This window comes from Muntiacus reevesi, chromosome 8 (genome assembly GCF_963930625.1).
Source record: "Muntiacus reevesi chromosome 8, mMunRee1.1, whole genome shotgun sequence".
Taxonomy (NCBI): domain Eukaryota; kingdom Metazoa; phylum Chordata; class Mammalia; order Artiodactyla; family Cervidae; genus Muntiacus; species Muntiacus reevesi.
The window spans coordinates 11,132,311-11,276,489 of record NC_089256.1 but is presented as its reverse complement, the minus strand read 5'-3'; the positions used below and the strand labels follow the sequence as shown (position 1 = coordinate 11,276,489).

The 144,179-nt window shown below is 43.1% G+C and overlaps 2 protein-coding genes across 9 annotated transcripts; both read right to left on the bottom strand.

Annotated features, from left to right (window-relative positions):
* Window positions 1-36,325: 36,325 nt before the first annotated feature.
* Window positions 36,326-96,621, bottom strand: DZIP1L (DAZ interacting zinc finger protein 1 like). Of its 8 annotated transcripts, none has more exons than XM_065942824.1 (17): window positions 96,236-96,621; window positions 92,864-92,903; window positions 75,607-76,188; window positions 73,547-73,631; window positions 70,059-70,180; window positions 69,260-69,421; window positions 64,346-64,474; window positions 56,050-56,112; window positions 54,546-54,686; window positions 52,086-52,116; window positions 50,644-50,697; window positions 47,250-47,383; window positions 45,138-45,330; window positions 41,985-42,201; window positions 41,388-41,575; window positions 40,193-40,332; window positions 36,326-38,646 (listed from the first exon to the last, which is right to left on the bottom strand). In XM_065942824.1, the coding sequence occupies exons 3-17, from the start codon at window positions 76,105-76,107 to the stop codon at window positions 38,485-38,487; spliced, it is 2,322 nt and encodes a 773-aa protein (XP_065798896.1). In that variant the 5' UTR covers window positions 76,108-76,188; window positions 92,864-92,903; window positions 96,236-96,621; the 3' UTR covers window positions 36,326-38,484. The 8 variants fall into 8 exon arrangements, with proteins under 8 accessions (XP_065798896.1, XP_065798897.1, XP_065798898.1 ...); XM_065942825.1 differs by having other exon boundaries at window positions 96,448-96,542; XM_065942826.1 differs by lacking the exon at window positions 96,236-96,621 and adding an exon at window positions 94,970-94,987.
* Window positions 96,622-106,564: 9,943 nt separating this feature from the next.
* Window positions 106,565-110,966, bottom strand: A4GNT (alpha-1,4-N-acetylglucosaminyltransferase). Its single transcript, XM_065942834.1, has 2 exons — window positions 110,556-110,966; window positions 106,565-107,179 (listed from the first exon to the last, which is right to left on the bottom strand). The coding sequence occupies exons 1-2, from the start codon at window positions 110,964-110,966 to the stop codon at window positions 106,565-106,567; spliced, it is 1,026 nt and encodes a 341-aa protein (XP_065798906.1).
* Between the last annotated feature and the right edge of the window lie 33,213 nt (window positions 110,967-144,179).

Genomic DNA, 144,179 nt, shown 5'->3' with positions numbered 1-144,179 from the left:
ATCTGAACTTGGCATCCAGACTTAAAACTCTCTCTTCATTGCCTTGGTTGCACAGTTCTTTGAATCAACAGATCTTTAATTAATTACAGTTTCACAGAGTATTTAAATATTTGAGACCATTGTTGCTAAATAGTTGCTTTGTAATCTGCTCATACCCAAATCAAACACAAGTTGTACTTATGATTTCTTAATTTGTTCTCGAAGCCAAAATGTCAATATCTTTCACATGAGACCAAGAACACAAGGAACGCTGCACATAGGTCTAAATGAATACACTGGACTTCAGAAAGCATCACACACATTAAGTGAAATTCAAACTGTCATGAAAGCCAGGAAAAGAGTGTTCATAATGTAAATGAATCACCACTCTTTGGGAAAGTTGTTTGAAGCAGAAACCAAACTTTTCTTTTTAACCTCTTCCTCTCCCACCAAAATAGATTATTGATGATAGATAGAAGGTAGGAAGATAGATAGGAACAAAGGCAGGGAAAGGATTTGGGCACAAACAAGTTCAGGACAGAGTTGTTTTTAATTCTGTAAGACTAGAAACGTGGGGTGGGGGAACCTTATTCTTAACAGCAAGGAAGAGGTTAAACTATGATGTGGTAGCATAGTGAAGTATGATGCAGACAATAAAATGATGTTTTTTTTTTTTTTTTTTTAATATTATTTTATTAGTTGGAGGCCAATCACTTTACAACATTTCAGTGGGTTTTGTCATACATTGACATGAATCAGCCATATAGTTACATGTATTCCCCATCCCGATCCCCCCTCCCACCTCCCTCCCCACCCGACTCCTCAGGGTCCTCCCAGTGCACCAGGCCCGAGCACCTGACTCATGTATCCCACCTGGGCTGGTGGTCCGTTTCACCATAGATAATATACATGCTGTTCTTTCAAAACATCCCACCCTCACGTTCTCCCCCAGAGTTCAAAAGTCTGTTCTGTATTTCTGTGTCTCTTTTTCTGTTTTGCATATAGGGTTATCGCCACCATCTATCTAAATTCCGTATATATGTGTTAGTATACTGTAATGTTCTTTATCTTTCTGACTTACTTCACTCTGTATAATGGGCTCCAGTTTCATCCATCTCATTAGAACTGATTCAAATGAATTCTTTTTAACGGCTGAGTAATATTCCATGGTGTATATGTACCACAGCTTCCTTATCCATTCATCTGCTGATGGGCATCTAGGTTGCTTCCATGTCCTGGCTATTATAAACAGTGCTGCGATGAACATTGGGGTGCACGTGTCTCTTTCAGATCTGGATTCCTCAGTGTGTATGCCCAGAAGTGGTATTGCTGGGTCATATGGCAGTTCTATTTCCAGTTTTTTAAGAAATCTCCACACTGTTTTCCATAGTGGCTGTACTAGTTTGCATTCCCACCAACAGTGTAAGAGGGTTCCCTTTTCTCCACACCCTCTCCAGCATTTATTGCTTGTAGACTTTTGGATAGCAGCCATCCTGACTGGCGTGTAATGGTACCTCATTGTGGTTTTGATTTGCATTTCTCTGATGATGAGTGATGTTGAGCATCTTTTCATGTGTTTGTTAGCCATCTGTATGTCTTCTTTGGAGAAATGTCTGTTTAGTTCTTTGGCCCATTTTTTGATTGGGTCGTTTATTTTTCTGGAATTGAGCTTCAGGAGTTGCTTGTATATTTTTGAGATTAATCCTTTGTCTGTTTCCTCATTTGTTATTATTTTCTCCCAATCTGAGGGCTGTCTTTTCACCTTACTTATAGTTTCCTTTGTTGTGCAAAAGCTTTTAATTTTCATTAAGTCCCATTTGTTTATTTTTGCTTTTATTTCCAATATTCTGGGAGGTGGGTCATAGAAGATCTTGCTGTGATTTATGTCGGAGAGTGTTTTGCCTATGTTCTCCTCTAGGAGTTTTATAGTTTCTGGTCTTACATTTAGATCTTTAATCCATTTTGAGTTTATTTTTGTGTATGGTGTTAGGAAGTGTTCTAGTTTCATTCTTTTACAAGTGGTTAACCAGTTTTCCCAGCACCACTTGTTAAAGAGATTGTCTTTTTTCCATTGTATATCCTTGCCTCCTTTGTCAAAGATAAGCTGTCCATAGGTTCGTGGATTTATCTCTGGGCTTTCTATTCTGTTCCATTGATCTATATTTCTGTCTTTGTGCCAGTACCATACTGTCTTGATGACTGTGGCTTTGTAGTAGAGTCTGAAGTCAGGCAGGTTGATTCCTCCAGTTCCATTCTTCTTTCTCAAGATTACTTTGGCTATTCGAGGTTTTTTGTATTTCCATACAAATTGTGAAATTATTTGTTCTAATTCTGTGAAAAATACCCTTGGTAGCTTGATAGGGATTGCATTGAATCTATAGATTGCTTTGGGTAGAATAGCCATTTTGACAATATTGATTCTTCCAATCCATGAACACGGTATGTTTCTCCAACTGTTTGTGTCCTCTTTGATTTCTTTCATCAGTGTTTTATAGTTTTCTATGTATAGGTCTTTTGTTTCTTTAGGTAGATATACTCCTAAGTATTTTATTCTTTTTGTTGCAATGGTGAATGGTATTGTTTCCTTAATTTCTCTTTCTGTTTTTTCATTGTTAGTGTATAGGAATGCAAGGGATTTCTGTGTGTTAATTTTATATCCTGCAACTTTACTATATTCATTAATTAGCTCTAGTAATTTTCTGGTAGAGTCTTTAGGGTTTTCTATGTAGAGGATCATGTCATCTGCAAACAGCGAGAGTTTCACTTCTTCTTTTCCTATCTGGATTCCTTTTATGTCTTTTTCTGCTCTGATTGCTGTGGCCAAAACTTCCAACACTATGTTGAATAGTAGTGGTGAGAGTGGGCATCCTTGTCTTGTTCCTGATTTCAGAGGAAATGCTTTCAATTTTTCACCATTGAGGGTGATGCTTGCTGTGGGTTTGTCATATATAGGTTTTATTATGTTGAGGTATGTTCCTTCTATTCCTGCTTTCTGGAGAGTTTTAATCATAAATGAGTGTTGAATTTTGTCAAAGGCTTTCTCTGCATCTATTGAGATAATCATATGTTTTTTATCTTTCAATTTGTTAATGTGGTGTATTACGTTGATCGATTTGCGGATATTAAAGAATCCTTGCATTCCTGGGATAAAGCCCACTTGGTCATGGTGTATGATTTTTTTAATATGTTGTTGGATTCTGTTTGCTAGAATTTTGTTAAGGATTTTTGCATCTATGTTCATCAGTGATATTGGCCTGTAGTTTTCTTTTTTTGTGGCATCTTTGTCTGGTTTTGGAATTAGGGTGATGGTGGCCTCATAGAATGAGTTTGGAAGTTTACCTTCTTCTGCAATTTTCTGGAAGAGTTTGAGTAAGATAGGTGTTAGCTCTTCTCTAAATTTTTGGTAGAATTCAGCTGTGAAGCCATCTGGTCCTGGGCTTTTGTTTGCTGGAAGATTTCTGATTACAGTTTCGATTTCCTTGCTTGTGATGGCTCTGTTAAGATCTTCTATTTCTTCCTGGTTCAGTTTTGGAAAGTTATACTTTTCTAAGAATTTGTCCATTTCATCCAAGTTGTCCATTTTATTGGCATAGAGCTGCTGGTAGTAGTCTCTTATGATCCTTTGTATTTCAGTGTTGTCTGTTGTGATCTCACCCTTTTCATTTCTTATTTTGTTAATTTGGTTCTTCTCTCTTTGTTTCTTAATGAGTCTTGCTAATGGTTTGTCAATTTTGTTTATTTTTTCAAAAAACCAGCTTTTAGCTTTGTTGATTTTTGCTATGGTCTCTTTAGTTTCTTTTGCATTTATTTCTGCCCTAATTTTTAAGATTTCTTTCCTTCTGCTAACCCTGGGGTTCTTCATTTCTTCCTTCTCTAATTGTTTTAGGTGTAGAGTTAGGTTATTTATTTGGCTTTTTTCTTGTTTCTTGATGTGTGCCTGTAATGCTATGAACCTTCCCCTTAGCACTGCTTTTACAGTGTCCCATAGGTTTTGGGTTGTTGTGTTTTCATTTTCATTTATTTCTATACATACTTTGATTTCTTTTTTGATTTCTTCTATGATTTGTTGGTTATTCAGAAGCGTGTTATTTAGCCTCCATATGTTGGAATTTTTAACAATTTTTTTCCTGTAATTGAGATCTAATCTTACTGCACTGTGGTCAGAAAAGATGACTGGAATGATTTCAATTTTTTTGAATTTTCCAAGACCAGATTTATGGCCCAGGATGTGATCTATTCTGGAGAAGGTTCCGTGTGCACTTGAGAAAAAGGTGAAGTTGATTGTTTTGGGGTGAAATGTCCTATAGATATCAATTAGGTCTAGCTGGTCCATTGTATCATTTAAGGTTTGTGTTTCCTTGTTGATTTTCTGTTTAGTTGATCTATCCATGGTTGTGAGTGGGGTATTAAAGTCTCCCACTATTATTGTGTTACTATTAATTTCCTCTTTCATACTCGTTAGTGTTTGCCGTACATATTGCGGTGCTCCTATGTTGGGTGCATATATATTTATAATTGTTATATCTTCTTCTTGGATTGATCCTTTGATCATTATGTAGTGACCTTCTTTGTCTCTTTTCACATCCTTTATTTGAAAGTCTATTTTATCTGATATGAGTATTGCGACTCCTGCTTTCTTTTGGTCTCCGTTTGCGTGAAATATTTTTTTCCAGCCCTTCACTTTCAGTCTGTATGTGTCCCTTGTTTTGAGGTGGGTCTCTTGTAGACAGCATATATAGGGGTCTTGTTTTTGTATCCATTCAGCCAATCTTTGTCTTTTGGTTGGGGCATTCAACCCATTTACATTTAAGGTAATTATTGATAGGTGTGGTCCCGTTGTCATTTACTTTGTTGTTTTGGGTTCACGTTTATACAACCTTTCTGCATTTCCTGTCTAGAGAAGATCCTTTAGCATTTGTTGAAGAGCTGGTTTGGTGGTGCTGAATTCTCTCAGCTTTTGCTTGTCTGTAAAGCTTTTGAATTCTCCTTCATATCTGAATGAGATCCTTGCTGGGTACAGTAATCTAGGTTGTAGGTTATTCTCTTTCATTACTTTCAGTATGTCCTGCCATTCCCTTCTGGCCTGGAGGGTTTCTATTGATAGATCAGCTGTTATCCTTATAGGAATCCCTTTGTGTGTTATTTGTTGTTTCTCCCTTGCTGCTTTTAGTATTTGTTCTTTGTGTTTGATCTTTGTTAATTTGATTAATATGTGTCTTGGGGTGTTTCGCCTTGGGTTTATCCTGTTTGGGACTCTCTGGGTTTCTTGGACTTGGGTGGCTATTTCCTTCCCCATTTTAGGGAAGTTTTCAGCTATTATCTCCTCGAGTATTTTCTCATGGCCTTTCTTTTTGTCTTCTTCTTCTGGAACTCCTATGATTCGAATGTTGGGGCGTTTCACATTGTCCCAGAGGTCCCTGAGGTTGTCCTCATTTCTTTTGATCCTTTTTTCTTTTTTCCTCTCTGCTTCATTTATTTCCACCATTTTATCTTCTACCTCACTTATTCTATCTTCTGTCTCCGTTATTCTACTCTTGGTTCCCTCCAGAGTGTTTTTGATCTCATTCATTGCATTATTCATTTTCAATTGACTCTTTTTTATTTCTTCTAGATCTTTATTAAACATTTCTTGCATCTTTTCAATCTTTGTCTCCAGGCTATTTATCTGTACCTCCATTTTGCTTTCAAGATTTTGGATCATTTTTATTATCATTATTCTAAATTCTTTTTCAGGTAGATTCCCTATCTCCTCCTCTTTTGTTTGACTTGGTGGGCCCTTTTCATGTTCCTTTACCTGTTGGGTATTTCTCTGCCTTTTCATCTTGTTTAGATTGCTGTGTCTGGAGTGGGCTTTCTGTATTCTGGAGGTCTGTGGTTCCTTTTTATTGTGGAGGTTTTACCCAGTGGGTGGGGTTAGACGATTGGCTTGTCAAGGTTTCCTGATTAGCGAAGCTTGCGTCAGTGTTCTGGTGTGCGGATCTTGATTTCTTCTCTTTGGATAGCAATGGAGTGCCCAGTAATGAGTTTTGAGATGGGTCTATGTGTTAGGTGTGACCTTGGGCAGTCTGTATGTTGACGTTCAGGGCAATGTTCCTGCGTTGCTGGAGAATTTGCGTGGTATGTCGTGCTCTAGAACTTATTGGCTCTTGGGTGGTGGTTGGTTTCGTTGCAGGTATGGAGGCTTTTGTAGGGTCACTTATTACTTAAAGATTCATGTAGTCAGGAGTTTTCTGGTGTTCTCAGGTTTTGGGCTTAAGTCTCCTGCTTCTGGATTTCAGTTTTATTCTTCCTATAGTCTCAGGACTTCTCCAACTATACAGCACTGATAATAAAACTTCTATGTTAATGGTGGAAAGTTTCTCCCCCGTTAGGGATACCCAGAGAGGTTCACCGAGTTACATGGAGAAGAGGAGAGGGAGGAGGGAGATAGAGATGGGCAGGAGGAGAAAGAGGGGGACTCAAGAGGAGAGAGACAGATCTACGAAGTTGTCTGATCCCAGAGTGTTCTCCGTAGCCCAGACACCCACAAAGATTCACAGGATTGGATTGGGAAGAGAAGGGGGAAGGAGGAAATAGAGGTGTTCTGAGGTAGAAAACAGAGTCAAGATTGGGAGAGAATAATCAACACACTCGTGAATAAAAATGGGAGCTGAATATTGGATTCTTAAATGTTCACAATTTATATCATATACTGAAAAACAAAAATTAAAAATCTAGAGTAGAGGTTAGACTCTTAAAAATACTATATTAAAAACAAAAACCAAAACACACAAAAGAAATTTTAGAAATATATATGAAGTTTGGTATAAAAATAGGGCTTCTCTTCTTTTTTTTTTTTTTTTTTTTCTTCCCTTTCTCTTTCTTCTGTAAGGTTATAGTGGATTGAAAATGAAAATTAAGGCGTAGTAAAAGGAGTGCTAGAGGGCTTTAAAAGAAATAAGAGAAAAAGAAAAAGAAAATAGAAGAGAAGAAAAAAGAAAAGAAAAAAAGAAGAAAAAAAAAAAAAAAGAAAAAAGAATGAGAAAAAAAATTGTTTTGCGTAATTAAAAAAAATCGTAAAAATCTATGAAAATGAAAGTTAAGGAGTAATGGGGGAGTAATAAGGAATTTTTAAAGGAAAATAAAAGAGAACCAAGAAAAAAGAAAGAAAAAAAAAATTTTTTTTTCCTTACTTAAAAAAAAAAAAAAAAAAAAAAGAAAAAAAGAAAAAGAAAAAATATATCTAGGAGTTTCCCTGGAGCTGTTGCGGTCAGTGTGGGTTCGGCTCAGCTTCAGATAGCTCCTCGTTCCAGCTTACACTTCTCGATATCTACAGGCCCTTCCGGTGTAGTCAGTCCGTGGTTTCTTCAGGGATTTTAATCTGTTACACCGGTCCCTTTGTTTATTTGGGTTCTGTTGCCGGTCTCTCTTCCGCGCCTAATTTCCGCCCTGACACACGGGGCGGAGGCGGATTCTTATTCAGGTAGCTAGTTCCGTCGCGCTGCGGGGAGGGGCTGTGCGGGGAGGGACCGGCGCTCCCGGGAGAGGCTTGCGCTCTTTTCTCGATCTGCGCTGCTCAGGCTCCGGGCTGCTCCGTCTGAAGCGCGCGCCACGCTGCGCGCGGCTCCAGCCCTCGGGCGATTCACAAAAGCGCGGCACACAAAGCCGGGCCCGCGCTCCGTCCCCACGCCGCCCAGCGGCCCAGGCAGCCAGGCGCTTGACGGGCGCTCTCTCCCCGGGTGCGGCGCGTCCTCTGCCCCGCGCGGTCCCAGTCTCAGTCCCCGCCGGCGCCAGTCGGGAGCGCGCGCCCTCTGCCCTCCGTGTCCCCAGCCGCAGTTCCCGCCCGCGCCGGTCGGGCGCCCGCGCCCTCCGTCTCGCCACGACCCTCCCGGCGGGCTTCGGCCGCCCAGAATCTCGGTCCCTTTGTTCTGCGAACGGCCGGCAGTGTGTTCGGGCCGGTTAATTTTCTGTCTCTTTTGCTGTCCCACAGTTCAAGTTGGCAACTCACAAAAGCTCCCTCTGATTGTCCTCAGGGTGCTCAGGCCCGGATCCAGCCCCAAGTAATGCCGCCCGCTCCTCTCCGTTCCGTCCCCACTTGCTGGTGGCGGATGCGGGCGTCTGGGGTACTTTTCTGCTGGGAGTTGCTTTTAGGCTCTTAATCTGTGGGTTTTATTTATTGTATCCCTCCCAGTCAGATTCAAACTCTTGAGATTCCAACACTTCCCCCAGGCCCGCCAGAGCGAGGGTTTCCCGGTGTCTGGGAACGTCCTCTATTAAGTCCCTTCCCGGGACGGATCTCCGTCCTTAGCTCTTTTGTTTCGCTTTTTATCTTTTATATTTTGTCCTACCTCCTTTCGAAGACAATGGGCTGCTTTTCTGGGCGCCTGATGACCTCAGCTAGCGATCAGAAGTTGTTTTGTGAAGTTTGCTCTGCGTTCAGTTATTTTTTTGATGAATTTCTAGGAGAGAAAGTGGTCTCTCCGTCCTACTCCTCCGCCATCCAATAAAATGATGTTTAAGAAATCACCATAACATATAGAGAAATGCTCATCCTTTCATATTATAAGAAAAGGTAAAATTCATCACTGTAAATACAATATGATCTGAATCAAAGGGAAACCAACAAGAATCTGGAAGGAAATGCATCAACTATTGACAGTTCTTGTCCGGAAGTGCTGAGACTAATGGTAAGTTTACTTTCTTCTACTCTGTTCTTCTAAAATTTCTATAACAGGCAGGTAATTTTTATTTTCTCAATAATCAGTTCAGTTCAGTCGCTCAGTCATGTCCGACTCTTTGCAACCCCATGAAATGCAGCACACCAGGCCTCCCTGTCCATCTCCAACTCCTGGAGTTCACACAAACTCATGTCCATCGAGTTGGTGATGCCATCCAACCATCTCATCCTCTGTCATCCCCTTCTCCTTGCGCCCCCAATCCCTCCCAGCATCAGGGTCTTTTCCAATGAGTCAACTCTTTGCATGAGGTCGCCAAAGTATTGGAGTTTCAGCTTCAGCATCACTTCTTCCAATGAACACCCAGGACTGATCTCCTTTAGGATGGACTGGTTGGATCTTCTTGCAGTCCAAGAATCTTCTTGGGACTCTCAAGAATCTTCTCCAACACCACAGTTCAAAAGCATCCATTCTTTGGTGCTCAGCTTTCTTCACAGCCCAACTCTCACATCCATACATGACCACTGGATAATAATCAACTCTAAAAGACTCAGTATTGTTTCTTACCTCATAGCTACTCCCAACCCTCATTACTCTTATCTGCTTATACTAAAGAGACTGGAAAACCCAAATGGTCACTTTTCCAGCTACCTCTGACCTAGCAGAAGGCACATTACAATTCTCACCAGTGAGACGTGACTGGAAGTCTGAGACCTGCCTTTCCCCCGCCCTCCTCCTTCCTGTCTAGGATGGAGTGACTGGGGCTGCAGAAGCCTCTGGTAACCAAGCTGAAAAGGACAGGAGACCCACATAGATGCTGGCTGTAATGCTGTCGGTGCTGAACCAAGGCCAGCAGCTGAGAGTTGTTAAGAATATGATGCAAAATGATGGAGAAAGCTTTGCACCAGCAAGGCCAAGAACAGAAGTTCTCAACCATTAGATTTATGTGGGGAGATTTTATAAACACTGGTGCTTGGGTCCTGACCCTGGAAATTCTGATTTAATTGGCCTGGGCTGTGCCCTAGGCATCGTGATTTTCTTAAATTCCCTAGGTCATTCAGCCAGAGTTGAGAACAAAGTTCTGAAGGCATATAGGAAAAGGAGGTCTGAGCTAACATCCCACTATCTAGTGGTTCAGACTTTCCATTATGTAAAACCAATAAACCCCACTGTCCTTGCATTTTCTGTCAGATGTATTCTTAACTGATGTAATTTTACTGTTTCTTAAGGCTGGACCAAGAGTGTGAAAACACGAGCAAAAAATAAAATAAAATTTCACAGCACATAGTAGTCATGTAGATTTTTCTGTTTCTCTGTGTGGACTTTTCTCCCTTTGAAATCAAACCCAGGCAAAGACAGATTTATGAAGTATGTAAAAGTACAATTTCATTGCCAAGACATGACACCTCATTTCTCTATGCCTCCATTGGTACTGCCCCCTTGTGGCCAAGGTTAGGAACTATGGCAAAACTCCCACATCTCATCCATGCCCAGACCCTTGTCTCCCTTCCCTTGAGGTCAGCACCTGGCTATACCTCTGAATTGAAAAGCCTTGATACTCAAAGTATGGTCCATGGGCCATCAATTTTGGTATAATGGCCAGGAAGGACGCCATGGGACTTTCCCAGGTCAGAACCCTCCCACATAACCTTTAGCTTTATCTCCTCTCTGATGTACCTCGCTAATAGTATCCAATGCACATTTGCAGCAGGCTCTTCCTCCCTCCCCTTCTCCCCAGCCTAGGGTTGGGACCTGGAGCCCCCTGGGCCTCAGCCCTGTCCCTACTCGTGTGCATCCCAGGAAGGAGTGGGAAAGGAGCATATTAAATCCCTTCTTTTAACATTTTTGCTGCAGCAAGTTTGCCAATCCCACATCAAGTCCTTTAGGGAAGTAAAATTTCAGACAACTTAGAAGGGAAAAAAATTAATCACCTCTTTTTGTGTGTGGAGAGAAGAAAATAGAACCTTAGAGGAAACGAAGGGATCAGGATGGGAGAGGAGAGGGCAGAAGAAGTGGAGTTGGGTAGAGCCTATATACCCATTCAGAAATTGTTACACAACAGAACATCCACCATGAGGGAAACGTTTTTGCCAGAGGATCTGGGGGAAAGATGATAGACATCTATGAGACTAACACTTAGATGCTGACACACGAGGTTAAGGCTTTAGCAACAAGAGAAGACAAAGTCTGTCTCCCAGTTTACAAAGGAAGGGGCTATACATGAAGAGAAAAAGTCACTCTGAGGCAGGAGGGAGGCTAAGTGCCCAGTGAGTCCAGGATCAGTGGTTTGACATATCTGGCATAGAACATTCTGAAGTCAGACACAGGCTGGCATTGCTCACTAGCCCCTTGTCTCAGCACTTGGGAGCTTATGCCAAGGTTTAGGCAGAGGAGTCTGGAACTAGGTGGGTGGCATTCCTCTTGGATGAGAGCCTCCTCCCAGCTCGGACAGAAGTAGCTAAGCAAACTGATGCCTGTGTCAGCTGGAGTTGCAACCCTTGCCTCTCAGTCAAGGCAAGCTGAGCTGACACAGGATACTCACCCCCAACCACCACCAGTTCAATTACACAGAAATGCTATATAAAATTGACCAAAAATTTTTTCTTCTCTTTAGCCAAACTGGAGTGGGGCACCCACAAGTGTTGGAAAAGAAAAAAGAAAGAGAGAGAGGGGAAGAAAGGAAGGTGGAAAGAGAGAAAGAAAGAAAACAGCCTGAAATAACTAAAATGATAGGGTCACAGAGCAGGTACTCCATGTGGATGCATCCACATCCCACCATACCCAAGTTTCCCTCACAAAAACATCTTTCACTAAAGTTAGGCTTACTATCAAAAGTTATAAGGCATCTAAGGAAATAAATCATGATGAGAAAGTCTCTAGACTTGACAACCAAGAGGAATCAGAAATCAGGGTCTATGACTAATAGAAAAATATGAGAGGCTGTAAAAGAAGGACACTTTAAATCTATCCTCCCAAAAAAAAAGAACTGGGGGGGTGGGGGAAAGCAGGTGGCATTTTATTTTTTTTTTTTTTTCAGTGGGTTTTGTCATACATTGATATGAATCTGCCATTAGTTACATGGATTCCCCATCCAGATCCCCCCTCCCACCTCCCTCTCCACCCGACTCCTCTGGGTCTTCCCAGTGCACCAGGCCTGAGCACTTGACTCATGCATCCCACCTGGGCTGGTGATCTGTTTCAGCAGGTGGCATTTTAAAATGAACCAAATAAAAATGCTGGAAATTTAAGACTTAGTAGTTGATCTAAGAATCACGGTCAAATTAAATAGTGGACTAGATATAGCACGGTATCTCAGAAGAGTGAGTAAAGGAAATGAATTAAGCTATACTTAGGGACACAGTCGTGAAAATTCAGACTATCAGGAATAAGAAAACCATCTTAAAATAAGTAAAAAATAATTATTATAAATCCATGGCAACAAGACTGACATCAATACCAACAAATACCAGAAGACTTGGTAATCATATCTTCAAAGTTCAGAGGAAAAATAATTTTCAAGCTAGAATTTTACACCCAGCTAGGCTATCATTTCAAAGTAAGGACAAGATGAAGGCTTTCCAGGGACCATCATAGAAGATACTAGCCATTCCAGCTGTCACTGAGCTCGGAAAGCACATTGTGACTGTATGAGCCACCCAGAATCCCCCCAGTGGAAAAGGAACTAGAGATGTCTGTTCTGTCATGTCTGAGGAATTAGAGATCTTGTTGACCTTATTCGGTGGGTACTGGCCCACCTAACAGTCCCTAGAAATATTCCTAATATTCCCAAGAAAATACTACTGAGGATTATACTCAGACACTCAAGAACAAGTGGGCCCTTAAAGATCAAGCATCATCTTAGCTTTAGTGCGTTTTACACATCAAAATTACTTCATTAGTTTGAGAAGCACAAAGATAACACATCCTAGGTAGGCAGAGAGACCAGCTAAATCTACATTGCGCTCAACCTCAGATGCAAACATACGTGAATATCCTGATCAAGTCTTTTAGCATACAGGTGCAGAAAACCCACTGTAAAGTTTGGGGCCTCTCTGCCAGCTGCTTACTCCTCAGCTAAAAATGGTTGCGCCACCCAGATCCAACTCTGCATGAGCTTTTAGTTAAAGTATCTATTACACTCTAAGAAGAACCTATGTTTCTCTTAGTTTAAATTATTCTCATGAGAATCTGATTGATTTTTCTAATCACTAATCAACAGAAAGTTTTGTCACCCTTTGTGAAGGGTTCACCTGTGATTCAATTAGTTCTGTCCCTGCAAGAGCTATTCGACATCCAATCTATTACCATCACTTATTATTGCTAAATAAGTTTATCCACTGCTCAAGGGATATATTTTGATTGACGTAAGTCAACCATAGTGGTTCATTCCCCTTCCAGTGATTGGTTTAGAGAATAGAGCATAAGATCCAGTTTCGACTAGTGATTCCTAAAAGAAAGTCTATGGGAGGATTCTAAAAAAGATTTCTTCCCTCCTAATGAGAACATAGCAAAATCTACAGAACCATGCTCTAAGATACACACACACACCTTTCCTCCTCTAAGCATAGAAAGTGTGAAAGTCACTCAGCCATGTCCAACTCTTTGCAACTCCATGGGCTGTATAGTCCATGGAATTCTCTAGGCCAGAATACTGGAGTGGGTAGCCTTTCCCTTCTCCAGGGGATCTTCCCAACCCAGGGATGGAACCCAGGTCTCCCACATTGCAGGCAGATTCTTTACCAGCTGAGCCACAAGAGAAGCCCAAGAATACTGGAGTGGGTAGCCTATCTCTTCTCCAGTGGATCTTCCCAACCCAGCAATGGAACCAGGGTCTTCTGCATTACAGGTGGATCCTTTACCAACTGAGCTATCAGGGAAGCCCCTCCTCTAAGCATAATCAAGATTAAAAATGCTGACTGAAAACACTGAAGCTAGGTTGCTAACAGCCTGAAGATGAAGGAAAGCAGAAGAGAAGCCTAGGAAAAGTGGAGTCAGAACACTAAATTTTTGCTCATTTGCAGACATTACATCTCTAAACTCTTTGTGATATATGATAGTTAGCTTTTTTATTACATGACCAAATTTCAGTATGGATTTACTACTACTCCCTGGTAGCTCTGCTGGTAAAGAATCTGCCTGCAACAAAGACAGAAATATAGATCAATGGAACAGAATAGAAAGCCCAGAGATAAATCCACAAACCTATGGACACCTTATCTTTGACAAAGGAGGCAAGGATATACAATGGAAAAAAGACAACCTCTTTAACAAGTGGTGCTGGGAAAACTGGTCAACCACTTGTAAAAGAATGAAACTAGAACACTTTCTAACACCATACACAAAAATAAACTCAAAATGGATTAAAGATCTAAATGTAAGACCAGAAACTATAAAACTCCTAGAGGAGAACATAGGCAAAACACTCTCCAACATAAATCTCAGCAAGATCCTCTATGACCCACCTCCCAGAATATTGGAAATAAAAGCAAAACTAAACAAATGGGACCTAATGAAACTTAAAATCTTTCGCACTACAAAGGAAACTATAAGCAAGGTGAAAAGACAGCCCTCAGATTGGGAGAAAACAATAGCAAATGAAGAAACAGACAAAGGATTAATCTCAAAAATATACAAGCAACTCCTGAAGCTCAATTCCAGAAAAATAAATGACCCAATCAAAAAATGGGCCAAAGAACTAAACAGACATTTCTCCAAAGAAGACATACAGATGGCTAAGAAACACATGAAAAGATGCTCAACATCACTCATTATCAGAGAAATGCAAATCAAAACCACAATGAGGTACCATTACACGCCAGTCAGGATGGCTGCTATCCTAAAGTCTACACGCAATAAATGCTGGAGAGGGTGTGGAGAAAAGGGAACCCTCTTACACTATTGGTGGGAATGCAAACTAGTACAGCCACTATGGAAAACAGTGTGGAGATTTCTTAAAAAACTGGAAATAGAACTGCCATATGACCCAGCAATCCCACTTCTGGGCAGACACACTGAGGAATCCAGATCTGAAAGAGACACGTGCACCCCAATGTTCATCGCAGCACTGTGTATAATTGCCAGGACATGGAAGCAACCTAGATGCCCATCAGCAGACGAATGGATAAGAAAGCTGTGGTACATATACACCATGGAATATTACTCAGCCGTTAAAAAGAATTCATTTGAATCAGTTCTAATGAGATGGATGAAACTGGAGCCCATTATACAGAGTGAAGTAAGCCAGAAAGATAAAGAACATTACAGCATACTAACACACATATATGGAATTTAGAAAGATGGTAATGATAACCCTATATGCAAAACAGAAAAAGAGACACAGAAGTACAGAACAGACTTTTGAACTCTGTGGGAGAAGGTGAGGGTGGGATGTTTCAAAAGAACAGCATGTATATTATCTATGGTGAAACAGATCACCATCCCAGGTGGGATGCATGAGACAAGTGCTCGGGCCTGGTGCACTGGGAGGACCCAGAGGAGTCGGGTGGAGAGGGAGGTGGGAGGGGGGATCGGGATGGGGAATACGTGTAATTCTATGGCTGATTCATGTCAATGTATGACAAAACCCACTGAAATGTTGTGAAGTAATTAGCCTCCAACTAATAAAAAAAATTTTTTTTTAAAAGAATCTGCCTGCAATGCAGGAGAGTCTAGTTTGATTCCTGGGTCAGGAAGATCCGCTGGAGAAGGGATAGGCTACCTACTCCAGTAGTCTTGGACTTCATTAGTGGCTCAGCTGGTGTAAAAAAAATAAAAATCCACCTGCAATGCAGGAGACCTGGGTTTGCCTGGTTTGAGAAGATCCTCTGGAGAAGGGAAAGGCTACCCACTCCAGTATTCTGACCTGGAGAATTCCATGGACTATATGGTCCATGTGGTCACAAAGAGTTGGACTTAACTGAGTGACTTCACTTCACTTCAAAGCCAATACATTTTAATACAAAGAAACATGGACACCCAGGCCAGGCTTTCTCAGAGGCCTTGAGTGGGTACAGTTCCCACAGAAATATCCACTACCAAAGTGGGTTTGGTAGACTTTAGGAACATGAGGAATAAAGAATGTCTTAGGACATCCCAAGAGAAGAAAAGTGACAAGGAACAGATTTGCTTGAAGCATGAGTAGGGATGATTCTGGATGCAGTGTGAAGGTTGTCATTTTGACTGTCATTTAGTCTAGTGTGCACACATAGACTTGTGTTTGCATTCCAGTGCAAATGCATTACAAAAACAAACAAAATATACTAATGACAATAATATCATTTTTCTGTGATATTGGGGGACAATAATATCCCCTTTTCTGTGGTTTCAGTTACCCTCCATTAACCATGGTCCAAAAATATTAAAAGGAAAATTTCAGAAGCAAACAATACATAAATTTTAAATTATGTACCATTCTGAGCAGCATGATGAAATCTCATGCCATTCCACTCTGTCCCACTCTGTCCTCTCCAGGAAGTAAATCATCCCTTTGTCCAGTGTTTTCCTCCCATTAGTCACTTAGTAGCCATCCTGGTTATCATCAGATCAACTGTCCTGGGATAAAAGTGTTTGTATTCAAGTAACCTTTATTTTACTTAATAATGACTCCAATGCACAAGAGTACTGCTGAAATTCAGATGTGCCAAAAAGAAGCCATAAAGTGTTTCCTTTAAGTGAAAAAGTGGAAGTTCTTGACATAGAAAAGAAAAAATATACACTAAGACTTACAATTAGAATGACTTTTCTATCTGTGAAATTGTGGAGGAGGAAAAAGAAGTTTGTGCTGGTTGTGCTATCATACCTCAAAATGTAGAATTTATAGCCACAGAGCTTGATAAATGTACTTTTATTAGTATCTTATTATAATTACTCTATGTTGTTATTAGTTATCATTTAACAACAAGTATCTCACTGCATCTAATTCACAAATTAAACTTTGCCTTAGGCATGTATGTATAGAAAAAATACAGTATACATAGGGTTAAGAACTATCTGAGATTTTAGGCATCCACTGAGGGTTTTGGAACGTATCCCCATGGAACTAAACTTAATGCCATCCTGAGAGGTTCTAGTAGTTTGGTGCTATGACCGAGCCATGTCAGGAGACTAGACTGAAGCCTCCTTGGAGGGAAGAGAGGTCTTTGAATCTTGGGTATTAAATGGGCACAAACATCTCCCTATTTGGAGCCAGGGACAATGATGAGTCCAACTGACTGCGCTGAGGACCAGGGCTTCCCAGGTGGCGCTAGTGGTAAAGAGCCTGCCTGCCAAAGCAGGAGACGTAAAACACGCCCTGGAGGAGGGCATGGCAACCCACTCCAGTATTCTTGGCTGGAGAATCCCATTGACAGAGGAGGCTGGCAGGCTATGGTCCACAGGGGCTCAAAGAATCAGACACAACTGAAGCGACTGAGTACAGCGTGCCCTGCTGAGAAGGACTCAGGCAAGAGAGACTCGCACGGCCAGGAAGCAGAGTCTGTCAGGAACTGGCTGGGGACAGGCAGCACCCATGCCACACGCCTGCCCTCCCAAATACCTTTGGAGCCAACCACCACCTGCATCACAGGGAGGATGCATTCCCTCCAACACATCACGTATTCAAAAATCTTATATTTTATTCTTTAGGCTCTTAAACAAGGATACACTTACAAGAGTGCACTGTCTCCAACCAATTCAGGCATTGCTGAACAATCCTTCAAGCGCAAGAGCCATTCTCATCACACTTATTGTGCCTCGCCAATCCTCGACTTGACACTCCTCAACTTGCTCTTTCTTGAAGATCAACAGCACTCCACCTAGTGAATTTTACTTCAGGATTTTAGTTTTATTGTTATTTTAGGATTTTTCTTGTCTTCCTGATTCATTCTAAAGATTTTAACCATGAGTAGCTTTGATGTGCTTCAAAACTGCTTTTGTTCTTTCAGGGATCTTTTGGAGAGGGTCCAACTTCACAGCGTCCCTATGAAATAAGGCCATGGATTTACCTTCCTCAAATATTTCTTGAGTACCTACTTTGTACCAGGTGCCATGGCAGATACAGAGATGAATAAAGAAGGAAAAGAAAATATCACTTGTTGAGATTCTGCTGTGATATGTAATGTCCCAATACCATGCCAGGGAATTGGAAGTGCTTCAGCTCGTTTCATCCCCATAGCAACATCCCAAAGCTTCATTCTCACAATTAGAGCTGAGGAAATTGACACTCAGAGAGGTTATATGACTCGTCCAGTCGTTCCTCTAGTGATTAGCGGAGTTGGCATTAGAATCATGACTGTCTGACTTGTGGACAAAAAATGTTGCCTGTTACATCATTTAAAAAAAGGATGTTGGAGCCATCGAGCCATCAACCAACTCAGTCCCTGACTGTGCACCCAGGGGATTCAGGATGGAGACAAAGAGGACACTGGCCCTAGATAACTGAGGTGTGTATCAGAGGAATGGTTTAAAGGAGCCCAGACTCTTACATCTTCCCATGCATAGAAAAGCACTAAATTCATTAACCTGAGAAGTCTGGTTTTCTATAATTAGCAGTAACTTTTTGATGTTCCATCTATCTGGATATTTTTGTTTGAACTTCTGTATGTTATAACTCCTTCCTTACTCCTTCAGATCAGTCCCTCAGAGCTGTCTCCAGGGCTTAAGTGTTCAGTAAATGTACCGAATAAAACATAATTCTCAGTTTTTAGGGTGTGGACTTTTTTTTCAGTCAACAGACTCAAAGTCCATAGTGTTTCAATGCACCAAGACAATGGACCAAATGAGAAGTGAGGCTCAAAGGAAAGGTCGAGGAGAAGTCCTGGGAAATTTGGAGCCAGACTATTTGCTAGTGAGTTGTACAAAATCAAGCCCGTTACTAACCTCTCTCAGCCTCAGCAGCCCAGTCAACGTGGGCTAACACCTGCCTTGCAAGGTTGTTGTGAGGATTAAAAATATTATGTATAAAAACAACTAGCACATGGAACTAGACTACAAAGAATAATTATTGCTATTCATAGCAATGCACAGAGCTGGACACAAGTGAGCACTAACACTTTCACATGCTTTATCTCTCAGTCATGGCCAACTCTTTGTGACCCCATAGACTGTAACCCTCCAGGCTCCTCTGTTCATGGAGATTCTCCAGGCAAGAATACTGGAGTGGGTTGCCATGGCGTCTTCCAGGGGATCTTCCAATCCAGGGATAGAACCCAGGTCTCCCACATGGCAGGTGAATTCCTTTCCTTGTGAGCCACCAGGGAAGGCCCAGGGGCACATCCAGAAGACCGCCTGCTAGCACAAGGGGGCTCCCAAAGAGGGGCTGGCCACGGGGGCCCACAGGTCAGGGCCTCAGCGTGAGCTCTCTTTCCCTCTTCCCTCTCTCAGGCAGCATGTGCCCCCTACATCCCCCAGCCCCCAGGCTCAGACACAAAGGCAGGGGGACACAGTGTCTTTCAGAGCTATGCAAATTGCCATTTCTTATAAATATAGATATAGAAAACACTTTCATAGCTATGCAAATTACCATTTCTCAAAGAGGAGCCATGTTCCTACACACCAAGTTCTTAAGTTTATGGATATAAATTCTAGAATCCAAGATAACAGGATTTTGCTATATGGCTTTGAGAAAGCATGTATTTGTCTCAAGAATCCCCAGAAAGTCTGTAAGAAGAGAAAAGCCCAAATGAGAGGTAAGTTCAGAGACTCATTTCCCACTCCCACATCCTTATTCAGGGTAGATGTTGAGCAGGAATGCCAAGAGGACCCACCATTGTTAGAGCCTGCTTGTGAATGGTCTGGCCCCCTGGAATAGCCATGGGCCATGAGAGGAAGGCTATTATTTAAACTGCCTGGAGTGTGTGTGCTCAATCATGTCAGGATCTTTGCGACCCCGTGAACTGTAACCCACCAGGCTTCTCTGTCCATGGGATTCTCCAGGCAAGAAGACTGGAGCAAGATTGAACCCACATCTCTGGTGTCTCTAGCATCGGCAGGCAGATTCTTTACCACTGAGCCACCTGGGAAACCCCAAACTGCCTGGAATCAAACCGCATATGTCTACAGAAAAACAGACTCACACTGGATCAGGCTTTCATGGGTCTCCAGGGAATGATGATTTTGTTTGTTAATGTCACAACAAATGTGTCCCTGAATAAGGGAATTGACAGAACACCTGTCTCTGCATTGAAACCTGATTAAAAGCAAGTCCAGCCCCTACTATTCTCAGGAGTCTTCACAGTTTCTAAGCTGTTTAGTCCTTTGTGATTTAGTCATTTCTACGGCAGAAAGGTTTCGTCCTTGTTTCTTCTAGGGATAATCCATCCACAGCACAGCATGAATACTCAAGGAACAGGCTGCCTCTCAAATAGAGACGATTGCCTAAGTGGAAGGACTTGATGGGAACTGAAAATGCATCCCCGTGACACCAAAACCCATCCCAACAAATAAGAATTTTTACCTACCTCCTATCGCTGACACTGTGAATTCTCCTCTGGAGGCAGAGTGGCTGGCAGGCAGCACCCCAAACATTTTCATGAAAGAATTCCTCAAAAAGAGGGTAGTAGTGATGTGGTTGCACAACATTGTGAATATACTAAAATCTACTGAGTTGTATACTTTAAAGTGGTGACAATTATGTTATACAAATTTCAGAAGTGGGATATTTCCTGCCACATCGGTAAACAAGAATGGCACAGTCCTCAGAGATCGCAGCCACCACAGATGGTGAGCTGGTGAGTCCTGAGGGAACTCAGGAAAGAAAGAATACCTGCCATCTAGCAGCCATCAGGCTACAGCCACTCCCTGAGGTGAGCCCTGAGGAAACTCAGGATGGGACAGTACAGGACACTGGCCCCAGATGGCTGAGGTACCGATCAAAGGAGCAATTTCAGTGAGCCCAGAATCTTCAATGTTCTCACACATAGAAAAGTGCTAAATTCCTTAACTTGGGATATCTGGTTTTCTTTAATTAACAGTAATTTTCTGATGTTCCCAACTACCTGCCTTTTATTGCAAAAACTCCTTTATATCCTAGCTTCTCCCTTCACCTCCTCAAAGCAGTTTCTCAGTGCTATCTGAAACACTGTCTCCCAGGCTGCAGTCCTTATTTTGCCCCCAAATAAAGCTTAACTTGCAACACTCACGTTGTGCAAATTTTTTTCAACAATTATACCTCAAGAAACAATTTTTAAAATATGTTTTTAAAAATAGAGAAACTCAGCATTGGGAAACTTGTCCTTGGGAGGCCTGGAGAGCCCAGACTCAATTACAGCTCTAGGCAGGGACTCATTGCTCATTGCATTCTGTGCCACAATGTATCTATACTTGTAATGTTTTAAGGGTTAAAGCTAGTTTAAATGTTCAACCTTTATCCCCTCAGATATTTGAATAAAATTGATAGACCAGGAAGATGTGCCTTGGTTTCCTGGCTGTTTGGAGAACCTTGTGGCAGAACCACTTGCCCATGGGCTTAAGAAGCATGAGAAGACAGCCAGGCTTACCAGGATGTGATCCTAGGTGTTAGCATCCCAGAATCTCAGGATGCTATCCCAGTGCTTACCAAAAAATGTTGTCTGATGTTCCAGTAAACAACAAATGCTGTCCATCATCAAGCCATCAGCCATTGTAGCCTCCTCCAATGATGCTCTATGAAAGGGATTCCGGATGAAAAAAAAAACGGATCCTGGCCCTAGATAGTTAGGATGCAAATCTAAGGAATAATTTCGATGAGCCCAAATTCTTGCCTTTTCACATATAGAGAAAGCACTATTATTAACTTGAGATGTCTGTCTTTTGTGGTTAGCAGTAATCTTTCAATATTCAACTACATTTGATTTTTTTTTTTTTAGCAAAAATTTCTATATATCCAGGCTCCTCTCTTACCTCTTTAAAACAATTCATCAGAGCTGACAGACTGCCTTCCCAGGCTTTAGTCCTCAGTAAGGTCCCTGAATAAAACATAACCTGCAACTTTTAGGTTTGCATTTTTTTGATTGACAGTCCGAATGTCTGATTCTGTTCCCAGTGAATGCAAGGTTTCTTTCTCTGTTGCAAAAGGATTCGGAGACAAAGCAGAGAGGTTAAGAAAGTAAAGTGAGAGTTTATTAAAGCAAGGATACACTCTCAGAGGGAGAGCAGGCAGATAGGTGAGGAGCTGCCCTCCTGGGTTTCTTTGGCAAGCTGATCATGAGGGACATGCAAATGAAGGGGCAGAATCTTCACTGGGGAAGGAGGAGTTTGGAGGTCTTATTCCCTGATTTTCATCCCAGCTCCATTCTTCAAAGGGGAAGAGGGATTTCTGTCCTTATTTAGCTTACATCAGAAGTGTCATGGCATCGGTGCATGATGGGTACTTCTTACCTGTAAGGTTAATTTATTGTAATAAGAGCATAATAAGCAACAGGTGACATTCAGAAACTGCAGAATTCCAGGTGAAGCAAGAAAGAAAATTTCCTCCATCCAGGAACGGAGCCCTGTGAGGCCAAGTTTACGGCTGACTTCTGCAGATAAAAGGACTGTCCTTTCCTCATTGCAGGTTCAGCCTATACATCAAGAACAAAATAAATGCTTCTTTTCACAATAGTATTCACTCTAATAGATCAAATAATAAAAGAAGTGATGATTTCAAAGAGAAGACTTAGAGGATCTGGGTCCATCCTCACCCACCAAACTGGAACTCAGCCTGACTTCCTTCCTGTGCCAGTATGCAGAGGCCAGGGGCTGACTCTGCAGTCACAAGTGTGGAGGTGGTCACTCTCATGAGGAGACCAGCAGGAGAAGTACATGACTTAGCCATGGGCAGGCAAGGGGCCTGTGTCTTCAGGTGCCTTTGTGGACAGTTTCCAAGTCCCCCTCAGGGCCTGGAATCTGCTGGGTCCAGCAGCTCCATCTGACCAGGGGCCTCAGACCCAGGCCCAGGCCCAGGACTCAGAGAACTCCACCATCCCTCCCCTTCTCGGTGCTGACTCCCTAGCCTGATGTGAGGATGCCCCTGAGGGCTCTGTGTGTGTCTACACGTCCCCAGGCCAGGAGTTGGGTCAGCAGCTCACCCTTCCTACCTAGTACAGTATTTCTCTGTGATGACATGCAAACTCGGGCCCTTAAAATGGTGCTAACATACTGATCTGGGGGTGACACATTTTCCACACAACAAGCTCAGGGCCACCCCATCCCACTCCCCCATGTTCTCTGCCCAGTTCCACCTCAGATCTACAACATCAGGCAGCAGCAGGTGTGACTAATCCTGTGTGAACCCACCGCTGGAGCCCAGGGAGGCCTCCCAAGCCCTCACGGGCTCTATGCCACGCATCCAGCGGTCCTCTGGGGGTGGTCTCACCCACAGCCTCTAAAACGTCTTCAGATCACCACTCTGCAACATCAGCAGGTGCTTTAATTGACGTCTCTTGCTCAGTCTTCAGCTGTAGAAGACAGATGGACATGCCTCTCACAATGCTCATACCTTCCACTTCTCACTCGCCCCTCAGGTCCCTCACCCATCCTCCCTGCAGACAACATTGTCTATCAACATTGAAAGAGATCACATCCTAGGAAGAAAGTGATCCAAGCTTAAAAATTTCAAGAGAAGATGTGGTCTACCTTTAGGTTAAAAAAATTCCAAACGGTAAAGGCAATAAGATCAGAAAGCTATCGCTGTCATTTTCCTATATGCTCTGGGTAAGACTTTTGTGCTCCTCCACCACGAAGCATGACAATATTTGAAAGAATCATTGAAAGCCACGATTCAGAGATAGCCTGATACAGATGTTGACTATGAGGGCTACTCCATGTCTTCTAAGGGATTCTTGCCCACCGTAGTAGATATAACGGTCATCTGAATTAAATTCGCTCATTCCAGTCCATTTTACTTCACTGATTTCTAAAATGTTGATGTTCACTCTTGCCATCTCCTGTTGGCCACTTTCAATTTACCTTAATTCATGAACCTAACATTCTAGTTCCTATGCAATATTGCTCTTTACAGCATTGGCCTTTACTTCTATCACCAGTCATATCCACACGGCATTGTTTTCTCTTTGGCTCCGTCTCTTCAATCTTTCTGGAGTTTTTTCTCCACTCTTCACTAGTAGCATATTGGGCACCTACTGACCTAGGGAGCTCATCTTTCAGAGTCCTATCTTTTTGCCTTTTCATACTGTTTATGGGATTCTCAAGGCAAGAATACTGAAGTGGTTTGCCATTATTGCCATTCCCTTCTCCAGCAGACCATGTTTTCTCAGAACTCTCCACCATGATCCATCCATCCTGAGTGGCCCTACATGGCATGGCTCATAGTTTCATTGAGTTAGACAAGGCTGTGGTCCATGTGATCAGTTTGATTAGTTTTCTGTGATTGTTGTTTTCATTCTGTCCACCCTTTCATAAGGATAAGAGGTTTATGGAAGCTTCCTGATGGAGGAGACTGACTGTGGGGGAGACTGGGTCTTGTTCTGATGGGCAGAGCCATGCTCAGGAAATCTTTAATCCAATTTTCTGTTGATGGGCCAGGCTGTGTTCCCTTCTGGTTATTTGATCTGAGACCAAACTATGGTGGAGGTAATGAAGGAAATTATAGTCAAGGCTGTATTTTGTCACCCTGCTTATTTAATTTATATGCAGAGTACATCATGCAAAATGGTGGGCTGGGGGAAGAACAACCTGGAATCAAGATTGTCAGGAAAATATCAATAACCTCAGATACACAGATGATATCACCCTTATGGCAGAAAGCAAAGAAGAACTAAAGAGCCTCTTGATGAAAGTGAAAGAGGAGAGTGAAAAAGCTGGCTTAAAACTCAACATTCAAAAAACTAAGATCATAGCATCCAGCCCTATCACTTCATGGCAAATAGATGGGGAAGCAATGGAAACAGTGACAGATTTTATTTTGGGGGGCTCCAAAATCAATGCAGAAAAGGCAGAGGAACCAGAGATCATGTATGGATGTGAGAATTGGACTATAAAGAAAGTTGAGTGCCAAAGAATTGTTGCTTTTGAACTGTGGTGCTGGAGAAGACTCTTGAGAGTCCCTTGGACTGTAAGGACATCCAACCAGTCCATCTTAAAGGAGATCAGTCCTGAGTGTTCACTGGAAGGACTGATGTTGAAGCTGAAACTCTAATATTTTGGCCACTTGATGTGAAGAGCTGACTCATTGGAAAAGACCCTGATGCTGGGAAAGATTGAGGGCAGGAGGAGAAGGGGATGACGGAGGGTGAGATGGTTGAATGGCACCACCAACTCAATAGACATGAGTTTGGGTAAACTCTGGGAGTTGGTAATGGACAGGGAGGCCTGGTGTGCTGCAGTCCATTGGGTTGCAAAGAGTCAGACACAACTGAGAAACTGAACTGAACTGAACTGAACTGAAAATCACTGCAGATGGTGACTGCAGCCATGAAATTAAAAGATGCCTGCTCCTTGGAAGAAATGCTATGACCAACCTAGACAGCATATTAAAAAGCAGAGACATTACTTTGCTGACAAATGTCCATCTAGTCACTGCAATGGTTTTTCCAGTAGTCATGTATGGATGTGAGAGTTGGACCATAAAGAAAGCTAAGCACTGAAGAATTGATGCTTTTGAACTGTGGTGTTGGAGAAGACTCTTGAGAGTCCCTTGGACTGCAAGGAAATCAAACTAGTCATTCCTCAAGGAAATCAGTCCTGAATATCCATTGGAAGGACTGATGCTGAAGCTAAAACTCCAACACTTTGGCCACCTGATAGACCCTGATGCTGGGAAAGATTGAAGGCAGGAGGAGAAGGGGATGACAGAGAGTGAGATGGCATCACCAACTCAATGGACATGAGTTTGAGCAAGCTCTGGGAGTTGGTGATGGACAGGGAAACCTGGCATGCTCCAGTGCATCGGGTCACAAAGAGTCGGACACGACTGAGCAACTAAACTGATGCATATGTAGTATTGTAAGCAGTGATGTCATGTTACAAGCATTAAATTGCAGGTATCAGAGAATTCCAGGGACTACGCTGCTTCAATACAAAAAGCCACAGTAATGGGAACACTAACAGTATTGCTATCTTTTCCTCAATATGAGGGATATGAAATTAGCCAAGAATGGTGCATTTGACAATAAAGAACATGAAGAATGGTTCTTGGACCTGAGCAGGATGAGAGGATGCCAGGCCACCACAGAGTCTTCACATGTACCAACTGGACAATGAACAAATCGATAAGTACCTCTTCACCCATTTTTCTGTGTTCCAACAACAAATCACTGTGACACATGAGCCCCTGTCCACGGATTTTAAATTCTTTAAAATTAATTAATTTAAATTTTAAATTATTGCAATTCTTTGTCTTAGTTTCATAGACAGCTTTACGAAAAATATTTGCTCAGAGTCCTGCACATGTTAGAGGTTCCCTGGCAGTAATACATCTTTCTAAGATAGAGGAGGAAAGAGCTGGGCAGAAATATGCTTTGAAAAGTACATTCAAACGTGAGAACAGGAAAAACTAGTTATGAGTGCAGACTTTTGTACCCTTTAAGTAATCTTTATTAGCCCACTAACAGCTTCCCCAAATATAATAAAAAAAACATTTTATAAAAGAAAAATAAACATACTAAGTTTAAAAACTTGAGGCTAATATCAAGAGGAAGTATAGCAAGAATAGTAGTTGCTAAAGCATATTGCCCCACGTTTAAACCCTTCCTCTACTGTGTATAGCCATGTCACCTTGACCCTACCTGGCCTCAGTGCTCCATTCTGTAAAATGGGGGAATAATAGTACTTCTCATCAAGGCACTTATTGTACAATAAATTCTCCATCACTGTCAGCTGCTATTATTTGTTTGTGGAAGGAACTAGCTAACCATATGCAGAAAAAAAAAAATCCTAGATCAGCTTCTATAAAGTCCAATTTATATCTTTATATTCGGAATACTTCAAATTTTAAGGTTTTTAAAAATATAAATCCTCTCATTTAAAATCATACTGTGTCTTAATAAAGATAGAAAAAAACAAATGAATCCAGGGACTTCCCTGGCAGTCCAGTGGTTAAGACTTCACCTTCGAATTCAGGGGGTGCAGGTTCAGTCCCTGGTCAAGGAGCTAAGCTCTCATATGACTCATGGCCAAAAAACCAAAATACAAATAGAAGCAATATTGTAATAAATTCAAGAAAGACTTTCCAAAATGAATCCAAATTTATAAACACCATAATTAAATAGTAGAGTTGCAGCATTAAAGAGACGATCTTAAACTTAAATCAAGAAAAAAAGACATTGATTACAAAGCAATGGCATTTAGAGTGATAATAGATTTTCTAGAACACAGTAGAATCACATCTTTAATGTAATGATGGAAAACAATCATCATAGTGCTGGAGAAGATTCTTGAGAGTGACTGCAAGGAGATCAAACCAGTCAATCCTAAAGGAAATCAACTCTGAATATTCATTGGAAGGACTGATGTTGAAGCTGAAATTCCAATACTTTGACCATCTGATGGGAAGAGCAGACTCATTAGAAAAGACCATGATGCTGGGGAAGGCTGAGGGCAGGAGGAGAAGCAGACAACAGAGGATGAGATGGTTGGATGGAGTCATCGACTCAATAGACAGGAGTTTGAGCAAACTCTGGGAGATAGTGGAGGACAAGAGAAGCCTAGCGTGCTGCAGTCCATGGGGTGGTAAAGAGTCAGACATGAATGAGTGACTGAACAACAACAAATTCTACACCTAAGTACTCTATAATTTAAGAATGAGAGGGCAATCTTTTTATTTTCTATTTTCACTGACTCTAATGCCTTGGTCACCTAACCAGATCATCACCCTTAAACCCCTTCTACAGGGAAACTGGCAACCATCTATATGACTAAAGAATGTATTGGGAATGCCTGAATCCACATCTAGAATGAGAAATATAAACACAATCAGGGCGCATTAAACCCAAGTGTATTTGCCACCTCACCTGCAGCAGCTGATGAGTAGGAATCATGTGATCATTCACACACAGCCACACACTAGACATGGATGCTCCAAACCCATGCCCTTGACTAACAGAAATTCCTATGCTTTGCCACAGTATCCTCCCTAAATATTTCATATCTCTCAGAATTCACATGTGAAATCCAAATGTACCTAAATCTACCCATCTGTGGGTACCAGGTAAGGCCTTATTCCTTCCTGGAGGGACTGGAGTGCCCTGCATCAACACAGAAATTCCACCTGACCCACCATTGGCTCTCACCTTCCCAGAGCTGAAGCTCCAATAATTTGACCATCTGATTCAAAGAGCCAACTGATTAGAAAAGACCTTGACCCTGGCAAAGATTGAAGGCAGGAGGAGAAGGGGACAACACAGGATGAGATGGTTCGATGGCATCATTGACTCAATGGACTTGAGTTTGAGCAAACTCCTGACCTGCATCCTGAGAAATCTGTGTGCAGGTCAAGAAGCAACAGTTAGAGCTGAACATGGAACAACAGACAGTTTCCAAATCAGGAAAGGAGTACGTCAAGGCTGTATATTGTCACCCTGCTTATTTAATTTATATGCAGAGTACATCATGCAAAATGCCAGGCTGGGTGAAGCACAAGCTGGAATCAAGATTGTCAGGAGGAATATCAGTAACCTCAGATACGCAGATGACACCACCCTTATGGCGAAAGCAAAGAAGAACTAAAGAGCCTCTTGATGAAAGTGAAAGAGGAGAGTGACAAAGCTGACTTAAAACTCAATAATCAGAAAACTAAGATCATGGCATCCGGTCCCATCACTTCATGGCAAACAGATGAGGAAATATTGGAAACAGTGACAGACTTTATTTTGGGGGTCTCCAAAATCACTGCAGATGGTGACTGCAGCCATGAAGACATGAAGAATGGTTCCTGGACCTGAACCAGAAACTCTTGCTCCTTGGAAGAAAAGCTACGACCAACCTAGACAGCATATTATAAAACAGAGACATTACTTTGCTGACAAAGGTCCGTCTAGTCAAAGCTATGGTTTTTCCAGTAGTCATGTATGGATGTGAGAATTGAACCATAAGGAATGCTGAGCACTGAAGAATTGATGCTTTTGTACTGTGGTGTTGGAGAAGACTCTTGAGAGTCCCTTGGACAGCAAGGAGATCCAGCCAGTCCATCCTAAAGGAAATCAGTCCTGAATATTCATTGGAAGGACTGATGTTGAAGCTGAAACTCCAATACTTTGGCCACCTGATGCGAAAAACTGACTCATTGCAAAAAACCTTGATGCTGGGAAAGATTGAAGACAGGAGGAGAAGGGAACGACAGAGGATGAGATGGTTGGATGGCATCACCGACTTGATGGACATGAGTTTAAGTAAGCTTCAGGAGTTGGTAATGGACAGGGAAGCCTGGCGTGCTGCAGTCCACCGGGTCGCAGAGTCCGACAGGACTGAGCGACTGAACTGAGCTGAATGGGAGAGTTTGCTCAACTCTGCTGCCCCCTGCTGGTCTCACTGGACATGTTCATCCCTTCCCCTGGAGTCCAGACTACCATTTACTAGCTTCTTCCAGGCCACCCTTAAACCACCTGCCTCTGGTCTCAGCTCCTCCCTTCTCTCTTCCCGGAATGGGCTGCTCTCCTTTCTGAGACCTAGTTCTCTCTCCGTGATGTGTGGGCCCCTAGTGACACAGCTATGAACCTGAGTTCCCACAGGGCTTTTTTAAAAGTCATTTTGTTTCTGTTATACATTAACCACAAAAGAACTAATTCCAAAGCAAAAAAAAAAAGAAAGAAAGTCAATTATGTGAAAAACGGCTCAGAACCATGAAATAGATGTTGATTATAAATATAAGCTTTAGGCATTATGAAATGAGGCAGCTCTAAATTTTCAAAGAACAAAGAGAAAGCAAGAGGATCTTTTAAATATCAAAAGGATTTTCAGGTTATAATTAGTAAATTGACTAACCTTTTTAAAGGTAAAAGTGAATTTCCAAAGCCTAAGGCATTCATGGGATTATAGAATACTGTAAGCCTAGAAGATCATCACTGCCAAACCTCTCACTTCACAGGTGAGAAAACAAATGTTACATGACTTTCCCAAGGTCACAAAACAGGTCTGTGGTTTTCAGGATTTGAATCAGGGTTGCCTAGTTCCCTGCTTCAGGCTCTTTGCACTCAGTCTACGGTAGAAGCTATGTTTACAGATGAGTGATAGTCCCCAGAATTATTGTACAGTGCTGATGGTTGTGGAGGTGATGGTGGTGGTGGTGAGGAGGCAGAGGCAGAGGAAGTGGTGATGATGATGGAGATGGTGGTGATGGTGAAGATAGTGGTGATGGTGGAGGAGGTGGTGAAGATGGTGGTGTGTGTATGTGCTGGAAAACCTGAAAAGTAGGGGACAATTCATCGGCAGCTCAAAGGCATGTCAGCCAAGACTGAGATTCAGTTATGACTGGGTTAATCTAACAGATTGATGGAATGAGGCCTGGATGTGGCAGGTATAGGCAAATCAACTAGATGTATCTGTAAACAAAATGAGAGAAACAGGAAGGCAACTGAGGAAGCAGTGAGGTCATAAGGACTTTTCTGTGCAGGGTTGTCCCCTGGTGTTGGATACTTCCAGGTTGGGGAAACATCCTGAGAGTGAGTCTCCTTGAGAACACAGGTTGTGAAAACCCATCAGTATCTACTGATTGCCTTTTCCACGCAAGGCTGTCTGCTGGGCTTTGGCAACACAGGGTAAGCAGGAAGGCACGACAAGTCCCTGCTCTACACTTATCTTCAAATATTTTTGATTTTTGCTTTTTTATTGATAAGGCAGTTGCCCGGCTGAATAAGACAATCTGCCAAGTCCTGCCCACCTGATCCAAGTGGTGGTGCAGGATGGAAGAGCCCTGGTTTTCTCTTGCAGAGGGGTCCACATGCCCTTGAGCAGTCCTCATGAGACATGCAATCTGTGGCCCACAGTGCCACGGTAGGCACCCGTGGGCTGATCTTGCAGAAAATAAAACAAGCAGTAGCAGCTGCTAAGCCTACATACCACTTCTGGTCAGGAACTCAAAGCACTTTCTCTATGACTATTGTGCTGAACCATGGCAAAGAAAAGAAAATTGAATCTTGGGGCTCGATGGATCCTTCATGATTAGCTCTCAGTCCCAAATTCTCATAGATCTCCTCTATAAGATCTCTGATTACAATCAAAATCATGGAATCAGGACTTCCCTCATTTTCCACTGGTTAAGACTCTGCACATTCACTGCACAGGGCATGGGTTCAACCCCTGGTTGGGGAACTAAGACCCCACATGTCACACGGCAGGACCAAATTACAAGAAAAAAAATCAATTTAAAAGATAAATAAATAGAGCTCTCCCTCAGGTTAGTTTAGATTGCTGCTAATGTTAAAAAAAAAAAAAAAAGAATCATAGACTTACTGAGCAGAGGGCAGGTCTCTACTTTAGACCATCCATTTGATCCATGCCACCGATGGGCTCTGTTAAGTATGGAGCACATCTTCATTCCTACAAAGGCCTGACACTGCCCAGTTATTGCAGCGGCTGCAACAGTTCAGTTCATTACCTCATCCTGGTCCAGGTCCTCCCACTGACTCCCCTCTGAGCTTTATTCTGAGTCCTCTCTGTCCTTTGGGAATATGTTTCTTTCCTTGCTTAGGATGGTTCTTCTCTCTTGTCTTGTCATTAGGTATGTCCTCATGACATGCATACGAAGTCTCTCCTGGCACAATAACTGACTTGGAATCGGCCTTGTCAGCTTATCAGATGGCGAGTGTCTAATCTCTGCAGAAACAGGTGGTACAAGGATCAGCGACACATCCTCCTCCCTAAAGAACTTAGCAAATGCTAGTGTCTGGCAGCTCTATCTTCTATTATTCTAATGCTGAACCTGCACCATTACCTCCAACAGCGAGTCAGCTGTGTAAATGTTTGTAACAGCCACAGGCATGAGAACAGACATAGAGTAGGCTGTATGCGTCAGAATGGTTCTTTCCACATCCTTTCCTCCCACAGAGGATTTGAAGGATCTCAGTAGCTCCCCTCACAAGCTGGCAGAGGACACACATCAGGTAGAGAAAAAAGCGCAGGATCACACCTGAAGTTTTGTTAACTTTAGAGTCCGCTTTACTTCAATTCCCTATAAACTGAGAATTGATAACAGTGTATAAATCAACTTATGTCATTTCACTTTAGATTTTCCAAAACTGAAAATGGTCTTAATGTGTATCTCAGGTTTCCATCACTATCAGATTCCAGCCATGATATCAAAGCATCTTCTATTTCCTAAATTGTAGGTTCAGATTTTTAGATGATAAAAAAAAAGTCTTCTTCAGGTTGTAGCCATCAGCCTATTACAAACTTCCAGTCATTGTTATCCCTACATGCATGTTAGTCGCTCAGTCGTGTCCAACTCTTTGTGACCCTATGGACTAGCCCACTAGGCTCCTCTGTCCATGGGATTTCTCAGGCAAGAATACTGGAGTGGGTAGCCATTCCCTTCTCCAGGATATCTTCCTGACCCAGGGATCAAACCCAGATCTCCCACATTGCAGACAGATTCTTCACCATCTGAGTAACCAGGGAAGCCCCCTATATGCATAAGTTAAACTCATTATTGAAGTTACGTCAGAAGATATAACTTATTACATTTTCACTTTCATGTTGAATCATACAATCAGGAAATGGATGGTCCATAGATACAAACTGTGCTTCCCGAGTGCCAGGCTGGGGACCAGAGCTGGTCCATAACCAAGTCTTTGTTCACCACATCTCAAAATGAGTGAGTGAAAGTGAGGGATGCGTGTCATTGTAAGGGGCCTATTCTTGGGAAGTTCAGTTTTCTATTCCAAGATTAATCCCATCTCATTCATCTGGTATTAAAAATCTTCTATAAAATAATGGTGCTAGTATGTTAACTGTTGCATACTTTCTGTTATCGGCAAAATAAAAGCTGTTAATCTTGAATCACGTTTTGTTGACTGAGCCTACAGCACACTGCCGCCCCACACTAATAGGGACTATGTTCCCCTCTACAAAGAATCAGCCTGATGGAAATCTAGGAAGAAATGTGAGATCCAGGAAGAATTGTGAGAAACAGAATACTCTATTTAGAAGTATTCAAAAGATACCCAATTAAGGTTCAAGATCGAGCTTTGCTAAGATTTCAAATGAGTTGTAATTAGGATTCATGAAGCTGCATGTTGAGCCATCCATGTTTATTTGTTCATTTAGAAGAATCTGATATAATTTCAACTTTGAAAATTAGCCAGTAGTAAAATTTTGAGAGGTAAAAATAATTTTGTGTCCTGCAAGATGATAAATTTTATTAAGAACAGTACAAGTCTAGTGCCAAAACTGTCAGATTAATGGAATAAATAAAAAGTCCAAAAACAGACGTAAGCACATACAATAATTTACATTTGATAAAGGGGATATTTTTTAAAGTGAAGAAAGAATAAATTGTCAAAGAATGTTGGTGAAACCCCTGGCTAATTTTTTGGGAAAAAAAATAGGTAACATCCTTAACTCACAGCTTGTAGCCATCAATCCTCCACACACAAAGTCCAGATATATTAACAGTCAAATTTTAAATTTTGTAGTAGAAGTAAAATATATTTGAAACTGGAATATTGGAATGAAAAAAGCCTAATTCTGACACCAAAGGCATACATCAGTTGGATATAAAGGAAAACATCAGTTAGATATAAAAGAACTTTAAAAATCTCTCTATGAAAAGGAACCTATAAACAAAAAGACAAATAGTAGCAATATGACAATAGATTAATATTTTCAATATGTATAGACTTTTAATATAATAATATATGCAATTTTAATATTTTTAGCAATACATATATATAAAAGCTATATGAAGCAAATTAATTAAGATACAATCTCTAAAAATCAAAAGTACAATGAAGAAGCAAATCAAATTATATAGCCATTCAGTAGCATAACCACAGAGAGAAACTATTGGATGTGATTTTAAAACATAGTAATTTAACTGCACATCCCCAGTGGGATAAACCCTAAGGACCCCAGAACTCTAAAATGTAACAGCAATAAATGTTAAACTGTTTCCAATTATTACATTGTGTACAATAAAGTTGGTGTTGCTATTCTGAGACTGAGAATGTGCTGTTGGGAGCCAAGACTCTTTAGAGTGGAAGAAAAAAGATACAAATAGATATTAGATCAATGAAATAAAGTAAAAATCCTGTAGTCATAAATTTAAATGGGAAATATCAGTATGAACTTATCTTTTCTTGTTTGTTTATTTCCTGTCTCTGTTCACTGAAAGGGCTTAGAAGTAATGACAAGACCAGTAGTAATCAGTACCCGCTGCACCCAGATTGTGTCTGTAAATACCATTTTCCTCTAAAAGAAATCAGGATTCCCCCAAAGAAATTACTAATTTCAAATCTGAGGCAGGAAATGTATGCTATGAGCCTGGATCATCTCTCATAACAGATAGCAAGGAAGCAACAAGGAAAATTGAATCAACTGACCCAAAGAGGACCAAGAATACAATCAGGCAATTTATGAAAGAAGAAATAGAAATAATCAATAAGAAAATGAAAAAAAAAATCCTGCCTTAGGAGAAAACTAAAAAGTGTAAATTTTTTCAAAGATGAGGTTTCATTTTTTACATATCACGTTGTTCAAGCATTTAAAGATGAATGATACCCCCTGGTGGCAAGGAAATGCTAAAAGGAGCATCTCAAACATTAGACTCAAGTGGCTCAGGTTTTCTGGAGCATGTTTATGTAACAAAAATTCCCCAAAATACACGGTGAGAAGCCAGGGCTCCAGGGCTTGCCAGCCCCATTGGATCCCAGTCATACCACTTACTGGAGACAGGATTCAAGGCAGGTTTCTTAACTGCTCTGTGTCTCAGCCCCTGGTCCCTAAATGACTGTAAGAGCATCACCACCTCAAAGAGTTGCTGTGAAGTTCAGTGAATATTCATAAGAAGCTTGGACCAGTGCCTGGCATACAGTGCTGGCTTTCATTACCATGTTGGTTCAGCAACCTCACTTCTAAGTACTTATCCTAAGGAAATCTTAATTAAGCACACAAAGATGTATATACACATTTGTTTATCATTTCATGATTTATCAAAGGCCCAAAGTAGAAAAGCCTGGTTAAATAAATTTCTGTAATCTTTACCATGTGATACTATGTGGTCATTAAATATAATTAAGTTGATACATATGTACTGATGTAAGGAAATTTATTATCTATTTTCAAGAAGGAAAATCAAGTTAGAGAAGAATAAATATAGTTGAACTGTAGGAAGGAGACATATGTATTTTTTTAATCAGTGCATGTATATCTAGTAGTTGACTCTGGAGTTGGGGGCTATTCAGATTTATTTTTCTTTTGGCTCATCTGTGTTTTCTAATTTTTCTACATCATCTTACTGTTTGGATAATTTTAAAATAATTTAATACATTACATAATAAATTTAATATATTGTGGTGGTTAATTTTATGTGTCGACTTGACTGGTCAAAGGAATGCTCAGATAGCTGGGAAAACTTTATTTCTGGGCATGTCTCTCAGGGTGCCTCTGAAAGAGATTAGCATTTGAATCAGTAGACAGAATAAAGAAAATCCACTCTCACCAGCCTGGCTGGGCATCATTCCGTCCACCAAGGGCCCAAATGGAACGGAAAGGAAGGAAAAAGAAGGAAGGATGACTCAGCTCTCTTTTCTTGAGTGGGATGTCCACCTTCTCCTGCCCTTGGGCATTCCAGCTCCTGGTTCTCGGCCCTTCGCGCTCCAGGACCAACACCAGGGGCTGGGTTCTCTCCTGGTTCCCAACCCTGCATACAGCAGATCAGGGGACTTCCTGGCCTCCCTACTGTATGAGTCAATTCCTATAATAAATTTCCTCTTCTATGTATTTAAATCTACATCTGTATCTATATCCTACTGCTTCTGTTTCTCTGGAAAAGTGAAAGTTGCTCAGTCATCCATGGAATTCTCCAGGCCAGAATACTGGAGTGGGTAGCCTTTCCCTTCTCCAGGGGATCTTCCCAACCCAGGGATCGAACCTAGGTCTGCCGCATTGCAGGCAGATTCTTTACCAGCTAAGCCACAAGGGAAGCCCGAGAACCCTAATTAATACACATGTTCCAAAGTTCTTATAAATCTTGCCCTCAAATTTTTCAATGTATTTTAAAGTGGGAAGGGATAAACAGCATTTGCTCAGTTGCTAAGTCATGTCCAACTCTTTGTGACCCTATGGACAGAACTACACCAGGCTTCCCTATCCTTCACTATCTCCCTAAGGTTGCTCAAACTATATTCATTGAGTGGGTAATGCCATCCAACCATCTCATCTTCTATAGCCCCCTTCTCCTCCTGCCCTCAATTTTCCCAGCATCAGGGTCTTTTCCAATCAGTCAGCTCTTTGCATCGGGTGACCAAAATATTGGAGCTTCAGTTTCAACATCAGTCCTTCCAATGAATATTCAGGGTTGATTTCCTTTAGGATTGACTGGTTTGATCTCCTTGTAGTCCAAGGGACTCTCAGGAGTCTTCTCCAGCACCACAGTTCAAAAGCATCAATTCTTCAGAGCTTGGCAAATGAAAAACTAATACATTAGTCTCCAAAGTTGAAAAACAGATTCAGAAACATAGGATTTAATTGTGAACATTCAGGAATAGAGTCAGTCTTCATGGGTGATTATCACCAGCGTGTGTGAAAACACATGGGCTTTCACATCTATTTCACTTGGGTCACCCTGAAAGCATAGCCTGAGGCAAAGATTTGGGTACAAGTGAATTTATTTCAGAGGTACTCCCAAGAAGCAAATATGAGTGAGAAAAGTGAAACCAGAAGGAGAAAGGCCAATAAAGGATGCATTAACAAGTTGTAACATTCAAGGCAAATGGGATTCACCTACCCTGGGGACTTTGAAAAACTGTGGAATAAACCTCCGAATTGTCAAACCGAAGGGCAGGAAGCTGGAGCAATTATTCACCAACTCCCACTCCACCTCGAGTGCAGGCTGCCCTGGTAGAGTCAGCTCTCTGCCACTTCCAGGCTGGACCTGCACGTGGCCCGTGCAGCCTCCCACAGCAGAAACAACTTGAGGACAAGCAGCAGAGGTCCCAGGATGCACTGTGATGTGGGGAGCTGGCATCAGTAGCGCACCCAGAGCTACAGGAAACCAGGAGGCAGCAAGGGACCCACAAGCATCTTTTTTCTTTTTTTACCTCCCTCGCCCAAATCCTGTGAATAGGAAAGCATGACTTTGTTGGCAGACTCCTGAGAGGGATGCACCTCACTACCACTCCCCACTCACTGCCCCTTCCCCTCCTCACCAAGCCACTGGGGTAATCCATGCATATTTTCAGCTGTTCAAAGGTATAAGATCCACAAAGGGAATTTACGCCCTGGCAGCTAAGGCGGGCTGACCCCGGGTCCCACATAAGGCCCTTCATAAACTGTGCCCTAGCCTCACTGAACAGCTTGGTACCATGATACCCCCAAGCCTCCCCACCCCCAGACCCCTTTATCCTCGGCAAGGCCTTTCCTCCTCACTTCCCCTAGTTCTTCCTGCTAGAACCTCAGGGCTTACCACCCAGAGGTCAAAAGAAGGCTGGATGGAGAGCTGGGGAGAGACCCGAGGTAGTGGGGAAAGAGAGATGAAGCCAAATTGGCCATGAGCTGAGTTAATAAGGGTTGAAGGGTCTGTTCCCTCTACTCATGAGGCCTGGAGGTGCACGGCTGGGCTTCCCTTTATGGAAAACCATGGCTACTCTACTAGTTCTCACTCTCCTGGGCACCGCAGCCCACGGCCAAGCAGAGTGGGCTCTGGCCATCCTGCCCAGTGGGGACTCCCTGGTGGGCTGGGCCTGCTCTGGAGCTCCCACCAGCTTGGTGGGGGTGTCAGCTGCACGGCGTCTGGCCTCCCCTTGCCCACTCCTGCTGCCTGCTCGCCTCCTCTCATGGGGGTCAGACCCACACTGCCCTTGAGCACTTGCCCTGATCCAGCTTCTTCTGCCTTCACTTTCACAGGAGTGACTCCCCAACAAACCCATCGCACCGCTACCACCATCTTGGCAACATTACCCCAAAGTCCTAAACTGACAGCTGGGGTACAGATGGCTCTGGCCCCCACCCAGTCCCTGCTGAAGCTCCAAAAACAAGGAAGAAATACCAGAGAGTGATAAACATGCTGTATTTAAGGGTTTACATAAATTAATGCTCTTCACATTAAAAAAATACTATAGATATGTATATAACCTAATTTTAGAAATATTATCAAAACTGAATTTGTGGTCCCCTGGAGATATGCCGCCCCAGCCAGGTGGCCCTCCTTCCCTCTCACCCACGAGCAGGTCCTGAGGATATCAGCTCTGGGAAGCTCTCCACATTCACACCCAGCTGCACTGGGAGACTCTGTCTGTGCTCCCATGACGTCCCAATCTCTATTATGACCCCGTAGTTTTCATTTCCACCCCCATCTCTGCCTACACCCCAGCTCAGCAGTAAGAGGCCAGACACTCTCAGTAAATGCCTTTGGGTCAATTACTGAATGACTGACTCAGGCATAAGTCCCCCAAAGGACCCCATAAAAGACCCAGCTCTACAGTGTTGCCAAGGTTTACAAGACACCGCAGAGTAGAGACCAAGTGTCTCCTTTCAGTCTGGAGTGAACATGGAGGTAGAAAAAGGATGCTCTTTCAAGGTCCTGTTACAACCCTTTCTCAGCCCTGGGGCCCAAGGGCCCCTACCAGGGCTCTCACGGGGGCGGGAGAAATAATATCTGTCTTCTACTCTGCTTCTGTCCGAGGAGAAGACCTCTTGGCTCCTGGGGAAGACAAGATGCCCAGCAGCCCCATCGCTGGGGGGTTCTGAGCCAGCCCCACCCAGCTGGGCAACAAGGCTGGTCCTCTGGCTGCCAGAATCAGAAGCGGGCTCACCAGCCAGGGACCCTGGGTTGACTGGGGCTCCAAGAGCTGGCGCCAAACTTCTCCGGGAGCTTTGAGCGAGACAAGGGCTTCGGTTTCTCTCTCTGGTTTAGGTCCTGCGGGAGATCTTCCAAGGAAGAGATCTCCAAGTCACTCTCATCCTCAGAAAGCTGCAGGGAGAACAGGGGAGAAGAAAATGCATCTGACCAGGGAGGATGGACATGGGAACAAAATGCAGATTTGGAAGAAAGCAGGAGGGGGCGCTACTCCTCCCATCTTCTCATTTCCATGTCTTTGAGAACCTGCTTCAGAGACCTGGGGTCACAGCCATTGCAAACACCCCTGAAATTCCACTGGCCATACTGAGGCCAGCCCCAAGGCCTGTAGAAGATCAGGTTGCTCTTGTCGAAATTTAAACTTTGTCCAGATTTTTTAATTGCCCACAGTGACAAAGTCCAGGGACTCAACTTCTCCAAACTCCTGAGCTGACACACCAGGGGCTGATGCACACCCCCCACCTGCCACAGACCGCTGGTCCAGGGCTGGGAAACACTCTGACCAAAGGTGCGTGAGGGGAGCTCCAAATGCTGGAATCCTTCAGCCTGGAAGAGGTCTGAGCTAGGGCCAACAGGGGAGCCCAGAGTGGGCCAAACTCTCAGGCTGTCCCCGAACCAGAATCACGGTCACCCCACCCCCACCGAGCTCTCAGTGCCCAGACCATTTGCCTCTGAATGTAAGGACAACCAATCAGAAACCTCCGGGTGGCAAGCAGGCTCTGGACAGTGCTTCAACCTGCATAGGGCGGTCAGTGCTCTCTTACAGCTGAGAATGAATTCTTTCTGAACACATTTTGAATCATTTAGACTCATTACTCACAAACACACGTGAGCTACATAATAAACTGAACATATTACATAGCACAAGGTGGGTGCTAGGGTTGCCAGGGGAGGTGTATGCTAGGAAAAACCAAAAAGTGATTGCCCATTATTTCTGAATTTTACAGCAATAACATAGGTCATCCTAGGATGCATCTTTCTGATTGAGAAAGGAGTGTAAAGTTACAGGAGCTTGAAATGTTTCTGCCTAAGAAAACACAACAGGAATACAGAAGTGGTTCCGTTAGGGGGAGAAGGGAGGTGGCAAGGACATCCTAACGGGAATGGTCTGGGAGGCTGAGCATCTGAGCGATAAATCTGATGGCAGCTGGAGCCGGAGAGAGGCAAGGCCATTAAGACATTCTTAGTGATGAGGAATGGCCTTGGACATTTGGAACAAAGGTGCCTAATACTCCCACTGTGTATTATGGAGCAGTCTGCTCTGCACACAGTCCTGTGCTGGGGTCCTCGGGGAGTGAAGAAAGGGGAGAGCTTGGCTGTGGGATGAGCTGGAGCCCAAATAGAGCAGCTACTGTTGGAAGCCAGGCACAGAGCCAGGTCCAGGCCCCATGAGAGCCAGAAGTGGGGGCGTGCGTGGCTGGGAGAAACAACCCACCGAGCAGCTGTTCATGCAATGAACCACAGGGCTTTTCGATGTTAACACGGGACACAAACAGCAAGCACTGGAGAGTGGGCATCCCACCACTCCTGCAGGGGCGGAGGAGACGAGAGGCATGAGGTCAAACGTCGTGTCGCACACGGGCGCGCCCTCAGGCCCAGCCCAGGGCCCCAAACTCGAAGCTGGCTCTGTAAGAGAGAGCCTCTGGGTCCTACAACCTACCTGGGGCTTTCCTCCTGGCGCAGCAGCTCTCTGTGGCCCGGCACTGGGCACTGAGAACAGACTGACCCCTCCAGCAGGCTTCTTGGCTGGAGTCTCCAGCTGCTTCTCAAGATTTCTGACCATCGACTGCACCAGCGTTCCTGGAAGGCAACCAGGGGAGAAGAGCAGAGTATGAATGCATCATCCCCACGGGTCACGTCTCAGCTCCAGTGTGGATAAAGGGAGAGTGGAGAAGAGTTCGAAGGGAACAAGGAAGGACAAAAGCAGCAGAAGACAGGCAAGGAGAGTGAGGCCCAGGCCAGTCTGTGCGGGGAAAAGAGGCTTGGAACATCCAGAAATGTACTATGTCCTGAAGGGCATGGCTGGGCACTGAAGCTTAGCAGGCTGCCCTTTCCTCTTAGCAGGAGGAACTGCTGCTCAGTTGGTACATGAACTGCAAGATTAATACGCAGTTTTTCCTCCAACATCTTCACAGAGAAATGAAGAAATATCATCAATATAAATTCACACAGGAGGACTGTGGAGCCAGACCCACTTTCTATGAACTCCACGCAGGAAGGGGACTAAGCAGTGACTACATTATCAGTATGAGAAAGCAAGGTGGATGTTCAGACCTCAGGACTGGCCAGGAAGCAGGGAGCCAGCCATGGCCTTCCAGGATTCAAATGTCTGGGGGCCTGAGCAGAAGTCCAGAGAGATGATGACCCTTGGCTCACTGATTGATTAAAAACCAGTTAGTTAAGGGTCTACTATGTTCATACTATGTTCCTTGCCGCTCATCACTCATCTTATCCTCCCTTTACAACAAAGGAACCAAAACCCTCCACACCAGCACACAGGGAGCAAGTGACAGAGCCCAGAATGTGTTCAAGGACTCCACACTCCCAGTTCCTAGATGTTCACACCCTACCATCCACCTGGCAGGTCGTCAGTTCTTCTCCAGATATCTGGTTCTGGTGGGTTCGATGGGCTGGCAGGCTGGGACCATGCCATGGACAAGATGAAGTTCCGCAGAATTCATGACACTGTGGACTTGGCAGATGGCACAGAACTGGCTTACCCCCCAGCTCGTCCACTTACTGCCTTTGGAAAGACAAAACCTAAGCTCTATATTGTTTAAACTTTGGCTAGAAAATGCAACTGAAGCCAGCAGCTACAAGCCTCATTAATAGTTCTATAAGAAAACCTTCCTCACCTGAGGAGGCCAGCCCGCCTGAGCCCTTGCCAGGGGACTGGGCACTCCCCTCCGAGGTCTCGGTGTCAGACCAGTCCCAGTCATCCTGCGGCCGGGGCCCCACCCTCGAAGGAACTCTCGGGGGCTGGAGGGACGCACGAGGCCCAGCATCTCCCTCCGAGTCCTCTTCAGAACTGAACGGGGGCGTACTGTCCAGAAGGAGAGGAAATGAGGAGTGCGTGAGCCAGAAGGAGACGGTCACAGCCACCCTTCACCACTTGCAAGCTGGCTGGCCCAGAGCCAGTTCTGCCCCTGGCACTCCTGGGCCCAGACACCAGCCAGGAGTCATCTGGAGAGGGGCAGCCACCCTCTGTTAGAAGATGAAGACCCAGCCCCTCCAGGGAGGCAACTGGGGCTTGGGGATGAGTCAGTAAGAGGACGGGAGGTTTGCCCTGGCCCGGAGCAAGGGACTCCAGTCTCTTCATGGGTTGGACCCCACCTGAGGCCCCTCCTGCTCACTTCTTTCTGCCCCTCACCTATCTGCGGAAGCTGGTGGGGGGCCCAGGACAGGGTGGGAGCCACGCCACGGACTCTGGGAGAATGCGGAGCCCAGCTCACCTCAGCCCAGGCCCTGGGGAAGAAGGGGTGCCAGGGGGTCCAGACGCTCTGGAGCGAGGAGTAGGGGTGGGTCCCGGGGCCAGGCCCAGGCTGTGGCTGCTGCGGCTCTGAAGACTTGTCACGGGGGGCTCTGCTGGCTTGGACGGCTGTGCCACAGGCACGGTCCTGGCCTTTGGCTGGGCCTCTTTGGTGACTGGCGGGCTCTGCTGGCTTTTGACTAGAAACAGATAAGAATGCATTTCAGGGCATATGCATCTGGACCCTAAAGCCTGAGAGGAGGCAGAAAGAGGCTCCAACACACTGGAAAAGGACAAGTCACTCTGTGCAGTGTACTGCTATAACCACGGCAGATTTAATTATTTCCCCCACTCCAAGTATCCCACTGCCAGCCAGGCCTGGGGCTGGGACCCCCGGTTTCATCAAAGACCAGGAGAGCGACTGGCGTTCCGGGGTCACGTCATCATTCCAGGAGACCTATGGGAGGCAGCAGGTCTAATGAGGGGCCCAGCATGTCTGCAGCTCACCCTCGACACAATCCTAGAAGCTGGCCTTGCCAAGGCCGCCTACCCTATCTACCCAACCCCAGCGGCTGCTGCTGGAGCTCAGGCAGCCTTGCAGGAAGGCCCTGAGGCCACCAGAGGGCACTGTAGCACCACCTGGGCCGTCAAGATCCACACACCTCCTCCCAGGAGGGGCCTGTGGCTGGAGCTAAGGCAGGAAATCAGACACAGCCCCTCCCTCTTCCAGGAGCGCAGAGCGTGTGGGCGGGGGTGGTGGTCGGGATCGGGGGTGTTCTGCAGGACCGTCGATTTTTTTATACAAAGAGAAGAGCAGAGAAAGTACATCACAGGGAGGCAAAGTAAGTACTGTTTCATGAAACTCGAAAGTATGGACTGAGCCACAGCATAAAATGCATTTCTTACTGTATTTCAAAGTTAAAGGTGTTTGAAATGCACCACTCTCAGAGGATGCATTTACACAGAAGTGAGCCTTCTAGGAAAGACCAAACTAAAGGTAACTTGCTAAAGTAAACTTGCTGAGGGAAAATAATAATAGCTACAGTTACAGTGCACAGACCAAGCTAAGCACTTTACATCCAACATCCATTTAGCCCGACAGGCTTCCAGAGTTTCAGGAACTTGCTCAAGATCCACGATTCCATGGAAGTCCATGGCAGATGCAAACCCAGGGGGTCAGTCACCCCAAATCTCGGGCTTTTGCCACTGCCTGGGCTACATCCCCCAGCTTTGCCCCCAGACAAAAGAGGCAGGGTCTGAGCAGAGACGGGAGGTGCGTATTTGTAAAACACTCCTGGGGACTAGAAAGAGAGCATGTGGGTGCAGAGCCAGAAAGTGGTCTAAGAAAGGCCGAGATAACAGAGCTCATCCCACAGGTCAGTTCAGTAACGGGCCCTGAGAAGGCAGGACCCAAGGCCAGGGAAGGGGAGACAGACAGTGGGGGGCAGGGATGCTCCCACCCCAGGCTCTGGGACCACAGGCACAGGCGCTGGGGGAGGGGGTGGCACCACAAGAGCAAGAAGCCTTTCTCTTGGAAACCAGGACTCAGAGGGGCTTCCATCCACCCCCATCCCACCCCTGGGGCCTGTCCCCTCTCCTCTGAGCTGCCCTGGCCTGTGCTGGGCCCCATCACATCACCTAGTTCTGGCTGGTTTCCAGCTGAGGGGCAGGCCCTGGCCCAGATCAACTTCAGTAAAGTGAAAAGTCAAAGTCTCTCAGTCGTGTCTGGCTCTTTGTGACCCCTTGGACTGCAGCCCACCAGGCTCCCCTGTCCATGGAATTCTCCAGGCAAGAATACTGGAGTGGGTAGTCTAGCATTTCTCTAGGGGAACTTCCCGACTCAGGAATCAAACCTGGGTCTCCTGCATTGCAGGCGGATTCTTTACCAGCTGAGCTAGCAGGGAAGCCCAACCTCAGTAAATACTGCACTAAATTAAACAAATTAGGAATGAAGGAACATTTGAGGCAGAGGGCTTTGTTACAAATGTCCTTTGATTGAGATTTCTGTGCGAGACTGAAAACTATCCTTTCCTTAGAGATTTTAGGGTCAGGTGTTTAAATCAAATAGAACAGAGTTACCCAGACCATTGATACAATTTTTACTGTATTCTCATACTAACTGTCCTGTTTTCTATGTCACATTTTTATAGAAAATGATACCACTTTTAAACATAAAATTCCCACTTTATACTTACTCAAGTAATCATTTCCATGAGTTTTCACGGTTGCTATGTTAGTAATATTTTTCCAATGTACATGAAGAAAAATAAAGATTAAATCTTAAAATTATTGATTCATGTACCAAATAACTAAAATATAGATAGCTAAAATCATCTCGCATAGCTCCCAGAGATGTGTGGACCACACTCTGGAAATTTCCTTTGCACCAAGAGCTCAGGTTGGGTCTGCCTGGACATGAGGAGATAACAAAAGTGACCCTCCTCTGACCACATACACCCATGACTGCAAGGAGCTAGGGCATCATCCTGCATGAGGATCTGGGACCCCTCTAGAAGACGGGGGCTCCTATTGCAAAGACACAATTCCCTTGCTCCCTAAGTTCCTTGAGGACGGAAACCAGAGGGCCCTCACCCACAGACTTCAGTCTTCCACAGGAACCACACACAGGCCTTTCCGTGTCACAACCCCCAGGGACAAAGCAGCTGGCTCACCCAGGGAAGGAGTCTGAGCTCTGAGGATGTGTCCGCCTACTGAACTGGCCCAGCCTCTCACGCCCTCCCACTGCTCTAGGGCAGAATATTCCATTTGATTGATCCTTGCTTTCATCTGCAGCCCCTGTGCTGACAACACTCTGTTGCAGCCAAGTTCAGCCTGTGGTCCAAGCAAGCAAAACAGTGCAGAACTGCGCTGCTGAGAAGGCCTTGTGTCTGAGCAGGGACAGTGGTCCCGGTTCCCTGCTTCCCTGAGGGACCCAGGTGACCACCCCACCCCTTGACCCTGTTTTTCCAACAGAGGTCTTTTGGACTCAGCCACCTGCAAGAGCCCTATTGTCTGGTCTTTCTGAGCAATGAGCAACACCCCGATGAGGACAGAGATTATATCCCTCCTCCGCAAATGCAAACAAGCCTGGGCCCTCCCAGCTCCCAGTCCTAAGCAGGCCCTCTTGCCAGCTCACCTGGCACCTCACCCTCTGGCTGGGACACCAGGGCCCCATCCCTCTGTCTGTCCTTCACTCTGCTGGTGGCTTCCTTAATGAGCTTCTCCCTCAGGCTCAGAAACTCGGAAAACCTCCTGGCCTTCTGCTCCCGCTGGGTTCGCAGGATGGACTCCAGGTGTCTGAGGGTCTGAGCGGAGATTCCCTTGGCATCCTGGAAGACACAGAGGTTCCCTCTGGAGATGGGCTCCCCTGCTCCTTCCCTCGGCCTCTCATACCTGCTGCTGGCCTGGGAGTCGCTGGGATCCGTGCTGGTGCCTCTGGGAGAGGATGAGCTGAGCATCCAGGCAGGGCGAGCAGGTTGCTGAAAGCGAGGTGGGCTAGGGCTTGGGAGCCCCAGCAAAGCATGAGTAGAAGGATGGAGCAGAGGGGCTACGCACAGTTCTATCAACATCAAGCATACAGGCTGAGATGGGACATGCCTCTCCACTATCCTTGTGGGAGAGCGGGGTTTGCTCCTTTCTGTACTTGCATTATCATTTGGCCGAAACATTGTCCTCCGTGGCTGACAATGGCTGAAAACATCAGCTGCAAAAAATCGAAGCCAGGCACCCTTCCAACATTTATTGGAAGCTTCTTGGGCTTTTGACATCCACCCTTGAGGAATAATTTAAGATTAGAAGAAATGTTTTAATAAAGTCTGAACATAAGGTCAAAGTTAGATTGAGCAGTAGTTGAAAAAAGTCAATGATTAGGGAGCATCTTTGCTAAAGTAAACCTAGGTGTTTGGGTTTTTTTCTTACTTTACTCTATACACACAGTATCCTCAGTGATGTGATATGCCAGCTGCCTTAGTAATAAGGTGGGTGTTTTTAATAATGGATTTCATTGATGCCTTTAATTATAATATGCATACTCTGGTTGAACAGGAGCATGAGAAAACAATGATGTTCAAATATTAATTTGTACCAGATAAGGCTTTCAGAGCCTGCTCCACCCACAGCTACCTCTGAGTGGGCATGGCCACGGGTGCCACTGATAATAGACACTTCACTCCTCCAAAGGCCAGATTGAGCCAATTAAATTCCCCTTGTCAGAAAATGGAGACATAGTACTTTGGAGCATGTATGGTCCCTTTGTCCAGGAGAAGATGGGACATCTTGTTTAATAGTTCCACCAAGACTATCTAATTGTAATTTGTCAAAATAATATCAATATGAAAAGTCAAAGTATTAGTCACTTGGTTGAGTTTTTTGGCAACCCCATGGACTGTAGCCCGCCAAGTGGCTCCTCTATCCATGGAATTCTCCAGGCAAGAATACTGGAGTGGGTTGCCATTCCCTTCTTCAGGGGATCTCCCTAACCCAGTGATTAAACCCAGGTCTCCTGCATTGCAGGTGGATTCTTTACCGTCTGAGCCACCAGGGAATCCCTTGTTCACTTAAGGTCCACCATCAGACCTGGACCTTCAAACTAAGGCACATCCCCTTATTATTCATTCTTATAGTATCCAATACTTTGCTTGCAGAGCATTTCACAATGTTAAATTATTAAATTTCTGGACAACCATTGTTTAGTATCTGAGTTCCCTACCATCTATAAACTCCATGAAAAAAAGTTTCCGTTCTAATTCATCACTGTATTCTCAGCATGCGTGTGTGCTAAGTCACTTCAGTTGTGTCCGACTTTGTGACCCCATAAACTGTAGCCCGCCAGGCTCCTCTGTCCACGGAATTCTCCAGGCAAGAGTACTGGAGTGGGTTGCCATTTCCTTCTCCAGTTTTCTCAGAACCTAGTACAACAGTTAGTTAGCATAAAGGTGCTCAATAAATATTTGCTGAATATGTGAACGACAACAAAGAAAAAGAACGGGAGACACAGAGAAAGTAGCCAATGAGTGGCGAGCACGGGGAGGCCAGGACATGGGGTGACGCCTCAGGAAGCCGCTGGAGGAAACAGGAGAGATCACAGTGCCAGCTGTGGGGTTTATGTTCCCGGACACCAAGGGTGCCCCACTGGAGCGAATGAGATGAATAAGATTACACGACAAAGAACAATTGACCCTTTGTTGGTTTAAGAACGCCCTGTGTCCAAACGGTAGGTGCGCCGTGCCACGGTGGTACCGGAACTCACTCTCTTTATCCCCATGCTTTCCAGCTTATCCTCCAGGGTGTCCTCCAGGACTGGTCTGAACTGCTTCAGCAAGGTGGGGTTTCGCCTCAGGGCTTCCAGCACCTTCTGCTGTCCACTGTGGGAGTCCTCCAGCTCTGCAGCACAAGACAACCACAAAGGTCAGCCGGGGTGCCCAGAACCTCCACTCCCAGAGCCCCAGGGCACCCAGCCAGGAATCATGGTCTCCAGCCTATGACCCAGGGCCACAGACCCCACCTGAGTGTCCACCCCCAGGCTGTTCCTCTGAGAATCACGGCAGCAGACCCTCAACCCATCTTTGGGACCCTCACCCCCTGGACCTTCAAGATCTGGCTCAGTCCTGTCCCAGGCTGACTCAAAGCTTTCAGGGTTTTGATTCCCGACAGCAGCTTGTTCCCTGGGCTCCATTCTTCCTCCCCTCTCTCCTCACCCAAATGTATTGAGTATAATTGACATACAGCATTGTATACATTTAAGATGTACAGCATAATGATTTGATTCACATTTATGATATATGTATACACATATACATAGGACAGACAGCTGCCTGCTCCCCTCGAGTCTACTGTCTAAATTATGTGTTCTCCCTCCAACTAAATACAGTAGAATTGCATGGGTTTAAAGTACAGATTCTCTGGCCCCACCTTCCAGAGTCTGATTCCACGGATCTGGGGAAGGGCCCTGCATTTTAACTTGCTCAGATGATTCTGATAGAGGTGAGCCACAGACCACTCCTTAAGAAATACTGACCCAGTGTGCATGCGTGCTAAGTTGCTTTAGTCATGACCAACTCTTTGCAACCCCATGGACTGTAGCCCACCAGGCTCCTCTGTCCATGGGATTCTCCAGACAAGAATATTGGAGTGGGTTGCCACGTCCTCCTTCAGGGGATCTTCCCGACCCAGGGATTGAACCTGCGTCTCCTGCAACTCCTGCACTGCAGGCTGATTCTTTACCACTTAGCCACTGGGGAAGACCTACTGACCCAGAGGGTAATGAAACAGGCAATTAAAATAAAATGTGATTACTGCTATAAAGGGGCTGTCCAGGGTGAGTCAGGGAAGCCCTCCCAGGAGTGCTCTTCCAGTCTAATGCCGGGGCCACTGTGGTTAGAGGACCAGCCTACTGACAAGTAATATGAGCGTGAACAGGCCAGCACTGGGGACACAGAAGAAAACCCTCAAGGAGCTCAAAGTCAAGTAGTAATTTTATCCTTTGGTTGCATATTTGAAACACCTGGGCTCCATCCCAAGCTAAGTGCGTTAGAATCTTAGAGGGTCAGCCCCAGGCCTTAAGATCTATTTGTGAAACTTCCCAGTTCTTCTAACAACAGCCATGCCTGAAGACCAATCGGTCTAGAGCAGCAGTTCTCAAAGTGTGGGCCACGGTATGGGAGCCACCTGTCACTTATTAACAACATGGATTCTCAGATCCCCACTCCAACCTGTGTGTGTGTGTTAGTTGCTCAGTCGTGTCTGACTCTTTGTGACCCACGGACTGTAGCCCACCAGGCTCTTCCGTCCATGGAATTCTCCAGGGAAGTTGCCATTTCCTACTCCACCACTTCAACCTGACTGAATCGAGACTTCAGGAGGTGGAGCCCAGCAATCTGTGTTTTAACAAGTCCTCCCTCGCCCCCAGGGTTGAATTACCTGCTGAGTCTGCACAAGGCATGATCCCCAACTTGGCTGTATACTGAAATCGCCGTTGGAGCTTTGTGTACGACTGATGCCCAAAGCCCTGCCCTGCGTGTGGCGATCTGGGCAGCAGGCTGGTGTGCTCCTCCAGAGAGTTGCAAGCAGCCCGGGAGATTCTTAGTGTGCGACCAGTGCAGAGAGCTGTGGGATCCACAGAGGTCCTCAAACTTGAGCAAGCACCAGAATGCCCAGGAGGGCGGGTGCAGACAGAAATGGCTAGGCCCTGCCCCAGAAGTTCTGATTCGGTCTGTGCGGCCGGGGACTGAGAATTTGAAAATCTGCATTTCTAGCCAAGTTCCCAGGGGATGCTGCTCCTGCTGGTCTGACATCAGAAGCGGAAAAGCCAAGTAAAGAGGAACAGCAGAGTCTGACCAAGGTCTGGGTCCTCCCTGCAATGCGATGGGGTGTGGAGGACGTGGGGAGGAGTCTCCCTCACTCAGTGTCCACCTCCTAGAACTCTGTGCCCCCGCTGGAGGATTTAGCTCATCCTCACCGTGGACCTTGTGTTACTCAGGATTACCTGTAACTTATTTTTACTACTGTATTCCAAGGTTAAATGCACTGGGGCGGGATGGTAGCAGAGGGCTGATTAAATTTTGGTTCATCCATCCAATGGAGGACTGTGAAGTCCTGAAAAAATAATGGAGCAGCTCTACATAAAGGGGTAAGAGACGACCCCCCAAATAAGTTGTTAAGAAACAACCATAGAACAATATGTACACTGTGCTCCCATTTAGGAAAAAGAAAAAGAATGCATACATGTGCGTGCTTGTGTTTGCACCAAGTGTCTCTGGAAAGAAATGTGACAAACCATTAACAATGGAATCTCTGGGCAGAGACTGGATGGCCTGGCAGAAGGGAGACCTACTATGCACCCTCTTGCTTTTTCTGCCAAAAGCATAGATGACTGCCTCAAAAGTAAAGAAAAACATCACATTAAAAAAAAAAAAATACCCGATGATGAAATCTCTGGTGACACAAATAAAACCCTTTCCTCGGTGACTCTGGAACTGTCACATCACAGCCAGGCTGGGCGGGCGGGCCTGGTCAGCAGGTCAGCTGTGAGCTCTCTCTGATCTTTCCTGGGAGTTCCTCCTCCCCGACTCACCCAGGAGAGCCTATTTTTTTCACTTCTCCTTTGCATCCCCTGGAAACATTCGGTTGAGAGCTCTGCAAATCAGAGTCAGTCACTGAATAGAGTGAATAAAAGTGGCAGGCTCCCAGGGCTCTGCAGAGGGCACCGAGAAGGATTCCTGCACATCAGTTTGGCTGGTGTGATCTGCCTGCTGCATGCTCACCACACAGAAGAAAACTGCAAAGGTCACCTAAGCCAACACAGGGAGGCCGCATCCACTGCTCCGGGTCACACCAGGCGAGAGGCGGTGGGGCAGGCACCAGGGACCGGCTACGAAGCAGGCGCCACCACGCCAAACCCGGACTCCACCCCTGCTGCCCTGTGACTCTGGGCAACTCACTGATCCCCTCTGAGCCAGGGAGAACCAGGAGGTTGCACACGTGTACCTCCATGTAATGTGCCTGACAAGCACAGGGTGCTTAAGAAATATTTTACTTCGTATCCCTAGTTCCCTGCACCCAGATTCAGGCAGCCAGATCCAGTTACGTAGAGACAAACTCAACAACCAAGGGGGCAGCCCCCAGGGAAGAAACTGGAGCCTCACCTTCCTCGGAAGAGTCCGCATCTGTGTCCACAGTCTTCGGGCCCTCACGGATCCCTGAGAAGAGCAGGAGTAGTTAGTGTCGCCAGGGCCTTGGGCCCCACCCCACCGCAGAGAAGAGCGCAGGACGGCACGTGAGTGCAGGCCACAAAGAGCAAGGACTCGAGTCGGTCCTCTAGCAGACAGAGGCAGGGTGAAGCAGTGGTCACAACCATGACCTTGGAGGCAGAAATATCGGAATCCACATTCCGGCTCTGCCCCTCACTAGCTGCCCATGACACAAGTCCTTGAACTTCTCTAAGCCTCAGGTGCCTCTTCTAGAAAGTGAGGACAGTCATACCCCTCACCCCTCACTAAAGTGTGGGGACAAAGTGCTGAGACAATGGATCTGAAGTCTATGATACACAGCTCTCATTAATGGTCCACACCAGCCCTGGGCTTCCCAGGTGGCTCAGTGGTAAAAAAAAATTGGCTTGCCAATGTAGGAGACACAAGAGATGTGTGTTCGATCCCTGGGTTGGGAAGATCTCCTAGAGTAGGAAATGGCCTACCCACTCCAGTATTCTTGCCTAAAGAATTCCATGAACAGAGAAGCCTGGTGGAACAGAGAAGCCTGGTGGAGTCGCAGAATCGGACGTGACTGAGCAACTGAGCACGCACAGATGCACATGCCCCAGCCCCAGCACTCAGATCACAGCCATACAACGGCGCCTCTCCAAACTGGTTGCAAGACTGCAAAAGAAACATCTAACCTCAAGGCAGAGGATGGGGAAGATGTGTGGGTTTGCCAGAAAAGGCAGAAGGGAAGCTACAGACATAGGGCAGCAGAGGTGGGGTGGAGTCGGAAGGTTTCACAAGGGGTAGCAAGGTCCTCCAAGCAGGCTGGTCCCCTATAGGTTACTGCCGCCCTTTAGACATCAGCGCCTGCATCTGTCAGACACACACACTAAGAACCACGCACACAAGACGAGGAGGGCAGACTCTCTAGACAGGCATATTCACAGAGATTTGGGGTCAACTTGCTGCGGGATGGAAACAAGGTAAAGTTGGATGGAACTGATTCACAGTTATGGTGAATTAGAAACAGCCTGTTCACGAGCCCTGCCGATCCATCCATCACCTCCCGCCCAGGATTCCCTCACCCCACCCCATCCCATCCCTCACCCCACTTCATGTCTCCCTCATCCTACAGAGAAGAGCAGGCCAGGCAAGAAACCCTGCTACCTGCACAGAATGGCTTCAGCATGAACTGGGCTGGAGTCTGTCCTGGAAGCAAGCGTCTTCTAACCCTCCCTTGTCCAGCCAGAGAGCCTGACGCCGCAGGTCCCCGAGCAGCTGCCACCATGCTCATCCTATACATTGACTGGTGTAGCATGACAGAGACAGGGGAGGGGACCAGAGGCAGGAGAGACAGGAGACAGGAGAGGCCGAGACAGCAGACTTACCCTCCACCTTCCGGAGAGACATGGCCTGCATCTGCAAAGACACGGAACAAAGCAGGTTACAGCCAGCAGGGGGCTCTGCTGTGAGCGGTGGGGCTGCCTAGCTCTGTGCAGAAGGGACGGCCAGTGTTTCCACACCATCCACTGGGAGCTGGAGCTCAGAATACTCTGCCCCAGCCCCGCAACACACCTCCTGCCTGCGGATGTGAGGGCATGGCACCAAGACTGAACAGCGGCAGTCAGGTTGGCGCCATGCTCCGTTTCCCCACGGTGGGGAGGCAAGAAGGCCCCTCTACAGAGAGGGACTGTGGCCTGAAGCACAGGAGCCCCACGCAAGCAGAGGGGCACAGACACAGAAGCAACCTCGGCCAGGAGCAGGGAGGCTCCGCTCCCGAGATGCGGGCCTCTGAGCTGAGTGCCCCCTGGGGGAGGGGGCAGGATGTGAACAGCCACTGACTCTCTGCTCAACCCCTCTTCTCCAGGAAGTGCCTCTTGCTCGGTTTACACAGTCGCAGACAGGACAGCCCCTTGTGACTACGTGACCCCCACACCACAGCCATAGCTGACCGTCCAGGTTTGGGCAGAGAATTCTGGATTGGTAACATGTGGACTCAAGAGCTCTGGGCAGCTAACTGGGTTGAGTTTTTATTTCCTTTGTTTTGCCACATGGGGCAGACATGGAATAGAAGCTGACCTTCACAGGAAAAATCAAAACAGTTACAGAGAAAGGAACCGAGACATATCACAGAGCAATGACTTGACCACATTTCATGTCTTTGGATTCAATTTATTCCTAGACTTAGCTGTTCCCCTGCCTTGGGCTTTCTGAGAGACCTTAGCTAACCTTATGACAGATCTCCTCTTCTGCTGAGGCTTGAGCTGTTTTTCACTACTTACTGATGAATGATTCATCCAATGTCCATTTCTATTCCTCCTTTGCTTACCTCTATCCTAGAAAGTATAAAGCTAATTATTTCTTTTCTAACCTTCCTCACAACTATAGTTTCCACAGTTTTGACTAGTAAAATATAAGCAGAAGCCTTGAGAAGAGCCTCTCATCAACTTTTTCCATTGAATATGGTTGTGATGGTTGGGGCTATGGCAGCCATTTTGCAACTATCAGAGTCAAGCATAAGTCAGTGGCTAAAGTGAAAATGAAAGTGTTAGTCACTCAGTCACTGACACTTTGCAACCCCATGGACTATAGCCCATGAGGCTCCTCTGTCCATGGGATTCTCCAGGCAAGAATACTGGGGTGGGTTGCCATTCTCTTCTCCAGGGGATCTTCCTAACCCAGAGATCAAACTGGAGTCTCTCAAATAGCAGGCAGATTCTTTACCATCTGAGCCACCAGGGAATATGCTAAAGACGGCAATTAAAAAAATAATAATAACAGTCTAGAATTCCAATGGCATAGTGTTGCTGCTAAATCAAGTGTGACCTCTTTTGGTGTTACAATAAAAATAAATACCCGTTAACCTATTCTGTTATATTTAGCCAGTGGGTTCCTAACTGAAACAACTATAAATTAGAATTCTGGTAACAAAAGGAGGAAACCTCCAGGCAGCCACAGCTTTGAAGAGCTAAATGTGTTAGGGGAAGTAGTAAAAAGAAAAGCAGCAAGGAAGTGGGTTAGATATGTTGACAACTGGAAGAACAGAAAGGCACAAATAGCAAGAGGTATAGGAACAGTGGATTAGATAGTGACAGTGGGTGTTCCGCCCAGGAAACCTATGGGGAGGGTGGTTCATGGCAAGGACCTAAGGCCAGAGGAGGGCCCAGCTGGGGACAGATACATGTCTCCACCGACCTGGGGCTCAGAAAGGGGAGCTACATCTGGGCTGAGCAGAGAATGATCCGAATCAGATGAAGAGTCAGAGGGGCGAGTTTTAGAAGAAGGGTGCTTAGTAAGTGATGCCTTCTCATCATACTAGCTTATCTAACAACCTCCTCAGAGGCTATTAACTTATGAAAAAGGAAATTAGTTAATAAATGGTGTCTGAGAACACAGTGAAGGGAGCACAGGTTTCGTATTCCACCTACCTGGGCTGTGGTTGACTCTCACCCCTGTCATTTATAACATCACTGTGCGGACTCAAGTGAGGTGCTTAACTTCTCCAGCCTGTCTCATCCTCTGTCAAAGTATGCTGGGGAGAAGGTAATGTCTACCTTGAAAGGCAGCAGTGAGGTTTACATGGAGGAATAAGCAAAGTATCAAACAGGCGCTGGCATTCACACGGTCTCTGCTGGTACTAGGAACGCACCAACATAACCCCTAAGGACAGCAGTCACGTCTTCCACATCCTCATCACTTTCTGCCCCTCAAGTCCGAGGGCTCTTCCCTCTCCTCAGAGCCCCTACCTAATGAGACTGGAGCCAACAAGTCCAAGAGACTCTAAGGAGATCCTCACAGGGACGGGGTCTCCGGCTCCAGGTCGCGGCTGGGAGGGGGGACACACCTACCATCTCCTCCTGGGAGGCAATGAGCCTGGCTTGCTCCTGGAGCTGGGCGCGGAGGGCACTGATCTGGCGCTGGGCCTGGGCGGCTGCTTTCCTCTGATCCTGAGACAGGGTGGCCTGGAGCCTCTCGTTCTGCTCCTGCAGCTGGCGGCACAGGGCGGCTGGTCAGTCACCTGTCTGCAGTGACCTCTGAGAGCTCGGGGCCTGCGGGCCTGCACCTGCGGGCAAACGCTGGCTGGAGTTCCACCTGAAGTAGGTGGAGGGTTTCCAGACCTGGGCACGTAGCTTTCCAGCAAGACTCACTCCCTTCCTATTTGAGGACGTCTTAAGTGGTACCTGAGGAGAAGTGAGAATTGAGTGCAGGCCCCTAGGGTCAGGGCAAGGGCTCTCTGTCAGGTGTGTCTCCCACAGGAGGACAGTCAGGTAAGCGGAGGTCATTCAAAAATCATCAAATGGGTGCTTTTAGGTGAAGACAAAAGATGAAGGAAATGTGGTTACAAGCTACCTCTGATCTAAGAGCAGAGAGAAAATGACACCACTTATTTCTGCATAAAGAACCTCTAGAAGAATACAAGAATGCACTAAAAGTGGTCACCTGTGGGGTGGGTGTCGGGGATGGGTAGATGGAAATGGAGCAGAAATGAGACTTTACTCCATGTATCTTAATATAGCTCTTCTGCTTTTTGGAATAAACTTGAATGCATTTCCCATTTTTGAATTTTTCAAATAAGATAAACCTATCAGGGACTTCCTTGGTGGTCCAGTGGTTGAGATGCTCCACTCCCAATGCAGAGGCCAAGCGTTTGATCCCTGGTCAGGAAACTAAGATCCCACAAGCTGCATGGAACAACCAAAAAATAAATACATAAAGATTTTTTTTTAAAGATAAACTTATCAGATGGGAACCACTTGAATGGGGGGCCATCCATCATGCACCAGATTCAGATCTAAGCACCTTTACCTTCTGAGCTTTCTGAAGCAGAACCTAGGGCTCTTCTTAACTGGCTTCATCCTCCACTTGCCTTCTCCTCAGGGACATTTTTATAGAAGCTGGTTTCTCTGTCCTGAGGACCACTGGTCTCTCCCCACTGGTCTCAGTGTCTGAGCCCTTCCATTTGAGCTGCGCCTGAACTATCGCTGAGGTCCACAACCACCTGGATCTCTCCTGGGTGGGGTTTCAAAGGAGGGCCCAAACACTGAATGACCGGGCAATTCTCTGAGTTTTAAAGAACAGCCCTACTTAGAGAGCCTTAAGGGGTCAATGAAGAAAGGAGAAAGGATGTGCTGGATTCAGAAGAGAAGGCCTAGAGGCACCTGCTTCCAGCTAGGGAAGCAGACGTCTGGGCAGCTGCCCCTCTGTGTATTGACAGGGCTCAGCAACGAGGAACCGTATCAGCAACAAAATATCTGCCAACCAGTTCAAGGCAGGGGGCAAAGGATGGGGAGCTGAAGGATGAGAGGAAGTCATGGGAAACCGGGCTCCCCAAGACAGTCCAGTGAGACCTACCTCTCTCTTCTGAGCTGCATGCTCTTCCTGCAGTGCCTTCATTTTCCTCCTCCATTCTGTTTTCTGAAACAGATTAAATGCTTATCGAATGGGCCCCTCTAGATATTAAAATATAGTACAAAGCTGAAAGAATTAAAATGTACTGACTCACAGAGTAGGCAGAAAGAGCAGTGAAAAGACTAGAAAGCCCAAAGATGGGCAGGGGGAAATGGAATCTACTCTGGGGGGAAGATGGATTATTGACAAATGGTGTTCAAACAAGTAGTTAACTACTTGAACCTGGATTGCAAAAAAATATGAACTTGTATCCTTATTTCACATCTTAAATGAAAACAAATTCTAGGTGGTCAAAGATTTCATCTTAAAAAATGTAAGAGATGTCAACAAGATGATGGACTAGTAGGTTCCAGTTCTCAAAATACCCACAGATTAGAATACTTTTATGAGAGCTCGGGAATCCAGCTAGAGGTCCTAGCACCTTGATGAAGCAAAAAATCCAACAGTGGGTACATTGAAGAGGGGAAGAATAGTTTTACCTTACCTGTGTTACCCTTCACCCAAGACAGCACAACTAAATGCTAAGAGAGACCCCCCTCAGCCCACAATCTCTCCCACAAGGAAAGTGAGTGCAAGTGAGCACCCACTTTTTGCCCTTTTGCCCAGGGCTTGAAGGATGCTGCCCAGGAGGCCCACTTTTGTATCACTCCACCAGAACTGAGGGAATTGACATAGCTGAATCAGTTTTCAGCGCTGGCACACAGATCTCAACGCCAGCTTCAGATCCTACTGGCTAGCTTGTGGACACCAGAAGGTGTGGAGGAAGAGAAGTAAAAGTGTAGACTGTTTGTATGCAATCAGAGTTAAGTTGTTTCCAGCTTAAAATAGAGTGCTGTAATTATAAGATATTTTATGACTGGAAAACGTTAGTTTTCATTTCAATCCCAAAGAAAGGCAATGCCAAAGAATGTTCAAATTACCATACAGTTGCACTTATTTCATATGCCAGCAAGATTATGCTCAAAATCCTTCAAGCTAGGCTTCAGCAGTACATGAACTGAGAAATTCCAGATGTATAAGCTGGATTCAGAAAAGGCAGAGGAACCAGAGATCAAATTGCCAATATACGCTGGATCATAGAAAAAGCAAGGGAATTCCAAAAAACATCTACTTCTGCTTGACTGACTGTGCTAAAAAAGCCTTTGAGTATGTGGATCACAAGAAACTGCGGAATATTGTTAATGAGATGGGAATACCACACCACTTTACCTGCTTCCTGAGAAACCTGTATGCAGGTCAAGAAGCAACAGTTAGAACCAGACATGGAACAACAGACTGGTTCAAAATTGGGAAAGGAGTACGTCAAGGCTATATATTGTCACCCTGCTTATTTAACTTATATACAGAGTACATCATGTGAAATGCCAGACTGGATGAATCACAAGCTGGAATCAAGATTGCTGGGAGAAATATCAATAACTTCAGATATGCAGATGATACCACTGCAATGGTAGAAAACAAAAGAGGAACTAAAGAGCCTCTTGATGAAGGTGAAAGAGAAGAGTGAAAAAGCTGGCTTAAAACTCAACATTCAAAAATGGTATCTGGTTCCATCACTTCATGGCAAATAGATGGGGAAAAATGGAAATAGTGACAGATTTCATTTTATTGGGGTCCAAAATCACTATGAATGGTGACTGTAGCCACAAAATTAAAAGACGCTTGCTCCTTGGAAGAATAGCTATGATAAACCTAGATAGTATATTAAAAAGCAGAGACATCACTTTGCCGACAAAGGTCCATATAGTCAAAGCTACGACTTTTTTCAGTAGTCACATATGGATGTGAGAGCTGGACCCTGAAGAAGGCTGAGCACCAAAGAACTGATGCTTTCAAACTGTGGTACTGGAGAAGACTCTTGAGAGTCCCTTGGACAGCAATAAGATCAAACCAGTCAATCCTAAAGGAACTCAACTCTGAATATTCTTTGGAAGGACTGATGCTGATGCTAAAGCTCCAATACTTTGGCCACCTAATGTGAAGAGCTGACTCACTGAAAAAGACCCTGATGCCAAGAAAGACTGAGGGCAAGAGGAGAAGGGGGCTATAGAGGATGAGATGATTGGGTGGCATCACTGACTCAATGGACATGAGTTTGAGCAAATTCAGGGAGATAGTGAAGGACTGGGAAGCCTGGCATACTGCAGTTCATGGGGTCACAAAGAGTTGGACATGACTTAGTGACTGAACAACAACAAATACTAATTATAAAGAAAAAACTGTAGCAGATAAACAAAAGAGAAAGAGAAAGGAATCAAAGTAGACACACACACACACACACACAAAACCATCAACTCACAAAGAAAGACAGCAAGAGAGAAAAAAAGGGACAAAGTAACTACAGGACAGTCTGGAAACAACAAAATGGCCAATAGCAAATCCTTTTTTATTGGCAATTACTTTAAATTTAAATGGACTAAACTCTCCAACCAAAAGATTTAAAGTGGCTGAATGGATTTTAAAAGCAAGATCCAACTATATGCTGCCTACAAAAGACAGCTTTAAGGACACATATAGGCTGAAACCAAAGAGATGAGAGAAGACATTTCTGCAAATGGTAAACAAAAGAGAACAGTAGCTGTATTTATAGCAGACAAAATGGCCTTTAAGTCAAAAATTGTTATAAGAGACAAAGAAGGTCATTATCTAATGCTAAAGGAATCAGTTAATCAGGAGGATATAAAATTGTAATCAGTGGATTCCACATCTGTGTATTCCACATCCAGGGATTCAATTAACTGTGGATTGAAAATATTTGGAAAAAAATTCTGGAGAGTTCCAAAAGCAAACTTGAATTTGCTTCATGCTAACAAATATGTATAGAGCATTTACGTTGTAGTCACAATAAGTTACATAGAATTTACATTGTAATTAGGTATTATAAGTAATTTATAAATTATGTAAAGAATTTAAAAATGATGTGAGTTATATGCAAAATATAAGGGACTTGAGTATCTGAGAATTTTGGCATCTATAGAGGTTCCTGGAACCAGTCTCCTATGGATGGATACTGATGGCTATGTCTTCACACAACATACGAGCATCTAAATATATAAAGCAAATATTAACAGAAATGAAGGCAGACACAGACAGTAATACAGTAACAGTAGAGGATTTCAATACTCCACTTTCAACAATGGATATATCATCCAGACAAAATCAATAAGTAAGCAATGGACTTGAACAACACTATAGAACAAGTGGACTGAACAGACATACACAGAACATTCTATCCAAGTAGCAGAATACACATTCTCCTCAAATGCCCAAAGCTATTCCCCAAGATAGATCATAAAACAAAATTTTGCCAATTTAAACTTGAAATCATATCAAGTTAATCTTTTCCAACCACAAAGTCATGAAACTAGAAATCTATAATAGGAGAGAAACAAGAAAATTGTTTCTTGTGTGATCTACACAAATGTGTAGATATTAAACAAGACATTCTTAAACAAAGAAGAAATCAAAAGAGAAACCAAAAAATAGCTTGTGACAAACAAAAACGGAAACACAACATACCAAAATTTCTAGGATGTAGGAAAAGCAGTTCTAACAGAGAAGTTTATAGTCATGAACTTTTCCATTAATAGAAAAGAAAGATCTCATATAAACATTCTAACATTATACCTCAAGAGAAAGAAGCACAAACTAACCTAAAGCTGGCAGAAAATAATAAAGATTATATCAGATGTAAATGAAATTGAGAATAGAAAAACAATAAAAAAGATTAACAAAGGTAAGAGTTAGGTCTTTGAAAAAATAAACAAAATTAACAAATCCTTAGCTAGATTAAGAAAAAAAGAAAAATCTCAAACATAAAACCAGAAATGAAAGAGGAGACATTACAACTGATACTATAGAGATCACAGGATTACAAGTGACTTCTATAAACAATTACTAATAAATTGGACAGTCTAGAAAAATAGACAAGTTGCTAGAAACACACAATCAACCAAGGCTAAATCATAAAAAAAAAAAAAAAAAACAGAAAATCTGAACAGACAAATAATGAGCTAGGAGACTGAATCAACAATTAAAAATCTCCCAACAAAGAAAATGCTGAAGCTGATGGCTTCACTGGTGAATTCTACCAAACATTTAAAGAACTAATGCAAATTCTTCTCAAATTCTTCCCCAAAATTGAAGAGGAAGAAACACTTTCAAACACATTTTATGAGGTCATTACTACTCTTGTCAAATGCCAGACAAGGACACTATAAAAATTATTACAGGGCAATATCCTTAATGAACATAGATACGAAAATACTCTACAAAATACAAGCAAACCAAATCTAACAGCACAGTAAAAAAAAAAACCATACAACATGAACAAGTAGGATTCATCCCAGGATATAAAAATGGTTCAACATACACTAATCGATGTATGTGATACAGTATGTAAACAAGATGAAGGATAAAATTACATGATCATTTCAGTAGATATAGAGGAAGCACTGGACAAAAGTCAACATCCTTTTATGATAAAAACTACCATCAAAGTGGGTATAGAAGAAATGTACCTCAACATAATAAAGGCCATATACAAGCCCAGAAGTAACATCATACTCAATAGTGAAAAGTTGAACATTTTTCCTCCAATATCAGGAACAAGACAAGAATGCTCCCTCTCGCCATTCTTATTAACATAGCATGGAAGTCCAGAGCATTGAGACAAAAAAAAAACAACAAAAAAGAAAAAAGAGATAAAAGGCATCCACATTGGAAAGGAAGGAGTAAAATTATCTGTTTGCAGATGAGATGACCTTATAAATAGAAATTCCTAATGACTGCACCAAAAAAAAAAAAAAAAAACCTGTTAGGATAAACATATTCAGTAAAATCAGCATGCAAAAGGCAGTTGCATTTCTCTACACTAAAGACAAATTATCCAAAAAAGGAATTAAGATAACTGTCCCGTTTACAGTAACATCAAAGTTAATTAAATACTTAGGAATAAATTTACCCAAGATGGTGAAAGATCTATAAGTACACTGAAAATTCTAAAACATCAATGAAATAAATTGCAGAGGACAAATAGAGATATTTCATACTCATGGATTGGAAGAATATTGTTAAAATACCCATACAATCTTAACATACCCATTCAATCCTAAAATTCATGTGAAACCACATAGCCAAAGCAATCTTGAGCAAGACAAAACTAGAGGCATCACTTCCTGACTTCAAATTATATTACAAAGCTATAGTATTTATCAGTATGGTAGTGGTATAAAAATAGGCACACAGACCAATGGAACAGAGACGAAACCCAAAATTAAACCCACATATGTATGGTCAACAAATCTTTGACAATGGCACCCAAGATACAAAATAGAGAGAGGATTGTCTCCTCAGTAAACGGTATTGGGAAAAATGGATATCAACATGCAAAAGAATGAAACTGGACCAATACCTTATACCATACACAAAAATCAACTCAAAATGGATTAAAGACTTAAATGTAAGATCTGAAACTCTAAAACTCCTAGAATAAAAGAGGGACATTGATCTTATCAATGATATTTTTTGGATGTGATACCAAAGGCACAGGCAACAAAAACAAAAATAAACAAACAGGACTTTATCAAACTAAAGTTTCTACATAGTAAAGGAAACCATCAACAGATGAAAAGATGACTTAAAAAATGGGAGAAAATATTTGCAAACCATGTAACTCATAAGGAGTTCATCTCTAAAACATAAAGAACTCGTACAACTTAATAGCAAAAAACCAAATAACCCAATTTAAAAGTGGAGAAAGAGCCTAACTACACATTTCTCCAAGGAAGACTTTCAAAGTGTCAACAGATATATATTTTTAAAAGTAACAAAAGATAACAAATGGCAAAGATATGGAGAAAGGGAAATGTTTTACAGTGTTGGTGAAAATGTAAGTTGGCATAGTCATTATAGAAAAACAGTATGGAGGCTCCTCAAAAAAGTTAAAAACCAAGAGAGTTACTCATTTTCCCCAGTGAATCTCCCCATGTATCCATGAGGTATGCCTGTTAATAAACTTGTTTGGTTTTCTCTTATTAAAAAAATTAAAAATAGAACTACCAAATAATCCAGTGATCCCACTTCTCAATACTGATTCAAAGGAATTGAAATCGGGATCTCAAAGAGATACCCACACTCCCCTGTTCACTGCAGCATTATTCACAGTAGCAAAATATGGCTACATTTACCCCCAAACTCAATGAGTTATAGACATTAAATATGCACAGCTTTTTCCATGTCAATCATACCTCAATGAGGTGACATATGTGAATGAGTGAATGGATGAGCAAACTAAAAAAAAAGAAAAGAGAGCATTTTTTTTTTTTTGGCCCCACTGCACGGCTCATAGGATCTTAGTTCCCCAACCAGGGATCAAACCTGGGCCCCTGACAGTGGAAGTATGGAGTCTCAACCACTGGACCACCAGGGAATTCCCAGGAATATTTTCTTTTTAAATCTCAAAGTGAAAAAAAATAAAAAATAAAAAAAATCTCAAAGTGGCTATAAACAAAAAAGATTGATAATTTGATAATTTTGGCCACATAAACATTATTAATTTTGCATGGTCAAAAACACGATAAAGTTTAAGGACAACAAGAAACTGGGGAAAATAGCCACAAGAAAAACAAAGAGCTGGGTTAATTTCCATACACTATACAAACACATAAATTGGTAAGGGAATCAACAGAAAAATAGCATGTGCATAAAGTTCACACAAAAAGAATGGCTTTTTAAATTTGAAATTTGTGAAACATCAAGCAGTGGAAACACTTTATTGCTGTTAGTTAAACATTAAGCTCTTTCTTAATGGTCTTGGAGAGAAGAAGCAGGACAGTGTGATTTAACAACAGTGTCAATTGCCCTTCCTTGCTATGGAATTATCAGTGAGATGGACCATATATAACTGGACTGATTTAAGTTTCAGCCAGTGGAAGCCAGGCCACCTCCTCCCAGCCAGTGACAGCAGACTGTGTCTAAGTCTTCCTAGTTCCATCTCCTGTGACCTCGCGTTGGCAGAGTCAAATCAACCACAGGGGGAATATTTTACCACAGAAAATGACAAATGATGCAAATCAAAGCTTTTTTAGTTCCAGTCAACTGGTTGTTAAATATTTACCATCACACCATTGCTATGTATGCTAAGTCGCTTCAGTCGTGTCCGACTCTGCGCGACCCCATAGATGGCAGCCCGCCAGGCTCCCCCGTCCCTGGGATTCTCCAGGCAAGAACACTGGAGTGGGTTGCCATTTCCTTCTCCAATGCATGAAAGTGAAAAGTGAAAGTGAAGTCGCTCAGTCGTGTCCGACTCAGCGATCCCATGCACTGCAGCCCACCAGGTTCCTTCATCCATGGGATTTTCCAGGCAAGAGTACTGGAGTGGGTTGCCATTGCCTTCTCCAATCATACTATTAGATCCATGCAAATATCTTCAAAGCCAGGAGACTGTAACACTTTCAAGAATAGTTTTCAACTGGGTTGTACTCAAAGTGAGGGCAAGGGTGTCCAGTAAGATATACAGCTGAATGTGAATGTATTTTCAAAAAACTCCCTGGCAAATCTGACACTGCACACTTGAATGCCACCAGCCACACCTGAGAACCTTAAGAACCCTACTCTATGCTTTCATTAATTGGCCCAAGGTCTGAAATGATAGAACTGTGATGTCTTTCAGTCTCCCTAAATCACCTTGTCAGCAAAGGTCCAAATATTCAAAGTTATGGTTTTTCCAATAGTCAGTGTATGGATGTGAGAGTTGGACCATAAAGAAGGCTGAGCACTGAAGAACTGATGCTTCTGAACTGTGGTATTAGAGAAGACTCTTGAGAGTCCCTTGGACTGCAAGGAGATCCAACCAGTCAATCTTAAAAGAAATCAAGCCTGAATACTCATCAGAAGGACTGATGCTGAAGTAGAAGCTCCAATACTCTGGCTACCTGATTTGAAGAGCTGACTCACTGGAAAAGATCCTCATGCTGGGAAAGAAGGAGAAGGGGGCAACAAAGGATGAGATGGTTGGATGGCATCACCAACTCAATGGACAGGAGTTTGAGCAACCTCCACGAGATGAAGGACAGGGAAGCCTGGCATGCTGCAGTCCATGGGGTCACAAAGAGTCAGACACGACTAAGGGACTGAAAAACAGCAACCTCCCTAAAACCAGAGTGAAAAGAAGAAACTCTGCTGGGAGACAGCACGTTTCTTGCCTGGTTCAGGAAGAAAGCATGGGACCTTGGCTCACCTGAATTTCCATCTTCTCCTTCAGAGCCCAGAGCTCCTGAGCCTGCCTGAGTCGCTCCTCGGGTTCCTCATCCCGCAGGGACCCCAGGTTGGACTGCATCACATTGTGGGACTGCAGTGCCTGCAGCTTCTGAAAAGGCCAAAGTATAGTTTCATTCTGATGAAGACCTAATTGTGACATTGTCTTTTATACCCTGAACGGTGTCAGAAGGCCATACTTACCCCAACTACAAAGCCCCAATTTGAACTTACTTTTGCCACCTGATGCGAAGAGCTGACTCATTGGAAAAGACCCTGATGCTGGGAAAGATTGAGGGCAGGAGGAGAAGGGGATGACAGAGGATGAGATGGTTGGATGGCATCACCAACTCAATGGACATGGGTTTGGGTGGATTCCGGGAGTTGGTGATGGACAGGGAGGCCTGGCGTGCTGCAGTTCATGGGGTCGCAGAGTCGGACACGACTGAGCGACTGAACTGAACTGAACTGAAATTACTGGGTATCTGCATGCCTGCAAATGTTCCCACAAATCCACACTCCCCTTCACTACGGTTCTCCTGAAAGCTCAGCTCCTGCACAGGAGAAGAAAATCCCATGGAAGAACACATTCAAGAGTGTCATTTCCATTGCACTGAAATTCTGCTGAACTTCAAGCCCAAAACTTGTCTGACAGCTTTCCCATTTCTTCCTCAGTCTCGAGTAGGATAAAGAGAATCAGACTCAGAGCCTTGAGGAGGATCTCTGGCATTCCAGACCACTCCCTGAGAAATCCTGCTGCTCTTTCAACAAAGAAAAAAATCTTGGCTGTCACCAAGAAGGCCTGGCTTTTCACAGCTTGGAGTCATGTCACCAGTGCCTAGTGAGTGCTTCCTGAGCTAACAGTTCCTGAGCTAATATGAAGAAAAAGGTAAGGAAAAGTGGATCAAAGAGAAGATACCTTTCCACCTCTTCCCCATAGTTATATTTTTAAATATATCACTACTGTAGTGACAAAAGCAATTACCTGCATCTCTATTACTATATAAAACTCATGCACCCTATTATAGCTTTGGAGAAATGTTAAGCCCCTGAGTTTAACTTCACATTCTTATTATCTTTAACTCTTCTGCTAAAGCAATATTGGGTCCAAATGTTAACCATTTCTCATACAAAGTACAGTAGTGCATCCTCAGTCATGTCTGATTCTTTTGAGTCTTTTGGGTCTGTAGCCCTCCAGGCTCCTCTGTCCATGGGATTTCCCAGGCAAGAATACTGGAGTGGTTTGCCATTTCCTTCTCCAGGGGATGTTCTCCAACCAGGGATCAAACCTGTGTCTCCTGTGTCTCCTGCATCAGCAGGTGGATTCTTTACCACTGGCGCCACCTGAGAAAACCATTTCTAAACCCCTTGAATATTTTTGTAGCGTCAAATGCTTTATCAGACGTATGCACAACTTTCAGCCTCCAATGCGTCGCTTCTGTCTTCACACTGCTGCTTATGACACACCAGAGGGCTGCTTTCTTGGTGTCACAAACCGTCACGGTGCTTTCCTTTCAACTGGGGCCTCCTTTGGCAGCTGGACTTACCCTACGTCTAATCTAAAGTTCTCTCTTTAGTGAGATGATTTAGCCAAAGCAAGCTCTCTGACTTCTGTATCAGGGACAAAGTTACGAGAACAAATATTTCCAAAATGCACTGAACTCTCACTGGCCCTCCTGACATATTCTCTTGAGCTTTGAAAGGAGCCTTACAGTGTTTTACACGATCATTCTAAGCGGAATCTTACCTGTTTCCCCCACTCCCAGAATTTTTTAAAAGGGAACCAACAAAATAATTATCCAAGTACACTGAGAATTTTGTATCCAGTTTGGTTCCTATACTTTAATAAAATTAAAATAATAAAATGTCAGGTGAGAGGAGATGAGGGGAGAAACACAAACACAAAAATTCAACAGAAGTCATCCTAGGGGGGAAGACAAAAAAATGGATGTTCCAGTTTAAGACAAGGCAATCCTGGTTAAAAGGAAACCATGGATGGTAGTAAGAATTATGTCCTTATTTACAACAACTCAGAATTTCCTAACAGATGTAACCTTTGATTTTGGAGGACGTGGTTTATGAACAACAACTCCAAATTTAAATCAGTACCTATTTACAGAACATGTCTAGTCAGTGAGCAATGTCAGGGGAAGCATGGGAGTCAGAGGTTCAGATGAGCTCAGAGATGATGAGTGTGGAGCTGGGGTCAGGACCATGACCACATGGTGGAGCAGCATCTTGTCTGCCATAAACCACCCCTGTCCAAGCCAGGGGAACATTTAGGATGGGAGGGCTCAAGTCCCTACACACACACACACACACACACACACACACACACACACACACACCTATCTCTTGTTTCAACCCCACCACCCTCCATCCTTGGTTTTCCATCTCAGATTGAGATGATGCACACACACACACACACACACACACACACACACACACACACACACACACACCTATCTCTTGTTTCAACCCCACCACCCTCCATCCTTGGTTTTCCATCTCAGATTGAGATGATGCACACACACACACACACACACACACACACCTATCTCTTGTTTCAACCCCACCACCCTCCATCCTTGGTTTTCCATCTCAGATTGAGATGATGCACACACACACACACACACACACACACACACACACACACCTATCTCTTGTTTCAACCCCACCACCCTCCATCCTTGGTTTTCCATCTCAGATTGAGATGATGCACACACACACACACACACACACACACACACACACACACACACACACCTATCTCTTGTTTCAACCCCACCACCCTCCATCCTTGGTTTTCCATCTCAGATTGAGATGATGCACACACACACACACACACACACACACACACACACACACACACACACACACACCTATCTCTTGTTTCAACCCCACCACCCTCCATCCTTGGTTTTCCATCTCAGATTGAGATGATGGATCCCTCAAGCCTCCCTCCATATCCTACAACAATCCCCTTATGGAAAAACTGCCTAGGTGTTTCTTTAGGCAAAATGTAGAATGATCGTGAGAAACACTATTAGATAATTCATTTTCAAAAATAAGAAAAGATATTCCTTGCTATTCAGAGAACCAATAACAGCTGAATACATTCTGAAAATACTTCTGCTCAAACCTTTTCCTTGTACAGCTCCCCCAGTGACTCAGTGGTAAAGAATCTGCCTGCTATGTAGGAGACTCAGGAGAAGCGTTTGATCTCCGGGTCAGGAACATCCCTTGGAGAAGGAAATGGTAACCCACTCCAGTATTCTTGCCTGGGAAATTCCATGACAGAGGAGCCTGGCAGGCTATAGTCCATGGGATCCCAGAGTCAGACATGACTGAGTGACTAAAACACAACAACATTCTGAAAATACTTTTCAAAACGTTTCCCTGATACAGTTTTAGTTACACAGGTTTATGTGGGAAGATACAGCCCAGGGATAATTTTAATAAGTTTTTCATGAATAAATTTGATAATATATCCAGTAGAGGAACAGGGGCTTTTAAGGAGCTGGGTTTAAATCCCAGCTCTACATCTTAAAACAGCCATGTGACCTTGGGCATGTTATGTGGCCTCAATGTCTTTGCTTGAAAAGGAGGAATGATAATAGCTTTTTTTTTTTTTAAAAAAAAAAAAAGCATTTTATTTCATTTTTTACCTTTTGGACTCACTGTGCGGCATGTAAGATACCCAATCAGGGATCAAACATGCACCCTGTACAATGGAAGCTTTAACCACTGGACCACCAGGGAATTCCTTCAAAAAATAAATTAGGGAGGATTTCCCTGGTGGTACAGTGGATAAGAATCCACTGCCAATGCAGGGGACACGAGTTCAGTCCCCGGTCCAGGAAGATTCCAGATGTCGAGGAGCAACTAAGCCCCTGCATCACAACTACTGAATCTGTGTGCCCAAGCTTCTGAAGCTCGCATGCCCTAGAGCGCGTGCTCCACAAGAGAAACCTCCACGATGAGAAGCCTGCACATGGCAACTAAGAGTAGCCCCTGCTCGTCACAACTAGAGAAAGCCCACACACAGCAATGAAGACTCAGCACAGCCAAAAATAAACAAATTTTTAAAATATTTTTAAAAGTGAACTTAGGGACCTCCCTGGTAGTTCAGTGGTTAAGAATCCACCTTGTAATGCAGGGTACACAGATTCAATCCTTGGTTGGGGAACTAAGATCCCATAGGCTGCAGAGCAACTAAGCCTGCATGCTGCAACTAGAGAATCTGCACCACAACAAAAGATCTCTCGGTGCTGCAACTAAGATCTGATAAATCTTAATAAATAAATATTTATATTAAATATTTATTAAATAAACAATTTTTTTAGAGAAATTAGCAAACTAACGACATGCCTACCTTTAGAATATTAGTTGTTTGGTTGTTATGAGAATTAAAAGCTAGTGTATATAAAGAACTCTGTACAGGGGCTGGAAATGTTTCAGTAAATATTAGTTACTATGTGATTCCACAGGCCCCAATAGAGTGCCTGCTTGTAAGGAGTGCCTGCTTGTAACTTGTTAGAAGAAAAATGTATCCATTTACATTTTGCCTCATTTCTTGTCCAGTGAAGCCCTTTGCAAAAATAAGCATAACATCTCTGGAGCTCTTACTATAATATATGCCAGATAATGTTAGGTATTGTTGGTGTGCCAATTTAACCCTTTCAGAAACCTATCTTACAGAAAGGAAACTGAGGCAAAAGAAGGTTAAGTAACACGCCCAAGATCACACAGCCAATATGTTCTGGAGCAGGAGTTCAATACCTGCCACTGCCCTCTTGTGTCTGAACTCATAGAACTAGTACAAAGAAATAAATTTTGTGAACAAATAAGCAGGTTTTCAGCTAAAGAACTCTGAGAAGTCTTTTAGGTTGGGTACCTCCTCTAAGGTAGAGTTCTGGTTGGCAACACTTTTAAATTCATCCCAAAATAATTTTTTGAGCTTGTCTATTTCCCCATATAGCTTGGCCCGCTCTTTTTCTTTCCATTCATCAAATTCTTTCTTAGCTTCTGCTTCCCTCTGGCGAATGATCTCTGCTTCCTACAAAGAAAAGCAAGAACAAGAGAATCATTAATTCCACGCTATGACAAATATTTACCAAGAAACTGCCAGGACCCCTTTTCCGTGCAAGTCACTATGGAGACCCAAAGAACATTTATCCCCCAGTCCCCAGTGTTTGGACTGGGAGTGGAATTAGTCTTATCTGAACTGTAAAGGATGGGGATCCCATCTCTTCTCTCTTTATATTCTTCATGATGCCTGGCAAGGAGTGATGAATGAATAAATGACGGAAGGCGTGACGCAAGTGTATGTATTTTCATTCTACAAATATTTACTGAATACCTCCTCTGAGCTGCCTTCTGGAGTTTACCCAGTCTTTGTCCTCCAAAAGCTAACAGTATATTGTAAGAAGTTAAAATTCAGGTTCAAATGCCCTCAGGGGGTGCGAACACAGGCAGCTGTAGCTCTCTTTTGGCCACACAGTTCTGGTCAAATAACTGAATTTTCCTTCCCAGACTATGTAAAACCACTTGGCACATCCAGGAAGATACCTTCCTAGCCCAGAGTCTCAGCTCTGGGAAACAGCCAGAATGTCGACTCTGTGGGATCTGAGCACGTTACGGGTCTCCTGGCCAGTCCATGACCTAATCCCCTGCCATTTCTCCTCCACGCCCACCTGGAACTGCCGCTGCCTCTCCGCCTCCCTCTGGGCTTCCAGCTCCCCTTGGGTCCACTTCAGTTTGGCCCGCAGCTCTTCTAACACCTCCTCCACTGGCTGCTCCTGCTTCCTCTGCTTTCCTGTGGGATCCACACAAAGCGAGGGTGACCAGCATGAGTCAGAGTCAGTGGTGCGTACAGTTCCTTGTGTGCAGTCACACCTCAGTCTGAGACCAGCTTTGCCACTTACATTGTACACTGCCTCTGGGCAAATGACGTAACTTCCCTGACACTCCGTTTCTCCAAAGTGGAAAATGGAAGCAATAACAGCACCTAACCCAGAGGAGCATGAGGAGACGGCAGGAGGAGAAGGGGACGACAGAGGATAAGATGGTTGGATGGCATCACCAACTTGATGGATATGAGTTTGAGCAAGCTCTGGGAATTGGTGATGGACAGGGAAGCCTGACATGCTACAGTCCATGTGGTTGCAAAGAGCTGGACATGAATGAGCAACTGAACCGAACTGAACTGAACTGAACCCAGAGGGTCATTGTGAGGATGAAATGTGATAATGCAAAGTGCCTAGTGTAGCACCTGGCAGACAGCTCAATACATGTGAACTATAGTTATTTAAAATAACTATTTTGTACATATGTATTTATTTTTGTTTATTTATTTGGCTGTACCAGATCTTTGGTTGCAGTATGTGGGATCTAGTTCCCTGACCAGGAATCAAATCTGGGCCCCTTATATTGGGAGCTTGGAGTCTTAACCACTGGACCACCAAGGAAGTCCCTAAAATAACTATTTTGACAGTACTTACAAATGGGAAATATGAATGCAAAACTTGTAGAGTAACAGAATCAGGATACCAAATAGTATGAACACACTGATTATTAATACGAAGAGGGGAATTTAAAGTAATGATAAGAATTGTAGTTTTAAGTTCATTCTTTTCAGTAATGTAGTACAGTTCAAATATGTAGTTTTAAATTTCAAATAAAAATAAATAAATAAACTTCAAATAAAAAAAGGCACTGTGCACTATGAAGAAAACTTGAATTATAGAAGAATATTCTAACTAAACCACCTACTGATAAACTAAGAATTAAAGGTTATTGAAAAAGACACCAATTGTACTTGAACATCTGTTACTTTTCAAAGTACATTTAGTGATTATTAGATGGTACTTTTATTAAAACTTCAAGCTTTTTTTTGAAAAGATATATGGCTTTTCTCAAATGGGGCTTTTTAGAAACAAGCAACTTTTAGATGCAGTGAAAATTAATTTGGATTAATAAAGTGATTTGAGGGACTTCCCTGGAAATCCAGTGATTAAGATTCAGGGTTAAGATTCTACTGCCAGGGGCACAGGTTCAAACCCTGGTCAGAGAACTAAGATTCAGCATGCTATGCAGCACTGCCAAAAACATAAACTAATAAAATAAAAATAAAGTGATTTGAGGTGAGTCTGGAATGGGAGAACTGCAGTATCTGAGAAGTCAGCTGCCTGATAATAAATTAATGAACACTAATACAGCCAAAGTTGTCTTCATTGTTGTTGTTTAAGTTGCTAAGTCACGTCCAACTCTTTTGTGACCCCCAGGACTGTAGCCTGCTAGGCTCCTCTGTCCATGGGATTTACTTAAGAACATATTTTTCCTCTCCATATTTTCCCAGCACTGTACATTAAGGAAGTAATAAGGAACATGCACAAGGATTTATGCACAAGAATGTTACCACCATGTGATTTATAACTGGGGAATGTTTTAGTTATCCAAATAAATTAAGAAATAATTCAGTTGTGAAATAAATTATGATCAGCACATGATGAAATACTATTCAGCCATTAAAAACCATGCTTTCAAAGATGATTTAATGACTTTGGAAAATATGATATATTCTTAATTGAAAATAAGCAGTATTAAAACTGCATCCTATATGATAATATTCATACACAAAAAATAATGACCACGGACACACCAACATATCGGCTGCAGATGATATCATCCATGGTTTTTATTTTCTCTTTTCTACCTCTCTGCATTTAAATTTTCTATATCAAAGGCATGTATTTTCCAATTTTTTACTGTGGTAAATATACCTAACATAAAATTTACCATCTTAGCCATTTTTAAATGTACAGTTCGGTAGGATTAAATACATTCATAATGTTGTTCAACCATCACCACTACCCATCTTCAGGACATTCTTCATCTTGTAAAACAGAATCTCTGTCCTCACTAAACACTAACTTCCCATCCTCTCTTCCTCCAGCCCCTAGCAACCTCCATTCTACTTTCTGTTTCTATGCATTTTGCTATTCTTTGTACTCATATAAGTGAAATCATACGGTATCTGTCCTTTTTTAACTGACACTTAGCAAAAATACCCTGTTGTAGCAAATTGCAGAATGACCTTTCTTTTTAAGGCTGAAAAATATTTCTTTGTATCTCTCTCTCTCTCTCTCTCTCTCTATATATATATATATATATACACATATCACATTTTGCTTATTCATTCATCTGTCAGTGGACACTTGGGTTGCTTCTACACCTTTAGTTACTGTGACTAATGCTTCTATGAAAATGAGTGTACAACTATCTCTTCAAAACATATATTTTTTCCAGAAAAAAAGTATTTAATAAATAAAAATATATTTTCTTTAGTTGCCTCCAATGTAGAACCAAGAAGAATCAGATATATAATAAATGCATAGTAACTAGGTGAATAGTGCTATTTTAAAACTCTGTTCTTTCAAAAGGAAATTAAAATAAAGGGAAAAATGTTTTATTCAATGAGATTTTGTATTTAATTTATATTACATTTTATAATATATTTGCATTAACAGCTAATTCTTCTTGAACCTCAAAAAATCCCTTAAAGAGGAAAACATATAGCCTTGCTACTTGTTTTAGAATTTGAAACAGTAACACTACAGTGATTAAATCATAATGAATTCATGTACATTAAAAAGTCAAAGAACTGGTCTGACTGCTCCTTAGGCCCAGTTAAGCTTACTCATAGTCAGCACCAATTCTCAGAAGGCTGGGAGGTAAGGGCCCGTCCAAGTCACTGTGTCTAACTGCCCCAGTCACAGCCAAGGACGCTGAGACTCAGGGAGGGAAACCACCCTAACCATGGCCACATAACAGAAGGGGACAGAGTGAAGACTGGAACCTACCTGTCTGACCCCCAGCCCTTTTTCTCTAAACATGTGGCCAGAAACGTTCCTAACCCCCTGTGGGATCCCTCCATGTGGCTGGTGGGCTCACCGGCTCCTCAACTGGATGATGAGGTTCTGGGCTTTGTACACGTCCTCCACCTGCTGAACTGGGCTGGGAGCCAGACAGGTGGCTTCCAGTCTTTGTTCTGCCCCTTATATCATGTGACCATGGTCAGTGTTTCCTCTCAGTGTCCGTGACTGTGAATGGGACAGACTGACTGACTGTGAAGGGCCCTTACCTCCCAGCCTTCTAGAGAAGCCCAGTCCCTTCCACTCACCGCCTTCCACCACGCCTGCGTGCCTGCGCTGGATGTGGCCCCGGAGAAAGGTGGCGTTCATGAAGGTCTTGTCACACAGGTGGCACTACACAGAGAGAAGCAGTGGGAAGTGCAGGGTCAGCTCCCCTGAGTCCTCCTGGGATGATTCTCCCTCTGTCAACACTCCCATTCCTTGGGAACCCTGGGCTGCTTCACAAACGAAGAGTTTCATTTACAAAGTAAGGTAGTGATGCAAATCATATATATATATATATGTTGCTGTTGTTTAGTTGCTAAGTCATGTCCAACTCTTTTGCGACCCTATGAGCTGTTGCCCCCCCCAGGTTCCTCTGTCCATGGGATTTTACAGACAAGAATACTGTAGTGAGCTGCCACTTCCTTCTCCAGGAAATCTTCCCAACCCAGGGGTCGAACCTGCGTCTCATGCATTGCTGGTGGATTCTTTACCACTGAGCCATTATATACACATATATATTTTTTATACAGCCCCTTCAAAATATTTATTTTCTAAGCTTTAAAACACTACCAGTGCTGTAGGGAGCTATGAACAACAACTAGGCATTTGATGATACTAAGGAATTTTTGTTGGTTTTTCAGGGCATGATAATGATATTATGCTTATGTTTAAAAGTGGGAGTCCTTGCCTTTCAGAGATACAAAGTGAAATATTTACAGATAAACTCATATGACTGATACACTTCAAAATAATCCAGGGGTAGGGGAAAGTATGTAGGGGAACGAATGCAACAACATTGGCCATGAGTTGAAAACTATTGGGCTGGGTAGTATGCAGATGAAGGTTCGTTATATTATTCTCTGTACTTTTGTATATATTTGATATTTCTCACAATTTTCCCCCCCTCCTCCCCCTTCCCTGCTTCCCCTTTCCCACCCCAAGCAGCACATTCACAAACCAGGCACTAAACACGGCTCTCTGCCATGCCAGCTCTGAATCTGGGAAAACCAAATACTGGCATTGCAGTGGCCCAACTTGCTTCCACACAGACAGATTCTTTCTGAGAATGGAATCCACACTGACAAAGAATTGCCAAGAGCTGCAGAGAGAGAAACTAGACTCTGGTGCCATTATCTGAGTCCACCATAATCCTGGATTTCTCAGTTAAATTAACCAATAAATTCCTTATTGGCCTGAGCCAAGTTAAACTGCTGTTTTATAATTTACTACTGGAAAAGGTCTGAACCTTTTATCATAATTAACATTACATTAATTGCATCAGTTACCATTCTAGTCACTAACATCATATCTTAGTGATTCCTTCTGTCCAATCTCCCTTACACTGTGAATTGCTGAAAAATCTGAACCAGCATGATTGGTGCCTTCATCCTTAGAGCCTGACAGAGAGTCTAGCCACCAACAATTCATTAAAGGGCAACTGATCCCAATCTACACTTTTCATGGAAAGAGACGCAAATGCTCAAATGCCATTTTGGGTGATGAACTGTTACTTGGTTGACTAATGGAGTCACTTTTCCAGAACGGGCTTGCCTTCACCAGTTCCTTGCCACACGCTGATTTCACACATACCCTCACACACTGATTTCACACATGCTCTCACACATCTCTTACACACGTTTATCACATCACACCTCTACACACACACAAAGCCTTCACACATACACACTTAGGCCTCTACACACATACACACCCTTCATACATCCACACATATGACAAAAGTATGTCTTTACACGCACATTTTACATAAGCACATGTTATATGCCACACACTCTACATACATGCACACACCACTCACAGACAAAACCCTCCAAGCAATCATATACACACCTTAGGTATGTTTACCCACCATCTGTAAAACTCACACACACCCTGCACATGCTCACACATGCACACATGAGACATAACACATAAGACACCTATACTCTGAACTCATACACACCTGCCACACAACTACACACGCACTGTAGACCTAACCAGACACCAGGGGGCTCTCTGGTGATGAACGGCATCTCTAAAATCTGCTCCCAGCCCCAGGGAGAATGGCCACAGCCCTCCCAGGGTCCCCGCCCGCAGCCGTGCTCACGGTGTGGTAGCTGTGGGCGCCCGTCTGCAGGAGCAGCTGCTGCAGAGCACTGATCATCTTGCGCCGCCGCCGGCTCTCCTCCCGCACGCCCTTGAGCTCGTCGGCCTGGCGGCCCAGCTCCTGCTGGCCGCGCTCCTGCTGGCCCAGGCTGGCCTGCAGCCGCGCCTCCAGCTGGGCCACGCTGGTGCTCAGGCAGTCCTGGCAGTGCAGCAGGTACTCGATGCTGAGCTGCGCCAACCGCAGCACCTTGAGCAGCACTGGGTCCACGGGCTGCCCGCAGCGGCCGCACACCTCCCGGTCCAGGTTGCAGAAAGTGACACCGGCGATGTTCTCCTGCAGGGCGGCCACGTCCAGCTCCCGTGCCACGCGGTCCACATCCAGGGCACTGATGCGCCTCCAGTCCACACTCTCACGGCGAGGCTGGAACTTGAAGGTGGGGAGAGTGTAGGCCCCAAAGAGGGGGCCGCTGAGGCCCTGGGCAGTGCTGGTGGGAGACTGCATGGGTGGGGGAAGCCCTGGGCTGGCCACCGGGGAAGGATGCCACCAAGGCCACGGCAACAGGCACAGGAGCTGAGAGAGGGCCTGGAAAATGAGAAGACAGCCGAAGTTAGGCCTGCCGCATGTGGCCGCACGTACCATACTGGACCGCAGGAGCCTTAGGATGCACGGTGTGCGTGACATGGCCAAGGCAAGGGTGTGGGTTTTATAACACACAAGTGCGGGTTCAGATCCTCAGGCTTGAGCAAGATCCTTTGTACTATTAAGACTCCGTGTGCAATGGGAATCACGGTGCCTCCTCTGCAGGTCTGTGGTTAGGAATGAGGCAGGAGAAACACCAAGCCCAGGGCCTGACACACAGTAAGTCCTCAGTGTACTCCCCACCATGCCCAAGTGCCCTGCAACATGCCTGCCAGAGGGCTGGGTCAGGAGAGAGCTGTCAAATGCATCAGGAAGTCATTCTGTAACCCTATACTGATCTCAGGATTAAGTCCAGTAATTCTGCCTTGGGAGGCAGAGCCACTTAACAGTGGACATTAAATGGTTCTCCTTCAGTTAACTGCAAAATTTAATGGACAGGATGGGCTACAGATCCCAGTTCCCCCGCTGTAAGCTGGACCCGTATGACCATGTTTTCTTTAGCAGGATGTGAGTGAAATGATGTCCAGCTCTGCCACAGGGTGGCGCTCAAGACAGCAGTTGGGTCTCTGCACAGAGATCTGTCCATGATGGTCTCTTTTCCAATCCTTATGGTTTAGAAAACAGCTCCAGTTTGTTGTTAAAAGACTCAGATTCTACTCGCCACTTTCTTGCTAGACAAAGAAATTGTTCTCTTTGTAACTTGACAATAGCAACTGGAATTTAAAATGAACATTCCACTACTAAGAATTATAATTTATTCATGCAGGTGTGCAAAGATGCTTGTGCAAAAACTGTCATTGCAGTATTATTTGTAATAGTAAAGTACAAGAAAATTACAAGAAAGTACAAAGTAAGGTATCTCTCTATACAATGAAATACTATGCAGCTATCCAAAAGTCTACAAGGAATAAATCCTGGAGAGGGTGTGGAGAAAAGGGAACCCTCTTACACTGTTGGTGGGAATACAAACTAGTACAGCCACTATGGAGAACAGTGTGGAGATTTCTTTAAAAACTGGAAATAGAACTGCCATATGACCCAGCAATCCCACTTCTGGGCAGACACACTGAGGAAACCAGATCTGAAAGAGACACGTGCACCCCAATGTTCATCACAGCACTGTTTATAATAGCCAGGACATGGAAGCAACCTAGATGCCCATCAGCAGATGAATGGATAAGGAAGCTGTGGTACATATACACCATGGAATGTTACTCAGCCATTAAAAAGAATACATTTGAATCAGTTCTAATGAGATGGATGAAACTGGAGCCCATTATACAGAGTGAAGTAAGCCAGAAAGATAAAGAACATTACAGCATACTAACACATATATATGGAATTTAGAAAGATGGTAACAATAACCCTATATGCAAAACAGAAAAAGAGACACAGAAGTACAGAACAGACTTTTGAACTCTGTGGGAGAAGGTGAGGGTGGGATGTTTCAAAAGAACAGCATGTATATTATCTATGGTGAAACAGATCACCACCCCAGGTGGGGTCCATGAGACAAGTGCTCGGGCCTGGTGCACTGGGAGGACCCAGAGGAGTCGGGTGGAGAGGGAGGTGGGAGGGGGGATCGGGATGGGGAATACGTGTAACTCTATGGCTGATTCATGTCAATGTATGACAAAACCCACTGAAATGTTGTGAAGTAATTAGCCTCCAACTAATAAAATAAAATTAAAAAAAAAAAAAGAAAAAAAAGAAGAAGGCAGCTTTTTATGTACTGATAGAGAATATACAATATATTAATAATATATTATTAATGTAACTATAATACAATAATTATAATAATATATTGATAATATATAATTATATACACATATATGCATTTCTGTTTAAATAATATATTAACATGAAATTTAATAACAATTTGCAAAAATAAAGGAGATATGTGTATCTCACATATGTGTATCTCACATATGTACGTGTATCTCACATATGTATATATACACACACACACATATATATTGGAGCTTCCCAGATAGTTTAGTGGTAAAGAATCCACCCGCAATGCAGGAAACATGGGTTTGATCCCTGGTAGGGAAGATCTCCAGGAGAAAGAAATGGCAACCCACTCCAGTATTCTTCCCTGGAAAATTCCATGGACAAAGGAGCCTGGTAGACTACAGTTCATGGGGTTGCAAAGAGTAAGACATGACTGAACACACACACACACACACAGGTTCCAAAGCTTGTGGATTTTGAACCACCCTACATCAATTCTGCTTTAATCAGATCATCACTCCTTATCCATCAAATTCACTCACTCATATCCATCCATTCATTCACTCAACCTCCCCCGTTTAGAGCATGCCTACCTTGGCCAGGCCTGGTGCCAGGCACTGGGGCCACCGAGATGCATTAACCACACAGCTGTCCCCATCCCCCACCCCAGCAGCTTAGCTCAGCTCCTGGCTGCCACAGTACCCAGTGCAAACCCTTAGCCTGGTCTTGAAGCTGCCACTGGATGCCACTGACCCACCTTTTCCATTTCAGCTCCCATGCTTCCCTTTCTCAGATACTCCTCCTCAACACAAACTCCAGAAAAAAGACCATCCAGCCACAAGCATACTAACCATGGCCATGAGATTAGCACATTTCTCTTAACAAGGCACATTATTTTTTTAAAAAAAAGAAGGCAGGTGACATGACACTCACCATGCTTAGCTGCTGGCTGCAACCTTGTCATCAGAGCGTCAGAAACAATTGCCACAACAAGCCGTGCCTTGGAGCAACAGCAGGTTACCAGGCGTGCTGTGGGCGAGAGTAACAGGACTCCTGCTTCCTGTCCTCCCACAGACCAGGAGCTCACCTGAGAACTTGCTGTTTAACTATTTAAGCTTTGGCCTCAGATGTCTGCCCATAGCTCCTCTCTAATAATAAGGCCAAGAATGTTCCATCAGCCACTCTCTCGGCTTGCCTCCCACCTCTTTGAATGCCTCTCCCTTGAACAGTTACTATCCTCTTGCCCTTCCTTTAAGGCGGGGTGTGCAGTGCCCCCGTGACAGTCTGCTGTTCACCCCCTACCCGTCACTCCTGGCACATGCTCCCTGGGGATGAACTCACACATACCCTTAGCTTCAGCTACCATAAGCCTCAGCCACTCCCAAATCTGTTTTTCACAGACCTGTCTCTTGATATCTTTAGATTTACCTTCCAATATTGATTATACTGGCTTCCCTAATAGCTCAGTTGGTAAAGAATCCGCCTGCAATGCAGGAGACCCCGATTTGATTCCTGGGTCAGGAAGATCCACTGGAGAAGGGATAGGCTACCCACCCCAGTATTCTTGGGCTTCCCTTGTGGCTCAGCTGGTAAAGAATCCACCTGCAATGCAGGAGACCTGAGTTCAATCCCTGGGTTGGGAAGATCCCTGGAGAAGGGAAGGGCTATCCCCTCCAGTATTCTGGCCTGGAGAATTCCATGGACTCTAAAGTCCATGGGGTCGCAGAGTCAAACATGACTGAGCAACTTAAAAAAAAAAATTGATTACACTAGAAATAGCAAATCTAACTTTCATCAGGACCAGGAAAGTAGTGTTAAATGTAGGAAACATGCCAGGCATAAGAAAAACCATAAGTTTGATGATGAAGTGAAGTGAAGTTGCTCAGTCATGTCCAACTCATTGCGACCCCATGAACTGTAGCCTACCAGGTTCCTCCGTCCATGGGATTTTCCAGGCAAGAGTACTGGAGCAGGTTGCCATTTCCTTCTCCAGAGGATCTTCATGACCCAGGGATCGATCCTGGGTCTCCCACATTGTAGGCAGATGCTTTACTATCTGAGCCATGATAAGTGGCAACTAATTCCCTAACCTAGTGTCCAAGATGTAACTGGGCAGGGACTTCCCTGGTGGTCCAGGGGCTAAGACTCCGTGCTCCCAATGCAGGGGGCCCAGGTTCAAACCCTGGCCAGGGAAGTAGATTCCCCACATTGCAGCAAAGATCAAAGATCCTATCTGCTACCACTAAGACCCGGTGTAGCCAAATAAATATTTAAAAAGATACAACTGGGCTGTGGTTCTCAAGTGTGGTTGCTGGCTGGCAGCATCAGCATCAACTGGAAACTCATTAGAAATGCAGATCTTCAGACTAACTGACTGAGAACCACAGCAGGGAGTGTTGGCATAGGGAGCATTAGGGACTGTGGCAAAATGGGGAGTTCATGCCCTGTTACAAGGGGCGGCCTCCACTGAGCTTCAGGCTTACAGGAGGGGATGTTCTGTGTTCCTTGTGGGCTAATTCCAAATTAATTAATAAGATATTCAAGTAGGTATGGGCAATATAGTAAAGTAGGAAGACCCCAGCTCGCCGCCTCCCACAGACACACCAAAATTACAACTATTTACAGGAGTAACTATCTACAGGAATGACCTGGACACTAGCAGAAAATATTTTCCACAACTAAAGATATAAAGAAGAAACAATAAGCTAGGTGAAGAGATTGGGGGCACTGGGTGAGTGAACCACAAACAAGAGGATAATAACAACTGCAGAGGTTCTCCCCAAGGAAGAAGGGGTCTGAGCCCCACCTCAGGGCTCCCAGCCCAGGGGTCATGTACCATGAAGATGAGTTCCCAGAACATCTGACTCTGAAGGCCAGTAGGGCTTGCATACTTGCATATGGGTGAGCTGCCACGAGCCCTGAGCCCCACAGCCAGCTGTTCCAGGACTCGCCCCTGATCACCAGGGGACTGGCATCTACCACATGAGGCAGGGCCACCCACACCTACCAGCACACTCATAGCAGCCAGCCCAGCCACACAGAAAGGCCCACTCAGCCCACATAGCTGGCACCCTAGAGCATATAGCTCTGGTGACCAGGGTGGAGTTCGGTGCTAGGCTCCATGGACGTGTCCTACGTAATGCCACTTCTCCAAGATCTAGAAACAAAACCTGACCTACCTAATACAGGAAATAAACAGAGAATTAGACAAAATGAGGAAGACAGAGAAATGAGTTTCAAATGAAGAAACAAGATCAAACCCCAAAAGAATGAAGTGGAGATACGCAATCTACCCAATGAAGAATTCAAGGTCATGATCATAAAGATGCTCCACAAACTCAGGAGAATACATGAATACATTGAGAAGTTTAACAAAGAGTTATAAAATATAAAGGAAAGCCAAACAGATCTGGAGAATACAACAACTGAAATAAAATATATTCTAGAACAGGGGTCCCCAACTCTCCAGATTATGGACTAGCAATGATCCACAGTTCATTAGGAACTGAACTGCACAGCAGGAGGTGAGCGGCAGGCGATCTAATGAAACTTCATCTACTGTTCCCCATCACTCACATTACTGCCTGAACCATTCCCCTGACGCAGTCAATGGAAAACTTTCTTCCATGAAACCAGTTCCTGGTGCCGTAAAGGTTGGGGACTGCTACACTAGAAGGAATCACCAGTAGGTTAGATAATCCAGATGAATGGATTAGTGAACTGGAAGACAGAGTAGTGGAAATCACCCAAGGTGAAAAGAAGAATGAATTTTTTAAAGTGAGGGCAGGGCTTCCCTGGTGGCTCAGTGGTAAAGAATCTGCCTGCCAATACAAGAGATGTGGGTTCAATCCCTGGTCTGGGAAGATCCCACATGCCAAGGAACAACAAAGCCCAGGTGCCACAAATATTGAGCCTGTGCTCTAGAGACCAGAAAACACAACTGCTGAAGTCTGCCCGCCCTAAGAGCCAGTGCTCAGCAACAAGTGAAGCCACTGCAATGAGAAGCCCATGCACCATGACTCAAGAATAGTGCCTGTTTGCCGAAACTAGAGAAAAGGCCATGCAGCAACAAAGACCCAGCACAACCAAACAACAATAAAATGTTTTTAAAATTTTTAAGTAAGGGAAGTTTAAGAGATCTCTGGGACAAGATCAAACATACTAACATTCACATTATAAAGATCCCAGAAGAAGAGAGAGAAAGGGGAAGAGAATTTATTTGAAGAAAGAAAAGTTGAAATCTTCCCTAGCCTGGGAAAGAAAGCAGACATCCAAGTCCAGGAAGCACAGAGTGTCCTAAACAAGACGACTCCAAAGAGTTCCACACCAAGACATGTTATACTTAAAAATGAAAAACATTCAAGATAACAAGAGAATCTTAAAAGCAGCAAGAGGTAAGCAACTAGTTAGGTACAGGGAACTCACATAAAACTATGAGCTGACTTTTCAATAAATCTCTTCAGGTCAGAAGGGAGTGGCATGACATGAAAAGATGCTCAGAATCACTCATCATCAGGGAAATGCAAACTAAAACTACAGTGGGATATCACCTCACACCCGTCAGAATGGCTACCATCAAAAAGACAAGAAATAACAAGTGTTAAGAAATAGAGAAAAGTGAGCCCTCACGCACTGTTGGTGGGATTGTAAACTAGCACAACTCTATGGAAAGCAGTATGGAGGAGGGTCCTCAAAAAATTAAAAATAGAACTACCATACAATCCCGAAATTCCACTTCTGGGTATTTTTCTAAGGAAATCAAAAGCACTAATTCAAAAAGATACCTGCATTCCTGTGTCCACTAAAGCATTATTTACAACAGTCAAGATATGGAAGCAATCTAAGTGTCCATCAACAGATGAATGGATAAAAGAGATAAATATACGTGTGTGTGTTTGTGTATGTATGTATGTATTACTCAGCCATAAAAAAGACTGAAATCTTGCCATTTACAACAGTACTAATGGGCATAGAGGGTATTATGCTAAGTGAAATAAGTCAGACACAGAAAGACAAATACCGTATGATCTCACTTTTGAATCTAAAAAACAAAACAAGTGAACAAACATAACAAAACAGAAACAGACTTATAGATACAGAGAAAAAACTGGTGATCGCCAGGGGGAGTGGGGAGGAGGAATGATGAGTACAACAGGTGAGGGAGATTAAGAGGTACAAACTTTCAGTTACAAAATAAATAAGCACTAAGATGTCATGTAGAGCAATAATTAAGAGGTACAAACTTTCAGTTACAAAATAAATAAGCACTAAGATGTCATGTAGAGCAATGAGAATATAGTCAATAAAATTATAACTTTGTATGGTGACAGATGGTAACTAGACTTATAGTGGTAATCATTCTATAAAGTATAAAAATATTGAATCACTATATTGTACCCCTAAAACCAATATAATACTGTAAGTCAAATATACTTCAATAAAAATTAAGATATTCAAACACTTCTACAAACTGTTCCCCAACTACCTTTCTAACTTCATTTCCCACCTACCATTTACTTGCTGTCCAAACTTTCATATCTCTGGGTTATTTATCGATAAGCACTGTTTTCAAGTGCTTTATAAAGAATAACTCAAGACTTCCAGTTCAAGGTGGTGGAGAAGAAGGATGTGTGCCCATCTCCTCCTCCAAGAGCACCAAAATTGCAACTAGTTGTTGAACAATTATCAACAGGAGTAAAGCAGAGCAGGACCATATGGTCCTTGACTCACCCTGCACCATGTCCTCTGCCTGCCTTTTGCCTGTGGAAAACTTTAGTCAAAAAATAAGTTTAATCAGAGAAGTGAGAATGCTGAAACAAAGGAAAACAGTCTAAGGAAACTAAATAATAATAATGTAGTCATTAAGCATAGTCAAGGACCTTCAGTTCTTTCTCAAGGGCTATAGATAATATTCTGAGCCATATCCTGTGAGCTGTCTTATAGATATACCAAAATACCAGGGAGTTAACTACATGATGACCAGACTGCCCAGGACATGAGCTGCCACAATTCAGAGAACTGATGCAAAGAAATGGAACAAGTGCACCCAGGAACTGAAGATTAACTATACCTAAAACAATCAAGATGATGCTAGTCAGAAAACTGATGACCATTTTGAAGATGACTGTTAGAAATGACTGTACTGCTTCTGCATGTTTCCCAGGCACACACTTTGTTCATAAAAGCTGTCACCCTCTGCTTGTGTCGGCGGGGAGGTGGGGCGGGAGCCTTTGTACAACCCACCCACCCCAGTTGCCAACATCTGAAATAAACCAAACTTTCCTTTCCACCAACCTGGCCCATTTACTGACTTTTGAATGGCAAGCAGCCAGGTTCCCAACTCATACCTTTCAGTAACAGGAGGACACTGGAACCCACTAAAGTAAGATACACCATGTCCAAAGACAAAGAAGAAGCCACAGGAATGAGATGGAAATTGCTAGGCAGTCAGTGAAGGACTCTGAGACCATGGTTTTGTTTTCAATAAACATCTCACTCCACTAGCCTGAAGCTATACCTGTTGTCCCAGCTTCCTGGAATGTGTCCTTGGTCTGATAAATTATCAGCAGTGGGATCCAGGGAAGCACAGTAATTAACTTCCATTTGCCTGAGGCAAAAAACAACCCGTGATCATTAATCTTAAGGCCATTCAGTTCAGTTCAGTCTCAGTCCTTTCCAACGCTTAGCGACCTTATGAACTACAGCACACCAGGCCTCCCTGTCCATCACCAATTCCCAGAGTTTACCCAAACTCACGTCCATTGAGTCGGTGATGCCATCCAACCATCTCATCCTCTGCCATCCCCTTCTCCTCCCACCTTCAATCTTTCCCAGCATCAGGGTCTTTTCAAATGAGTCAGTTCTTTGCATTAGGTGGCCAAAGTATTGGAACTTCAGCTTCAGCATCAGTCCTTCCAATGAATACTCAGGACTGATTTCCTTTACGATTGACTGGTTGGATCTCCTTGGAGTCCAAGGGACTCTCAAGAGTCTTCTCCAACACCACAGTTCAAAAGCATCAATTCTTCAGCACTCAGCTTTCTTTATAGTCCAACTCTCACATCTATACACGACCACTGGAAAAACCATAGCCTTGAGTAGACAGACGTTTGTTGGCAAATGTGCTCTCTAGGTTGGTCATAACTTTTCTTCCAAGGAGCAAGAGTTTTTTAATTTCATGGCTGCAGTCACCATCTGCAGTGATTTTGGAGCCCAAGAAAACAGTCTGTCATTGTTTCCACTGTTTCCCCATCTATTTGCCATGAAGTAATGGGACAGGATCTTCATGTTTTGAATGTTGAGTTTTGGTTTTTTTAATTTATTTATTTTAGTTGGAGGCTAATTACTTTACAGTATTGTAGTGGGTTTTGCCATACATTGATATGAATGATCCATGGATTTACATGTGTTCCCCCCCACACACCTCCCTCCCATCCCATCCCTCTGGGTCATCCCAGTGTACGAGCCCTGAGCACTTGTCTTATGCATCGAACCTGGACTGGCGATCTGTTTCACACTTGATAATATACATTTTCAATGCTATTCTCTCAGATTATCCCACCCTTGTCTTTTCCCACAGAGTCCAAAAGACTGTTCTATACATCTGTGTCTCTTTCTCTGCCTTGCATACAGGGTTATCGTTACCATCTTCCTAAATTTCATATATATGCATTAGTATACTGTATTGGTGTTTTTCTTTCTGGCTTACTTCACTCTGTATAATGGGCTCCAGTTTCATCCACCTCATTAGAACTGATTCAAATGTATTCTTTTTAATTGTTGAGTAGTATTCCATTGTATATATGTACCACAGCTTCCTTATCCATTCATCTGCTGATGGGCATCTAGGTTGCTTCCATGTCCTGGCAATTATAAACAGGGCTGCGATGAACATTGGGGTACACATATCTCTTTCAATTCTGGTTTCCTTGGTGTGTATGTTCAGGAGTGGGATTGCTGGGTCATATGGCTGTTCTATTTCCAGTTTTTTAAGAAATCTCCACACTGTTCTCCATAGTGGCTGTACTAGTTTGCATTCCCACCAACAGGGTAAGAGGGTTCCCTTTTCTCCACACCCTCTCCAGCATTTATTGCTTGTAGACTTTTGGATAGCAGCCATCCTGACTGGCGTGTAATGGTACCTCACTGTGGTTTTGATTTGCATTTCTCTGATAATGAGTGATGTTGAGCATCTTTTCATGTGTCTGTGAGCCATCTGTATGTCTTCTTTGGAGAAATGTCTGTTTAGTTCTTTGGCCCATTTTTTGATTGGGTCATTTATTTTTCTGGAATTGAGCTGCAGGAGGTGCTTGTATATTTTTGAGATTAATTCTTTGTCAGTTCCTTCATTTGCTACTATTTTCTCCCATTCTGAGGACTGTCTTTTCACCTTGCTTATAGTTTCCTTTGTTGTGTGAAAGCTTTTAAGTTTAATTAGGTCCCATTTGTTTATTTTTGCTTTTATTTCCCATTTTCTGGGAGGTGGGTCATCGAGGATCTTGCTGTGATTTATGTCAGAGTGTTTTACCTATGTTCTCCTCTAGGAGTTTTATAGTATCTGGTCTTACATTTAGATCTTTAATCCATTTTGAGTTTATTTTTGTGTATGGTGTTAGAAAGTGTTCTAGTTTCATTTTTCACTCTCCTCTTTCACTTTTATCAAGAGGCTCTTTAGTTCTTTGCTTTCTGCCATAAGAGTGGTATCATCTGCATATCTGAGGTTATTGCTATTTCTCCCAGCAATCTTGATTTCAGATTGTGCTTCACCCAGCCCACCATTTCTCATGATGTACTCTGCATATAAGCTAAATAAGCAGGGTAACAATATACAGCCTTGACCTACATCTTTGCCTATTTGGAACCAGTTTGTTGTTCCATGTCCCATTCTAACTGTTGCTTCCTGACCTGCATACAGTATTCTCAAGAGGCAGGTCAGGTGATCTGGTATTCCCATCTCTTTCAGAATTTTCCAGTTTGTTGTGATCCACACAGTCAAAGGCTTTGGCATAGTCAGTAAAGAAGTAAATGTTTTTCTGGAACTCTCATGCTTTTTCGATGATCCAACGGATGTTGGCAATTTGATCTCTGGCTCCTCTGGCTTTTCTAAATTCAGCTTGAACTTCTGGAAGTTCACAGTTTACATACATGTTGAAGAATTTTGAGCATTACTTTGCTATGATGTGAGATGATTGCAATTGGACAGTAGTCTGAACATTCTTTGGCATTGCCTTTCTTTGGGACTGGAATGAAAATTGATCTTTTTCAGTCCTGTGGCCACCTCCAAATTTTTGGAAAATTTGTGAGTTTTCCAAATTTGCTGGCATATTGAGTGCAGCACTTTCACAGCATCATCTTTTAGGATTTGAAATAGCTCAACTGGAATACCATCACCTCCACTAGTGATGCCTCATAAGGCCCACTTGACTTTGCATTCCAGGATGTCTGCTCAAGGTGAGTGATCATACCACTGTGGTTATCTGAGTCATGAAGATCTTTTTTGTATAGTTCTTCTTGCCACAGTGTATTCTTGCCACCTTTTCTTAATATCTTCTGCTTCTATTAGGTCCATACCATTTCTGTTCTTTACTGTGCCCATTTTTGCATGAAATATTCCCTTGGTATCCCTAAATTTCTTGAATAGATCTCTAATCTTTCCCATTCTATTGTTTTCCGCTATTTCTTTGCATTGATCACTGAGGAAGGCTTTCTTATCTCTCCTTGCTATTCTTCAGAACTCTGCATTCAAATGGGTATATCTTTCCTTTTCTCCTTTACCTTTCACTTCTCTTTTTTTCTCAGCTATTTGTAAGGCCTCCTCGGACAACCATTTTACCCTTACGCATTTCTTTTTCTTGGGGATGGCCTTGATCACTGCCTCCTATACAATGTCACAAAACTCTGTCCATAGTTCTTCAGGCACTCTATCAGATCTAATCCCTTAAATCTATTTGCCACTTCCACTGTATAATCATAAGGGATTCAATTTAGATCATACTTGAATGGTCTAGTGGTTTTCCCTAATTTCCCCTTGGAGGTCACCATTAACCTTACCATAGAGCCCTTAGACCCTAGGGCTAGGTCATCTCAGGCCAAACAACTAACAGGAAGGGAAACAACCCCACCCATCAGCAGAAAATTAGATTAAAGCTTTACTGAGCAAGTTCCTGCCAATCAGAGCAAGACCCAGGTTTTCCCACCCCCAGTCCCTCCCATCAATAAGCTTAAACAAGCCTCCTTAGCCTCATCCATCAGAGGGCAGACAGAAGAAGCAAGAAGAAGCAGCTAAAACAAAAACCATATCATAGAAAGTTAATCATGATGAAAAAGCAGAAGGTTATGTCCCAGATGAAGGGATAAGATAAAATCCCAGAAAAACAGTTAAATGAAATGGAGACAGGCAACCTTCCAGAAAAAAAAATAATGATAGTGAAGATAAACAAGGATCTCAGGAAAAGAATGGTGGCAAAGATTAAGAAGATGCAAGAAATGTTTACCAAAGACCTAGAAGAACTAAAGAACAAACAAACAGAGATGAATAATACACTAGAAGGAATCAATAGAAGAATAACTGAGGCAGAAGAAAGGATAAATTGACTGGAGGACAGAATAGTGGAAATCACTGCCACAGAAGAGATTATAGAGAAAAGAATGAAAAGAAATGAAGACAGCCTAAGAAACCTCCACAACATTAAATCCACCAACAATTGCATCATAGGAGTCCCAAAAGGAGAAGAGAGAGAGAAAGGACCTGAGAAAAATATTTGAAGAGATAATAACTGAAAACTTCCAGAACATGGGAAAGGAAACAGTTAACCAAGTCCAGGAAGCACAGAGTCCCAGGAAGCATAAACCCCAGGAGGAACACACCCAGACACATAGTGATCAAACTGACAAAAATTAAAGGCAGAGATAAAATATTAAAAGAAACAAGGGAAAAACAACAAATAACATACAAGGGAACTCCCAATCAGGATATCAGCTGATTTCTCAACAGAAACTCTACAAGCCAGAAGGGAAATGGCACAATATATTTAAAGTGATGAAAAGGAAGAACCCACAACCAAGAACACCCTATCTGACAAGACTCTCTTTCACATCTGAAGGAGAAATCAAAAGCTTTCCAAACAAGCAAAAGTCAGGAAAATTCAACGCCATCAAACCGGCTTTACAATAAATGCTAAAGGAATTTCTCTAGGCAGGAAACACAAGAGATGGGAAAGACCTACAGAAAATAAACCCAAAACAATTTAGAAAATGGTAGTAGGATCATACATATCAATAATTACCTTAAATGTAAATGGATTACTGGGGGTCCCTGAGAAGAGAGGGGTCTGGGGCTCTCAAGGAGGAATTAGGGGTCTGGAATTCTTAAGGAGGAGGAAAGAACAAATTTCTTTTTTCCTCTACATTTCTTAGTCTTAGTCACATAAAACATTTCTTTTTTTTTCTTTAAGGCTGGAACTGATGATTACACAACAAACAACTCAGTTTAAATTCCTACTAAGGATTATATGGGCTTCCCTTGTGGCTCAGCTTGTAAAGAATCTGTCTGCAATGTGGGAGACCTCGGTTCAATCCCTGGGGTGGGAAGATCCCCTGGAGAAGGGAAAGGCTACCCACTCCAGTATTCTTCCTGGAGAATTCCAGGGACTGTATAGTCCATGGGGTCACAAAGAGTCAGATACGACTGAGCCACTTCACTTCAATATTTGGGCTTCCCTGGTGGCTCAGAGGTTAACGCATCTGCCCGCAATGCTGGAGACCTGGGTTTGATCCCTGGGTCGGGAAGATCCCCTGAAGCAGGAACTGGCAACCCACTCCAGTATTCTCGCCTGGAGAATCCCATGGATGAAGGAGCCTGGTGGGCTACAGTCCATGGGGTCGCAAAGAGCTGGACATGACTATATATAGGATTATATAACAATAATATATTCTGCTTGAGGACAGTTTCTCCTTCCTGAAAACCTTCAGGCTAATCCTGTTATCTTAAAATGTAAATTAAGGGAGTGGGTCTAATAAGATCTTTACAACCTTAAGACATTCTTTTGATTTATTGTAATAATTAATTAAAAAGTATATAACTTCCTTGCTAACACTAGTGAAGGGGGCATTCTCCAACCCCTTTCTGATGCCTATGTCAGAAACTTTCTTTTCTTACTTTAATAAAACTCTGCTACACACACACACACACACACATATAAAATGTAAATGGATTAAATGCACCAGTCAAAAGACACAGAATGACTGGGTGGATAAAAACATGTACAAGTATGCACTTCCAATTACCACATCACTCTACTTGACCCCCCCCCAAATAATTGTATGTAATTATTTTATATTGTTAAGTTAATCATGTTCCCCTTATGGTTTGCAATTATCTTTTAATTTTTGTCTGGCTATTGATTGTGAAAACTGAAAAACATCTCTAACTCTTGTGATTATGCAATTATTACTCACTTAATACCATTGTATCATTATTGATCAACAGAAAAATTATAGAACTCTATATCACCAAAGCTAGGATCTAATAGAGAAGACTGTAATCATTTATTAAAATCCAGATGCATATCAGAAATATCTTGAAATTTTTTGAAAAATGCTAATGCTCAGGTATTGTTTATTTTCTCCAGAGCTCCAGATATGTTTCTAATGAATAGTCATGTTTAAAAACAACTGCACTGTGTGATGATCTTTTACTTTTATCTAGTTTATTTCACTTTTTCTATTTCATATTCAGTGCTCCCATGTCAATAAGTTTATGCTCTCCAATTTCTCCATCTCTCTCTTTTTTTTTTTTTTTTGATGTTCTTTCTCAAGCCTTTATCAAGAGTAGCAGAAAAACTTTTGTATGTTGCTGCTGCTGCTAAGTCACTTCAGTCGTGTCCAACTCTTCACGACCCCAGCCTACCAGGTTCCTCTGCCCATGGGATTTTCCAGGCAAGAGTACTGGAGTGGGTTGCCATTGCCTTCTCCAAACTTCTGTATACATATACATATAAATATGTGATTGAACAAAGAGCACGTGATTGAGGCCCTCTGCAAGGCTGAGTTCAAGTTTAATGCAGATGAATTTGAAAACATGGCTCATCCCAGAGGTCAAATATATCCCTAATCATAGCCCTCTGGACAAAGAGCAGGCCCCACACTCATGAGTGCCTTGGCACTCTCCCCTCCTTACTCATGTCCACCAATAAATCCTACTTTCCTGTCAAAAAAAGAAAAATAAGAATTAGGACAAAGAATAAGAATGGAATTGTACTTAGTTGCTCTTTGCAACCACATGGACTGTAGCCCACCAGGCTCCTCTGTCAATGGGTTTTCTCCAGGCAAGAATACTGGAGTGGGTTGCCATGCCCTCGTCCAGGGGATCTTCCCAACCCAGGGACTGAACCCAGGTCTCCAGCATTGCAAACGGAATCTTTACTGACTGAGGCACCAGGGAAGCCCAAGAATTGAGTTAGGGTAAGTTAATTTGGACTCCTTGGAGAGAAACACCATTCAGACAGTAAAATGCTCGATTTGTTGACCATCTGTGTCCTAAGCTTAATCCCCCAGGCTGGTAATGAAAGCTTAGCGTGCAGGAGCCCTTATGGGTGGGCGCAGGCTCATCAGTGAGACGCCCCAGGGTGCACATTGACTGTCAAGAGGTAACAGCTGTGTTCTAGTTGGCCTCCTAAGCAGCCCTTAAACCCTCATGTTTACACTCTGAGCACACTCTGTAAATACCCAAGGTGGCAGCCCCAATCCCAGTTATAGAAAATACTGAATTAGGGGGTCTGTGTTCATGAGCTTTTGCATTGTGTGGCATGCTCAGTCGTATCTGACTCTTCTCAACCCCATGGACTATAGTCCGGCAGGCTGTCCATGGAATCTTCCAGGCAAGAATACTGGAAAGGGTTGCCATTTCTTACTCAAGGGATCTTCCCAACCCAGGGATTGAACTCACCTATCCTGCATTGGCAGGCGAATTCTTTATCACTGCACCACCTAGGAAGCCCCTCATGAGTTTTACTGAACCACAAAAGTATCATCCCTGTTTGTCACTGGAACGCTAAGAGTCCAGTTCTCAGAAGTCCCAGGGCTCTGATATAAAAAGGTGAGCAGAATTCCCTGGTGGTCAAGTGGTTAAGAATCTGCCTGCTAACGCAAGGGACACAGGTTTGATGTCTGGTCCAGGAAGATTCCACATGCCGCAGGGCAACTAAGCCCATGCACCACATCTACTGAGCCCGAGCTCTAGACCTCAAGAGGTGCAACCACTGAAGCCCATGTACTCTCCTCAGCAAAAGAAGCCACCGCAATGAGAAGCCCGTGCATAGCAACGAAGACCTAGTGCAGCAAAAATTTATTTATATATTTTAAAAGGTGAGCAGAACTGTGGAAATCTGAAGTTGATTAAGATGACAGCAGCTATTACTTATTAACTATCCATGTGCCAGGCACTGTACCAGCATTTTATAGTTCTATTTCTAACCATCATACAACCTTGTATGTGGCTATGATTTGCCTCATCTGATAGTTGTAGAAACTGAGGGTCAGAGAGGCTGAGGGACCTGCCCCCAGTCCTTCAGTTACCAAGTTAGGAAGTCAAGATCAAAATCAAGTTCTGAGTCCAAAGCTTCTGAATTTTGCCAAACTACCTCCCAATTGTGATGATGATAGTACAAAATATCCTTTCCCATTTTGTAAATTATAATACCTGAGGTTTCTTGATCAAACTGCAAGGACTGAAAGAGTTTACTGCACATCATAACAAATCAGTGCTGGAGACCCTAAAGTTTCCCTGTCTCCTTGCAGAATTTAACCAAACACAACTCAGCTCCTCAGCTTGCATCCTGGTGCAGACGGGCGGAAGACAAAGCCAAGTGAGAATGCTTCTGGTTACCTGGAGACCACACACCCCAGAGGCAGGAACGCTGTGTTACCTGGGAACAGAAATGCAAAGCAAAAATGACTCCCCATCATTAGGAAATCGGGAACTATTAACCATCTCTAGATATTTCAATGGGGTCCTAGGAACTTCCCAATACTAGACCACTGTCATGAACTAGTGGGATCCAAAAGAATGATATTTATGCTAGCATTCCAAATCATTCATCATTGAAGAGACAGTTTCTACCTGGAGTAACCTCACAGCTGAGACGGCAAGCCCGTCTACCACCTAGCTTTGCACACTCCCAATGATGGGGTGCTCACTACCTCACAAGGGAGCCACCTCTCAGAGAAACAACTCCTGGAAACTTTAAAATACTTCTGAAACCTGCCACCTATCAACTGTCAAAGATTGTTTCCACAAAAACGAAGTTTATTTTTTTCAAAATAAAATGATTTGTTTTTTTAACATAAATTAACAACTAGTGTACACCACCACCACTGCCACCTTGCTGTCTGTTCTGCTTCTTCAAGGATGCTGCCAGCACTTCCCTGGTGGTCCAGTGATTAAGAGGCAAAAGTGAAAGTCACCCAGTCATGTGCGACTCTGTGACCCCATGGGACTGTGGCACTCCAGGCTCCTCTGTCCATGAAATTCTCCAAGCAGGAATACTGGAGTGGGTAGCCTCCTTCAGGGGATCTTCCCGACCCAGGGAGCTAACCCAGATCTCCAGCATTGTAGGTGGATTCTTTACTGTCTGAGCTACCAGGAAAGCCCAAGAAAACGGGAGTGGGTAGCCTATTTCTTCTCCAGGGGATCTTCCCGACGCAGGGATCAAACGGGGGTCTCCTGCATTGCAGATTCTTTACCAGCTGAGCTACCAGGGAAGTCCAGTGATTAAGAATCTGCTTGCCAGTGCAGAAGACTTGGGTTTGATCCCTGGACCAGCAATTTAGTTGCCTCACGGCAACTAAGCCCACGCACTGCAATGTGCCCTAGAGCCAGGGCTCTGCAACTAGAAAAAGGCCATGAGCAGCATTGAAGATCCAGTGCAGACAAAAATAAAAATAAATAAGAAACAACCTCTCGACAATTTTTTTTTTTAAAGAACGCTGTCAAGCCAAGAGGAGAATTTGGAGGAGCCAAGCTTCCAAGGCAACTGCCAGGCAATCATTTACAAGCCTGCCCTGACTACCAGCTAACTTGGCGGTGCAGGCCCCAGGGGAACTCAGGTGTGTCATTAGCACTAATTGTTCTGGCTGCCAAGGAAACCCTGGAAGAGTTTGCAAACAGGCTGTGCATACACGGTAGGCAAGGGAGCACTAGAGTCCCCAATGGAGACAAGAGTGACCCAGGAGCATTTCTGCCTTGCTCTCTGTTTCTGCTTTTTTCCTAAAAAAAAAAAAAAAAGGAGACTTCCCTCCCCTTTTCAGTCTTTCTTGCCCATAATGTAGCAAGAGAGAGATCCACTCCACCAGGCACACAGCTCTCCCTTTATAGAACGTCTCCAATTTTTAAGAGACGATTCCTTGTTTTGGTTAAAGCCTATTTTAAGTTTGCCACAAAAGAATTTTCTTTAAAATAAAAATGGGATGGGACTTCCATGGAGATCCAGTGGTTAAGACACTGCACTTCCACTGCAGTAAGCATGTGTTCAATCCTTCATCAGGGAACTAAGATCCTGCATGCTGTGCAGCTCGGTCAAAAAACAGAAATAAATATATAAAGTAAAATATAAAATAAAAATGGGAGATAAGGATTCAATTGACATCTCTTCAAAGTATTTTAGATATGACTATATACTATATACTGATAAGGGCTTCCCTGGTGGCTCAGAGGTTAAAGCGTCTGCCTGTAATGTGGGAGACCTGGGTTCGATCCCTGGGTCAGGAAGATCCCCGGGAGAAGGAAATGGCAACCCACTCCAGTATTCTTGCCTGGAGAATCTCATGGATGGAGCCTGGTGGGCAACAGTCCACGGGGTCGCAAAGAGTCGGACACACGACTGAGCGTCTTCACTTCACTTCATATACTGATAAGATTTATCTTTCCAGGTGCAAAACCATCAAAAACCAACACAACTTTTCACATCTAAAAGAACGGCAGTTTAGAACATACTGGGTTTCCCTGGTGGCTCAGATGGTAAAGAATCTGCCTGCAATGCAGGAGACCCAGATTCGATCCCTCGGTCAGGAAGATCCCCTGGAGAAGGGCATGGCAACCCACTCCAGTATTCTTGCCTGGAGAATTCCATGAACAGAGGAGCTGGCAGGCTTATAATCCATGTGGTCAAAAAGAGTTGGACACGACTGAGCAACTTTTTTCTTCTTTCTTAGAACATACTGGTATTTTTCTTCTCCATGGAGAAGTCATTGTTTCTCAGTAGAGTTTTTCCAACTTCAGATCCTGGGACACCAGATCCCCTTCAAATCCTCCCTAGAAGTAGGAGGTCCAGTGACAGATGGCATTGAAAGTGGTTAGCCTGCTGATCAGGACTGGCCCTCCCTGCATGGGGCCCACAAGGAGGTTCAGAACAGCCCATCAAGTTATTTCCATCCCTCTTTCGGTCAGTTTCAATTGAGCAACCAACAAGTTGGACCAAACTTCAGTTCCCTGGTAGAACCCAGTTATGCTGCACAAGTGAATTCAGGTTTCTGTTTCTACCTAAAACATATAGCTTCATGTGACCATCTTATCAAGTTGGATGGTATCCAAAAAGATTTCCACGTGAGGGAAACGTCTCCAGAGCATTGGTGCTGACAGAGACGGACAGAATACCTCTTAGAAGCCACTTGACTGCAGAACCGGCCTTCTCTAGGTGGGGTTGTCCTCACTGGCCAGTCCTCAGCTCCAGGAGGAGGCGTGAGAAGCTGAGACAAAGGAGAGGAAGACCACCCACCCAGTCTGCCTCTGTGGGAGGCCAGTCAGAGCACCTCCCACTCATCAGGCCTCTCTTCAAAGCCCTGCTAGAAACCACGTTCCAAGAGATCGTGCAGGGGCAGGGCCTTAAGGAACAGACCTGGATAACCCCTGCCCAGGTACCCCGGACCCCTCCTCTGACGGGCCTCCTGGACACTTGTCCGGTACTAAGCGAGTTCCCCTGGGCTTTTACCTGCAGCCACCCCAAACAAAAAACATGGTTGCTGCCTCCTGCTTCACTCCAGCCTTGGGAAGCAAGGCGGAGGAACCAGAGATGCTAATCCGTTTGTTTTTGCATCACCTCATTACTAGAAGATCCCCACTTACCTACAGAACGCAAAGCAGCAACCCCGCCCCCACCCAGAATCATTTTACTTTTTCCAAAAAGTGAAAATCTGAGGCCGTCCTCCCAGGGAAGTCCAGTCCTGCGGGTTCAGTCATTCCTTCCCCCCCGCCCCCGAGTACCTCGGTCCGGAGTGGGCCAGGCACCGGGGATGGGGAGGCAGCCGGACGCAAGGGGCGGCGCGTCCCGAGGCGGCGCTCCCCGCCGGACCCCACTGGGCATCGGAGGCGCTGCCGTTGAGGCTACTGCGACCGAGGCTCGCGTCACTCGGACTGCACGCCGCTCCCGCTCTGGCCAAATTCCTGGCATAGTTTTCCCACGCTGCCCGGCTCACCTGGGGGTCCCCGGAACCCAGGCAGTGGGCAGAGGTCGCGAGAGAGCGGCTCGGCTCCTCCGCCCCGGCCCCGCCTCCCGACTCGCTCCACCGCCCTGGACCGAGGCTGTTCCCGGAATCCTCGCCGCCGCGCCGGCCTGGGATGCTTCCTCCGCTCCCCGGCTCCCCCACCCCCACCCCGCGCGGCAGCTCGGGCTCTGGACGGCTCGGGGCAGGGCCGCCCGGCCACCTGCTGCCAACCTGCGGGACCCGGGGCACAGACACCCTCCGGGCGCCAGCAGCTGGAGGCCGGGGTCTCCGCTGCCTCCTGCTCCCGCGAGAGCCACCCCACCAGACCCCAAGGCGGGGCGGAGCCTCTCCCCAGTCCCTCCGGGACAAGCTATTTTTAGGTCCGTTACGGAAGCGGGAAGGAGGGAATGCCACGTTTAATCCTTCAGGAAAATCCAGGATCCTAGTGAGTGGCTCCCAGGCCTTGCTGAGAGGCGGGGACGCCCTCCCGTCTACACACACACACACTCACACACACACACACTCAGCCCCCCCACACACACACACTCACACACACACACACTCAGCCCCCTACACCCCACCCGGTACAGTCGCCTGCCCTACACACACACACACACACACACCCCTACATCCCACCCGGTACAGTCGCCTGCCCTACACACACACACACACACACACCCCTACATCCCACCCGGTACAGTCGCCTGCCCTACACACACACACACACACACACACACACACACACACACCCCTACATCCCACCCGGTACAGTCGCCTGCCCTACACACACACACACACACACACCCCTACATCCCACCCGGTACAGTCGCCTGCCCTACACACACACACACACACACACACACACACACACACACCCCTACATCCCACCCGGTACAGTTGCCTGCCCTACACACACACACACACACACACACACACCCGGTACAGTCGCCTGCCCTACACACACACACACACACACACACACCCCTACATCCCACCCGGTACAGTCGCCTGCCCTACACACACACACACACACACACACACACACACACCCCTACATCCCACCCGGTACAGTTGCCTGCCCTACACACACACACACACACACACACACACACACCCCTACATCCCACCCGGTACAGTCGCCTGCCCTACACACACACACACACACACACACCCCTACATCCCACCCGGTACAGTCGCCTGCCCTACACACACACACACACACACACACACACACCCGGTACAGTCGCCTGCCCTACACACACACACACACACACACACACACCCCTACATCCCACCCGGTACAGTCGCCTGCCCTACACACACACACACACACACACACACACACACACACACACACACACACCCTACATCCCACCCGGTACAGTTGCCTGCCCTACACACACACACACACACACACACACACCCTACATCCCACCCGGTACAGTTGCCTGCCCTACACACACACACACACACACACACACACCCCTACATCCCACCCGGTACAGTCGCCTGCCCTACACACACACACACACACACACACACACACACACACACACACACCCTACATCCCACCCGGTACAGTCGCCTGCCCTACACACACACACACACACACACACACACACCCGGTACAGTCGCCTGCCCTACACACACACACACACACACACACACACCCCTACATCCCACCCGGTACAGTCGCCTGCCCTACACACACACACACACACACACACACACACACACACACACACACACACCCTACATCCCACCCGGTACAGTTGCCTGCCCTACACACACACACACACACACACACACACCCTACATCCCACCCGGTACAGTCGCCTGACCTGCTGAATGCTGGGAGCCAGCATTACCAAACTAAAGGGACCTTGTTTTCTGATGGAGAAGGAAATAGCAAGCCACTCCAGTATTCTTGCCTGGAGAATCCCATGGACGGAGGAGCCTGGGACGGGGGCTGCAGTCCATTGAGTCGCAAAGAGTCGGACACGACTGAAGCGACTTAGCACGCACGCATGCACTTGGTTTCTGATCAGAACCCATGCTAGTCCTTTGAGTAAATCCCAGGTCTGTTCAGATGGCCACCACTTTCCCCTCAACCCCCAACCATTTGGTCAGCCCTGAAGATCCAGTTGGGAAATCCAGGACCATAAAAAGCTCTTTTTGGGTAACAGTCTTTGAACCCTTCCTATAGCCATTTGTTGTTTTACTGAGACTCGGATTTCTGGGAGTTTTTTGGTTTTTTTCCTTTAAGCCTTCTTCCCACCCCAGCTACCAAGCTGTGTGATGGGATATTCAAAACAAAATTGCATGGGAAAAAGTGTTGGCAATAATGTGGAGAAATTGGAGCCCCTGTGCATTACTGTGAGAGTGTAAAATGGTATAGCCATTGTGGAAAAGAAAATGGTGACTCCTCAAAAAATTAAACACGGAATTGCCATATGATTCAGCAATTCTCCTCTGTGGATATACACTAAAGAATTAAAAGCAGAGACTCAAAAAGATATTTGTACACTCATGTTTATAAAAACATTATTCACAATAGCCAAAAGGTGGAAATAACTGGAGTCTCCATTAATGAATGGAAAACAAAATGTTATATATACATACATATATGCACACACACATATATATATATCTAAGTTCTTAAAAAGGAATGAAATTCTGATACATGCTATCACATGAGTGAGTCATGAAAACTTTATGCTAAGTGAAATGTCAGGCACAAAAGGACGCGGGTGATATGATTCCACTTGTATAATGTACCTAGAATAGTCAAATTCATAGAAACAGAAAGTAGTATGGTAATTGCCAGGGCTAGGGGAAGGAGGGAGTGGAAATTATTGTCTAATGGATACAGAGCTCCAGTCTGGGATGATGATAAAATTAGAGAGGTGGATGGTGGAGTTTGGTTGCACAATATGAATGTACTTCATGCCATTGAATGGTATACATGAAAATGGCTAAAATTATAAATGTGTAAGTGCACATTTATGGTATGTGCATTTTACCACACTCTTTTAAATATATTAAAAGAAAAAACCACAAAACAGTGGACAGGGACCAGGCCCGAGCAGGAGTATCTGTGAGGCACCAGCTCTCATGGGGAGTCCTGTTCCCATGCTTTCCTGGCCAGGGCATGTTTTCCCTCCAGGACTTCCTGCAGGAGGGCAAAGAATAATCTGGACTGTGGAGTCAAAGACGCATTTACATTCCACCTTCCCAGGCTGTATAACCCTGGGAAGTCACTTACCCTCTCTGTAAAATGGGGAAAATAAACTCTACCCGCATGCTAAGTTGTGTCAGTCGTGTCCAACTCTTTCTGATCATATAAACTGTAGCCCACCAGGTTCCTCTGTCCATGGTATTCTCCAGGCAAGAATGCTGGAGTGGGTAGCCATTTCCTCCTCCAGAGGATCTTTCCCACCCAGGGATCAAACTTGCATCTCTTATGTCTCCTGAATTGGCAGGTGGGTTCTTTACCATTAGCACCACCTGGGAAGCCCAGATTTTACCTAGCAGGTCATTATGAGAATCAACTTAGTTAAAATGTCTCAGCCAAGGGCCTGGCAGTCACTAGCATGTCTTCCCAAGTTCCATCAAGTGTGAGGGCTGGGAGGCTTCTCAACTCAGTTCTCTGAAGTATAAAAGAAGTAGCTCTGTGCACGCACACGTGTGTGTGTGTATGCACACATGTGTGTGTGATTGGCACCAACCTCAATTTCCCCCCGTAGAAATGGGTGCTATTTGTTGCAGGGCTGTTGTGGGAAAATGAACTTGACATGCACCCAGATCCACCTTCTCAGTAATGCCAAAAGCTAAAGACTCCATCTTCAACTGACCAAGACCTTCCATGCATGGAACCCACACATTCTCCCTTTACTAGGCCACAGTTTGACATTCAGTATCACCAAGAGTTTCCGAGTGCCTGCTAGGAGGCAGGCTGTGTTCTAAGACCCACTAGATCACGTGGCGCCAGGAAGCTGTCACCTCTGCTGTCCCCATGCCACAGCGCACACACGACGTGGTGGCACGAGTGACAACAGGTAGGCAGTGCAAGACACAGGAACAGGCCAAAGGAGACTGCCCTAGACGGCTACTCCAGGGGACACTCCTGTCACCCGAGTGGCTGGGCCATAACTGTAGAATGGGAGGAGAGAGGGTAGGGTCTCGATATCCATGGTTTACATTTTGCCCTGTTGCCTCCCAGCACTTCCTCAGGCCAGTGTCAGATACCCGCTTCCTGAGAGGCATAGACGCCGCCACAACTGATCTCCTTCCTACACTTGGGGATGTGTCAGGAAATGTGTCAGTGGGACATGTCTGCTGATTGAAGGTCTACTTTAGACTCTGTTGTTATTGTTTAGTTGTTAAGTTGTATCTGACTCTTGCAACCCCAGGGACTGTAACCCACCAGGCTTCTCTGTCCATGGTAATTCCCAAGCAAGAATACTGGAGCGGGTTGCCATTTACTTCTACAGAGGATCAAACCCACGCAGGGATCAAACCTGTTATCTCCTGCATTGGCAGGTGGATTCTTTACCACCGAGCCACCAGGGAAGCCCACTTTAGGCTCTAGGGAGTCCACAGTTGGAGTGCCCTCTGCTGTCAACTGCTGGCATCACACTTTGGAAGCCGACCCGGGTTCCAGATCCCAATTTCGCAAAGGGCTTCTGGTGTATGGGGCGGGTCTCCCAGGGTTGGGCTGCTGACCACTGATGGTCCCAGCGGTGCTTTGAGGTCAAAGGTGTACTGTTGGGTTCTCACTGTATTAATGTATGTAGACAGGCATATAGTTAGAAGGACATTTTACATAAAAACCTGGTTTGCTAGTTTCTTCTTGAAAAATCTGGGGCTCTGGCACCAAAAAGCCTATACTCACCTATCAAGAATTGGCTGGAACTGAGGGGGAACCTCTTACCTACTCTCTAACCCATTCCCTGCAAAAGATCACTTTGAAGAAGTCTGTGCGCTTAGAGAAAGACCTCTATTCTCAGGAAAACTCTCTCCTCTGTTGCAGAATGAGATGCAGGGTCAGTTTAACCAGGACCCACTCTCTGAGTCTAGAAGCAAACACTAGGTGGGGCGGGCTGAGATAGATTGAAAAAAAATGCAACAAATTAATAAAATGTTTGTGTCCATGATCTACAAAGACCAGATAAAAATCAATAAGAAATAGAAGAGCAATCCCATAGAAAAGTGAACAAAAGATTAGGCAAGTCATAGAATAAGAAAATATACCAATGAAACATATGAAACACTCAGCTTCACCAAAAGTAAAATAATTAGATACATTTTTAAACAATCATATTGGCTAAAATTAAGTAGAAGTTTGGCACTGGTGAAGGATGGGAAAATGAGTAATAACAAACAGTCTTTTTGAAAGCAATTTGACAGCACATATCAAATTTTAAAAGTCTTCAAAATGTGGTAACCAGAACTACAGTACCACTTGTATGATTAAAATTAGAATCATCTTAAATGCCCACCAACTGGGTTTTAAGTAAATAGATTATGATATATCCTACAATAAAACACTCTGCAGCCCTTATGAAGAATATATCTTATGTTAATGAAAAAAGGTGTCCAAGACATATGCATTGTTAAATTAAAAAACAACTGACATAATACTATGTATTATATGAATCCATTTATGTTTTTTAATTATACATTTTAACCATTACGCTCACACAGTCATTAGCCCTCTGAGAGCAAATCTTCACACGTTAGTTGCTGCATCATGGAAGTCTCGAAGAGAAGAGTTAGGGCAGATAAGTTGATAGTGCAGGATACTTGGAAGACTACGGCCAAAACTATTTACAAATAGCATGGATATATATTCAGAGAAAAGTGAGAGACATACCAAACTTGACAGTGGTACAAGAGGGACTTTCATCTTTTACTCTGTGCAATCTTATCATTTGAAGTTCTGAGAATGAGTGTCAGATTTGAAAAAAAGAAAAATTAACATGGGGGAAACACTAACATGACCTAACTTCAAAGTATATCATGATGTAAACGTGTGGCATATATTCACCAAAGGCCAGAAGGAATCCAGGGTCATCTGGAATCCACATTTCTGATGGCTCATTACTCTTTTTACTTTGCCCAGTACCCTCCTCACCACCATGTTTTCTTTCCAGCTTTATTGAGAAATAATTGCTATTTATCACTCTGTAAAGTTTCATGTATACGGCATGATTTACCTATATTGTGAAATGACAACCACAATAGTTTCAACTAACATCCATCTTCTCATATAGATACAATAAAAAGAAAAAAGGAAAAAATATGTTTCCTTGTGATGCAAACGCCTAGCATTTACTCTCTTAACAACTTTCCCATGCTTCACACAGCAGTGTTAGCTGTAATCACCATGTTGTACGTTACATCTCTAGTACTTATTTTTTAATCACATACCTTTTAGTCTACGCATTTTTCCCATCGCCACCAAGTTTTGAGATATTCTTTTCTACTAAACAAACTGCACTTATTAAGTAATACATTATTAATTTCTGCCTGACATCTTATCAATCAAAAACATCTTGCTGCCAGGTAAAACTCTCTATAACCATCAAATTATCAATATTGCTATAGTGAATTCATACAATCACAGCCCAGTATAAAGAAATGTGACATTCGGCTTGACCTATTTGGTCCCATCATATAAAACAGTTCATATATTTTTGAAATGTTGACAATATTTCTAATCAAACTTTTCAAAACCCTAGTGATTAGGAATGTTAGTCATGCATTTGTCATGCATTCTCCAGATGCGGAAATTAGGTCCAGTGTATGACCCTGCTCCACCCTCAAAGGGCTAGTGCTAGGAGACGTGCCTGTGGAGACATGCAGGTGAGCTGAAATCCAGCAGGGACTCTGGGGACACAGGTCAGAGGGCTGCCACGGTAAGTAGCAGCAGGTCTCAAAGTCTCACTGTAGTGTCAGACTGGACCTAAGAATCCAGAGCAATTAGCTGGGAATAAACAAGGCTATGGCAGGAGACATGACTTGCGATTATTTTTTAATAAGACAGTCAGAGCAGTGACTCTCAAAGGGGGAAATATCAGAATGAAAGGGGATGGGTGGATGTAGTTTGAAAAGTATCATCACTTCATATCTGGAGAAAAACATAAATTTATGCTCTCCTTAAAAACAAACTATCAAAAAAATTTCTAGAAAACCTTGATTGATGACTATTTGTGGAAGAAATATTAATTCTCATACCTCCTAAGAAGAGGAAGCAAATTTTTATGTGACTGTAGAAGGGGCAGCTGTTTTTAAAATTTGAGTGTGTGATTTGCTTTTTTAAGACAACTGGGGTAGAAAAGGGAATAGCAGACACCCTAAGGAGCAGGGGAGACTATCCCAGGGAGGATACGGCCAGTCATTAGATATAAGTACTGGGGACCTCCAATGGACTGAATGTGATCCCCTTCAAAATTCATATGTTGAAATCCTACTACCCCAAAGTGATCATATTAGGAAGTGGAGCCTTTGGGAGGTAATTGGGTCATGAGGGGCAGAACACTCATGGATGGGATTAGTTCCCTTATAAAAGGGACCCCAAAGATCTCCCTAGTCTCTTTCCACCATGTGAGGATTCAACAAGAAATATGCAATCTGTCCCTTGGCAGAGGATCTTTTCTAGAGCTCAGCCACGCTGGCACCCTGATCTTGGGCTTCCCAGCCTCCAGAACTGTGACAAATACATTTTTGTGGTTTAGCCACTCAGTCTATAGTACTTTGTTATTGCAGTCCAAGCTGACTTAGGACCTTGTCTGCTTGATCCAGCTGAATCTTCAACATCTAAATCAGTGCTTGGCACACAGAGATACATAATTAATATTACTGACTGAATGCTTTAATGAGTATCAAATAAAAGGCTAGAAATCAAGCCTCTTTTTTCCCCAGCCAATTCTCTAACACAGCTGTCCTCAACCTATATGTCACCAGGGACAGATTTCATGGAAGACAATTCTTCCACGAACCAGGGGTTGGGGGGAGGGGGATGCTTTCGGAAGATTTAAGTGCACTTCAATCTAATTCCACCAATGATTTGACAGGAGACACCTGTCCACAGCCCAGAGGACCCCTGCTCTATCAGATTCTGTAATTAATTTTACAGAAATAAATTTAATGCTCTATCAGACTTCGTAATTAATCTTACAGAAGTAAATTTAACTTGTAGTAAAACTGTCAGCCGCCTATCATAACATCTATTTTCTCTTCCTCCTTAAATGTTCCAGCCTCCCTTGCAGCTACATACTGATCACTGAGATGTAAGGTTAAGTGTTATATGGTAAGTTGCAGGAAGAGTTTATAAAATAAGGAAAGTGCACCTTTCCTCTATCCTTCATCCTGCTGCCTGAAATGCAGAAATGATGGACTGGAGGCCAAGCTGCAGTATGAACCATGGCCTGTGGACACTAAGATGGTAAGCAGAAAGATACAAGAAGCCAGGGTCCCTGATGACTGCAGTGACCATACCCACCCTCATCTGCCTACCTTCAGGCTACTTTTACATGAAAGAGAAACTTCTATATTTTATATACCAATGCTCTTTGGGATTTTTATTGTAGACACAGTCCACCCATCCCAACTGACAAGCGGGGCCTGCAATTCCGCCACTGCCCGCAGGGAGCAGTGAGCAGGGGCACGCGAGAGTTTTCAGCTCGCTCTGTTGCAGGAGCTCAGCCTCCCTCAGCACCAGCACGGGTTCAGCTTCCGCATACCACAGGTCAGTGCTGTGAGTGCTCAGTCTTCGTACGACCTGCTGAGGTTTCAACTTGAGGACAATATGAGGCTGTGTCCATGCAGATAGGAACAGTTTTCTCAGGACACGCCCTAGGAGGTCCCATGGGGAGAAAAAGTGAGGGAAAAGTGAGGTGAGGGAAGGTGGGGAGAAACTTCTTGTGTGCAACTGACTGCCAGGAGTTGAGGGTTGGTGGGGGGTGGGGGAGTCCATCTTCAGAGGACCCAGGAAAGGAAGGTCTAGATGTGGAAAAGCGTAGGTTTTCAGCCCATGGCATGTGCAATGTATGCTGTGTCCAGGGTCATTCTTTGGTGCGGTGTCCTGTTTTCCTTTCATTGTTTATTGAGGGGATTGCACTTGCCCGGCTGTATGTTCTTGACCCTTTGGCTATAAATAAACTGACCACATCCATGTAGGTTTACTTCTGGGCTCTCTCTTCTGGTCCTCTGGCCTGTGGGTCTGTTTTTGAGCTCAACAATTGTTCTGGTTACTGTAGCTTCAAAATACAGTTTGAAGTCAGGGAGCAAGATACCTCCAACCGGTTCTCTTTTCTGAGGATTGCTTTAGCTATTCCTGGTCCTTTGTTGTTCAACATAAATATCAGGATTCTTTGCTCTATTTCTGAGAAAAATGCCATTGGAATTTTGGTATAAATTGCTTTCAGTGTGCACATTGCTTTGGGCAGAATGGACATTTTAACAATATTCATCCTTCATGAAAGTGAAAAATGACGTCACTCAATCATGTCCAACTCTTTGTGACCCCATGGAGAGTATAGCCTACCAGGCTCCTCTGTCCATGGGATTTTCCAGGCAAGTATACTGGAGTGGGTTGCCATTTCCTTCTCCAGGAGGTCTTCCCAACCCAGGGATTGAACCCGGGTCTCCCGCATTGTAGGCAGACACTTTACCATCTGAGCCACCAGGGAAGTCCTCATCCTTCATGAGCATATGATATCTTTCTGTTTCCTTGTATCTTCTTCAGTTTCTTCATCAGTGTCCTAAAGCTTTCAATACGCAGGGCTTTCACATCCTTGGTTAAATTTATTCCTAGGTGTTTTGTTCTTTTTGATGCAAATGTTAATAAAATTGTTTTCTTTTTCTTTCTGATGGTTCATTATTAGTGGTTAGAAATGCAGCTGATTTTTGTGTATTGATTTTGTCACCTTACTGAGTTCATTTATTAGTTCTAATGGTTTTTTGGTGAAATGACATGGAAAATTGTGACTGTAACTGATATATGTGTGAGCCTCTACACTCCAAGGAAGTGGAGATCAGGTGAAAGCCTAGCACTCTAGGAAGTGGCTAAATCCGCAGTGTTGCACCAACAACTCAGCACTGGCTATTTCTTACCTCGACCCTGCTCCTTAGTCACTGACCTCTCTGGACCTTGAAGCAGGTCCCTGTAAGTCTTGGGACAGTGCTTACGGTAGAGATTTTCCACCAGTGTATTGCTTCCTCTGACCACAGCCTTCCTTTCCTGGTTCATGTGGTTCCACAGATGGAGGGCATAGGAATTATTGAAGCTCGGTTCCGTATCCCAGACTTCATAATAGCGCCGCCAGGCTCGAAAAGAGATGGGGTAAAATCTTTGGGGGTGTAGGAATGAGAAGTTTAAACACTTGAGGTCACTCACCTCCTGGAAGTCTCTGAGTTTGCACCATACTCTCAAAAGCCTCGTCATCAATTCGGGACCCTGGTGGCCCCAAATATTTGGATTGTAATTTTCCACAAAGTTTTCCATGCACTGCCACAGAAAGGGGTGGTGGGGGAGAAATCCAAACACCCCATTACTGGAGAACTGAGATTTCTGTGCAGCCAGAAAGTTGTCCTCAGGAATGGGTCTGATGGAGATGACGTCTGTGTCCATGTAGACACCGCCGTACTTCCAGATGAAGGCCAAGCGGGATGCATCTGAGCTGATATGGAGCCAGAATCTCTCGGTACTGCTGTTGATCTGCAGAAGCAGGTACAAATCAGCCCCCAGAAAGGGGAAGGGGGAGGCCCGGCACAGTTAGTTGAGGAGGAAGCAAGTCAACCTCCCAAAAATCTATTTTCCAAAAGCCCAGTGTTGCAAATTTATCAAAATTACCTCCAGCCCAAAAAAGTTGCCTTTAAGTGAAAAATTTACAGCAGTCAGTATCAATAGGAAGATTTTTAGCAGCTTCTAAAGATTTCATGAAATTGTTTTTTTATAAAAGCAGTAGAAAGATGAAACCCAGAAGGGATTTCATGAGTCACTTTCAGCAGGATGGAAATTAACCACAAATATGAAACTGTGAAGAAAGAACTTTTTATACATCCTAAAACTGCTGAGAACTGATAAAGGAAAAAATGAACTCTGAAACTATAGGATATATTAATATCTATGCTCTTTGAAAAGTTGATAAAAGAATCTTAAAATGCATCCATGCCTTTGCCCACTGATTAATTCATTTAATAACATTCATCGAAGGCCTACTTACCATTCATGCAACTCTAAGTTGCTAGGGATACAAAAGTGAACAAACAGACAAAAATCTTTACTGGCAGAAGATAGACAATAAACAAATAAATATACCATATGTTGGGTTTTCATAAGGACTTGGAAAGAAAAAGTCAGCAAGGGGGTTATGAAGGGGGCAGGATGGAGCATTATCTTGAGTTTGAGCAGAACCTTGGATAAAGTGGGTGGATGAACTATGTGGGTATCTCTGAGAGGAGGGTTCTAGGTAGAGCAAACAGCAAGTGCAAGGGCCCTGGGGCAGGAACACACTCACAGTGTGTAGGAACAGGAAAACAGCAGTGTAGAGTCGTGAAGGGAGAGGGATAGGAAACAAGGTCAGAGAAGGGGCAGGGCAGGAGTGAGGGCGATGCTATGCTGGGCTAGAGACCAAAATGATTTGGAAGATTTGGTAGAAAGGAGAAATGATCTGAATTAGTCTAAAAAGGGTCACCCTGGCTATGGTATGGAAAATAGATGGGGGCAGGAGCAAAGAGGCAAATTTGAAAGCTGTTTAAATAATCCAGGCAGGAGATGATGATGGTTTAGACCAGAGTGACAATAAGGGAGATGACAGAACTAGTCAGATTCTGAGCACATGGGAAAGATAAAGCTGGTCAGGATTTGCTGATGGATTGGATATGGAGCCGGAGACCGAGGAGTCAAGGCCAACTGAAAATGCTAAAATGTGAGCAGAACAGAAAATGACTTTGAAACGAATAAAAATAAACCATTATAAATATTCATGTTCCCAAGTGGAATGCTGAAATTTTGAATACAGAAAAAATAAATAGATTTTTCTGAATTTAAACATGTTGGTTAAAAGATTAAACCGTGACCCTTGGCTTTTGACAAAATAAACATTTTTTTTTTTTTTAATCTGCTCTAAAACCAAACAAAAGAAAGTCAGTTAAGACTGCTGAAATCCTCACTTGAACTATTAATAGCATTATATTGTATACAATTACCAAAAACCTCATGAATAATAATAGTTAAAATTTATCAATAACTGTTCTAATTTATAATCTACACAAATCCTCAAAAATCATAGTACCTGGCTTCCCTGGTGGTCCAGTGGTTAGGAATCTGCCTGGCAATGCAGGGGACACGGGTTTGATCCCTGGTCTGGGAAGATCCCACATGTTGAGGAGCAACTAAGCCTGTGCCCATGCAGCGACTGAGCCCAAGCACCCTGGAGCCCGTGCGCTACAGCAAGAGCCGCATGCTGGCACACCACAACTAGAGAGCAGCCCCCTGCTTGCTGCAACTAGAGAAAGTCCAAGCGCAGCAACCAAGACCCATCTCAGCCAAATATAAAAAAAGTCATCATAAATCTTTTAAAAATCATTGTACCTATATACTATGATTATTCCTGTTTTTCAAGGGAAAAATTAAAAGGAAGGAACAAGAAGCTCAATCCTTTGTCCAAGGTAAGAGAGGCAGAGGTTAGATTTTAACCCAGGCAGTCTAACTCTGGAGGCCCACTTATTTTCAGTAAAAATAACTGAAGTTGATTGTCAGTAAATTGGTGATTATTAATGAACAGACCCAGATATCAGAAGTCACACAGAACCAGGAGGAGGAAGTCTGCCTTGATGTGGACATTGAACTGACGTCAATGTAAAATAAAACCTTCCCTAGAGGTGAGCACCAGAAAGGGGAATCGGATTCTGGTTGCTCATTCCTTCCCCAAGCTCACAGTACTCATCCCTGGGCATCTTCAAGGGCTACAGTTGCTCAGATCAGTGCAGCGAATCCAGTGATCATCAGCAGGTGATGGCACACTCAGTCATCCTCACAGCTGGCCGCCAGCTAACCTATAGTGGCTAACTGGGGCAGAAAATGCCACAGCCCAGCTCCCCCAAGGTGCAAGCATGTCCCCCATCCAGGACACCCCACCCAATCCCTAGGTGACTGAGAGAGGGTGTGGGACAGAAGTTTCCTCTTTTTTCATAGAAATACTGTAGTAGATTGGATCACAGCCACTCAATGGTCCTAATTCCTAAAAACTACGATTACCTCCTTTAGGAAAAAGGGTCTTTGCCGACGTGATAAACTTAAGGACCTTGAGCCGAGGAGATTATCCTGGATTACCATGGGTCCTAAATGCCACCATAAATGTCCTTTAAAGGGAAAGGTAGAGGGAGATTTGGCACAAAATTACAAAATTCCAAAGAGCCCCAGGAGTTTCTTGATCATCTCTCAATATTACACAATCCTATATAGCTGCACCCACCTGATCTTTTATGAATTATCTATTTAAATCATTTTCAAGTTCAATATTGCCTAATTTCCCCCCCTCGGGTGCATAAAAATTTTAACATAGATGGGTTTAAAACTGTCAGTGAAAAATGAGTGGTCTACACACCTAGAAAAGATACAGAAATTCATTCAATTAAGAGTAGTCTCAAGAAATCCTAAGAAATAAATTGAAAGCAAAAGGCAGCAGGGTAGAGGTAAGCTTAAATCAAGTCTCTCCTGTTTCCTTGAATTGGGACTCAACACCGTAAAAAGAAGACCAGGCAAGAGTCAAAACATCTGGATTCTAGCCTGTCTTTGATACCGTATCTCAGCCTATCTCTGAGCCCCGATCCTCGGTGTAAGTAAAAAGCAAAAGTGAAGTCTCTCAGTCGTGTCCAACTCTTTGCGACCCCATGGACTATAGCCTATGAGTCTCCTCCATCCATGGAATTTTCCAAGCAAGAGTTCTGGAGTGGGTTGCCATTCCCTTCTCCAGGGGATCTTCCCCACCCATCTATCCTCAATGTATCCATCTATAAAATGAGTAGGTTGGATCCAATTTCTATGGTCCCTCCCAACACTGGGATTCTGAGGTTCTCTAAACACTTACTTGAGTGTACCACGAAAACAACGGTGTGTCTTCAAACAGGCTTTTCATATCCAAAGGGAAGAGGAAAACATTGTCAATTGCTGAGAGGAGGGAAAGGGCTGGGGAAGTGGAGTTCGGGGGCAGCTGCATGGAATTATTGAGCCCTTTCATAAGTAGCAGCACAGGCTGCTCGGGGTAAACCTTTGCAGCTGACTCCACAGCACAGGAGACCAGCGGGGTTGGCTCCATTCTCTCCGAGGTCTCTAGGAACACGATGCTGCGCCCACGGCCCAGGAGGGCTTCCAGCCCCTGCTGGGACTTGTAGGAAGGTAGGTAGCAGATGAGGCAGCTGGGTTTCAGGGTGAACTGGTAGAGGAAGCCACAGGCAAACAGCAGCGTGACCGACAAGGAGAACTGGAGCTTCGTCAGCATGTCCACCCCTCTCTCCTGGCCTGTTCCCTAAAATCAACACTATCCATTAAAAGTTATATTCATAAAACATGATAAGATATAGTACACAAGAAGATAATATATGAATATCACTTTCAAGCTTGGTTTTTTAATTGAAGTAAGGTTGATTTATAATATCAGATTACTTTCAGGTGTATAGCATAGTGATTCAGTATTTTGATAGATTATAGTCCAATAAAAGTTATTACAAAGTAATGGCTATAATTCCCTTGCTAGACAATATATCCTTGTTGCTTACCAATTTTATATCTAGTGTAGTTCATATTTGTTAATTCCCTCCCCCTGTTTGCCCCCGACCCTTTCCCTCTACTCTTTGGTCACCACTAGTTTGTTTTCTCTCTCTTTGGGTCCGTTCTAGTGTTGCATGTGCATTCATTTATATTACTTTTTACATTCCCCATGTTAGTGATATCATACAGTGTTTGTCTTTGTCTGATTTGTTTCACTAAGCATAATATTCTCTAGGTTCATCCACATTGCTGCAAATGGCAGAATTTCATTATTTTTATGGCTGAGTAATAATCCCATTATCTTTATCCATTCACCTATTGATGGGCACTTGGGTTGCTTCCATATTTTGCCTGTTGTTAATAGTACTGCTATGTACATCGGGGTACATGTGTCTTTTCAAATTCATGGTTTTGTTTTCTTTGGATATATACCAAGGAATGGAATTGTTAGATCATATGGTAATTCTATTTTTAGTTTTTTGAGGAATCTGCATACTGTTTTCCATAGAGGCTATACCAATTTATAGTCCAACAGACTCTGTATGAGAGTTCTCTATTCTGTACCTCCTCACCAACATTTGTTATTTACAGACTTTTTGATACTAGCCATTCTGTCAGGTGTAAAGTGATATGTCTTTGTGGATTTTATTTGCATTTCTTTAATAATTATAAGCTTTGATTTTTAAAATTTTAAATAAAATATGATCCAATCAAAGCCAGCAATGTTCAAAAGAAAGGTGCATTGATTAGGTTTTACCTGAGGAATTTAAGGATGATTTGCAATAGGAAAATCATTAATTAGTAGGAAAACTATTAATGAAATGCATTATTTTGACAGATTAACAAGGAAAAACTGTATGATCATTTTAGCTCAGCAGATGCTGACAAGATAAAATTTGACATCCATTCATGATTTTTTAAAAGCACAAGGAAACTTTCTTAAGCTGAGTGTCTACCAGAACATATAGCAATGATTATGAATGCTTCAATAGGAAGCACTGAAACCTCCCCATTAAGACCAGGGATGTAGTATGGACGTCCATTATCACTGTTACTGTCCCCACCATTCTGCTAAGTCTAACCAATGAAATGAAACAAGAGAAAAGAATTTCCATTATGAATATTAGAAAGGAAGAGACAAAAATATCACTAGTTGTAGAAAATATGATTGTCTACAGAGAAAATCCACGACAACTTACCGAAAAGCTAATAGAATTAAGAAGAGGCAAACTGAAGGTTAAATCACTTGCCAAGATTACACAGTTAGCAGAGCCATGATTTTGATTTGGGTCTACCTGTCCCCAAAACCCGGGCTCTGAGCAGATACCTGCAGCACCTCCCTCTCCTTCAACATAAGCTCTAACTCCAGCCAACACCAGGAGAGCAGACATCTCATTCATTAGTGGTCAGTTTTTTACTTTACATGTAGCTGTTTCAGAAAATACAAATCCAATGAATCAGAGCTTACCTTCTAGCCAGAAACTTGTAGTTGACCAATACCTATGGTCTTAGCAGCAATGACAAGTTTTTTCCTGCTGCACTTTCTGATAAATGACCTGATAATCTTCAATTCAACAGTGCCAAGGGAAGTAAATCATTGGCAGAAGATTAATGCTAAACACTAGAACTTCCCAGGAAGCTCCTCCCTTTATTTACTAAGTTGCCTCAAACACAGAGACTTGCAGATTAAGGGTTCACACAATTTTTCAGGTGACCCACACACTAATCCTACCTATTGGTGGGCCTGTCAGGGTGTTATAAGGCAACAATATCACCTGGGGAAAACTGAATCCATAGTATAATCTTGGAGCCAACAAAGTGTGCACCCAAGTAGTTTGGCCTCAGTCAAAATCATGGGCAGAGACATGGGAACTTTCTTCAACACACAACCCTGTTTGTCCAAGCTTTGCAAACAAAAGGTTTTGTTGAAGGAAAAGAAAATCCACCTCCACAAATAGGTAAGTAGTGTACAAACCTCAAGGGCTCCCCACAAGGCTCAGTGATTAAGAATCTGCCTGCCAATGCAGGAGATGCAAGAAATGAGGGTGTGATCCCTGAGTCAGGAAGATCCCCCGGAGGAGGAAATGATAACCCACTCCAGTATTCTTGCCCGAAGAATCCCAAGGACAGAGGAGCCTGGTGAACTACAGTCCATGGGGTTGCAGAGTCATGACTGAGCGACTGAGCTCACATGTGCAAACCCCAGTAGTCCAAGGCCTGGCGATCTGGAACTAGAATTGATTCCCTGATTTCAGTTATGGTGGTTTCAGGAAGGGCTTCCCTGGTGGCTCAGATGGCAAAGAATCTGCCTGCAATGCAGGAGACATGGGTTTGATCCCTGGGTTGGGAACAACCCCTGGAGTAGGGCATGGCAACCCACTCCAGCATTTTTGCCTGGAGAATCCCATGGACAGAGAAGCCTGGCGGGCTGCAGTCCACGGGGTCACAAAGAGAAGGGTCCCTTTGCCCAGACGTCCTGGGCTTCCTCTCAGACTCATGAGGTCAGGGTCACCACCCTCCACTGATATGGTAATCCCCACATTTCCCCCAGACAGTGTGACTCTCCTGAGGTCTGCTCCCCATCACCCCTGACAGGTGTAATTTTAGGCATGCTAAGTTTCAGTCACGTACAACTTTTTGTGACCCTGTGGACTATAGCCCACCAGGCTCCTCTGTCCATGGGGATTCTCCAGGTAAGAATGCTGGAGTGGGTTGCAATGCCCTCCTCCAGGGGATCTTCCCAACCCGGGGATTGAACCCACATCTCTTATGTCTACCTACATTGGTGGGTGGGTTCTTTACCACTAGCACCACCTGGGAAGCCTAACAGGTGTGTGTAGTAATCCTCTTTTGAGCCATCCTCTGCTCTATCTTCATCCAGAACTTTCTCTCGGCCATGAAGAGGTATCCACTGGATGCTCCGGTATGGACGGAGAGGCTCCCTCCTGAGCAGACTTTGGATCCTGACAAGGGATGGAAAGCTGTCCCACTCATCGATGGCTTCTTGTTTTCTGTTTGGTTGGCTAAAAAGTTCATTTGGGTTTTTCCATAACATCGTACAGAAAAACCTGAACTTTTATTCAACCCACTATGTGCCCGAGGCTCCCCAGGAGCAGCTCTTTGGGTGTCCACACACACCTCTTCTTTTTGAAACTGAATTTTTTCTTTGGACCTTGTCAGTTCCAGGGTCAGGGTCCTTGGAATCTTTCCAAAGTTCCCTAGCCCTGTAAGATGGGTTGTCCCTTCCTCATGGAGGGGTGGAGGAAGCAGAGCTCCTGGTCCTCACTCTGGGGTAAAGAAAGGACTCCATTAGTGGGAGTGGTGCATTCCTAGTGCCCACGTTTCAGGAGGATCATGGATCCTGGTGCCTTCTAGCTGTTTGCAAGATAGCCAACACCATCACACAAGTGACCGAGGTAGAGAGCAGGGAAGTAGTTGGTGATCTTTGTCACAGTCACAGGGATGAAAGTGAGCATGAGTAATGCAGGTAAATCTTTTTTTCTCACTCAAGGAATTTTATTTAATATTGGAAAAGTGTAAACATCAATTCATTACACCTTTACAAGTCTAGTATTTCTCCCTATCTATTAGGCTCACATTTGATATATTTTTTAAATTTTTAATTGGAGGATAATAGTTTTACAATGTTGTATTGGTTTCTGCTCTACAGCAACATGAATCAGCTACAAGTATACATATATCCCCTTCCTCTTGAGCCTCCTTCCTCCCCTCTAGGTCATCACAGAGTGCTGAGCTGAGCCCCCTTGTGCTATACAAGAGCTTCCCACTAGCTAGCTATTTTACTCATAGTAGTGTAGTCATGAAATTAAAAGGCGCTTACTCCTTGGAAGGGAAGTTTTGACCAACCAAGACAGCATATTAAAAAGCAGAGACATTACTTTGTCAACAAAGCTCCGTCTAGTCAAGACTATCCATACAGTGGTCATGTATGGATGTGAGAGTTGGACTATAAAGAAAGCTGAGTGGTGAAGAATTGATGCTTTTGAACTGTGGTGTTGGAGAAGACTCTCGAGAGTCCCTTGGACTGCAAGGAGATCCAACCAGTCCATCCTAAAGGAGATTAGTCCTGAATATTCATTGGAAGGACTGATGTTGAAGCTGAAACTCCAATACTTTGGCCACCTGATGCAAAGAGCTGACTCATTTGAAAAGACCCTAATGCTCGGAAAGATTAAGGGTGGGAGGATAAGGGGACGGCAGAGGATGAGATGGTTGGATGGCATCACCGACTCAATGGACATGGGTTTGGGTGGACTCCGGGAGTTGGTGATGGACAGGGTGGCTTGGCGTGCTTCGGTTCACTGGGTCACGAAGAATAAGACACAACTGAGCAACTGAACTGAACTGAACTGAGTGTGTATATGCCAATGCATCCCACCCTCTCCTTCTCCAACCTGTATCCACAAGTCCATTCTCTACATCTGCATCTGTATTCCTGCCCTGATGCAGGGAAACCTTAAGCACAAAACACAGGACCTGTCTGACCAGGGACCAAGTAGAGGGTATAATGGAAAGAGCATTGAGCTTGGAATCATACCTCTACCCACTATAGGTCGAGGGGGCCAGGGCAAATCCCCAAGCTGCCCAGAGCCTCTGCTCCTCTGTACAGTGCTGATCTCGGGCTCATTGTGAAGACAGAAGGCTCTAAAAACCAAAGAAGTGATTCCCCCTTTCCACCGAGGCTAAGAGGAGAAAAATAGAACACTAGTACTATAGATGGCATAGATTCCCTGATGATAAACATTAAGTCATTAGTGTTTTCAGATGAATGAAATCTTCATACTTTCCAGTGAACACTTAAGAAGGAAATTCTCAGCCCTGTGTGAGAATTGTTGAAATGGGTGCAGAGGCCAGCAGTCAGCCTCTGGTGCCTGGGGTCTTTTTAGCATCACAGCCTGATGAACTTGTAGAGTCTTTCCAAGGAGGTCTCCTGTCATCTGAGCTGAGGAACATCCCCAGATTCTTGCAGCCTTCCCTCTCATGTCCAGAGCAGAACTGCCTTCCCTTCTGTCTGCTCCCATGTCTGCCTTCTCTGGCCTGTACCACACTAACTTTCTGTCTGTGCAGGTAGCTGCCACAGCAGCAGCTCCTATCCCGAACTCCATAGACCCTTAGGGGCTTAAGGATGGGCTTCAGGAGACCCTAGATGCTGAAGCCATGTCTTCCATTGGTACCTTTACCCTGGATGCCACTTATCCACGGCTTCTCCTATCTATCGCATAAGGAATGTCCCTACTCTTTGACCCTCTCTGACATTAATTCTGTTTAAAATTCCTGCAGATATCTTCACCATCCAATCTCAGGTCTTCTCCAACCAGCCAAACAATCCTTGGGAACCTCAACACAGATATCTGAGTAGAGATGGTCCCAGAGTTCTTTATCTTTACGCAATGGTTGGGTCTGAATGCACTGGTGACAGTCACATATGCATCCAGATCTATTTTGTCTCCTTTCCTAGAGTTTTGGCCTCCTGTAAGAGAGTTCTTACTTCCTACACTGCAATGTGAGACAGACTTGGTCAATCCAGTGAATTATGGAGCCTGGGTAATTGTTGCCGAGTGATGAGACCTTAGGAAATGTGGATTGATGTAGCCTCAAATGGGGCTTCCCTGGTGGCTCAGAGGGTACAGAATCTGCCAACAATGCTGGAAACCTGGGTTCGAACCCCAGGTTGGGAGGACACCCTGGAGAAGGGAATGGCTACCCACTCCAGTATTCTTGGAGCTTCCAAGATAGCTCAGATGGTAAAGAATCAGCCTGCAATAAGTTAACAGGATGCATAGAAGCTCTGAATCCATGTTCTTTCTATCTTATAAGACGGCTCTTTGGATGCTTGAAGCTAGTGCAAAGACAAGGGAGTACAGGGAAGAAAATAAAAGAAGAGCCTAGCTTTCCCCCACTTGTTGGCCCTACAGATAACCTCTGATAACCTCAATTGGAAATAGTTTGGTGTTTGGATCTGAACTACCTCTGTTGTAAAAGATCCACTGTGTCAAGAAGGAAACATTAAAGGAATTTTTAAACAATAAATGTTTGTCGAGTGCAATTACACATGGAAAGCCTACCTCTTAATTCTGTAGTTTCTTTGAACTCTGATTTACTGCAAGAAGGAAATATTCAAGCCAACAATACGTGTCCTGTTTTCTTTGGAGCCGTTGGAACCCCAGTTCCTGTTTTTAACATATGTGTCAGACCAGTGGGACTGATAAACTTGTTAAAGCATTTAGCTATTAGCAGGGTAAAACCAATACACAGAGTGATATCTTATCAACCTTGCCAATTCCTTTCACCACTGTTCTGAAGCTGAAACAGAGGCTGGTGTGTTGGTTTTCCATGACTGGGGAGCAGATCGCTGGACAGAGGCAGTTCACTGCTGCAGACTGAGAAGGAATCCACAGCCTAACCCTTGGCACACACGGAGGAGTGACATTATCAACATCAAATCTTGAAAAAAAATTTTGTTACTAAAAATCAGTGAGTTTGTGCCAGAGTAAAATCTCCTTTTCCCATGGCAATAATTTAGACTATTCTGCATTTCCAAGAAAAATGCTTCTAGCTTCGTGTTTCTGGAGATTATGTTTTTTTTCCTCCACACAGCCATACTAGTCAAACATGCTCCTGTTGACAAAACCTTATATAGCTACCAAGAATGTGCTCCTGGGCTTATCCTGGAAATTACTCCATTCACACATGTAATTTCCCCCCTTTTTAAATTTACTTGCAGATAAAAGAAAGGGTGGGGAATAAGGGCAGGGATACAAGGGGAAATAATTGCTCTCCATAAATCAGCTGTGCCACAGACGCCACTCTTCCAGGCTAGAGAGCAGGATCTGCAAGAAGCCCATGAAAGTCAGTGGAACCAGCCTGATCCTGGCGGGTTGTTCAAAGGGGCTTTGCTGTTAAGTTCTTTTTGTTGTTGCTTAGTCCCTAAGTCGTGTCTGACTCTTTTGCAACCCCTTGGACTGTAGCCCACTAGGCTCCTCTGTCCATGGGCTTTCCCAGGCAAGAATACTAGAAAGGATTGCCACTTCCTTCTCCAGGGGATCTTCCCCACCCAAGGATCGAAACTGTGTCTCCTACATTGGCAGGTGGATTCATTATCACTGAGCCACCAGGGAAACCCCATTAAGCTCTAGAAGTCAATGCTTAATTTCTTCTTCCTGTAAGGAATTGGGGACATCTTGGAGCCATATATGCCAAGAGTCCACATGACGCAGGGCCTTTATAAAGACTGTGGCCTTGAAAGTGAACGCTTCCCATTCTCACTGAAAGAAACTCTTATGGACTGAATATTTGTGGAGGATACACTCCCCCATCACCAAAATTCATATGTTGAAGCCCTAAGCCCAATGTGATGATATTTGGAGGTAGGACCTTTCAGAAGTCATCAGGTTTAGATGAGATCATGAGGGTGGGATCCTTATAAGGAGAGGAAGACAGAGAGTTCCCTCTCTCTACAAGCACGCACAAGGAAAGGTCATGTGAAGATACAGCAAGAAGGCAGCAGTCTACAGACTTCAAAAAGGGTCCTCACCAGGAATCCAGTCTGTACCTTGATCTTGGACTTCCCAGCCTGCAGAACTGTGAGCAGGTTTCTGTTGAAGAAACCACCAGTTGGCAGTATTTCGTATAGCAGCCCAAGTTGACTAAGACAGAAACCTCACAGTAAGCTACTGCTCTCTGATCTCCATCCATATATTTTTCTGAGAATTTGTTTTTGCAGTTGGAGCTACTCTTAATGTTTGGAGGACTGACACCAAGCCTCCAGTGTGGAAAGGGCAAATTCACCTGCAACAGAAACCTGTACCACCTGAGACTTCTCTGCCTTCCCTTCCTTTTGTCCTTCCACACGCCCCAAAATCTGCCCCCAGTTTACAACTTCTCTTTCTCTGCCTTCCCTTCCTTTTGTCTTTCCACACATCCCATAATATGCCCTTTTTACAACTTCTCTTTTTAAATGGAAATCCCTGGTCTCCCTCATCTTGTGCCTGACAGTCACCAGGCACCCACCATCCAAGTCAGAAATCAGGGACTCATTCTTTTTTTTTAATATTCTTTTTTAAATTGAAGTATAATTGATTTACAATATTACTTCAGTTTCAGGTGTACAACATTTTTATAGATTATACTCCATTTAAATTTATTACAAATAATAGATATATTTCCCTCTGCTGTATCATATATCCTTGTTGCTTATCAATTTTATACATAGTAATTCCCACATTTTAATGTGCATGCATGCTAAATTGCTTCAGTCATGTCCAACTCTTTGCAGCCCTATTCTATGGTCATCTCCAGACAAGAATACTGTGGTGGGTTGCCATGACCTCTTCCAGGGGATCTTTCCAACTGAGAGATTGAACCCACATGTCTCCTGCCTTAGCAGGCAGATTCTTTACCACTAGCGCCACCTGGAAATCCTGTACCTCTTTAGTACCCTACCCCTATCTTGCCCCTCCTCCTTTCCACCATCTCGCTGGTGACCACTACTTTGTTCTCTGTATCTGTGAGTCTGTTTTGTTATATACATTCATTAGTTTTATTTTTCAGATTCCACATATAAACAATATCATACAGTATTTGTCTTTCTCTGACATACACTAAGCATAATATTCTCTAGTTCCATTCACATTACTGCAAATGTGGCAGAATTTCCTTCTTTCTAATGGATGAGTAATATTACACTGTGTATATGTATATGTACACAATGCAATAATACTATATATATTATACATTATATATAATGTATATTATTTATAATATATAATATAATATAATGTATGTATATAATATATATACACACATATAGATACATCACATCTTTTTTATCTATTCATCTATTGATGGATATGTATTACTTCCATATCTTAGCTATTGTAAATAATGCTGCTATGAGCATTGAGATGCTTGTGGCTCTTTGAATTAGTGTTTTAGGTTTTTTTAAATTTATATACCCAGGAGTGAACTTGCTGGATTGGATGATACCTCTATTTTTATTTATGAGGAACTGCCAAACTATTTTCTACAATGGCTATACCAATTTACAGTCCCACCAGCAGTGTGCTTGGATTGCTTTTTTTTCACATCCTTGCCAACATTCATTATTTGCAGACTTTCTGATGTTAGACATTCTGAAAGGCATGAAGTGATAGATGTGGTTTTGATATGCATTGCTTTAAAATAATTAATGATATTTAGCATATTTGCTTGTTAAAAATCTGTATATCCTCTTTGGAAAACTGCCTATTCAGGCATTCTGGCCATTTTATAAGCACCATTTATATGGTATTTGCTTTTTGGTATTGAGTTGTATGAACTGTTCATATATTTTGGATGTTAACCCCTTATTGATTATAATATTTTCAAATATTTTCCCCCATTTAGTATGTTGTCTTTTTTTTCTTGGTGGTTTCCTTTGCTATGTAAAAGCTTTTAAGTTTTATTGATCCCATTTATTTATTTCTGCTTTTATATCTTTTGCCTTAGGAGACAGATCCAGAATAATATTGCTACAATTTATGTCAAAGAGTGTTCTGCCTATGTTTTCTTCCAGGAGTTTTGTGGTTTCAGGTTTTACATTTAGATTTTTAATGCAGTTTAAGTTTGTTTTTGTATGTGGTGTGAAGAAATGTTCTAATCACATTCTTTCATGTGTAGCTGTCTGGTTTTCCCAGCATGACTTATTGAGGAGACTGTCTTTTCTCCTTTGTATATTCTCAACTCTGTTATTGTAGATTAATTGAACATGGATGTGTAGGTTGATTTCTGAGCTCTCTATTCTATTCCATTTAATCTGTTTTTGTGCCAGTATAATGCTGTTTTGATTAATGTAGCTTTGTAGTATAGTCTGAAATCAGGGAGTATGATACCACCAGGTTTGTCCTTTTTTCTCAAAAGCAATTCAGGGTCTTTTGTGGTTTCATATAAATTTTAGGATTATTTGTTCTAGTTCTATGAAAATTTTCTTCTTTTGATAGAGATCATCTTAAATCTGTAGATTGCTTTGGGTACTATGGACATTTTCACAATATTAATTCTTCCATTCCAGGAGCACAAGATACCTTTCTATTTCATCTTATTATCCTTGATTTCCTTCATCACTGTTTTACAGTTTTCAGAGTATAGATCTTTCACCTCCTTGGTTAAGTTTATTCCTAGATTTTTTTTTTTTTTTTAAAGATCATGGCATCCAGTCCCATCAATTCGTGGCAGATAAATGGAGAAACAATGGAAACAGGGGCAGACTTTTTTTGGGAGGGGGGGGGGGCTCCAAAATCACTGCAGATGATGACTGCAGCCATGAAATTAAAAGACTCTTGCTCCTTGAAAGAAAAGTTGTAACCAACCTAGACAGCATAGACATTACTTTGCCTACAAAGGTCCATCTAGTCAAAGCTATTGTTTTTCCAGCAGTCACATGTGGATGTGAGAGTTGGACTATAAAGAAAGCTGAGTACCAATGAATTGATGCTTTTGAACTGTGTTCTGGAGAGTCCCTTGGACTACAAGGAGATCCAACCAGTCCATCCTAAAGGAAATCAGTCCTGAATATTCATTGGAAGGACTGATGCTGAAGCTGAAACTCCAATACTTTGGCCACCTGATACACAGAGCTGACTCATTTGAAAAGACCCTGATGCTGGGAAAGATGGAGAAGGGGAAGACAGAGGATAAGATGGTTGGATGGCATCACTGACTCAATGGACATGAGTTTGAGTAAGCTCTGGGAGTTGGTAATGGACAGGGAGGCCTGGTGTGCTGCAGTCCGTGGGGTCACAAAGAGTTGAACACAACTAAGTGATTGAACTGAACTGAAGTGAATCTGATTTTAAACAAGATTGGTTTTTTGCTTTCTTTTTCTGATAGTTCATTATTAGTGTATAGAAAAATCAACAGATTTTTGTATGTTAATCTTATATCCTGAAGCTTTACTGAAATCACTTATTAGTTCTTATAGCTTTTTGTAGGATACTTTCTATATACAGTATCATGTCATCTACAAACAGTGACAGTTTTACTTCTCTTCCAATTTGGATGCCTTTTATTTCTTTTTCTTACCTGATTGCTGTGGCCATGGCTTCCAGTACTACATTAAATAGAAATGGCAAGAACAGGAATTCTTGCTTCATTCCAGATTTCAAAAGAAAGGCTTTCAGTTTTTCATCATTGAGTGTGATATTAGCTGTGGATTTGTCATAAGTGGCCTTTATTATGTTGAGATATGTTCCCTCTTTGCCAACTGAGATGAGAGTTCTTATCACGGAATGATGTTGAATTTTGCAAAAGCTTTTCCTGCATCTATTGAGATAATCATGTGATTTTTATCCTTCCTTTGCTAATGTTGTTATCACATTGATTGATTTGCAAATGTTGAGCCATCCCTGGAATTGATCATGGTGTATACCTCTTTTTATGTATTGTTGGACTTGATTTGCTAATGTTTTTTGAGGATTTTTGCATCTATATTCATCAAGAATATTGGCCCCTAATTTTCTCTGTTTTTGTCATACCTTTGGTACAGGGTTATGGCGGTCTTACAGAATGAATTTCAGTGTGTTCTGTCTCTTCTATTTTTAGGAATAGCTTGGGGAGAATAGATATTAGCTATTCTCTATATGTTTGGTAGAATTTACCTGTGAAAACATCCAGTTCTGGACTTTAGTTTGCTGTGAGTTCTTTTTTACTACAAACTCAGTTTCACTACTAATGGTCAGTGTGTTCAAACTGTATTTCTTTTTGGCAGGTTGCATTTTTCTAGAAATTATTCATTTCTTCTATGTTGTCCAATGTGTTGCCATATAACTGTTCATAGAATTCTCTCATGATTTTTTTGTCTCTCTGTGGAAATGGTTGTTATTTTTGTTCTTTCATATCTTATTTTATTTATTTTGGCCCTCTCTCTTCTTCTTGATAAGTCTAAAAGTTTATCAATTTTGTTTATCTTTTCAAAAAATCAGCTATTAGCTTAACTCATCTTTTCTATTAAGCCCAACTGGTCTGTTGTGTCATTTAAGGCTGTTGCTTTATTGATTTTCTTTTTGTTTTTCTTTTATTTTTTTAAATTTTTTGGCCATCCTGCAAGGCATGTGGGATCCCCAACCAGGGATCAAACCCATGCCCCTGGCATTGGAAGCACAGAGTGTTAACCACTGGAACTCCAGGGAAGTCCCTATTGATTTTCTTTCTAGATGATCTGTCCATTGATGTAAGTGGGCTATCAGAGTCCCCTACAGCTATGTGTTATTATTAATTTCTACCTTTATGTCTGTTAGTATTTGCTTTACATATTAAGGTGCTCCTCTATTAAGTACATATATGTCAATGAGTGTAATAGCCTCTTCTTATATTGACCCCTTTATCATTATATAATGCCCTCCTTTATCTTTTGCTATTGCTTTTGTTTTAAAATCTACTTTATCTGATATGAGTATTCCTACCCCTGTCTTCTTGTCATTTCTGTTTGCGTGAAATATCTTTTTCCAGCCCCTCATTTTCAGTCTGTGTGTGTCTTTAGCTCTGAGATGTGTCTTTCGATGGCAGTATATAGAAGATTCTTACTTTCTTATCCAATTAGCCATTCTCTATCTTTTGATTGGAGCATTGAGTCCATTGACATTTAAGTAATTATTGGTAAGTGTGTACTTATTACCATCTTATTATTTGCTTTCTGATTATTTTTGTAGTTCTATGCTTCATGTCTTTTTCATTTATTTCTTCCCTTGTGGTTTGATGATTTTCTTTAGTAGTATACTTGTGTTTCTCTCCTTTAAGTTTCTCTGTATCTATTAAACCTTTTTAATTTGTAATTACCATAGGGTTCATATATGTTGGCCTATAACTATATCTGTTTGCTTTAACTATAGTCATTTAAGGTCAAACACATTCTATAAGATCTACCTTTTTTACTCCCCTTCCCATGTTGTGTTTTTGATGTCATGTTTTACATCTTTGTGTTTATCCCTTAAGTGCTTATTGTAGTTATAGCTACTTTAACAATTTTTTGTCTTTTGATCTTCACACTGGCTCTTTTAAGTGGTTGAGCCTCAATCCTAACTATGTATTACCCTTTTCTACTGGGATTTCCTCCTTTCCTACTTCTTACTTCTTTTCCACTTAGAGAAGACCCTTTAACATTTATTTTAGGGTAGATTTAGTACAGATGAACTGTTTTCCTTTGGGCTTGTCTGAGAAATTGCCTCTCCTTCCATTCTCATGATAATCTTCCTGGGTAGCGTATCACAGGTTGCAGGTTTTTCCCTTTCAGCACTTTGAATATATCATGCCACTCCCTTCTACTTGTGAAGTTTCTGCATAGAAATCAGTTGATAGCCTTCTGGGGATCCCCTTTTACATGACTCTGTTTTTCTCTTGCTGCCTTTAGATTTCTCTCTAACTTTTGCCATTTTAATTGTGACTTTATTGGTATGATTCTGTTTGGATTCATCTTGTTTGGGACCCTCTGTGCTTCCTATGATACCTGGATAGCTGTTTCCTTCTTTGAATTTGAGAAGTTTACAGCCATAATTTCCTCAAACACATTTTTGACCCCCTTCTCTCTCTCTCTTTTCCTTCTAGGACCTCTACAATGCAAGTGTTGGTATACTTGATATTATTCTAGAGACCTCTTAAACAGTTATTTTTATTTGTTTGGTTTTTTCTTTTTCTTTCTTTCTTTCTTTTTTTTTTTTTTTTTTTTTTTTTTCTATTCTGGTTGGATGATTTCCAACCAGATTTGGAAGGTTTCCAAATCACTTGTGTGTTCTTCAATATCACTGAGTCAGCTATTCATTCCTTCTAGTGCACTTTTCACTTTAGCTATTGTATTCTTCAGTCCTAATTCATTCCTTTTTATATTTTCTGGTTCCTTATTAAAATTCTCACTGTTTCCATCTGTTCTTTTCCATAATTCAGTTGCCTCTCTTGTTACTAGTGCTTTGATTTCTTTATCTTAAAAATTGTTTATTTCTGTTTCATTATTTTTTCAGGGGTTTTCTCTTGCTCATTCAGTTGAGACCAGTTCCTCTGTCTTTTCATTTGCTTAACTTTCTCTGTCTCTATGAATTTAGGTGACACAGTCACCAATTGCAGGGGTATTCTTGAAGGGGTATTCTTTGGGGGCATCCCTATGCAATCTGTGTGCTGTTGTTCAATTACTATGTTGTATCCAACTCTTTGTGACCCCATGCACGCTAGGCTTCCCTGTCCTTGATGTGAACAGGAGATCTGAGGTGAACAAGAGTCACATCAGCTAGATTTGATGTGAGCAGGAGTCACATCTCTCCTCAGGGTGTGCTGGCAGCTCTCGCCTTGGTAGGAGGTAGGGCAGGAGGTGGAGGCAGTAGGGCCAGAACCAGGTATGAGGCAGTGCTTCTCCTCTGCTCAGGGACCATCACCACCCTATTGGGAGCAGGGGCAAATCCCAAGTTGATTCAGAAGCATATATGAGATGAGACTGAGATGAGATGAGGTTAACTGTGCAAGGATTTTATTAGGAGAAATGCCAGCATGAGAACAGGAAGCAAGATGTGTACAGCTGGGAGAGCTGTCAAATCACGGGGCAGGTCTGAGAGAAGCTGGAGTGGAAGTGTCCTAGGCTGTCTCGCCCAAGGCTGTCCTTGTTTAAGGAAGGCTCAGCAAAGTCATCAGAGTCTTCAAACCAAAGTCAGCCACTGGAGGAGTCTTGTGTCTCCCGGGAATGAGTCTACCTCAGTATTCTTGCCACACACAGTGACTTCTGGGAAAAGCCTGTGGAAAGAGTGGCCTCAGCACAACTCAATGATGTATTTCATGGTGCAGTAGCTGGGGCTGTTGGTCACTTATGCTCCCTCCAGTTGGAAAGCCACGAGGCACAGTCTCACGACTGCCACAGTGCACCCCTTGAGATGCACACATTTACTTTTCTAGATAGTTTTAGGGAGCAGTGTTTCCATGGTTCCCACGGACCTCTCTTACTGAGGGGAAACTAACAAGAAGCAGGTTAGAACAGTGATCTACAGGCCCTGTCACTGTAGTGGAAGTTGATCTCAGGGCTGCAACTCATCCTCTCCCTCCTCTAATGTCCATTGCCTTCACCCTCAGAGGTCACCTCATCATAATTTAGCTGGTTGTGCAACTTATTTCCCTGAAGTGCCTGGACCTTTCATAGTCATACTCTTCCTCAGGTCAGGGATGCTGCGCATGCCTGTTAATTTACCATGGGGCCAGGGAATTCCAGGAAGCCCCAAACTGAATCTCCCGATTTCAGTACATATTCCTCTCCGGTACCGTTATGTAAAAGTAGCCTGACCTCCTCCTTCTGAGTAGAGTCAATTACCTTCACCAGTGTAACTGTTCCCTTTACTTGCTGGTCCCTGGACACGAGAAGTCCAATGTGCCCTTGCAGCAATTTGTAATTCAGCGAGACACTTGCTGTATCACCTGGCAAGAATCTGCTTTATTGGGGACCAGATCCTATAACACTGAAGAGTCCAGATTTACAGGACCAGAAGCACAATATCCTCTAACAACGTCATTTGGAGTGGCGATCAGTGGGCCCACTCCTATTTACAGCCCTTGATTCCCAGATCCATCTACACTTTCTATTAGGAACAGAGCATCATACACAAGTCTCTGAATTGACATGAATATGCTGTGTACTGAAGGATAGTATTCAATTCTCTCATAGTGTTTTCTCCAAGCTAGAACTTCAACTGCACCTTTAAGAATCTCTTTTCAGAAAACCATCCCTGGATGGTGCAAAATATGATACAACCAGTAGATCCCATGATATTGGAGCCACTCCTGCACCTCCATAACTACAGAGTGAGTCCTCTGTTCAAATGCTATGCTATATGAGATCCCATGTCTGTGGATCATGCAGTTATAACCCCAAATAGTGTTGTAGCTGAAGCCTACAGACAGGAAAGTCAAACTCATACCTGGACTATTCATTCCTGTGACAATGAAGCATTAGTGCTTCCAATGGAAGGAGCCTGATATAGTCAACCAAGTAGCCAGCTGGTCTCAAGAAATAATGCCAAACCAAGGATTCGGTGGTGATCTCTGTTGCTGACAAGTTGGATCAGTCTTGGTAAGTGGGAGTCTATACTATTGGATGATATATGGCCTCTATCTTTGTCACCATATCCATTCTATTAGTGTGCCCATTCACGTGTCCATCATGCCAGTTCTAGGCTGGTAACCAATTGTTAGATTGTCATCAGTGCACCAGCATTCTGTGAGGTATCTAACCATTGCTGTAAATTGCACTTCTCTGATAACAAATGAGTTTGAGTACCTCTTCACATATGTTAGCTATTTGTTTTCCTCTTCTATAAATTGTTTTCCCATATGCTTTGCTGGTTTGTCTGTCATTTGTTTTTGCTCTGCCTTCTTCTTATAAATCTACAAATCCCTTGTAGAATCTAGACATTAGCTTTGTGTTGTTTTAAACACTGTAATACTCTTTTCCCAAAATGTCATCTGGATTAATTTGTCTTTGATGTCCTCTATTTAACAGATATTCTCATCTTGATGCAATAAATACAGCAGTTATATTTTGTTGAATGATTTGTTTTTGGGGAATCCTATTAAAGAAAACCTTCCACACTCCTAAGTGACAAAGATGTTTTCCCACATTTAAAAATATTTTTTCTTTATGTCATAGTTCACATTAAGTTTATTCATCCACTTGGAACATACATTTATACGTGGTAGGATATAAAGATTGATTGTTCTTTTTTCTCCATGTAATGAACTAGTTTCTCCAGCATCATCTACAGTATAGATGTGCTTTCTCCATTGGGTGGTGATAGCGCTGTCATGCAGCAAGTCACCATATCTATGTCCCCATATATATATGTGCACACCTGTCTTTGAGTTTTCCCTTCTTTTCCACCGGTCTGATTCTTCTGTTCCCATAACTGTACTTGTTAAATTCTATTGGCCTTTTTTTTTTAATCTGTGGTAGGCATTGAAGAAGTACTCCCTTTTCTGATTTCCCCACAAACCTTTGGAGAAGCTGCACTGGCAGCACAAAATAGCTGGAAGAATGACGGTGAAACTTGTTCTTAGAATAAATTGATGGAAATAAAGAGTTAAGAAACAGGCAAAAAATTTGTGACTGGATGGAACATATTCTTGGAGGAAATGAAAGAGAAAAGAGAAGGGGCAAAAAAGGAGAAAAAAGAGCAAGCAACCATACATTCTTGGGGGGGGGGTGAAGAATTTGGAGAAGAATTTAAATTATGTAGAAGGAGAAAACATTGGTGAACTATTAGTGAAAAGCAGTGGGCCAAAAGAAGTACATGACATGATAAAAACATAAATTCCTCTTGAGGGATTTCAGCAGGATTCTGGGAAAATGATAATAGCAGCAGTGTAAAATCTAAATCCAAATCACTGTGTAAAAACAGGCAGAACAACTAAATTATAAAGTCAAAAATCCCACAGACAACATTTACAGTAAAACTAGGTGACAAGGTATCTACTTAAATCCCAAAATACAAGTGGATGTTGACAAATCACCAGTAGCCCCAAGAGCTCCACGGTTTCAGCTTCTGTGGTAGAGAAGGCAGAGGGAAGCAGCCAAACCCGAGAGGAGGGAAAAACCAAAGTATCCAATTGATACTTACTGGAAAGAGTGGCCGCACTGAAACAGGGAGGTGTTTTATCCAGTATAATAGTAGGTGAGGCAGGACTTCCCTAATGGTCCGGGGGCTAAGACTCCACATTCCTGATATAGGGGGCCCAGTTTCAATCCCTACCCAGGGAACTAGACCCCACATGCCTCGACTAAGACCTGGTACAGCCAAATAAATAAGTAAAAACAGGGACGAGGGCAAGGATGAAGGCTCCCAGTAAGATCTGAAGCGGGTGGAATAGCTCTGTGAGCTTTCTCTTCAACACAGAGCCTCACACAGAGGAGATTACTGATACGAATGGAATAATCAAAAACATACAGGATAAGGAATTCCACTTCCAGAGGCAGAATAAAGGAACCAGGCTTATCCTCCCACCTGAAACAAACAAAATGTAGAACATATGAAACAGTCATTTTCAAGACACTGAGCATCAGGCAATAAAAGACAATCATCCCTGATCAATGGGAAACAAACAAGGTAAGCCTTCTGGTTAACCCAGCTTCCTGAGAATTTCTAGCCTCAGTGCAGAGAGTGGGAGCCCAGGTAGAACCCACATTTTGTACTGGGGAGAAAAAAGAGAGCTGAGAATCCAAAAGACTGAGGTAAGCAGAGTACTAGAGAAGAGAGAGTCACAGAGTAAAAATTCCAGAGACCTACAGACAGGGTTATGCTTGAGAATTCAGCAAAGCAATAATCAGAGCAGGTGTGTGAGATAACCATCTGAGGCTGAGGGAAGAACCACCAAAAGGGATCAGAGGAAGAGTATGTGGCATTCACACAGGGCCAGAAATAGCGCCCGGGCCCACCAGCCAGGTGGAGAAACCTGATAATTCATAGGATATAGGGTAGAGAACTCAGAATGCTCTTGTCTCAGTACTAGGGGAAAAAATTACCCTTACACTAAACACAGCTCTGATGCTGCCAAACAGATTTTTTTTTTTTTCTGCCTAACAAATTCTAAATCAAGACCTGAGAGGATGGAGCAGAGGAGATGGCCAAGACGGCAGAGTAGGAGGACCCTGAGCTCAACCTTTCCCACAGGCATGCAAACTATTTACAGAGGAACTATCGCTGAGAATGACATGGAAACTAACAGAAGAGATGATCAGGGTTTCCGTGGTAGCCCAGTGGTTAAGAATCCACCTTGCAATGGAAGGGATACCCTGTTCAATCCTTGGGTCCTAGAAGATCCCACATGCCACAGCACAACTAAACCTGTGTGCCAGAATTACTGAGCCTGCGTCTAGAGCCCCACAAGCTGCAACTACTGAGACTATGTGCTTCAACTATGTGCCTGCATAACCTAGAGCCTGTGTTATGCAGCAAGAGAAACTGCTGTAATGAGAAGCATTCTCTGCAACTAGAGAAAACTTGCATGCAGCAACGAAGACTCATCATAGCCAAAAAATAAATAAATAAATCTTTGGAAAAAATATTTTAAAAATCTATTAAAAAAATTTTTTTTCACAAATAAAGATATAAAGAAGAAACACAGTGATTCGGATAACAGAGGTGAGATGGAGTATAGTCAAGACCCACAGCCCTGGGAAGGCAACCCACAAGAGGATAAACAAAATATGAAGGGTTTTCCCCGAGGGAGGGGTCCAATCAGGCTTCAATCAGGTTTCCCAGCTAGGGGGTCCTGCACCAGGAAGATAATTCCCAGAACATCTAGCTTGGAAGGTCAGTGGGACTTCTGTTTGGGAGAGGAAGAGGTCTGTGGGAAACAGAGACTCCACTCTTAAACTGCACACAGATCTCACACTCTCTAAGAATCAGCACAGAGGCAGTAGCTTGACACAGAACTGAGTCAGACTGACTTGCTGGTTTTGGATATCCTCCTGGAGAGACAGGAAGCAACCAGGACTCCCCTTGGGACATAGATGCTGGTGGAACACAGCTGCCACAGGGAAACAGGTTCTAGCAAGTGCCATACTGGAGTCCTCCCTCTGACCTATGAATGCTGGGGGCCTACCTGCTCAGCAGCAGCCCAGAAGCAGTCCTGGGCCTCCCCAGCCATCCAAGACCAAGCCCTTCTGATCAGTGGGCCAGCATCAGTGCCAGCCCACTCAGGCCCCCGGCCAGATGCCCTAGGTTCTGGCCCATCTCCCAGGAGGTAAGCTCCACTCCCAGAACCCTAGGCTCTGTGGCCAGCCACACAGGGCCCAACCCTGCACACCGGTGAACCAGCCCTGGGATACTACCCCACCCCCCAGATTATGTACCTAGCCACACCAGGACCCAGCCTACTCTATAGAAGGCCAGTACCAGCCTGGGATATCCTGGGCCACACAGTCAGACATAACAAGACCCAGCCCCACCTACCAGTGCACCCACATTAGTCAGCCCAATCACAGCAGAAGGGCTCACTCAGCCCAATAGCTGGCACTCCTACAGCATATAGCTCTGGTGAGCAGAGAGAAGAGTGCTGCTGGGTCCCCTAGGAAGTCTCCTACATAAGACCACTTCTCCAAGATCAGTAAACATAACCAACCTATCTAATACATAGAAAAAAAGCACAGAAAATTTGGCAAAATGAGGAGACATTCTTATATATTTCTCTAAGAAGACAAAGGAATATGTTCCAGATGAAGGAACAAAACAAAACTCCAGAAGAAGGACCAAGCAAACTGGAGATAAGCAGTCTAACCAATAAGGCATTCAAGGTCATGACCATAAAAATGCTCCACAAACTCAGGAGAAGAGTGGATGAAAACACAGTGAGAAGCTTAACAAAGAGTCAAGAAATACAAAGAAGAGCCAGATAGATTTAAAGAAAAAAGTAACTGAAATAAAAAATACACTGCAAGGAATTAACACTAGGTTAGATGATAAAGAGGAATAGATAAAAAAAAAAAAAAAAAGGAATAGATCAGTGAACTGGAAGACAGAGTAGTGGAAATCATCCAAGCAGAAAAGAATTTTTTAAAAATGCTAGCAAGATCATTCTCAAAATCCTCCAAGCTAGGCTTCAACAGTACATGAACTGAGAACTTCTAGATGTAGAAACTGGATTTAGAAAAGGCAGAGGAACCAGAGATCAAATTGCCAACATCCATTGGATCATAGAAAAAGCAAGAGAATTCCAGAAAAACATCTACTTCTGCCTCATTGACTACGGTAAAGCCTTTGATTGTGTGGATCACAAAAAATTGTAGAAAATTCTTAAAAGAGATGGAAATACCAGACCACCTGACCTGCCTCCTGCAAAACCTGTATGCAGGTCAAGAATCAACAGATAGAACTGGACATGGAAAAACAGACTGGTTTCAAATTGGGAAAGGAGTACGTTAAGCTGTATATTGTCACCCTGCTTATTTAACTTATATGCAGAGTACATAAAGAGAAATGCCAGGCTGGATAAAGCACAAGCTAGAATCAAGATTGCTTGGAGAAACAGCAATAGCCTCAGATATGCAGAGGCTACCACCCTTATGGCAGAAGTGAAGAGGAACTAAAGAACCTCTTGATGAAAGTGAAAGAGGAGAGTGAAAAAACTGGCTTATAACTCAACATTCAAAAAACTAAAATCATGGCATCTGGTCCCATCACTTCATGGCAAATAGGTGGGGAAACAGTTGAAACAGTGACAAACTCTATTTTGGGGGGCTCTAAAATCATTACAGATGGTGACTGTAGCCATGAAATTAAAAGGCACTTGCTCCTTGGAAGAAAAGCTATGACAAACCTAGACAGCGTATTAAAAAGCAGAAACATTACCTTGCTGACAAAGTTCTATATAGTCAAAGCTATGGTTTTTTCAGTAGTCATGTATGGATGTGAGAATTGGACAATAAAAAAAGCAGATCACTGAAGAATTGACGCTTTTGAGCTGTGGTGTTGGAGAAGACTCTTGAGAGTCCCTTGGAAAGCAAGGAGACCAAACCAGTCAATCTTAAAGGAAATCAATCCTAAATACTCTTTAGAAGAACTGATGCTGAAACTGAAGCTCCAATACTTTGGCTACCTGATGCATAGAGCCGACTCATTAGAAAAGACCTTGATTCTCCAAAAGATTGAAGGCAGGAGGAGAAGGGGACAACAGAGGATGAGATGGTTGGATGGCACCACCAACTCAATGGACATGAGTTTCAACAAGCTCCAAGAGATGGTGAAGGACAGGGAAGCCTGGAGTGTGCTGCATCCACCAGGTCGCAAAGGACACTCCTGAGCTACTGAACAGCAGCAACACTGTACATGGAAACTCCAATAAGCTGACTTTTCAGCAGAGACTTATAGGACAGAAGGGAGTGGCATTAGAAAATCAAACTAACAAGAGAAAAAACCTACATCCAAGAGGTTAAGGGAAACATCCTGCAATCCTTGACTTTGAATTGGAAGTATCAGTGTGAATGTGTGAGGTGTTTTGATGTGTGTGTGTGTGTATACACTTTTCCTAGCTCTGTACATTTAGGAGGCCTAGAAACAATGACCAATTCAATCAAAAGTAACTATTCTTGTACTCAGATTATGGTCTTGAAATATCATGTCCCACCAAGAGAAACAAGGACTTTTGGGGGAAAATGATTGATTTCATGCCTGAGGCAGAAAAACGTATAAGGTAAGTCTGAAATATATTTTCATACCAGATAGCAAGGAAAGTGTCATGTAAGATGATTCAGTGATAGGGGTTTCTACTAACAGAAATTGGATAGTCTTCTATTTGCAAGGCATAAATGAAACTGATTAAAACTCAGTATGTTTTAACCCATAGGTTTTAAAAACTTATTGACCAGTTTTAGATTGTGGTGTTGTTGTTCAGTCACTGAGTCATGTCCAACTCTTTGCAGCTCCATGGACTGCAGCACACCAGGCTTCCCTGTACTTCACTATCTCCCAGAGTTTGCTCAAACTCATGTCCATTGAGTCAGTGATGCTCTCTAACCATCTAATTCTCTGTGCCCCTCTTCTTTTTCTGTCCTCAATCATTCGCAGCATGAGGGTCTTTTCCAATGAGTCAGCTCTTCCCATCAGGTGGCCAAAGTATCAGAGTTTCAACTTTAGCATCAGTCCTGCCAATGAATATTCAGAGTTAATTCCTTTAGGATTGACTGGTTTGATCTCCTTGCAGACCAAGAGACTCTCAAGAGTTTTCTCCAGCACCACAATTTGAAAGCACCAATTCTTTCATAGAAAAAGCATTCAGTCTTTTCTGTGGTCCAGCTCTCACATTCATACATGACTACTGGCAATAACTTTGACTATACAGCCCTTTGTCAGTAAAGTGATGTCTCTGCTTTTTAATCCACTGTCCAGGTTTGTTAGAGCTTTCCTTCCAAGGAGCAAGTGTTTTTTAATTTCATGGCTACAGTCACTGTCTGCAGTGATTTTGGAGCCCAAGAAAATAAAGTCTATCAATGCTTCTACTTCTACTTTAGATTGTGATAGGGAATCTATTCACTATGTGAAGATTTGTAAGAGAAAGAATCAAATATTCATCCTATATTTCCAATATAAAATTGCACTACTGGTTACTGGCTATATAATAGCATTGTTATAAAAGATGTTTCAACTAATAAGTGAAAAATATATTATTGAATTAGAATATCACTATTTTTCAACACCCAATAAATGACTGGATCTATGCACTGGGCATGAAACACTGCTAATATCACAAAAGAATGAAAACCAGACATGTGTACCTGCTGATGAAGGAACACAGCACCACCTATGGTCTTTTCAAAGGAATTTCCCCTAAGTCTGATAAAGCATCCGGCCTCAGCTGCTAATTTGCAGGAAAAACAGATAGGGGAGTATGTTGAACTGCACCAAAAACCAAATCCACACTGTGGGAAACTACACATCAAAGCCATAGATTTTTCATCTGAAATATCTAAATAAAAGAAAAATAGACTGAAGTCCTGAAGATTGAAAGCCCTTTAAACACATAATTTTTGAATGGACAAAACTGTAGTATCAAGGATTGCTCACAGATGAAAAACTACAAAGAAACACAATAGAGTGGTTACTATAAAAGACAGGATAATGGATACTTTTGGAAGAAGGAAGGGTATTGAGATCAGAATGGAGCCATGGAATGGAGCTTCTGGGGCGAATGGCAAAGTTCTAGTCACCTGAGTGTCCTAGATTATACTTCAAAGGCTGTTCACCTAACAATAGTTCACTGACAACACCTTTGTCTTATGAGGTATTCTGACTCTGTGCTTTATTTGATTTTATAATTTTATATTATAGAAAGACCTACAGACCCTACAGTGATTACAAACTCCTTAATAATAAGTCAGAGATAATCAAATTGAAGTTAAAAATTGCCTGTTATATAAAAATTTTATAAATAAGTAAGAAATTAAACTTCAATTCAGTGGAAAATTAGGGAAAAACTATGACCAGGAAGTCTACAGTAAGAGAAATCCAAATAGATTGCAATATGTGAAGACAGTCTTACTCATAAGATAATTAAAAGCTGCCCTGAGATACTATTTTTCATCTCTCAATGCCTATTGAGTTTAATAACATAAGGTGTTGGGAGACGTGTGGAGAAACAGTCACTCACAAATTGCTGGGAGCATAAATCTGTATAGCTTCAGCAGAGGACAGTCAAGTTCTACTTATCAAAATTATAGACCAATGTATCTTATGTCCAGGAATTCTATTTCCAGGAATGTATCCTAGAGATCTAGTTGTACCTGAGAGAAATGATATGTTTTCATTTTTGTTGACTTTATGTTCAAAGGGTTGTGAGAAAGTTAATGTCCATCAAATGACCTGGTGACTCAGACAGTAAAGAATCTGCCTGCACTCCATGGCTGATTCATGTCAATGTATGACAAAATCCACTACAATATTGTAAAGTAATTAGCCTCGAACTAATAAAAAAAAAAAAAAAAAAAAGAATCTGCCTGCAATGCAGAAGACGGGGGCTCGATCCCTGGGTTAGAAAGATCCCCTGGAGAAGGAAATGGCAATCCACTCCAGTATTCTTGCCTGGAGAATCCCATGGACAGAGGAGCCTGGTGGGCTAGAGTTCATGGGGTCACAAAGAGTCAGACACGACTGAGCAAAACACTTTCACTTTCACTTTTGTAAATTTAGAAGCTTCCACACAACGCAATTGGAGGAGGAAATGGCAAACTGCTTCAGTATTCTTTTCTGTGAAATCCCATGGACAGAGGAGCCTGGTGGGCTACAGTCCATGGTGTCACAGAGTTGGACATGACTGAGCACACACACATACAATGGAATAATGAGCTTCCATAAAAAACCAAGGAAAACATTTTATATAGAGACATGGAATCATCTCCAAGATATATACTTTAAGTGGTTATAAAAACACAGTAAAGAAGAGAACCACTATCATTCTTAAAAGAAAACAAAGCAATCAAGTGACTCGGAAATAGACACACAAAGAGATTTTTCATCATATGCATCTAGTACTATTGGAATTCAATTCTATATGAATATACAAGCAATTCCCCCCCAAAAAAGTTTGAGTAAGAGCAATTGAGTATCCCAACAGAGTGATAAATGGATTTTATGATAAGGGTTCAAAAGTTTGGTACACATTACACGCCAGTCAGGATGGCTGCTATCCAAAAGTCTACAAGCAATAAATGCTGGAGAGGGTGTGGAGAAAAGGGAACCCTCTTACACCGTTGGTGGGAATGCAAACTAGTACAGCCACTATGGAAAACAGTGTGGAGATTTCTTAAAAAACTGGAAATAGAACTGCCATATGACCCAGCAATACCACTTCTGGGCATACACACTGAGGAATCCAGATCTGAAAGAGACACGTGCACCCCAATGTTCATCGCAGCACTGTTTATAATTGCCAGGACATGGAAGCAACCTAGATGCCCATCAGCAGATGAATGGATAAGGAAGCTGTGGTACATATACACCATGGAATATTACTCAGCCGTTAAAAAGAATTCATTTGAATCAGTTCTAATGAGATGGATGAAACTGGAGCCCATTATACAGAGTGAAGTAAGTCAGAAAGATAAAGAACATTACAGTATACTAACACATATATACGGAATTTAGATAGATGGTGGCGATAACCCTATATGCAAAACAGAAAAAGAGACACAGAAATACAGAACAGACTTTTGAACTCTGGGGGAGAACGTGAGGGTGGGATGTTTTGAAAGAACAGCATGTATATTATCTATGGTGAAATGGACCACCAGCCCAGGTGGGATACATGAGTCAGGTGCTCGGGCCTGGTGCACTGGGAGGACCCTGAGGAGTCGGGTGGGGAGGGAGGTGGGAGGGGGGATCGGGATGGGGAATACATGTAACTATATGGCTGATTCATGTCAATGTATGACAAAACCCACTGAAATGTTGTAAAGTGATTGGCCTCCAACTAATAAAATAATATTAAAAAAAAAAAAAAAAAAAAAAAAAAAAAAGTTTGGTACAATTACTAGTGGAGAATTCAGAAAATCATCAGGAACTTCCTATCTTGGATTCAGTAAGTCAATAGGTAGAGAAGTCCAAAGTGGACAAAGGAAAGCAACTGAAATGCTTTGGAATCCTTTGATATTCTTCCCTAACCTTTCCTCAGCAGACTGGTTCCAAATCGGGAAGGAGTATGTCAAGACTGTATAGTGTCACCCTGCTTATTTAAATTATATGCAGAGTACATCATGCAAAATGCTGGGCTGGATGAAGCACAAGCTGGAATCAAGATTGTCAGGAGAAATATCAATAACCTCAGATATGCAGATGACACCACACTTATGGCAGAAAGCAAAGAACTAAAGAGCCTCTTGATGAAAGTGAAAGAGGAGAGTGAAAAAGCTGGCTTAAAACTCAACATTCAGAAAACTAAGATCATGGCATCTGGCCTCATCACTTCATGGCAAATAGATGGAGAAACAATGGAAACAGTGACAGACTATTTTGGGGGGCTCCAAAATCACTGCAGATGGTGACTGCAGCCATGAAATTAAAAGACACTTGCTCCTTGGAAGAAAAGTTATGACCAACCTAGACAGCTTATTAAAAAGTAGAGACATCACTTTGCCAACAAAAGTCCATCTAGTCAAAGCTATGGTTTTTTCAGTAGTAATGTATGGATGTGAGAGTTGGACTATAAAGAAAGCTGAGTGCCAATGAATTGATGCTTTTGAACTGTGGTGTTGGAGAAGACTTGTGAGAGTCCCTTGGACCTCAAGGAAATCCAACCTGTCAATCCAAAAGGAAATGAGTCCTGAATATTGTTTGGAAGGACTGATGTTGAAGCTGAAACTCCAATACTTTGGCCATCTGATGCAAAGAACCAACTAATTGGAAAAGATCCTGATGCTGGGAAAGATTGAAGGTGGGAAGAGAAGGGGACAACAGAGGGTGAGATGGTTAGATGGCATCACCGACTCAATGGACATGAGTTTGAGTAAACTCCAGGAGTTGGTGATGGACAGGGAAGCCTGGCATGCTGCAGTCCATGGGGTCACAAAGAGTCGTACACAACTGAGTAACTGAGCTGAACCTTTCCTCTTCACATTTTATACATTAAAAATAAAAATAATGGTCACATCAATAATTCACAGCTTTCTTTCTTGTTACCATACTTTTATATACTGTTAGGAGCTGATTCTCAATCTTCTTTATAATTTCAGTACTATAATTTATATTAAAATTTAATTTTCCAGATTTGTTAAATTCCCAGGATGGAGTCAATATTTTCTCCCAGTGGTTTGGGATAATTGATACCTGTTGATACAGCAAAAATTGACACCTTTACAATGTTAAGCTATCACATCTGGAATCCTAGACCATTCCCTCATTCAGTTAAATCTTAAATTATTTACTTTAAAACAGTTTTTGGTTTTTCCCTACTGAAGCCTTGTGCAATTTTGATAAATTATTTTTCATAAATGTTTTCATTTTTCTTGTTGCTGTGCTGTTATACCTATCTATCACTTTTGCTTACTGATTATTGTTATTTTAGCAATGCAGGGAGCACAGCTGGAGAAGTGGGAGCCCACATGCCACACAGCCAAAAAAAGGTTTTTTAAATGCTATGGTTTTAATTTATTTTTAAAAAACATTAAAAAATTTTTTTCATTTATTTTTATTAGTTGGAAGCTCATTACTTTACAATATTGTAGTGGTTTTTGTCATACATTGACATGATCAGTCATGGATTTACATGTATTCCCCATCCTGATCCCCCCTCCCACCTAATGCTATGATTTTTAAAGTTTTCTTTGAACTGGCAACTTTTATCAATCTTGTTCATTTCTATAAATCTTTCTATTTGCTTTTTTCCTTTCTGTATAGATGATCTAGATATAGATGGTCTGCAAATAATGATGCTTCTTTTCCAAACTTCATATATTTTCTTTTCATTTTTTAAAGATACATCTTATTATTTTATATCTACTTAAAGCATAAATATACATTCATTTGCTTATCTTTTGTTATATGGCAAAGCTTTTTTTATTTTTATATAATTCTTAAAGGTTACTTTCCACTTACAGTCATTATAAAATATTGGCTATATTCCCCATGTTATACAACTTTCCTTATTTTATAGCTTGAACCAAGACCCTGGTCATTTATATTATACTGTGAATATATCTGTCCTTTTGATTTGCTCTTATGGTACTGTGTTCCTCTCATTTGTCACACTGCCATAGTTGGAACTCAGTTATTGATGTGAGTATTTAATTAATGTTAAATTCCCTCATTGTACTTTAAGCTCCATGAAAGCCGGAGTTATAACCAGTTGTAGTGACTGGAACATATATCCCTGGTGTAGGGACTGGGACATATTTATCTCAATAAATATTTCTTGAATGAATAAATAAACAAATGGCATAATTTGATAAAGAAATGCATAATAGATGGCTTGACTTTTCTTATTTTGCTTTTTCTTCGCCTATTGCAGTTACAACCCCATTAACATCCAAGAGCATATGTATCAGTCAGGATATTTGCATTGCAAGCACCAAACCTCATACTGACTAATTAAATAAGAGAAGAATTTAGTGGAAGAAGATCAAATAGGGGGTCGGGATTAGAAGATGAAAGGAAGGCTGAAACACTAGGTTAAGAAAAGAGTAATTCTGAGGGTGTGGAGCAGATAGTAGAACCTGCTCCAGAGTATTGTCTGGGTACTGCCACTGGAACAACTATTTTCTTCCTTTTATCTCTCTAATCAAGAGCCATATTCCAAGGAGGGAGCATCCAACTAGTGTAACTTGAGTCACATGACTATCTGTGGACAGGCGAGGGCAGGGCACCAGTGCCGTAGTGGTGATGCCCAAAGAAATAATGTGTCGTGCTACCACCAGAAAGAGGAAGTGATCCTTGCAGGCCATAAATCAATGGTCTCCACAACTTACAAGCTTTGGGTGTCTACCACTTTAAAGATCTACCTGGAATATCACCATTTCAGACACTAGGATAATATAGAAAATAACAAAAAGAGTTGGGGAAGAAAAAAAGAAAGAGTTGGGGAGGGAGTAACAGAGTGAAGAGGCTCAGGAATGAAGGAAGACATCTCTGAGTATACCTTTTAAATATAGTTTGACAACTACATTAAGGTGTCACCTCGCACTGGTCAGAATGGCCATTATCAAAGTCTATCAGTAATAAATGCTAGAGAGGGTGTGGAGAAAAGGGAACCTCCCTATACTGTTGGTGAGAATACAAATTGGTGCAATCACTATGGAAGACAGTATGGAGGTTCCTTAAAAAACTAAAAACAGCCACATATGATCCAGCAATTCCACTCCTGGGCATACATCCAGAAAAGATGAAAGCTTCAATTCAAAAAGGTACATGCACCCCAATGTTCAATATATGCAAAATATGCACCCCATCACTACAATAGCCAGGACATGGATGCAACCTAAGGGTCCATCAACAGATGAATGGATAAAGAAGATGTGATATATATATATATAAAGGAATATCACTCAGCCACAGAAAAAGAATGAAATACTGCCATTTGCAGTAAGTGGATGGACCAAGTGAAATAAGTCAGACAGAGAATGACAAATGTTATATGATATTACTTACAGGTGGAATCTAAAAAATAATACAAATTAATTTATTGACAAAACAGAAACAAACTCACAGATACAGAAAACAAATTTATGTTTATCAAAGGGAAAAGGAGGGAGTGGGGAGGGATAAGTTAAGAGTACAGGAGTAACAGATAAACACTACTATATGTAAAATAAATAACAAGGATTTACTATATAACACAGGAAACTATATTCAGTATCTTATAATAACCTACAATGGAAAATAATCTGAATATATACATATATATAAATCACTTTGCTATGCACCTGAAACTAACACAATATTGTAAATCAACTACACTTCAATTTTTTAAAAAAATGTTTTGACTTTTGAGACATGTAAATGTTTTACAAATTCAAACCTAAAAGAGAAACATGGAAGCAAGGGAGTGAAATTTTCCTTCTCACACGAAAATATACACTGCTCTCTACATTGATTTTTTTTAACTTAATATAACCTAAAATTCACTCTGTATCAGTTCATGAATCTCCCTTTTTTTAGTGTACAATTCAATAGTTTTTATATTCACAGCATATTCACAGAGTTGTGTAAATGTTACCATAACCTAATTTTAGAACACTTCTGTCACCCCAAAAAGAAATCATATATCCATTAGCAGTCATTCCTCATTATTACAGACTCCATTCCCCAAGTCCTGCTGCTGCTGCTGCTAATCGTCTTCAGTCGTGTCCGACTCTGTGCAACCCTATAGACAGCAGGCCACCAGGCTCCCCCGTCCCTGGGATTCTCCAGGCAAGAACACTGGAGTGGGTTGCCATTGCCTTCGCCAATGCATGAAAGTGAAAAGTGAAAGTGAAGTTGCTCAATTGTGTCCCATTCGTAGCGACTCCATGGACTGCAGCCCACCAGGCTCCTCCGTCCATGGGATTTTTCTAGGCAAGAGTACTGGAGTGGGGTGCCATTGCCTTCTCCCCCCAAGTCCTAGGCAACCAATAATCTACTTTCTGTTTCTATGGATTTGTGTATTGAGGACATCTCATATAAATGGAAATCAATTAACAAACAATTCTTTTTGTATCTGGTTTCTTTCGTTTATCATAATGTTTTCAAGTTTCACCCATGTTGTAGCATATGTCAGTACTTCATTCCTCTTTATTGGTGAATAACATTCCATTGTGTTGATATGTATCTTATGTATTCATTCATCAGTTGATGGACGTTTGGGTGATCTCTACTTCTGGCTATCATGAATAATGTTGCTATAAACATTTGTGTACATGTTTTGTGTTCCACATTTTTTTTGTACTAATCTCTCAAACTTATTAGTGAAACAGATTTTTTAAGCTTTTTATTTTATATTGTAGTTGATTAACAATGTTGTGTTAGTTTCAGGTGTACAACAAAGTGATTCAGTTATACATATACTTGTATCTATTTTTCAAATTCTCTTCCCATTTAGGTTGTTATATAATATGGAACAGTGTCCCCTGTGATATACAGCAGGTCTTGTTGGTTTATTTATTTTAAATACAACACTGTGCATATGTCAGCTTCCCTGGTGGCTCAGTGGTAAAAAAAAACTCGCCTGTCAATGCAGGAGATGTGGGTTGATCCCTGCATCAGGAAGATCCTCTGGAGAAAGAAATGGCAACCTGCTACAGTATTCTGTGAAAATCCTAGGGACACAGGAGCCTGGTGGGATACAGTTCAAGGAGTCACAATGAGTCGGACACAACTTTAGTGACTGAGCACACACAGAATCACAAGTCAATCTCAAACTCCCTAATTATTACCCCCACCCTCCAACCATAAATGCATTCTCTAAGTCTGTGAGTCTGTTTCTGTTTTGTAAATTAGTTCATTTGTATCATTTTTATTTTACCTTTTCCATATAAGCGATACAATATTTCTCTTTGTCTGGCTTATTTCACTTAGTGGGGTTTCCCTGTAGCTCAGCTGGTAAACAATCCACTTGCAATTCAGGAGACCCTGGTTCGATTAAGCGATACAATATTTCTCTTTGTCTGGCTTATTTCACTTAGTGGGGTTTCCCTGTAGCTCAGCTGGTAAACAATCCACTTGCAATTCAGGAGACCCTGGTTCGATTCCTGAGTAGGGAAGATCTGCTAGAGAAGGGATAGGCTACCCACTCCAGTATTCTTGGGCTTCCCTGGTGGCTCAGTTGGTAAAGAATCTGCCTGCAATGCAGGAGACCTGGTTTTGATCCCTGGGTTGGGAAGATCCCCTGGAGAAGGGAACAGCTGCCCGCTCCAGTATTCTAGCCTGGCAAATTCCATGGACTGTATAGTTCATGGGGTCAGGAAGAGTCAGATGAACATGACTGAGCAGCTTTCACTTTCACTTTTCACTTCATTTAATATGACAGTCTCTAGGTCCATCCATGTTGGTGCAAATGGCATTATTTCATTCCTTTTAATGGCTGAGCAATACTTCACTGTATGTGTACCACATTGATTCTTTACCATCTGAGCCACCAGGGAAGCCTCTGTATCCATTATATAGATGCAAAAATCTTCAACAAAATACTAGCAAACTGAATCCAACAACACATTAAAAGGATCATACACCATGATCAAGTGAGATTCATCCCCAGGGATGCAAAGATTTTTCAGTATCCACAAATCAGTGTGTAATACACTATATATCAACAATTTGAAGAATAAAAACCATATCATCATATCAATAGAGTCACATTCTTTTTTAAACCTGTGTATATATCACGGTAATCCAAGCCTATGCCCCAATCAGTAATGCTGAAGAAGTTGAAGTTGAACAGTTCTATGAAGACCTACAAGATCTTTTAGAACTAACACCCAAAAAAGACGTCCTTTTCATTATAGGGGACTGGAATGCAAAAGTAGGAAGTCAAGAAACACCTGGAGTAACAGGCAAATTTGGCCTTGGAGTACGGAATGAAGCAGGGCAAAGGCCAACAGAGTTCTGCCAAGAGAACGCACTGGTCATAGCAAACACCCTCTTCCAACAACACAAGAGAAAACTCTACACATGGACATCACCAGATGGTCAACACCAAAATCAGATTGATTATATTCTTTGCAGCCAAAGATGGAGAAGCTCTATACAGTCAGCAAAAACAAGACCGGGAGCTGACTGTGGCTCAGATCATGAACTCCTTATTGCCAAATTCAGACTGAAATTGAAGAAAGTAGGGAAACCACTAGACCATTCAAGTATGACCTAAATCAAATCCCTTATGACTATACAGTGGAAGTGAGAAATAGATGTAAGGGACTAGATCTGATAGACAGAGAGTCTGAACTATGGGTGGAGGTTCGTGACATTGTACAGGA

What these genes read in the sequence shown, in the direction of transcription:
- DZIP1L (XM_065942824.1), bottom strand. Translation starts at nt 76,107, where the DNA reads ATGCAGTCTCCCACCAGCACTGCCCAGGGCCTCAGCGGCCCCCTCTTT. An exon ending in GCGCCCACAGCTACCACACC is followed by an intron (nt 73,632 to 75,606) that starts GTGAGCACGGCT and finishes CTCTCTGTGTAG; the next exon opens with TGCCACCTGTGTGACAAGAC. An exon ending in AGGCGGGCTGGCCTCCTCAG is followed by an intron (nt 40,333 to 41,387) that starts GTGAGGAAGGTT and finishes GTTGCCTTCCAG; the next exon opens with GAACGCTGGTGCAGTCGATG.
- A4GNT (XM_065942834.1), bottom strand. Translation starts at nt 110,966, where the DNA reads ATGCTGACGAAGCTCCAGTTCTCCTTGTCGGTCACGCTGCTGTTTGCC. An exon ending in TGTTTTCGTGGTACACTCAA is followed by an intron (nt 107,180 to 110,555) that starts GTAAGTGTTTAG and finishes CTGCTTCTGCAG; the next exon opens with ATCAACAGCAGTACCGAGAG.